We start from the raw sequence: 144,179 nt of genomic DNA, 5'->3' as shown, positions 1-144,179 counted from the left end.
TTCAAGCTTTAATTATTTTATTCATGAATACTTCTTCCAGCATCCTAGATTAGTGGTTTCAAACTCTACCCTTAAATGAAAGCATCCCTTTCCTTTCTGTCCTCTAGCATCTCTTTAAAAGAAGTCAGTTTAAAGTCTCATGATATTTAATTTCTCATTAATCTTCAATTCCTCACTATGAGTTTGTTATGTGTATGATATTCAAACTCACAGTATTCAACTGAACTTTTAATAAATCCTTTTTACTAGTCACACTTAAAAAAATAATCGTAGGCTTTAGAAATGTCTGCATAGTCATTTACATATCATTTAATCGTTGTTTTCAATTTTCTGGGATTTTCCACCCTTTTCATCTGTATGTCCTTCTCTTTTCAACTATTCATGAAATTTTATCACCTGGAGATAAAGTAATTTAAGGGTTTTTCTTCTAATTTACTCTTTTCTATATTCATAAATTTGCCAGATTCTAGAAATCCGTATAATACACCCAGCATTCATGCTGAACTTAACTTTTGTGGATGAGCAAAACTAAACGTTTGTCAATTTCAAGATAATTGAACTGACCCATTATTTTCCATATATCAGGGAAGAACAGGCTCAAGTAAAATATTTTATTTGAAAGAAAATGGAAGGACCCATAGAGGTACAATAACTCCCTGTATAATTCTGCATTAGACACATGCATTCACACTGTAAATGTGCCCTTTCTTTTGCTAAAACATCATTAAAGCAAGTAATAAAACATACAAAGTACTGATCAACCCTAGTACTTGCAATAATATGAACACAAAACAAGAAAACAAAATGTAAAGAGAAGCATAATTTTCAACTGCCATTGTTGAGATTGTCCATCTGAGCTCTGAATGCCGAAAGACCAACATCAATATTAAAAGAATACTGTAAACAAAGGCTAAGTGTCAACTGTTATGCCATTTCTTTTTTTATGTCTTTCTTCTGCAGTTGTAAATTCTGTTACTATAAAAGTAGATGATTCATTGCAATTGTGAGGCCATTATCATCTAAACAATCAACAGTAATGATGCATTGTAGATAATACAGTGGAAAATTGATTTGGTGTAAATTCTTGGCAAGATATTTGTGCTATGTCCCATGCTGCAAAGGGACTGAACTGTAATATAGAGATTATACTGCTTTTTTGCAAACTCTCTTCAGGGGAAGAGACTATTTAAGCATCATCACACATATGCATTATAAATCAATGCAAAACACAACCCCTCTCTTTTCATGGGAAACATAGCATTAGCATTTTCTAAATGACACTGTCTTTCAATGCATCATACCAGATAAATACAAGGGGCATCTAGCTATATTTAGCTCCCCAACTGAAGTGCATGTCAGATTTATGTTTGAAGTTTTTGTGGGAGAATGTCTCTCAAAGAGTAATTTCCAAATAGTTTAAAGGGTCTGTACTAAGTGTCAGGAAATTTTACTTTTACTTTCAGCTTTACCACTATCTAGTTGTGTGACCTTTGATATGCCAAATCCCTTCTGAATTTCGTTCTACATTTGATTCAATGAGACTAGCCCAGTAGAAAGTTTAAAAATATATAGGCGTTCCCTGTCTTTCCCCAGACAAGTTAAATTCGAATTTCCAAACATGGGATGAAGGCATTGGTATTTTCTTAAGCTCTTCATGTGATTGTAATATGCATCCAACAATCACATCCAACTTGAAAATGCTCTGACTTAAAAAAAAAAAAAAAAAAAAAAAAAACTTGCCATTTGAGAACCTCAGCATGTGTTTTAAATAAGTTCTAGGAAGAGAATTTTCAATGTAAGGTGTTGGTGTTTGTTCTATCAGTTGCATTCATAATGTAGGCTGACAAGTAAAAAAAAAAGAAACACTAAGAAGAAAAAATTAACAGAGAAGGTAGACAGGCCATGCAAACGAGAGCTCAATTACAGAAGAGCTGTCTCCAGGAGACTAGAGTCATGCTCTTTAACATTCTAAGTGATTGGTTTGTGCAGTGAACCAAATCTGAGCAGTTCCAATGTTTGAAAATGTAATGACTTAAATAGAAATACTAATATACCCTTCAAGGTCATGAAACAGTTCTTTGGCCTTAGGAAACATGTAACTTCTGTGGGCTCATGTAGGTCAATTTGATAGACCTCATATAACCTTAAGATGCATCTTGCTTTTGCCACTGTATTAAAATATGTTAATACCAGCTTTGGAATCAAATTGATTCATTTATTTAAATCTGACTTTTTTAAACTTCTTTTCCATTTGCAGAATTACCAAGAAGTTGTTTAAATTACCATATTTTCTAACTCAACAAAATTAGGCAAAGGACTAGAGTACAAAAAGGCCATCAAAACAAGATACTATAAAAGAAATCTGAGAATAAATATACTTTGCTATTGACAGCCTAAAATTTAATTTAAACTGAGCCCTGAAAATATTTAATCATTAAGAACTGAGTTTCAGTCCTCAAACACATGTTTAAGGAATGTATTGAATAAGTTATTTCTAACCAAATTAGTGGAAGTGGGAGAGGGTAGGTAACAACCTACTAGGAGTTGCTTCATCCAGAAGTTTTTTGTCCTTTCATTTAGAAGACAGACTGTTGAATTTCATATATAAAATATGGTACATGAAATGTAGTCAATACTGCACCTTACACACAAAGCCTAAAAGTACATTAAAAATAATGGCAAAAATTGCAATTACTTTTGCATCAACCTAATAGAACAAAGTTCATGTTAATCTAATTTCTAGCAACTGATTGCTAAGTTATGGCCATAGCCACCATTTCAGACCCAGCACCCCCTTTTTAAAAACAAATATTCTGTAGATCCCCTTACCTTCCAAGTAAAACAATCTATCTTCAACTATAATTTTTAAATATGCAATAAAATAAACATATAATGATAGAATAGATATGCTAATGTACATTCATAACTATACTATCTTCCTACTTATATATGCTAATTATGAGTTGGTAGGGATCACAGGAGAGTAAGATGAGAACTCATTGCATACAAGAAGGCCAGGAAAAGTAAAAAGCAAAGGTAGCCATGGACTCTACACTAATAACAGCTCAGTCTTATCTGTATAAAAGAATAGAAAAAGAAAAAAATAGTTGCAGTATAGTTAACAAGGCAAAGTAAATTACAGTCTATCAATGGTGAGAACAATGAGTATATATGATATTCTTATAAATGGGCTGGTCCTTATTTGTAAGTGCACTTTCCAAGCAATTCAATTTGTTATGGCATGGGATAGAGTACCAGTGAAGTGCCACTGGAAACACTTTTTATAGTGGAGTCAGACAAATGTCCAAGGATGAATTCAGTCTCTGGTACTTAAACATCCTTGGAGATAGTATCTTTCTTTAGGCAAAGGGTAATAGAAGATAGACTGGAAAAATAAACAGTAATAAAAGAGGCTGTAAAGAAATCATGAGGTAAATCCCTGAGGACAATTTCAGAGTAAGATAGACAACACTCTCATGAATAATCTAAATAAATTTAGTACATAATTTCTATGACATATTTCTTAACCTGTGTACCAAAAAAATTAAATACAAGGATGACCACAATACTAAATAGTTTTAACTTTCAGTATTATAGTTCAATTAACTTTGTAATATTTGGTTCTAAGTATTTATAAAGTCTTCTGGGCATGGCACCTCATGCCAGTAGTCCTAGCTCCTCGGAAGGCTGAGGCAAGAGGATTGCTTGAGCCCAGGCTGCACTGCACCATGATCTAGCCTGTGCTCCAACTTGGGCAACAAAGCAAGACCTAGTCACTAAAAAAAAAAAAAAAAAAATTGTCTCTTATTTTCAATCTCTTACATTTTAGCAAACAGATATTATGTTTTTCCTGAAACTACACTAATAATTTAGAATCTCTTCAAATTCACATGTTGTTAAAAAGAAGAAAAGTTACAGGTTATTTATTTTCAGACATGAATATAAAAGCCTTTAATTTGTTCAAATCTTTTCATAATTAGACTAATTAATTTGTAGCTTGGTTTAAAAGTTTTGTTTTAGCTCAATTAACTCTTCTGCATGTCTTGGCTAACATGTTCCACAGTAATTTCAAATAGATTAATCAACCAGTCTGGAATTGCTGTTCATTCAGAACTCTAAATCCAACCATTATACCTTTATTCAATAAAAGTAAGAGTTATCTATTTCTAAATAAGTATCTTTAAAATCCAAAGTGTTGCAAAGATAGAAACATTGAAAATTCTAAGTACCAACATCATTTTAAATAGTGTAAGTTTAATAAATCTCATAATTATTTACTTCATTTTAATAAATTAGATCTGGTTTCATTGCAGCTAAAGGTGACCTCAGTTAACTTTTCAAGTATCTCTGAATTATATGTCACATCCATTCATAATATTTCACTCTTAATATTTATTTTCCCACTAATAGAATTTGTAAATAATAAATAATGAACAGAATTTGTTTTGAACCATATCCTTTGAGAATCAGCTTACTTATGTGTCTAGGAGAAGATGTTCAAACTCCTATTATATATTCTATATGAAGTAATAAATCACTCACAGAGTTATTCTTAATTTTATTATTAACACTCTTCATAGATTTGTGGAGACTTTGACAAAAATTATCAAGGACTAAGTGAGGTTCATAAATAGTGCAATTAATTGCTAAAATATCTGGTATAATTTTAAAAATTAGCTACAGACTGGTACTGCCAACAACCCATAGCTAGCATTCCCAGCTGTAACAGAAGCAATGACTTGAACAAAAGAAGGAAATGATTGTTTGTAAAATAATTTTTAGGTGTTTAAAGTATAGACAACCCCTTAAAATTTATTGTCAGTAATTTTTTAAATAACATTTTTCTCTATGAGCTTTCATTCCATACGATCCTTTCAAATGCAGACAGTAAAGCCTCATTATCCAAAGGAAGTTGTATTCACTTGTAATGAAAATTCCTTTTGACTATAGTTCATTTCACAGCTAATTTTTGACATCTTTTGCCATCTCATCGATTATTCCTTACACAGTATCTTTGCTCAGTGGAAGACAGAAATTATTTCACTTGGCTGTCTTTGGTCAGCATAACAAAAACATCTTATATAGTTGGTAAAATTAATTTTGCCTAATAATGTGAAGGTTACTATTTTGTGATGATGTGTGCACACATAAGAAGCAAGCAGAAATTTGTTTTTATTCGAGTGTTTTTATGCATTCCAGACACAATATTAGATTTTTCAAACATTTTCTTTAAAGCTTGGAAATATGACATATGCCTTCTAACCTTGTCATCATCCTTCTTTGTAAATGTTTGCTTAATTTTAACAAGTTGATTTCTTTATTGGAATAAAGGAAGTAAAGAAATGTTATTAGAAAAGAACATGTGGGAGGAATATTCATATTAGCAAGTGTTTATTTGTATTCCTATCTACAAAACCCAATTTCAAACAATAACCTGACATTGAAGATTTTTAAATGAGCTAAATAAATATGTTTATATATGTAGAATCACTGTGAATACAACAGTTACAAGCTAACATATTTAGGTGTAACGTATTGTTCTGAACATCAAAGAGCATCTAGCTCCTTGGCCCTGCCACTAAATCTTGCATCACTTCCAGTCACTGTAACAATAAAAACTGCTCACAAATTTCAAAACAAAGACAAAACCCTTAGGGTGTAGTATTACTTCTATTGAAAACTAATTCCCTAGACCTCATTTACCAAAAATGACACTGTCTATAAGCCTCTTGTTTTCAGGCACACCAATCTCTAAATACTACCTCCTCTATGTCCAGGTTACTTCTCTTGTATTTTACATTTGAAAGAAAAGAAAATCCTCAAATTGAGGTCTCAAATGTCCTGATCCAATTGTCTTTACTTATTTCCATTATCCATCACACAGTGTATCTCCCCTTCTTTGTCCAGTTAATTAACGTTCTAAGACCCACCAAAGTCCATCAGCTCTGTTGTGACACTCCTTGGTTAAGCCACAACCTGGTTAAAGCCAGTTCCCCACCTACTCTGTATCTTCTGTCCAAACAGCACACATTGGATCAATAAATCAGCATAAATGATTGCTTGTGAATCTCAGGAAAGACTCTCAGGTTATCTGGTAGCTCTACGAAATTAAATTAATCCACTCTTATTTTTCTCGACTGTTATTTATCTTCTTTTATTCCAACATCCAATCCTGCACCCCCATCCTCACGCTTGCCAGACTGGTTTGCTTCTGGTTTCCCTGAGACAAGAGAATCCGCAGAAGAGAAAATTCCACATTCGTTCAGGAGTGAATCTTCTTGCCTACTTAGATGTGTGCCCTCTCTGCCTTCCCTCCTGCCATTCCTGAGAACTTTCAGTGCCCTGGGCTTCATCCAATCTTATTAGTCAAGAATGCTATATCTTACATTGTCCCTATCTTCTGTTTGTCATCAATTTTTACATCAAGATAGGATTATCTTTATCTGCATTCTAATGAACAATCATAATTCATATCTTAAAAAAACAAAAACTTTTAACCCTATTTTCCCTCCAGCTTGAGCCCCAGTCCTGTTTTCAATTAACAGCAAATTTTCAAGATATTTTACAATTTGTCTTACTTTTTTTTCTTCTCTTAACACCACTTCTGCTTTTGTCGACTTACCACAAAAGCTGCTCCTAGAAAACACAACAAAAAATTTCTGTATTGCCAAATTCATTGGTCACTTTTCATTTCTCAGCTTATTTGACTTACAGGAAGCTACTGACATTGCTGATTAGTCTGTCTTGAAACTCTCTACTTTCACTTTGCTTCGCTCAAGGTTATCTGCATCCCTAACTGATCCCTTGTTCTCAGTTTCCTGCACAAGATGTTCCTCATCCTCCCAACTTTCAAACATTGAACACCCCGGCTCAATCTCTGGCCCTTTACCTATCACTTCCTAAGCAGTTTCACCCCCTCCCATGGTTTTTGATGCCATTTATGATGTTACTTATTTTTACATTTAAGAATCCTGCCCAGATTTTACTCCTGAACTCCTTCTCCAATTGTCTATTTGACATCTTAATTTGGATGCCTAAAAAAAGTCTTTAAATAAACACGTAAAAAAAGTGAAACCTTGATTTTCTCTACACAAACAGCTACTTTCCCAGTTTTTTCTGTCTTAGCAATGACAACATTATTCTTTCAGTTGCGACAGTCAAGATGTTAGAGTCATTCTTGTCTTCTCTACTTGTATACCTCACTTTCATTCCATTAGAAAATGTTTTTGGACCTAATCTCAAATATATATTCAAATAAAATAATCTTTTACTTCGATCACTTCTCCTCTAAACTGATGATTCGTTCAATAAAACTCAAAAATTCTGCATAAGAAACCACTGTAAAATTTAGTGGATTACAATAGCCATTTATTATTACTTTAAAATCTTTAGGCCAACTGAGGGAGATGTTCTGCTTATCCGAGCTAGGTTCAGTGGATCTCAGCCCAGCACTTGAATATCTCTGAAGCGTCAGCTGGGACAACTGAGTGGTTTAACTCTGGTCTACATGATTTCTCATCTTGTAGTAAGCTAATGTGGGCCTGTTCTGATGACAGCTGCCAAGGCTCTAACAATGCAGAACAGTGCAAGGCCTACTGAGGTCTAGGCAAGGAAATCAGAAACCATATGATGCCACTTTGCTGCATTCTATCAGTCAAAACAAGTCATGAAGCCCACCTAGATTCATTATGAGAAAGAGCTACAAAGTCACACTACAAAAGCATATGGGTGCACAGAAATAACTACTACATTTTTGCATTCAATCTACTATACCGTTTCATTCAGAATAAGATCCAAAAATTCTAACTCTGGCCAACAAAGTCCCTTTATAATCTGGCAACTCCCCCTTTTCCAACCTCACTTCTTATCTCTCTCCTCTTTCCTCATTGCACTCCAACTACACTGAACATACCCCCATCACATACCCTCTGTGTTTGTGGTTCAGCCTGGAATGCTCCTTCCCCAAACCTCCTTGGTTCTCTCACATTCTATCTTTCTGCTCCAATCAGAGAGATGTATCCTGAATCACTATTCAAAATGTCACCACAGGCTGGGCACAGTGGTTCATGCCCGTAATCCCAGCACTATGGGAGGCCAAGGTGGGAGGATCATGAGGTCAGGAGTTTGAGACCAGCCTGACCAACATGGTGAAACCCTGTCTCTACTAAAAATGCAAAAATTATCCTGGGCATGGTGGCACATGCCTGCAATCCCAGCTACTCAGAAGGCTGAGGCAGGAGAATCACTTGAACCCGGGAGGTAGAGGTTGCAGTGACCCGAGATTGTACCACTGCACTCCAGCCTGGGCGACAGAGCAAAGCTCTGTCTCAAAAAAAAAAAAAAAAAAAAAAAGTCACTACTTTCCTCTGCACTCTAAATGTGTTTTATCATTCTTGATAAGACCTATTATTTAGTTCTGGCGTATAGCCTGGCTTCAGTAGAGGAATGTCAACATCATGAGATCAGAGAATTTGTGTTTGGTTCATTGCCTCATCCCCAGTAATGAAACCAGCGCTGTTCAAAAAAATATGTAAGATGTGTAATTTTAAATTTTTTAATAGCCACACTGAAAAAAGTAGAAAGAGGTGGGTGGAATTGATTTTAATTTTTAAAAAATTTAACCCAAATATACAATACATTATCATTTTAACCACGCTACCAATTTTAACAAGTATTAAGACATCTTATTTCACATTTTTTAAAAGCCAAATCTTTAAAATTCAGTATGTATTTTACCTTTACATACATCTCCAATCAGATACATGCTCAACAGCCACATGTGGTTAGTGACTACCATTTGGACAGCACAAATCTAACTCATTTTTAGTGCTGCATAAGTTTTAGTAATTCTTATTTTAACCCAAACTGTCCACATACAAGTGGACTAGATGACATTGCAGGGAAGTCCTGTGGCAGAACTGAAACTCCTGGTTCCACAGCTTTATCAGTTGAAGGCAGGTCTTACTACTTTCCTCACTTTATCACATTGTCCCTGAAGGTTTTAGTACATGTTTCTCCAACCTTATCTCAATGTTCTTGAATGCTTTACTATTTCTCTAGTTTTCTTGATCTCACTGCTCTTAACACTTTCAAGTAAAGAGTAAACCATTCAAGACCACAGAGATGAAGGCTATAGATAAACAGGAACAAAACATAACATAAAATACCTCAAGTCAATTCTCTTTCTTGCTTCTTTGTTCACAAAAGTAATATATGTACTCAGAATTACAGTTAGTTGTTTTGGCTAGATGTAGAAAAAATCAATAACAAGTCTTCTTCAACCCTTTTCCTCCCATTGTAAGATTCTTATGGTCAAAAACCCCATCATGGCTTTCTATGTTCACACCGGAGGCTAACAAACCCAAGTTTTCCCCATCTCTAGGTAATTACAGTTACAGTTCATTTTGCCTGTAAAACTCACTGTCTTCTCTCCACCCAGCTTCATTCTTCAGGTGTCAGATTAAATAGCACCTGAAGAGGGGGATTCTGAATTAGACCATCCTCCCTGTTAGGCATTCTCATAGCACTCATCTTCCTTCATACCACTTTTCATGACTGTAAATACATAATCATTTGCATAATTATTCTTGAAGCACAGCTAATGCTGCATCCTCAATATAGAGTTACTGACACAAACCACATCCTCAAAAATACTAAGTAATGAATGTAATATATGAAAATACATGGTGTTGTGTACATGGGATGAGAAAATTTAGAACTAAAATAGATTATTAGTGCCAACTAATGCCCAATGCCTACTTTTAGGATAGCAGTCCAAATGATGGTATTGGAAAACTCTTGAACAACTAACACACACATTCAAACATTTAACTTAAACTTACTTGGCTGCTTATTTGTATCTGAAAAGTTTTATGAGTAACTATAGTATAAAGGGAAAAAGATGTCACAGGGCAGGGTGCAGGGCATTATGAAAAAAGCTGAGCAGATGGCCAGGGGATGTGCCATGTTTCATTATTAAGCACTTGTGTGACCTTCAGGCACTCTGGACCTTAAGTTTATTCTTTGTAAAATAACTTAATTGGATTTTATCTCTATGAGACCCTATTTTCTCAGTTCTAACATGAACTTTTTTTTCTAATTTTAATCTATCTAAAATCGAAATGCATCTTACAATCAATGCTTTTTATATCCCTGTCACGTGTGGTTGTGAGTGACATAAACAAAAGAAAAAGTCTTCCCTTGATACCTTCTGGAAAGATCAAGAAAGCACTAATACTAAAGCATGTTAGATTCAGTGAAATACAGGGACTGAGCCATAAAATTCTGTGATACTAAGTTATTTCCTTTACCACCCATTTCCTAACATTTTAAATCATTTACAATTAAAAGATAAACATTTATAAAATAGTGTGTCTTTGTGTGACTCACTGACCTGAATCCTGTTAATCATGTTGTAGGTCAAAATGGCCAGGGTGTTTAGGCTCATAACTGACATAGAAATATTTACAGTATGTTTTCATACATGGCTAACTGAAATACCATTACACATGCATATTTACCTAAAGACATTCTTTTTTGGTTGAGAAAATAGTCCTCAACCCAGAATTCTCCAAACAAAAAGCTTAATTTCCCTACTCAGTATGAACAGAATATATGTTGTAAAAGTCTAAAAATGAATGCTTTTGCCACTTCTCGTGTCCTTTCACATCATGGTAGATTTTTATTTTTTATGAATCAGGTATCATGTATTTATTCAAACAATTATGATATATTTTGATACATAAAGACTACACTGATTGGGACGCCCCCCACACAGACACACACCTCAGAAACATTTTAGAGACTTTACACTGTTCTATTGTTTCTTATTAATTATTTTATGTTTCAACATCCTACATACAATTTCAGTTAATTACACCAGGAATCTCCCTAGAAAATAAAAAGCACTGTATGCACACATTCACCCAAACACAGAATTGTATACACAGAACCAACATCTGGACACATTTATATATGCCACCCCTCACAACCACAAAGATTTTTTTCAATGAGGTTTTTATTGTTTCATCTTGAATACTTAATGTTTTCTATCAACTAGATCACTTCCCCTTTGGGGTAAAAAATGGCACATTTTTAAATCTCCCTCTATTCCTTGCTTCAGTTTGTTTTTAAACATATTGACTTAATGTCAAATCTTCACTTAAAACTGGCTTTTGCTAATTTTTGCTATGCAGCTACTGTTATTTAAGTAGAGGTGTTTGCATTTAATGCCGACTGAAGGCAGCGTGAGCTGTCTAGATGGTGCATTAGGGAGAATAGCTGATGGATTACAAATCTCTGCATTTCACCAACAAAAATGAATTTGAATCCATCAATTTTATTCCCTTATGCCAAATTTAGGAAGTTCAGTTTATGCAGATCTGTCAAAATATTACATTAAACACCTAGATGAACGAGTTAAATTAATTTAATTTTGCAGTTTGTTTTGATTGGGTTAGGCTAGTTCTATACACAAAGCAGAAACTCCAAGGGAAATTGAACCTAGTCAGGGAAGGGATCAGGGCAGTGGCAGCTGGGCTCAGCTGAACGGTCAGACAAAGTGTTAGAAATCAGTAACAAGGGAAGGGAGGTGCCTAGACTTTCCTTCTGACACCCATGCCTGTCTTTTACTTAACACCTATCTGATGTCCCTGAAAGAAAGTAACCACAGCAGTGAATAAAATTAAGATGAAAAAAGGCCACTGCGCTTGCAATGCAGAGCAGATCAGTCAGGGCGACCAAAATGAAAGAGAAAAAGGAACAATAATCCTGCTGTGTGGTTATATAGCACCTTTCATCAAAACAATGTGAGAATTCTCTATTTTTGCAGGCCAGCTCCCCAGAGGGCTTTGAAAGCAATTCAGGAGGGAAATAAAAGGATTGCAGAACAGATTTCAGGCTTGAATGATAAAATGGACATTCTGCAAGACAGATTTTACTGAATTGATAACTGGATGATTGAGGCTGTCACACATAAATAAATTGAAAAGGAGTAAAATCAAAAAGAAAGTAGAAAATTTTGAAAGGATATAAAAGTACAAAGAAAACCTGATGACCTTGAAGGAAGGTCAGAGAACCAGCCTCTATATTCAGACAGTCGAGAAGATTCAAACCTGAAAATCTAGTGGGCTCCTGGCAGGTATGATCAGTACCAAAATAGGAGACCCATACATTTCCAAAACAGCTTAGAAGCAACACTGCGCAGTTGGCAGGGTTAAGCAGTTATCAAATCATGGAATCAGTAAGTTGATTTAAGCAACAGTTACTCTGAAATCTAGGCTGCTGCTGCTTTTTATTCTTCCCTATTTTTATTTATTTATTTATTTTTACTAGAAGAATATGTCTGTGGAAGGATTGCTACAGAGTGTCTCAATCTTGCAAAATATAGGCTTCTGCTCAAGTTTTTCCTGGGTATCTCTCATGGATAACATGGGCCCCATGGATATTCCTCACCTGGATACATCCCAGTCCCTAAGGAGTAATGGAGAGATTCCACCTTAGCCAGCGCTATTGGTCACAACCTAGACCCTGAAAGAAGGAAGATTTCCCAGGACCTTTCTCAAGTGTCTTGATTGGCTATTCCAAGATAACCTAGAAAGGGAGGAGCTCCCTGGAGGCTCCCTCTCTCCCGCTGCAGTTAGAAAATGTCCATCAGGATAAATAGCGAATGCCTGCTGGGTTTAATACCTAGGTGACGGGTTGATAGGTGCAGCAAACCACCCTGGCTCATGTCTACCTATCTTAACAAGCCTGCACTGTCCTGCACATGTATCCCAGAACTTAAAATAAAATTAAACTAATTAAAAAAAGAAAAGAACAGAAAAGAAAATGTTCATCCGTGCTGGGTGTGGTGGCTCATGCTTGTAATCCCAGCACGTTGGCAGGCTGAGGTAGGGCGGATTACTTGAGGCCAGGAGTTCAAGACCAGCCTGGAAAACATGGCGAAACCCTGTCTCTACTAAAAGTACACACACACACACACACACACACACACACACAAATAGCCAGGGGTGGGGCACACCGTAGTCCCAGCTACTCAGGAGGCTGAGACACAAAAATAGTGAACCCGGAAAGCAGAGGTTGCAGTGAACTGTGATCATACCACTACACTCCAGTGGGACTCTGTCACACACACACAAAAAAATAAAATAAATAAAATAACATAACATAACATAACATAAAACAAAATAAAATAAAGTAAAATAAAATAAAATGGAAAAGAAAAAGAAAAAAATGGAAGAAAGAAAATGTCAATCCAAAGCTTTCCTCAACCACTGGAAACACAGGTAGGTTTGTGCTTGGGGCATTGCTTTCCCCAGGACAGTTGGAGGAGAAGAGAAATTAGAGAACAAAGGTGAGATGTTAGAAGTAGCTTCACACCCTGAGCAAGGTGAACCATCCCATCCCGAGAACTTCCATGTGACCCAAGGGAAGACCCAAGGTCTCAGCCACCTTTTAATGGAAGAGGCAGCCACCTTCCTTTCTGTGCTCTAGGAGATACTGGAGAGGCCTTTTTACAAGGTGGAATAGCAAAGTCTCTTCTACTCTTCCATGAGGTACGATTTATGTCTTCTTTGCTCGTGTAGATACCAGTGAGAAGGAAATGCAGTAGTGACAAAAAGTCAAGCAAAATAGACTTTCAGTACCTCAGAACATCAGCTTCTCCTACTCTTCTGCAAATTAAAAGATCAATGGGTCAAAAGGGCTTCACTTCATTTGCAGACATTAATAGTAAGACTTATGCTGTTTTGCTTTAAGGTTGGGCCTGATTTTCACATTGAGGGGAGAACTACAAGCAAATTTCTACAGCAGGTTTCCCTTTAGCACTATCTGGTACAAAGTAATGATCTGTTAATGTTAATGATAGCCTATACTTTCCTTAGAAATGTTTTCTATAAGCGTTATCTGAAACAGGACTTTTTCTCTAATAGGAATGTGGTACCTTGTGATATCAGAAATGTGTATCTGGGTTTGTGTGTGTGTGTGTGTGTGTGTGTACAGACACACATGCTGTCATTCTGCAATTGAAATACCTCGTTAAGAATAATAAAATTATAATATTGCAGTGAATCATCTCCAATAAAATTTTAAGTTAATTACAGCAAAAAAAAAATGTGGCCTAAGTAAAAGAATATGACATTTGGAAGAAGACAGCAGATGATAGCGGAAAGACATGGGGAGTAGGTCAAAAACAGACCTAGTTTAAATCTTAACTCTACCTATAACCTTGGCTGTTATTGTAAGCTTTCCTGTATCTATCTTCATCTACGAATTGGAGATAGCAATAGCCACCTGTCTAGGTTAGTGGGAAGATTAGAAATTATGTAAATATAGTGTCTTCACACAGCAAGCATTCAATAAATTGTAGCTACTATCACTAATGGAAAGCAGCATATTGTTGATAGAATAAAGAGTAGGGGATTTCAAGAGAAAGAAACTGATAAGTCCAATTTGATATTTACTGACTGTTTAACTGTGGGGAAGATAGTTAACAGCTGTGATTCTCTGTTTCCTCATATGTTCAATGGGCAAAATAATAATTATTTCATAGGATTGTTGTAAGTAACAAACATGTCAAAGTAAGTAAAGTGCTTAATGGAATATAATGGGTGTTCAAAATATGTGAATTCTCTTGGTCTCTCTGCCATGCAACCAAACAGATCTACTTGTACATAGGTTTGTTGTTCAACAATTAATAATGAAAAGCATTTATAACCAAATACCCAGAGGATCTTCCTATGATTATTGCTAAAATATCCATAGAATGCAATCAGAATGTTCAATCCAGGGGATAGATTTCGTGAATAGTAGCTTCTGGACTACTCAGGAAGTTTCTATCACTTGTGAATCATTCTTTCCTCTTTCTACCTGCTTGTTTGTTTACCTTCTTCCAATATTAATAAAGCATCTGCTATGTTTAAGTTATGAGCTAGAAGCTGGAGTTGAAGAAAAGAGAAAACTTTTATCCAGTTAACATGCTCTTCCCTTAAGGCAATGCCCTCACTGACAGTGTTTCCCTTCTCCTGCTCCATAAAGCCTCTGTTTTGTTGACTTCTCTGCCAAGAATTCCCTGTTACTCCTCTCTCATCCATTTATTGCATTTCCATTGTCCTGGCCTGATATTGTGCTAAGCCAAGCACTGATGCCAAAAGGGAGAGGGCCAGTGGAAAAGGATTCATGCCCAAAGATCCCTGGAGCCCCTCTCTTGAGAATCTCCCAACAGCCTAGTCAGAGTAGAACAAAATTTCACTAGCAGCTGCAGCAGTAGTTCACAGCCCTGTGAGAATGTGACATCTCACTCTCTCATTCACAATGCTTCTCTGCTCTCGGCTTCTCTTGGATTTTACTTTGCCTGCCTCCGGGACTCAGATGCTTTCACAGAATTGATGCAAACCCCTGGGAAATTTATTTGTCCTCTGATATCATCCATGCTAATGCTCCTCTCCATTAGCTCAGATAATCAAGAGTTGACTACACATAGAACTGTGGAGGATTACAAAAGCACTTATAATCTAATGAGAGAGAGTGGAAAAATACTGAAGGAATTTAAAAAGAGAGAGAGAGAACAGAAAGAAAGCCACAATTATATACAGAAACCAACTTATGATGCCCTAGCTAAGCATAAAAATTAAAGGGGAAATGTATGGAATAACTGAAACGAATACCAGTAAGACTGGAACAGTGTCCCGGTGCTACTGGGGGATAGCAAGCCATATTAAAAATATGGGTCAGGTTTAGAAGAGAGGTTCCATGGCATTTGGGGGAAGGGAAGTAAGGTAATTGTCATTCTAGTTGTTGACTCTGATCTCTCTGGAATTAGTTTTCTTACATAAAAGGCTAGTTTTAGACTGTACATTACATTGTGTTCACATGGAAATCAAGGTACAAGGCAGGGCTAGTTATCAATATTAGTAATAGCCCAGCCATAATATATTATGGGCAGTTACATCTAGGAAATTAAAGAACAGTGACAGTTAACAGCGTAAGTACACAGACCCACCTCATGTTGGTAGCTGGGTCCCAATAAGTGCCAGATTTGCCTCCATTATTCTTGGACGTCAACCCCACATCAATATTTTGTACCAGTGCCATGGAAGAAATCATATCCCTAACCAATGTAATGAAAGAGAAGGAATTTGGTAAATTCTTTATTTTTTGAGATAGCATCTCACTCTGTCACCCAGGATGGAGTATAATGGCATAATCTCAGCTAACTGCAACTTCCACCTCTTGGCTTCAAGCAATTCTCCCGCCTCAGCCTCCCGAGTACCTGGAATTATAGGTGCCCACCACCATACTTGGCTAATTTTTTGTATTTGTAGCAGAGACAGGGTTTTGCTGTGTTGACCAAGCTGGTCTAGAACTCGTGATCTCAGGTGATCCACCTGCCTCAACCTCCCAAAGTGCTGGGGTACAGGCGTGAGCCATTGCTCCCTGCCGGGATTTGGTAAATTTTAATTTCTCATTTAAAATCTTATTTTTTAATGTAAGATAGACGAATAGGACATTGAAGTGGTTCATTGCAAATTAAATGTAGTAATAGTGTCCACTAGAGCAATGGTTCCTTGTATCATGAAATTAACATATTACCCAGATTTCAGAATAATGTTTGTGATGAGTGACTTCATAAATGCAATTTCGGGCCAGGTGCGGTGGCTCACACCTGTAATCTCAATACTTTGGGAGGCTGTGGTGAGTGGATTTCTTAAGTTCAGTAGTTCAAGACCAGCCTGAGCAACATCACTACCAAAAATATGAAAATTATCTGGGTGTGGTGGCAGGCGCCTGCGTTCCCAGCTATTTGGTAGGGTGAGGCAGGAGGACGGCTGAAGCCTGGGAAGTCGAGGCTGCAGTGAGCCATAATTGCACCACTGCACTCCAGCCTGGATGACACAATGAGACCCCGTCTTACAAAAAAAAAAAAAAAAAAAAAAAAAAAAGCTATTTTTTTCCTCCCCAGTCATGGTTACTGGTCAGTTCACATTCACTGAGAAGGTTGTATAGCACACCTTTGTAATATTTCAGAAAAGCACATATCTGCTTAGTTTCATGAAGTCATCCACTAAGATTTAGTGGAAATAAACCTAACATCTGACAAGCAGGTTCATCACAGCAGCAATGACTTCTAATGATTGGAGTAACCGAGAGGCATTAAAAAACTACAGATGGGTTTGAACTACGTACAACAAATTCTAAAAGCTACCAACCACTGTTAAGATTATGGTGATTCACTAAACGGAATGAAGTTATTCAATTAAAGCTCAAAAAGAAAGTCTGGTCTTAGATGAGACACCTCATCTATAGAAAGGAGGCACAATGACTTTCAGAATTCTCTGGATATAGGAAAATATATACAGGAATCTGCGTACCTACATACAGACAAGAAAATTAATTTCTGGAAGAAATAAATTTCATAGTCATATTTCCTCCAAGGTGGTTTAAACAAGTCCTTTCGTCGCTCAACTCCTTTAGGTCAAAGGTGGTATAGTATAAGGGGAGAAGGCTGATCTATCTAGATTATCGGGAGGGGCTCATTTAGAATATACATGGAGATAATCTTCTTAAGAGGAGAGTCAAATACTCCTTCTATGATCTAGTCCATGAAAATATTTGGAGTGGAGGGAAGACTCAGAGACTCCACCCCAGAGAAATATGCATTAAATGACGTAGTCTAGCTCTTAAGCACTGGTCTGAGGCTATAGAATAGCAAAGTTGGAAGAGATAACCACAGAGGATTTGGCAAATACAGAATGACTGGCAAAGAGAGGGTAAAGACATCAGTAGTCTAATTATAAGCTTGCTACAGAGGGGAGTAACAACCCTTTAGCAAATTTCACCCCAGGAGACCAGACACTGTTTAGATGAGAAGGAAATTTGTGTTGGTCATCCTGACCCTGTTCGGGGTAATCTCCTGATACTGTTATGGATTGCATGCAGTCATAAACAAAATCCTTGTGATGTCTCTTGGCCATCTGCACGCCTGACTGGCCATCTAATAAGAATGTGTCCACTGATAGAGGCTGACAACAAACACTTGAGGAACTGATTTGGTGGGAAGAGGGCAAATAACTGCAATGTTGTAAGCTGCAGAGTGTAAAATGCATTAACAAACACACTTCAACAGCCTCAAGAGCTGAAAGTTAAACCATTCTAGATTTTAGAAGCAAAACACTGGATGCCCTTAAAGCATGGATGTACCCAGAAGATTGTTTCCCTGGGATTTTTTTTTTTTTTCACTAAATCTGTTGTTTAAAGGTTATTGGAATGGAGTTGCATGGTAATTATCATATCTCTGTGTTCAGAATATTTCCAATGCTTTACTATTTTTAAAATTAAACTTTCTATTTTAAGATAATTGTCCAGTGACACACAGTTGTTAAGAAATTATGTGGGAAGATTCTAGGCACCCTGCACCCAGTTTTCCTAAATGGTAACATCTTGCAAAACTGTAGTAAAGTATCAAAATAATAAAGTATCAAAACCACAATATTGCCATTAACACAGTCAACATACAGAACATTTCCATAACCAAAAGGAACCCCTATCTCTTTTGTAACCACAGCCACCACCCTGTACCTTTTCTGTGCCTGGTGCCCATCAACCATTAATCTGCCATTGTGATAGCTTCATCATTTCAAGATGTTATATAAATAGAATTATACATAATTATAATTCTGTATATTATAAATATACAGAATTATACATTATATATGGAACCCTTTTGAATTGGCTTTCTTCTACTCAGCATAATTCTCTGGAATTTCATTCAGGTTGTTCCACATCTCAGTGCTTCTTCCTTTCTTATTGCAGAGTAGTATTTCATGATATGGATGTACATCAGTTGGTTTAACTGTTTATTCAACGATTAAAGGACATCTAGATTATTTCAATTTTGGGGTATTACTAACAAAGTTTCTAGTCATGTACAGGTTTTGTGTGAGTACACATTTCCCTTCTCTGGGATAAGTTTCTAAGAGTGAAGTTGCTAGGCAAGATGACAATCACATATTGATTTTCATAAGAAAGTGCCCAGCTATTTTCCAGACTGATTGTGTCATCTCATATTTTCACCAGCAATGTGTGAGTTATCCTGTTTTCCTGTATCCTCATCAGCAATTTTTAAACTATTCTGATGGTGTATAGTGATACCACATTATGGTTTTAATTTGCTTTCCCTAATAACTAATGATGTTGAAAGATTTTTCATGTGTTATTTCCCAACTGCATATATTTTTTGATGAAATGTCTATTTACATCTTTTGCTTATTATCTAATCTGATTGTTTATTTACTATTGAGTTTATCTCTTCTAGATACCAGTCCTCTGTCTAATGTGTTCTGGGTGAATATTTTCTTCTAGTTTGTAGCTATCTTTCTATCCTTTTAAGAGTATTTTACAGAGCAAATGTTTTAAAATTCGATGATGCTCAATTTATCAATTTTTATTTAATGCATCTTGTGTTTGATGTTGTCTAAATAGCTCTTGTCCGTGGAATATAGATTCCAAAGATTTTCTGTCTTTTTTACTTTCCAGCAACCTTTGTCATTATACTTTAAATGAGTGTCTTGTTAACAACACATAGTTGGATTTTTTTTATGTTCTGCCAGCCTCTTTCAAGTTAGGTATTTAGACAATTTAAAGTTATAACTGATGTGTTAGGGCTTAAGTCTGAAATATTATTTGTTTTCTATTTATTGCCACTGTTTATCATTCCCTTCTTCTCTTTTCTTATTTTTCTATGATTATTTTAACACTTTTTAAGGATTTCATTTGATTTACTTATAGTATTATTGAGTTTTAAATTTTCTTAGTGGTTGTTTTAGGTATTACAATGTATATACAGAACATGATAGTCTACTGTTACTGATATTTTACCAAATTCAGTGAAGTATATTTTGCTCCATAAAAATGATGTCCATTTAGCTCCCTTTAACATTTCCTCTTTATAAATATAATTGTTTTAAGTATTTCCTCTACATATATTGAGAGCATCACAGTCACTAGAGTTAAAATTTTTTATATAATCCATCAAATAAAATTTAGGGCACATATAAATTAGGATGTCTGTTGCTTTTACCTCTATATTTACCCATTCCAATGTTCTTTCCTTTTGGAAGTTCCAAGCCTCCTTCTGTTATAATTTTCTTTCTTTTTAGAGAACTTTATTTGGCAATTATTTAAGGATTTCTAGCAATACATTTTCTAACCTTTCCTTCATTTGAAAATGTGTTGATTTATTCTTCATTTATAAAGGATACTTCACAGTATGTAGAATTTGTGGTTGACAGTTCTTTTCTTTCAGTACTTGAAAAATGTTATCACCGTCTCCTGGCCTCCAAAGTTTCAAATGAAATAACCGTTGTTATTTTAATTGGTGCTCCACTGTAGACAATACATCATTCCTTTTGGACTGCTTTCAAGACTCTTTTGCCTTGGTTTTGAGAAGTTTAACTATGATGTGCCTTGCTGTGAATTCTTTGAGCTTATTTTATTGAGTAGTCACTCAGCTTCTTAAACGTATGGGTTTATGTATTTTGCCAAATTTCAGAAGTTTTAAGCCTTTATTTCATCAAATAGTTTTCAATCCCATCGTCTTATTCCTCTCTTTCTGGAATTCCAATGATAAGGATGTTAACTTTTCATTATTTCCCCACACATCCCTAAAACACTATTCATTTTGTCTTAGTTCATTTTCTCTGGGTTCAGATTGTGTAAATGCTATTGTGCTGTCTTCAAGTTCCTCGATTCTACTCTCTGTAATCTTTGCCCACTAGCAAACCCATTCCATATGTTTTTAATTTGAGTTCTTATATTTTCCGCTGTACAATTTCCACTTTTTAAAATAAATTCTATCTCTTTGCTGAAGTTTCCTGTTTTTTATTTGTTTCAAGAGAATACTTAATTGCCTGTGAAGCATTTTTATTATGGCTGTTTTAAAATCCTTGTCAAGTAATTCTAATAGCTATGTCATCCTGGTGTTGGCATCTGTTCATTGTCCTTTCTCATTCATGTAGCAATTAAGCTAATTCTTGGTATAATGAATGCATTTTTTGTTGCATAATGGAGATTTTGGATTTTCAATTATGATGTTCCACATACTATTTGGTCTTGTTATTTAAGCTGGCGTCCCACTTTTGAAGTGTAGCAAGAGGACCAGGCAGATGTTTATGCTTAGCTTCCCAGTGGGTCCCACTACCTCTACCCTGGGAAAAGTGGGGCAATAACTTATACTGCCCCATTATCTTTGAGTAGAAGTACAATATTAGCTCTCCATTCTGCCTCATGAAATGTTAAAATAATAATGTTTAACTATGGGGTTGAATAGAACATATCATTAATTTTCTTTTTTTTTTTTTTTTTTTTTGAGACGGTATCTCACTCTGTCACCCAGGCTGGAGTACAGTGGCACGATCTCAGCTCACTGCATCCTCTGCCCTCTGAGTTCAAGTGATTCTCCTGCTTCAGTTTCCTGAGTAGCTGGGATTATAGGCACCTGCCACCGTGCCCGGCTAAGTTTTTGTATTTTTAGTAGAGACGGGCTTTTATCATCTTGGCCAGGCTGGTCTTGAACTCTTGACCTCGTGATCCACTCAGCCTCCCAAATTGCTGGGATTACATTATTATTTTTTAAAGTAACCATAGACAAATTTGTTGTCATTCTTGCCAACTCTTGAATGAAAACCAACTTCTGCTGTCTGACCTAGCATGGGAACTGTAAACTCACTCAGACCTGGGTAGTAAAGAAGTGGCAATGACCATCATATTAGTTCATCTCCAAATCTAGAATTTTTTTGGTCACATAAAAAGGAGTTCTAGGGTCTCCATGATCAATTTTCCCCTACTAAATATCCCTGCTAGTCAGGCTTTCTGATTATCATGCTCGCGAATATTGTGAAAAGCATCTTCGCTTTACCATTTTGGGGCAGATGTTACTCCTTGAATTTGGCATTTAGGGACTTAATATAAAAATTGAAATATGGGAAACTTTTCAACTGCAGCAACACTTACTGGCCACTAAACTATTTTACAGTTACAACCACTAAACTATTTTACAAGATGCTGACCTGCAAAACTCTCTCAGTGTGTTGGTAAAATAAATATATTCTGAGCCCTTTCACAAAATATAGTTAAGGAATTGTTCATGCTAAATCCAATCCAATTTGTGTTCTCCCTAAGGCTTTGGATTCCTTCTCTGTATAATACCATGGAATGCATGGAAGTTCAAATATTTAAAGTTCCTTTTCAAAGTCAACAGGATAACATATCTGCTGCTTTAATGTCTCTAAATCATTCTTTTTCTAACCTCTAGATCCTCTTTTGAAGGTCTCACCTTATTAAGTCAGGCCCACCTGAATAATCTCTCTTTTATTAACTTAAAATCAACTGATTAGAGGCCTTAATTACTTCTTTACATATGAAAAGTTCCTTTCTCTTCACCATGTAGTGTGAACTAACCATGGAAATGCTATTCTATCATTCTCATATGTCCTGCCCACACTCATGGGTTAGGGATTATACAGGGTATATACACTAGAAGGTGGAATGTTAAAGACCATCCTAAAATTCTGCCTAGCACACTCCTCAGGTACCCACTATAAAGAAAATCAATGTTAATAGAGAAACACACTTAAAAATAAAATGAATATATAATTTTTGAAATCAAACAATAAATAACAAACTTTTTGAGTTTTACTGAAAATTGACATAATCTGTTAGATAATAAATGACTTAAGTGTTTGGCAATACAAGGCAATATTAAAAGGGATTTCCTTTGAAGGACTTTTAATTTCTGTTTTGTCCACAAACTTTTCTCTGATTTAATGTGAGGTGCAAGATACAGACCTGCAATTTTTCAGAATCTGATCAAATAATTCTATAGTAAAACTTTAAAAATATTTCTTAAATCTAACCATCTTTGGAGAAACCCATGTGTGCCAGCCTATATTGAATTAATATCTTGTTAAATGTTACAGTTACCTAATACCAGAGCTTTATAACATATTAATCAAAAGGTAATATAACTGAAAAAGGAACTGGGCAAATCCACAATTAGATTTGTAGATTTCAACACCTGTCTCCTGAGAATGATAGAACAAGTAAATCAGTAAGGTTATGAAAGACCTAACGAACAGTTGCAATGAACTTGACCTTATTGGCAATAAATAACACAATACTCATTTTTTTTCAAGTATGCATGAAACATTCACAAATGCGGCTATATTCTAGGCCATAAACAAAACCTTAATTTTTAAAAGACTAGACATAATACAAAGTATGTTCTAATTTGACAAAGGAATTAAAATATGAATCAACAGATATCTGGAAAATCCCCAGTATTTGGAAATGAAGCAATATCTATCAAAAAATAATCTCATAAGTCAAAAAGAAAGCCTCAAGGAAAATTAAAATATATTCTGCACTAAATGAAATGATAATCTAACCTACCAAAACATGTGAGATATAGCTGAAATCATTTTTATAGGAAAATTTACAGCAATAAATGTTATTTTGAAAAATAAGAAAAGTAAAAAATTAGTCTTCTTAGCTTTCAGCTTCAGAAAGTAGAGTGGAAAAACAAAATTAAACCCAATGCAAGCAGAAGAAATGAAATAACATTAACAGAAGATATCAATAAAATAAAAAACAGAAAAACAGAGAAAAGCAATAAAAACAAAACTGATTATATAAAATATTTTAAATTAATACTTTAAAATACTTTACCAAAGAAAACTCTAGTCCCAAATGCCATCATAGGTGATTTCTACCAAATATTTGAGGAAGAAATGCTACAATTTTATTCAAACTCTGCTGGAAAGTTGAAGAAGAAGAAGAAATACATCCCAACTCCACTTATGAGGTCAATAATACTCTAATAACAAAAACAGAAAGACAAAGAGCTCCTGCTAATCAAAGCTTGAAAATTTTGAGAAACAAAATTAATAAAGATAGTATTTGATTATAGCCTATATAATAAAATGAATACCCATCATTCCATACTGATATAAATAAACATTTGCACAAATGAGTAAAGGTGGGAGAAATGGACTCTCTTCCTTATAGAATATTTCCAATTAATAAATGTAGAAACAATGATAGAAATGTACAATCACATTTAAAAACCACAGTAATAACTGTTTCAAACAATATCTGTAGATGAATGCTTAATGGGCAAAAGTTAGAGAAGAAGAAAATATTTTTCAGACTCAAATGATCTTCCACCAGATATTTAGTAACTTGTAAGGGGAAAATACTAACTTTAGAGTTGAGAAGAACAGCAGGCTACTTTAACCAGATGATTGAGGTTAAATAAGATATAAGATGTGTTAACATCATGTACTACTTGATATTACACAGTGAGAAAGGCACATTATTTCTGTGACATTCTTGCCAAAAATGCATACCTTTAATCAAATCATGAGAAAAGATCAGAGAAAACTAAACTATAAGACATTTTGTAAAATAACTAACCAACACTATTCAAAATCATCGTGATCATAAAAGACAAGGAAAGACTAAAGAGCTATGACAGATTGGAAAAGACTAGGAAGACCTGAAACTAAACACAATGTAGTATCCTGCATTGGATCCTGAAACAGACAAAGTGTACTAGTAGAAAACTGGTGAAATACAAATAAAGTTCATTGTTTAATTAAGAGTATTGTACAATTAACCGAAGTTAATTTCTTGGTTTCAATGATTATACCAAGGTTATGCAAGATATTGGAAGGCTAGGTGAAATATATATAAAATTTCTGAATTAATTTTTTAACTTCTCTGTAAACCTAAAATTGTTTTCAAATAAGAGTTTTAAAATTACATACTATATATCTCCTAATATTAAAATCATACTGTTATTTTATGTAACATTAGTTACTACTCTTTTATAGATCCTTGGGCTAGTACAATATTTTTCTATCCCTTAAGGTTGTGTAATAGTTTGCTTTTTGTTTGTTTGTTTTTTAGTAAATTGGGAAATTATTTATTTAACGCCATGGAAGTCCTTGCCTGTTCATAGGTTTATTCCACTTCAGAATTCCTAAGGACAATGGGACATGCACATCTGATCTACCATTGAGCCTGATCTTTTTCTTTATGTTTTGTTTCTTTTTCAAGTTGTATTTTAGATGCAGTAGTACATGTGCAGGTGAGTTACATGGGTATACTGCATGATGCTGAGGTTTGGGGTACAGAGGATCCCATCACCTGGGTACTGAACATAGTGCCTGTACTAGGCCATTTTCATGCTGCTGATAAAGATATACCCAAGACTGGGCAATTTACAAAAGAAAGAGGTTAAATAGACTTACAGTTCCACGTTTCTGGGGAGGCCTCATAATCATGGCAGAAGGTGAAAGGCACATCTTACACTGTGGCAGACAAGAGAAGATAGAGTTTGTTCAGGGAAACTCCCCATTTTAAAACTATCAGATTTTGTGAGACTTATTCCCTATCAAAAGAACAGCACAGAAAAGATCTGCCTCCATGATTCAATCACCTCCCACCAGGTTCCTCCCATGACATGTGGGAATTGTAGGAGTTACAATTCAAGATGAGATTTGGTTGGGAACACAGTCAAACCATATCATTCTGCCCCCGGACCTCCCACATCTCATGTGCTCACATTTCAAAACCAACCATGCCTTCCCAACAGTCCCCCGAAGTCTTAACTCATTTCAGCATTAACTCAAAAGTACACAGTCCAAAGTCTCACCCAAGACAAGGCAAGTCCCTTCTGCCTATGAGCTTGTAAAATCAAAAGCAAGTTAGTTACTTCCTAAATAAAATGGTGGTATAGATATTGGGTAAATACAGATATTCCAAATGGGAGAAATTGGCCAAAACAAAGGGGCTACAGGCCCCATTCAAGTCCAAAATCCAGCAGGGCAGTCAAATCTCAACACTCCTAAATAATCTCCTTAGACTTCATGTCTTACATCCAGGACATGCTGATGCCAGAAGTGGGTTCCCATGGTCTTGGGCAGCTCCGCCCCTGTGGCTTTGCAGGGTACAGTTCCCTCCCAGCTGCTTTCATGGACTGGGATTGGGAGTCTGGAGCTTTTCCAGGTTCCCAGTGCAGGCTGTCAGTGGATCTACCATTATGGGGTCTGGAGGACAATGGCCCTCTTCTCACAGTTCCACTAGATGATGCCCCAGAAGGGAATCTGTGTAGGGGCTCCAACCCCACATTTCCCTTCTGCACTGCCCTAGCAGAGGTTCTCCATGAGGACCCCGCTCCTGCAGCAAACTTCTGCTTGAGCATCCAGGCATTTTCATACATCCTCTGAAATCTAGACTGAGGTTCCCAAACCTCAATTCTTGATTTCTATGCACTTGCAAGCTCAGTACCATTTGGAAGCTGCCAAGGCTTGAAGCATGCACCCTCTGAAGCCGTGGCCCAAGCTCTTTGTTGGCCCCTTTCAGCTACGACTGGAGCAGCTAGGACACAGGGCACCAAGTCCCTAGGCTGCACACGGCATGGGGACTCTGGGCCCAGCCCACAAAACCATTTTTTCCTTCTGGGCCTTTAGGCTTGTGATGGGAGGGGATGCTGTGAAGACCTCTGACATGCCCTTGAGAAATTTCTCCCCTTGTCTTGCGGATTAACATGGGGATCCTCGGTTCTTATGCAAATTTCTGCAGCTGGCTTAAATTTCTTCTCAGAAAATGAGATTTTCTTTTCTATCACATTGTCTGGCTGCAAATTTTCCAAATTTTAATTCTCTGCTTTCCTTATAAAACTGAATACCTTTAACAGCACTCAAGTCATATCTTGAATACTTTGCTGCTTAGCAATTTCTTTCACCACATATCCTAAATCATCTCTCTCAAGTTCAAAGTTCCACAAATCTCTAGGGCAGGGCAAAATGCCACCAGTCTCTTTGCTAAAACATAACAAGAGTCACCTTTGCTTCAGTTCCCAGCAAGCTCCTTGTTTCCAACTGAGACCACCTCAGCCTGGACTTTATTGTCCATATTGTTATCAGAATTTTGGTCAAAGCCAAGTCTCCAGGAAGTTCCAAACTCAACAAGTCTCTAGGAAGTTCTAAACTCTCCCACAATTTCCTCTCTTCTTCTGAGCCCTCCAAACTGTTCCAATCCCTGCCTGTTACCCAGTTCCAAAGTAGCTTCCACATTTCCAGGTTTTTACAGCAGAACCCCACTCTCCTGGTACCAATTTACTTTATTAGTCCATCTTCACACTGCTGATAAAGACATACTGAGACTGGACAAATTACAAAAGAAAGAGGTTTAATGGAGTTACAGTTCCATGTGGCTGGGGAGGCCTTACAATCATGGCAGGGGGTGAAAGGCATGCCTCACACGGCAGCATACAAGAGAAGAGAGAGCTTGTGCAGGGAAACTCCCTTTTTTAAAAGCACCAGATCTCATGAGGCTTATTCACTATCATAAGAACAGCATGGGAAAGACCCACTCCTATGATTCAATCACCTCTCACCGGGTTCCTCCCACAACACATGGTAATTGTGGTAGTTACAGTTCAAGATGAGATTTGGGTGGGGACACAGCAAAACCATATTAGTACTCACCTGTTAGTTTTTCAACCCTCGACCTGGCTTCCCCTCTGCTCTAGTAGTCTCCAGTGTCTATTGGTGTCATCGTTATGTCCAGGGTACCTAATATTTAGCTCCTACCTATAAGTAAGAACATGTGGTATTTGGTTTTCTGTTCCTGAGTTAATTTGTTTAGGATTAGGGCCTCAGGATGCATCCATGTCACTGCAAAAGACATGATTTCTTTGTGTTTTATAGCTATGTAGTATTTCACAGTGTATATACACATATTTTTTATCCATTCCACCATTGATGGGCACTTAAATTAATTACATCTCTTTGCTATTGTGAATTGTGTGTCGATGAACATGAGTTCATGTGTCTATTTGCTAGAATAATTTGTTTTCCTTTGGGTATATACCCAGGAATGGGTTTGCTAGGTTGAATGGCAGCTCTGTTTAAAGTTTCTTTGAGAAATATCCAAACTGCTTTCCACAGTAGCTGAACTAATTTACATTCCCACCAAAAATGGATAAGCCTTCTGCTTTCTCTGAATCATCACCAAAATTTCTTGTTCTATTTTTTTTTTCACTTTTTAATAATAGCCATTCTGATTGGTATGAGATTGTATCTTGTTGTGGTTTTAACTTTCATTTCTCTAATAATTAGCAATGATAACCATTTTTTCATGTTTTTTGGCTGCTTGTATGTCTTCTTTTGAGAAGTGTCCATGTGTTTTGCCAATTTTAATAGAGATATTTGTTTTTTGCTTGTTCAATGGTTTAATATCCTGAATATTAGACCTTGATTGGATGCACAGTTTGTGAATATTTTCCCCCATTCTGTATGTTATCTGTTTACTCTGCCGATAGCTTGTTTTGCTGTGCAGAACTCTTTAGTTTAATTAGGTCCCACTTTTCATTTTTTGTTTTTGTTGCAATTTCTTTTGAGGACTTACTCATAAATTCTACCTAAGGCCCATGTCTAGAATGGTGTTTCCTATGTTTTCTTCTAGGATTCTTATAGTTTGAGGTCTTACATTTAAATCTTTAATCCATCTTGAGTTAATATTTGTATATGGTGAAAGGTAGAGGTCCAATTGCATGCTTCTGCGCATGGCTAGCCAGGTATTCCAGTACCACTTATTGAATAGCAAATCTTTTCCCCATTATTTATGTTTGTTGACTTTATCAAAGATTAAATGGCTGTAGGTGTGCATCTTCATTTCTAGGTTCTCTACTCTGTTCTTTATTGTATTCTGATCTATGTGTCTATTTTTGTACCCACACCATGCTGTTTTGGGTACTGTAACCTTAAAGTATAGTTTGAAGTCAGGTAATGTGATGCTTCTGGCTTTGTTCTTTTTACATAAGATTGCTTTGGCTATTTGGCATTTTTGTTGCTGTTGTTCCATATGAATTTTGAATAGATTTATCTGATTATGTGAAAAGTGACATTGGTAGTTTGATAGAAATAGGGCTGAATCTGTAGATTGCTTTGGGCAGTATCAACATGTTAACAACAGTGATTCTTGCAATCCATGAGCATGGAATGTTTTTCCGTTTACTTGTGTCATCTATGATTTCTTTCCTCAGTGTTTTGTAGTTTTCCTTATAGAGATCTTTCACCTACTTGGTTGGATGTATTGCTAGATATTTTGTGTGTCTGTATGTGTGTGTGTGTGTGTGTGTGTGTCTATTATAAATGGAATTGTGTTCTTTATTTGCCTCTCACTTTGAATGTTATCAATGTGTAGAAATGCTACTAATTTTTATACATTGATTTTGTAACCAGGAACTGCCAAAGTTGTTTATCAGTTTCAGGAGCCTTTTGGTGATGTCTTTAGGCTTTTGTAGATATAGAAATATATCATCAGCAAAGACAAATAGTTTGATTTCTTCTTTTCCTATTTGGATACTTTTTATTTCTTTTTCTTATCTGATTGCTCTGGCTAGTACTTCCAGTACTATGTTGGATATGAGTAGTGAGAGTAGGCATCTTTTTCTTGCTCCTGTTCTCAAGGGGAGTGCTTATAGTTTTTGCCAATTCAGCATGATGCTGGCTGTGGGTTTTTTCACAGATGGCTCTTAATTTGAGGTAGTATAATATTTTGAAAGTGGTTGTCATTGGCAGTATGATGACGATGATGACAATTCTATGAAAAAGAGTTAATCAGCTCAATTATTCTTTAATGTTAATACCGAGTTGAACATCTTCTAAAGTAAAAGTGAGAAAATCATTTTTTTAATACTTAGATCTGATTATTTCATCTTTCTGATAGAACAAATCCAGCATAAAAGACCATGGGAATTGTATGGGGGAGCAGGGGAATTCTTATTTTTCCTATATTGTATAGCGTCACATGGGGTACAAGCTAGAATAAAACGTAAAGGATATGTCCAGAGGCACAGAACTACTAAATTGCAGAGCTATGGTTTACTGAGCCACCTACCCTGCCCCCATCCCCTGGCATCACATCCAGCATTTTTTTTTTTTTTTTTGACAATTCTTTGTTGCATCCCTTACAGGAAATTTTATACAACATTTTAAATATTTCATTTGGATTGTTTTAATGGAAGTATTAATATTTAAATTAATTTTGAATTTTGTAATTGAAGAACATGGAAAATGTTTCTTCATTGAAATTTCCTTGCATAACCTCTCAGATGGTTTTGCCATCACCAGTTTTACTGAGAACATCACCCTGTTGGAAGCTGTAATCTGAAAAGATGAAGCACCTTTCAACCTGAGTAATTACCTCCCAATGCTATATACCGTCTCTGCCCAACACATAACCAAGCCTTGTCATTAAAATACAAATTGCTTTTCTCTTTTTGATCTATTTTTGAAAGAGAACTGTAGACCCAACAGCTGACTAGGAGGCAGGGTGTAAAGGAAATCAGAGTAGAGAGGAATGTAGTCCTGGAAAGAACCATCTCCTCCCTAAAAATGGGATCTGCTTTGAGGATCACGCTGGTAAAATGTTGGAGATTAAGCAATACATGGAGATGGGACTAGAAAATCAAGAAACAATTGAAGCAAGAGTTGCTTTCCATCCCTCCTTCTTTGGCTTTTGTTTGTCCACTTTCAATGATGAGTTTTGTAGCACTAGACGGCTTTGCAGAGCAGAAAAAAACCTAAAAGAGTCACCATGGAATTTCTTTTTTCTTACAAGACATTTTCAGTACAAATAACTTCAGGACACACACATCTCAAACGTTAAATTAAAGGCCTTTTATCCTTTGCTGCCACCAAGATCCCCCAGTTGTATAGAAATGAAAACTGGAAAATACTGCCTAGTGGACCTCTTGGGCAACCTGAACTTCTGAAAAACAATAACTACAACAGATGTTTCATTCATATGATCTGTGTTTGATCTTCTAAATAATGTTTCACTACCAGGGGTTTGGCATAGGGTCAGCAAATGTGTATAATTTAAGGAGAAAATTTGGAAACAACAAAAAGAATCCCATGATACCCTGAAACAACTGCTGCAAATTCCAGTGATCAAAACATGGTTTACGTTACAGCAAATAATCTTTATTCTAAATGTTTAGTTTCCAAAGAAATACAAGCTTTTCAGACAAAGGCAAGCAGTCATTTGCAATGAAAGCATACCATTTCATTTTGCAGACAATACTAAAGAAGTCCTGAGACAATAAGATACATATGGATGTCAAAAAGTCAGGTTCTTCCTCATGCTATTAAATTTTTGAGAATAAGCTTTTAAAAATCTAGTCTATCACTTCTTCAATGTGACTTTCAGAAATGTATTCAAATCTTCTGACTTTTTTCTTTTATTTCAGGTAATTCATTTGAAAAAAGAAACAACTAGGCAATTACACATAATGATGCTCCATATTCTTGAAGTGTACCACTGAGTCATTTCGCCTCAATCTCACACTACTCAAAAAAAAAAAAGAAAAAAAAAATCCACTCTCTTTTCAACCTTTATTCAAGGGTCCTTTTTTTCTTTCAGGCAATCCCTATGAATTCGAAAACCTGTGTCCTCACTCATAGAAAGATACTAATAAAAAAATTTCTTTTATTTAAAAACTTGTCTAAAACCAACATGGTCAAAGAAGTTTAGCCTAAAAGGCTGAATTTTATTTTTAGGCACTGTCAGCTAAAATAAGTCTCTTCATTATAAGTCAAGTCTGCCACAACTTCATTTGGGGTCATTCAAGACGTTACAATCACTAACATGCAGACCCTAAAGGATCAGATTTCTGGGGGAAAAAATGGGTTACATGGTTTGGCTTGGTGCACAGCAATGCCATACTGACTGAGTAAAGGAATAATATGGAATCCATGTGGTCTGTCATGCAAAGCAAAGACACACATACATACGTATATATGTATGTATAATATGAAATTCATGGCCATGTTTTGGAGGAATGCCAAGCCCATAAAATAATATCTTATCCGTCTTCATATTGACCACTCACAATTATAGAACACATGCAGTGTAAATCAGAAAATAAAAATATTTTATTAAAGATCAACAAAATAAATAAAAAGTTTTGTGTGTTTATAATAAAAAAAAAAAATTTTCCCCATACTTAGCAGTCACAATGCTAAATCTAAATGTGTACTGCTCCTCCTTTCAAGAGCCACAGAAATGATTTTCTCCACATTTCTTTCATAGGTCCACTTTTTCAACTTCATCATCATGTGTTTGCTATTTTAATTCTGATTCCTCAAAGAATGTATGTTTCCCTTCGGTGTCACTCCAAAGCATAATCTATTGCACTTCTAAACCATGGAACATAGTAATTCTTTGACCAGATGGCTTTTAGTAACTGAAATGAGATCCCAGGAGTAAAATTCCTTAAATTCACGATCTGTTTCCTTCTCAAACTTACGGTATAATAAGATATGAAAGTATGATGAAAGTAAATGCAATTGTGAGAAAATGATTTTTTTTAAGTAGTGAGAAATTCCCTATAAAATAAACTCTCATAGGAATCCCTAAACTCAAAATAAGTTACTGGTTTACAAAGGACTCACTCTTCTATCTATGCTTAAGTGAAAAATGGTGCTATGTTAAAAGATGCAAATGCTTGTTAGTTAAATTTGTCATCATATGTTGCTGCTTTGTATGCACCATCTGGTTTTTTTTTTTTTCTACTTTGAATTAAGTTCGGGGTGAGTATAATTTAAATGTGGCAAAGTTTGACAGACTGCTTCCCCTTAAGTTATCTTTGTTTTTATGGTGCTTTCCAATTTAATAGTGAATAGATATCCTTACTCATATTTAAAGAATCAATTTTAAAGAAGAATAAAGGATTTATTCACCTTTAATATTTGATCTAAAGAAATCTTTTATATGGTGGATAAAGATGACTACATTTAATAAGATTTCCCTTAGGTGTCAATTATTTTAAATCCAGATTTTACTTATTTCTAGAAGAACGTGGTAGTTATTTAGACCATGAGCACCTTTAAGGAGATCAAAGGCCTTTAGAAGACTAATGTATGAAGTAGAAATAAACTTTTCTTTTTCAATGATTCTGAGAAGATCCTTTTCAAATCAAAGACAGCAGAGCCTACTACTGGCATAGCTGTTGAAACTTTTCTCTAGTCAAATAATTGGATGTTGCTTGGAGCTAAGCTTTTACAGGATAAAAGCAATGTCTAGATATACAAATAATACAAATTTTCAGCCAGTTTTTAAAGCCTAGTGATTTATTGCAATAAGGTGTTGTGATCTGTTTAAAGATCAACATTAGGATGATCCCATCATAAAATGGCATTTTAGAGATATATTTTTAGGAATCTGTAACTCTACTGAACTACTAAGGAGCAGTTGTGAGGTAAATCAGTCAAGTTGTTGGAATGTCCCATGGAAGGAAATTTTAAATGAAAGTTCAGAAGATATACCATCCTCTCTTAATTGAAAGGACTGTGTTTTACAAATGGAGTGATGAATGTGAATTTAGTCAACAAATATGTATTATTTCTTATTATTCCATCAAGAAAAATGACACAATAATTTATCTTAGCTTTGGCTTTGAAAACAGGGTATTTTAGTTTCTTATGGTGGCTGTAAAAATTACTACAAACTAGGCAGTTTAAAACAACAGAAATTATTTGCTCATACTTATGGATGCTAAAAATCTGAAATTAGTATCACTGTGCCAAAAATCAAGGGGTCAACAGGACTGTGTTACCTTCCGAGGCTTTAAGGGAGAATCCATTCTTTGCTTCCTTCAACTTCTGTTCGCTTCTAGTGTTCCTTGGCTTGTGACTGCATCATTTCAATCTCTGTCTCTGTGGTCACATTGCCTTCTCTTCTACTATCTACTTTATACCTCCCTCTATTTTCATTTTAAAATGATACATATATTTCATTTAGGGCTAGCTCCATAATCCACGAGAATCTCCTCAACTCAAAATCCTTAATCACATTTGCAAATTCCTTTCCCCAACAAGGTTGCATTTATTTTACAGGGCTTAGGAAGTGAATATCTTTGGGGGACCATTTTCAGTCTCTGACAGACAACTAAAATATATATTCTAAAAATTCGTAATCATAAACTGATATTCATCTGATTTAGGATCTGGAAAAACTTAAGCCAAAACTTAATTTAGAATTATCACAAGGTAGGATATTTAGATATTGACCAAAGCAAATACAAATCCTCTCTGAGAGAACGTATCCTTTTTCTAAGACCCACAGTGGAGGAAAAAACATGAATGAAAATTGCCTCTGAAGAAAAAATACAAGTGCACATGAAAACCACATTATAAATAAAAATTTTCAGGAAAAAAACAACAACAATAAAATCAGACTCATAAAGATTTCAGTATAGTAAAATCCCTCCAAATGTTTCCAAAATAGTGTAAATTCCTACTTAAAGATATTGGTGATTGGATCCCAAGACAAACATTGTGTGCTAGTTATAATGACTCAATCCAATCATTCTATTTGTTTTGTAATAGCACAAACTCACATTTTTCATTATAGAATTTTTTAACACTACTCATGTTTTTATGATGGGGCCTTATTAAATTAGAATTTCTGGATAGAGAATATAAAATATGTTTAATATGCCTTAAAAAAGCAGAATCAAAGTCACGAGAAAAAAAGCAGCTATAAAAATGATGAAGATAATATTTTTAAAGTCAGAAATTTTAAAAATAAAGTGTAATCTTTGCAATTTAAAAGTAAATGGAGATGGTAAGTAGCAAATTAGTCTACCATTACAATAGCTGACACTTAAGGAAGATTGACTATGTGCCAGACACACTTCTGAGAACTTTACATTGATTTTAAAAATTAATGCTTATATCAACCCATGAAGTATGCATATATGTATTATTATTGTTATTTGACATATAAAAAAGTGGAACAAGAGATTAAGAAACTTCCCTAAATTATAAAACTACTAGGTTGGGGGTGTCCAATGTTTTGGCTTCCCTGGACCACATTGGAAAAAGAAGAATTGTCTTGGACCACACATGAAATAGACTAACACTAACAATAGTTAATGAGCTAAAAAAAAATTGCAAAAAAAATCTCATGCTATTTTAAGAAAGTTTATGAATTTGTGTTGGGCTTCATTCATAGCTATCCACATGCCACCTGCAGGCTGCAGGTTTGACAAGCTTGTACTGGATAATGGAATGAGAATGAAAACCTCAGTGATCTCGTTGATTAGCACAGCTAAAGAGAGAGCTCCAGAAGAGGGAGGCAATCGAGGATGATAATAGTGTAGAAACTAAAAGAAGGAAATTATGAAAAAGAGATGAGAAACAAAAGATAAAGTAAGATGGTTTAACATACATCTAATTGGATTTCGATAAGGAAAGACTAGAGAAAATAGAGAAGTAGTAATGTTCAAATAGACATTTTTTGAGAATTCCACCAAAATGGATAAAATATATAAGTCCATATATTCAGGAGTCAAAATCAATGGGAAACCGAACAAACAGAAGAGACCCTTACATACACACATATTCATAAAATGCAGAAGACAAAAGAAAACAATTCTTCAAGTATAAGGATGAAATAGAGAAATATTCAGACTAAAAGGAAAATAAAGTGCTTAATAACTGCAAAAATCCAGCAAAAAAAATGTTGCAGAGGTTATTATTAAGGGAGATAAATAATCATGCCAGAAATCAATTTAAGAACCAAGTTAGACCCATAGGGAAGAACAAAAAATTTATTATGGAATTTCCAAAGAAGAAAATATTTGTAGGTTCATAATATACAACAAAGAGAAATCTAGAGAGAGAAATATGGCTATGACTTTTGGAACTACTTTTCATTCAAAATAATTGCAGATTCCAAAAGTGATAACTGAAAGCTAAGAAACTGAACAAGGTTTTTTGGTAGATACATAGAGTTGAGGGGAAAATTTTGAACTTTTAGAATAGAAAAGAAAAAAGGACCTTGGTAAACACTAAGACTTTCAGTTGGACCCAAAACTGTGCTCTAGCAATAGAATGAATACTCTCACCACAGTAGGAAGACTCCTGCTGCCTTGGCCACTGAGAAACCTCTGCAGTCTTCACCAATGCTGACCTCAACAGACAAAGCTACATATAGACTGTATCACTGACTCTCAGCAGAGCTGGATCTGCTGCACCCTACCCAGTTGACACCCTTGCACCTGCCCATAGGTAAAGGACTTTCTCCACCAAAATAATTCCACAAAGGCTGGAAGGGCCAGCTGCTCCCACAAATCCACAATCATCAACACAAGCCTACAAATACACACACACAAAATCAAGAAAACATGACACCACCAAAGAAACATAGTAATTTTCAACTAACCAAACCCAAAGAAATTGACATTTTGGATTAGCTTGAAAAAGAATTCAAAATTATCATCATTTTAAAGTTCGGTGAAATATAAGAGAAATGAATAGACAACTAAACCAAAAATCAGAAAAACAATACATGAACAAAATGAGAAGTTCAACAGAGAAACTGTGATATTGTAAAATACATATTTGGTCTTCATCTCTATCTCCTGGTTTAAGGTCAATTCATGATGAACAGAGATGTAAAAATTCTCACTGAAATACTAGAAAACTGATTTTAACAGTACATGAAAAGGTTCATATACCACGACAAAATGGGATTTATCCCTGGGCGGCAAGAATGTTTCAACACATGTAAATCAATCAATGTGATACAACACATTACAAAATAAAAGAGAAAACTCATGATCATCTCAAGAGACACAGGAAATATTTTACAAAATTCACTATCCATTCATGATTGACACTCTCAACAAAATTGGTACATAAAGAACTTACCTAAACACAATCAAGGCCATATATGAAAACCCCACAGCTAACATAATAATCAGTGAAGAACCACTGAAACCTTTCCCTCTAAGGTCTAACACAAGATAAACGTGCCCACTTTGCCATTTTCTTTCAACATAGCACTAGAAGTCCTAGCCAGGGTAATTAGACAAGAGGAAAAAAGCATCCAAATTTGGAAAAATAAACTGAAGTAAAATTATCTCTCTTTAAATATAAAATGATGATATACATAGAAAATTACAAATTCACAACAAAAATTTGTTAGAAATAATAAACACATTCAATAAAATTACAAAATACAAAATTAACATACAAAAATACATCACATTTCTATAAACAACAAATTATAAAGGAAATCGAGATAATCTCATTTATAATAGCAAAAAAAAAAATCATAAAATATTTATGAAAAACTCAACCAAAGAGGGAAAAGACTTGTATGCTGAAAATTATACAATATTGACAAGTAACTTTAAAAAGACATAGCTAAACAAAAAAGATATCCTAAGTTATAGAGAAAACAATATTTAAATGTATGTATAAAAGACCTTGAATAGCCAAAGCAATATTGAGCAAGAAGAACAAATCTGGAGGCATCACATTCCCTGGTTTCAAAATGTATTACAAAGCTACAGTGCTAGAATAAAAACAGACATATAGGCCAATGGGACAGAATAGACAGAAATAAATCCACACATCTGTGGTCAACTGAGCTAGAACAAAAGTGATAAGAAAACACCACGAGGACTGAATAGTCTCATCAATGAATGATGTTGGGGAAACTAGACATTCACATATAGAAGAATTAAATTGGAGCTTTATCTTACACCATATATAAAAATCAACTCAAATGCATTAAAGACTTAAACATATGTTCTGAAACCATAAAATAACTAGAAAAAAGCATAGGATAAAATGGTATTGACATTGGTTTTGATAATGATCTTTTGGATATGACCCCAAAAGCATATGTAACAAAAGTAAAAATAGACAAATGAGATTACATCAGACTAAAAAGCTTCTGCACAACAAGGGAAACAGCAGAGTGAAAATCACCCTATAGAATGGTAGAAAATGTTTGCAAACCATATAGATGATAAAGGGATAATATCTAAAGTATTTATAGAAGTCAGCAACTCAATAGCAAAACAACCAAATAACACAATTTAGAAATAGGAAAAGGATCTGAAGAGTCATTCATCTAAGGAAGACTTACAAATGGCTAACAATGTAATATAAGGAAATTTGCCCAAAATAACTATCAGCAGGAAAATGAAAATCAAAACCACAATGAGACATTACCTCACACCTGTTACAGTGGCTATATCAAAATTACAAAAGATGACAAGTGTTGATCTTTTGGGGACACAGCCAAACCACATCAGTGAAGAAAAGGGATCCCTTGTACATTGTTGGTGGGGATGAAAATTGGCACAATCATTATGGAAAACAGTATAGAGACTCCTGAAAAAATTAAAAATAAACTGCTTTATTTTTAGCAATCCCACTTCTTGGTATTTAGTCAAAGAAAACAAAATCAGTATCTTGGAGAGATAGCTGCAATCCTATGCTCATTTCAACATTATCGGCAATAACCAAGACCTGGAAACAACCTAAATATCTGTTGATGGGTCCACCAATAAAGGAAATGTTGTATACACATATACAGCAGAATATTACTTAGCCTTAAAGGAGGAAATCTGTGACAACATGGATGAATTTGGAAGGCATTATGCTAAGTGATATAAGCCAGATGTAGAAAGACAAATATTGTATGATTTCATTTGCCTAAGCAATCTAAAAATGTCAAAGTCATAGAAACAGAGTCTATAATAGTTACCAGGGTGTAAGGAAAAGAATGTATGGGGAGATGTTGGCCAAGGGATTCAAAATTTAAGTTATGCAAGGTAAACGAGTCTTGGAGATCTAATGTACAATGCTGTGACTATAGTTAACAATATTTTAATGTATGCTTGAAATTTGATAAGAGGATTGATCTTAAATATTCTTACCACAAACAAAAAATGGTAACTATCTGAGTGTATTAGTCCATTTTCATGCTGCTAATGATGACATACCCCAGAGTGGGTAATTTACAAAGAAAAAGAGGATTTTTTGTGTGTTTTTTGTTTGTTTGTTTGTTTGAAGATAGAGTTTCACTCTTGTTGCCCAAGTTGGAGTGTGGTGGTGCGATCTTGGCTCACTGCAATCTCCACCCCCAGGTTCAAGCGATTCTCCTGACTCAGCCTCCAAAGTAGCTGGGATTACAGATGAGTGCCACCATGCCTGGCTAATTTTTTGTATTTTTAGTAGAGACGGAGTTTCACCATGTTGGTTAGGCTGGTCTCAAATTCCTGACCTAAGGTGACCCATGCGACTTGGCCTCCCAAAGTGCAGGGATTACAGGTGTGAGCCACTACACCCGGCAAGAAAAAGAGGTTTAATGAACTCACAGTTCCATGTGACTGGGAAGGCCTCACAATCAAGGTGGAAAGAAGGGAAGAGCAAGTCACATCTTATGTGGCAGCAGGGAAGAGAGAGCTTGTGTGGGAGATCTCCTCTTTCTAAAACTATCAGATCTCACGAGACTTATTCACTATCATGAGAATAGCACAGGAAAGACTCGCCCCCATGATACAATTACCTCCCACTGGGTCCTTCCCACGTGGGAATTGTGGAAGCTACAATTCTAGATGAGATTTGGATGGGGACACAGCCAAACCACATCAGTGTGGTGATAGATATATTAGTTACCTTGATTGTGGTAAATATTTCACAATGTATAAATATATCAAATTATCAAGTTGTACAACTTAAATATACAACTTTTAACTATCAACTATACTGCAGTAAGGTGGAAAAAACTAAAAACACACTCATTCAAACAGAAAATTGTGCATATTTCCTTAGCATCATAAAATATCTATGCTTCAGACATACAAGTGGCCAAAAAACATACAGAAAAAGCTCAACATCACTTATCATTAGAGGAATGCAAATCAAAACCACAGTGAGATACTATCTCACACCAGTTAGAATGGCTATTCATAAAAAGCAAAAAAATAACAGATGCTCACATGGTTGTACAGAAAAAGGATTATACACTGTTGGTGGAAATGCAAATTAGTTCAGACACTGTGAAAACAGGTTGGAGCTTTCTCAAAGAACATAATACAGAATTACCATTCAACCCAGCAATCCCATTACTAAGTATATGCCCTAAGGAATAGAAATTGTTCCAACATAAAGACACATGCATGAGTATGTTTCTTGCAGCACTGTTCACAATAGCGAAGACATGGAATCAACCTAAATGCCCAAGAATGGTAGACTGGATAAAGAAAATTTGGAACATATACACCATGGAATACTATGCAGTTGTAAAAAGGAATGAGATCACGTCCTTTGCAGGAACATGGAGGGAGGTGGAGGCCATTATCCTTAGCAAACTAACACAGAAATAGAAAACCAAATACTGTATGTTCTCCTTTATAGCGTATCTAATTCTTCCTGACTGAAGCTAAGAAAGTTATATATTTCCAGGAATTTATCCATTTCCTCTAGATTTTCCAGTTTATGTTCATAAAGGCATTCATAGTAGCCTTGAATGATCTTTTGTATTTCAGTGGTGTCAGCTGTAATATCTCCTGTTTCACTTCTAACTGAGCTTATTTGGATTTTCTTTCTTCTTTTCTTGGTTAATCTTGCTAATAGTCTATCAATTTTACCAATCTTTTCAAAGAACCAGATTTTTGTTCCATTTATCTTTTGTATTTTTTGTGTTGTTTATTTCAATTTCACTTAGTTCTGCTCTGATCTCGTTTATTTCCTTTCTTATGCTGGGTTTGGGTTTGGTTTGTTCTTGTTTCTCTAGTTCCTTGAAGTGTGGCCTTAGATTGTCTGTTTGCACTTTCAGACTTTTTGATGTAGGCATTTAGAGCTATAAACTTTCCTCCTCAAACCACCTTTGCTATATCCCAGAGGTTTTGATAACTTGTGTCACTATTGTCATTCAGTTTGAAGATTTTTTAAGTTCCATCTTGTTTCATTGTTGACCCAATGATCATTCAGAAGTAGGTTATTTAATTTCCGTGTATTTTCATGGTTTTGAAATTTCTTTTTGGAGTTGATTTCCAGTTTTATTCCACTGTGGTCTGATAGCGTGTTTGATATAATTTCAATTTTCTTGAATTTATTGAGGCTCATTTTGTGGCATATCATATGGTCTATCTTGGAGAATGTTCCATGTGCTGATTAGAGTGTGTATTCTGAAGTTGCTGGGTAAATGTTCTGCAAATATCTGTTAAATCATTTGTTCTAGGGTAAAGTTTAAGTCCATTGTTTCTTTGTTAACTTTCTGTCTTGATGACCTGTTTAGTGCTGTCAGTGGAGTATTGAAGTCCTCCACTATTATTGTGTTGCTATTTCATTTCTTATATCTAGTAGTAATTGTTTTATAATTTTGGGACATCCAATGTTAGGTGGATATATACTTAGCATTGTGATATTTTCCTCTTGGACAAGGCCTTTTATCATTATATAATGACCCTCTTTGTCTTTTTTAACTCCCTTGCTTTAAAGTTTGTTTTGTCTGATGTAAGAATAGCTACCCCTATTAGCTTTTAGTGTCCATTTGCATGGAATGTCTTTTTCCATCCCTTTACCTTAAGTTTATGTAAGTCTCTCCAAGGCGGGAGATACTTGGAGAGTAAATTCTTATCCATTCTGCAATTCTGTATCTTTTAAGTGGAGCATTTGTGCCATTTACATTCAACATTAGTATTGAGGTGTGAAGTACCATTCCATTCATTGTGCTATTTGTTGCCTGTATACCTTGGTTTTCTGTTTTGTTTCTGTTTGTTTTTTGGGGTTTTTTTTTTTAATTGCATTTCTGTTTTGTAGGTCCTGTGAGACTTATGCTTTAAAGAGGTTCTGTTTTGATGTGCTCTCAGGATTTTTTTTTCAAGATTTAGAGCTCTTTTTAGCAGTTCTTGTAGTGCTGGCTTAGTAGTGGCAAATTCTCTCAGCGTTTGCTTGTCTGGAAGACTATATTTTCTTCACTTATGAAGCTTAGTTTCACTGGGTGCAAAATTCTTGGCTGATAATTGCTTTGTCTGAAGAGGCTGAAGTAGGGCCCCAATTGCTTCTAGCTTATAGGGTTTCTGCTGAGAAATCTGCTGTTAATCTGATAGGCTTTCCTTTATAGGTTACCTGGTATTTTTGCCTCACAGCTCTTAAGATTCTTTCCTTCATCTTGACTTTAGACAACCTGATGACAATGTGCTTAAGTGATGATCTTTTTGTGATGAATTTCCCAGGTGTTCTTTGAGCTTCTTGTATTTGGCTGTCTATGTCTCTAGCAAGGCCAGGAAGTTTTCCTCGATTATTCCCCCAAATACTTTTCCAAACTTCTAGATTTCTCTTCTTCCTCAGGAATGCTGATTATTCTTAGGTTTGGTCATTTAACATAATCCCAGGCTACTTGGAGGCTTTGTTCATATTTTCTTAATCTTTTTTCTGTGTCTTTGTTGGATGGGTTAATTCAAAAACCTTGTCTTTGAGACCTCAGTTTCTTTCTTCTGCTTGTTTGATTCTATTGCTAAGACTTTCCAGAGCATTTTGCATTTCCATAAGTTCATCCATTGTTTCCTGAAGTTTTGATTGTTTTTTCTTTATGCTATTCCATTGAATATGTCTCCTTTCACTTCTTATATCGTTTTTTTTATTTCCTTACATTGAGTTTTGCCTTTCTCTGGTGCCTCCCTGATTAGCTTAATAACTAACCTTCTGAATTATTTTTCAGGTAGATCAGGGATTTCTTCTTGGTTTTGATCCATTGCTGGAGAGCTAGTGTGATTTTTGGAGGGTGCTAAAGAACCTTGTTTTGTCCTATTACCAGAGTTGGTTTTCTGGTTTCTTCTCATTTGGGTAGGCTCTGTCAAAGGGAAGGTTTAGGGCTCAAGGCTGCTGTTCAGTTCTTTTTGTCCCACTGGATGTTTCCTTGATGTCGTACTCTCCCCCTTTTCCTATGGATGTGGCTTCCTGGGAGCCTGGCTATAGAGATTGCTATCTCTTTTCAGGATCTAGCCACCCAGCAAGTCTACAAGGCTCCAGTTTGGTCCTGGGGATCGTGTGTTCAGAATCCTATGATGTGAACTACCCGTGGATACCAACTATGTGAAGTATCAGCTATGGATACCAGCACCTGCTCCAGTGGAAATGGCAGGGGGATGAAATTGACTCTATGAGGGTCTTTAGCTTTGGTTGATTAATACACTATTTTTGTGCTGTTTAGCCTCCTGCCGGGGGGTGGCACTTTCAAGAGAACATCAGCTGTGGTAGTGTGGGGAGAAACAGGCAGTGGGCGGGCCCTAGAGCTCCCAAGAGTTTATGCCCTTTGTCTTCATTTACCAGGGTAGGTACAGAACAACCGTTAGGTAGGGGCAGGGCTAGGCATGTCTGAGCTCAGACTGTCCTGGAGCGAGTCTTGTTGTGGCTGCTGTGGGGGACTGGGGTGAGGCTTTCAGGTAAATGGAGTTATGTTCCTAGGAGGATTATGACTGCCTTTGCTGTGTCATGCAGGTTGTGAGGAAAGTCGGGGAAAGCTAGAAGTCACAGGTCTCACCCAGCTCCCATGCAGCCCAAAGGACCAGTCTCCCTCCCACCATGCTCCCTCCAACAGCATCAAGTCTCTTTCCAGGCAGTGGGTGAGCAGGGCTGAGAACTTGCCCCAGGCTACTCACCTCCCAGCTGTGAAAACAGGTAGAGTTTTCCTTCTTTCTCCTGCCTGTGAATCCAGATTCACACCCTTCCCAGATTTCTGGCCAGGAGACTTCTCAATTGGTTCAAATTGTTACAAAGTTTGGCTGAAGGTTTCCTGATCCCTGTAGCCTTTTTCCAGTGCCTCCTGCAGTCCTCCTCAAAGAACCCTATCAGGCGAGGCAGAAATGGCTTAGTAGAGGAGCCAGTGAGCCCACAGGGATTTTCTCACTGCTTCCTCTACACCTGTATTTCAGTTGGCTCTCTAAATTGACTCAGCTCCAGGTAAGGCCAGAATCTTCTCCCGTAATCTAGACCTTCAGGTTCCGCAGTGGGGGTGTGTGTTCAGGGGCAGATGATCTCCCTTTCTCATTTCCACAGTTTGGGCACTTACAGTATTTGGGGTGTCTCCCACGTTCTGTAGGCGTAATCCACTTCCTTCAGAGGGTCTATGGGTCCTCTTGGCTTTCCTCATGTACTCCTGAAGTTGCTCTGCAGCAAAAGTTCACAATGTGAGCCTTCACACGCTGTTCTGTCTATCCAAGTGGGAGCTCCAATCTAGCCCTGCCTCCCATCCACCATGATCCCCTACTAATCTGTTCTCACTTATAAGTGGGAGCTAAATGATGGAGAACACATGGATACATACAGGAGAACAAAAGACATTGGAGCTTAGTGGAGGGAAGAGGGTGGGAGGAGGGAGAAGATCAGGAAAAACAACTAATATGTACTAGGCTTAATACCTAGGTAATGAAATAATCTGTACAACAAACCCCTGTGACATGAGTTTACTCATATAACAAACTTGAACCTGTATCCTTGGACCTAAAATAAAAGTTAAAAAAAAAAAAAGTAAATCTATTCTTCACTCTTAAAGCCGACATATTGCTTAATGAATAAACTATTGGCATTCTCACTGAGATCTCTTTAAAAAGCAAACACTCCAATGTCTCCACATTTTACATTGTTTAGAAAGGAAAGGCCAGTGCAATCAGACAAATGATAACAATTAGTGGTGTAAAAATTCTAGATGATATAAATGTATATGTAGAAAACCCAAGACGTTTTATTTAAAATGATCAAAAACAATACCAAAATTCAGAAAATTAGTATGCTAGTGGCATCCAACTACAAGAGACCAATCGTCTTTATATACAGAAACAATAACAAGTTGGAAGATATGAGTGAAGAGTAAACACCATTTACAAAAATAGCAAAAAAATATTTCATATAATTAGAAGTAATTATTCTAAAATTATATAAAGAAAATGTTTAAACATTCTTAGAAAACAGGAAAGCAAACTTAAAAGTTTTGAATAAAGTTCTTAAATAAAGTGCTTGAATAAGAAGACTCAATATCATAAAAATTCTTCACAATTTAAGATATAAATTATCACAATCCAAACAGGTATTTTAATTTCTAAAAATATAAAGATGGATTTTAAAGTTTATATTAAAAATATATAAATTCAAAATAACTTCAAAGAAAATTATATATGTAGGTATGACAAAATATATATAGGGTTTATATATTTAAAATTTTAAAATGCCACTGAAGGAAATCAAACATGTGAATAAATAGAAAGATATATCACTGTCATAAACTGGAAAACTCACATAGTGAAAATGTTCATTTTACCCAAATTGATCTATAAGTTTAATACAATTCCTATCAAAATTCCAGCAAGCTTTTTGGGAGACACAGAGAAGCTAATTCCAAAGTTTATCTGCAAAGACACAGGCCCTGTAATAGCTAAAACAGCCTTTAAAGAAGAAGAAGAAAATGATAGGAATGACTGCAACCATTATTAAAGCCTACTGCATAGCATAGTAATCAAGACAATGTGGTATTGAAAAAGGGATAGACACATACATCAATGGAACAGAATAGAGAGGACAGAAATAGTCCTACACAAATATGTCCAACTGATTTTTGACAATGGTGCAAAACCAATTCAATGAAAAAAGAATAGTCTTTTCAACAAATGGTGCTGGAGCAATTGGACATTCATAGGGGAAAAATGGACCTCAACCTAGACCTCACATGTTATACAAAAATTAACTCAGACTTAAAGATAAAACATAAAACTTCAAAACTTATTTTTAAAAGTAGAATATATTTGGAATCTAGAAATAGACAAGTAGTTCTTAAACTTACCAAAAGCTTGACGCATTAAAAAAATTGACAAATTAGACATCATCAAATTTTAAAACTTTTGCTTTGTGAAATACCTTGTTAAGGATAAAAGACAAGCTGCAGATTGGGAGAAAATATATGCAAATTGCATATCTGTCAAAGGTCTAGTATCTGGAATAATAAAGAACTCTCAGAATTCAACAGTATAAAATAAACAATTCAAGTAGAATATGGACAAAAGATACTGATAGACATTTTATCAAAGAGGATATGCAGATGGTAAATAACACATGAAGAGATTTTCATCATTATACATTAGAGAAGTGCAAATTAAAATCACAATAAGATATCACTACATATCTATCAGAATGCTAAAATAAGAAAACTTGTGACATCAACTGATGGCAAAGATGTAGAGAAACTGGAGCACTTACATATTGCTGGTGGGAATATAAAATGGTACAGACAGTCTGAAAAACAGTTTGGAAGTTTCTTAAAAAATTAAATTTGCAACTACCATACATCCCAGCAACAGAACTCTTTGGCATTTATTCCAAATAAGTGAAAATCAGTGCCTACACAAAAACATACACATAAATGCTCATAATACCTTTATTCATAATAGACAAAAACTGAAAATAAAGCAGAAGTCCTTCAATAGCTGACTTGTTAAAGAAACTGAAGTACATTCATACTATTAAATACTTCTCAGTAATAAAAAGAAGCAAACTGCTGATATGTGAGATGCCTTAGATTAATCTCCAGGTAATTAGGTTGAGTAAAATAAAAGTCAACTCCAAAAGGATACATGCTATTTGATGTCATCTATGTAAAATTCTCAATATTGCAAAATTATAGAAATGCAAAATATGACAGTGGTTGCAAGGGATTAAAACTAGGTAAGGAGTGAGGTGGCTGTAGCTATAAAAAAGGCAACACCAGGACTCCTTCTAGTGATGGAACTATTATGTATCTTGACTGTATCAATGTTGATATCCTGGTTGTGATATATTTCAACAGTCCCCAACCTTTTGGCACCAGGGACTTGTTTTATGGAAGAAATTTTTTCCAAGGATGGGGCGGTGTGGGGGACAGTTTCGGGATGAAACTGTTCCACCTCAGATCTTCAGGCATTAGAATCTCCTAAGTAGCCACAACTTAGATCCCTCACATACATAGTTCACAACAGAGTTCATGCTCCTGTGAGAATCTAATGCTGCTGCTGATTTGACAGGAGGTGAAGCTCAAGTAGTAATGCTCATTTGTACACTGCTCACCTCCTGCTACATGGCCCAGTTCCTAACAGGCTGTGGACTGGTACTGGTTTATTGCCCTGGTGTTGGGGACTCATGATATATTATACTATAGTTTTGCAAGACACCACAATTAAGGGAAATGGAGTAAAGGGTACCTAGACACTCTCTTTATAATTTCTCTAAATTTTATTTAAATCTACTATTATCTCCAAAACCAGTTTAATTAAAAAAAAAAAGAACAAGTATGTAAGTAAATAAAATGAATATAAAGAAAAACTAAGAAAATTTTACACAAATGAGCAGTGAGTAGAAAACAGCTCCTCCAGATATTAAAACATATTATAAAACCCCTATAATTAAAATAGTGTGGTCCTCATCCATGAATAAACTGAAAGACCAATGAAATGGAGGATAAATTCAAGAAATAGGTATAAGTACATAAGGAAATGTATTTTATAATTAAGATTATATTTTATATCTTTCAGGGAATGATAGGTTTAAGAAAGAAACATGTTTAAATGAGCACTGGATAGCCAGTTGGAAAACAAACTTACATGATACATCAGAATGCATTCCAATTGGATCAGAAATCTAAACAAAAAAGCCAAAAATCAAAAACAAATACAAAACAGAAAGGAAGCAAGCAAACAGACATAAATACTATTTAAAAGTGCAGGTGATTTTTATAACATGGGTCTGGGGAAATCTTTTTAAATATGACTTTATGTATATTAGACTAAAATTAAAAATTGTATGTCAAAAGAGGATCCAAAATAAAAGAAAAAGATAAGTCTATGATGCCTTGTTTACAGGATGTATAACAAAGAAAATAAAAGCCTATATAGGCAACAACAATAAGACAAAAACAGGAAAATAAGTAAAAGCTATGGACATGTTTTACACAGCAGATAAACATGAGAATATATAGAACATCATCAGTTTTCAGGAAAATGTAAATTCAGACAATAAGTACCATATTACAACCATATTAGAATGAGACAGGCAAGTTTGAAAAGTCCCATAATATCAAGTATCGGTGAGGTAACAGAGTAATAGGAAGTCTTATCCACTGCTTGCAGAAGTATAAATTTATACAAATGCTTTGTGAGATTGGACACATATTTTAATCACCAGTAATTCCCCTTCTAAGGCTTAAAGAATCTCTTTCAAGTGTGCATCAGAAGCCTCATATGAGGATGGTTAGGAGCACTTAGTATTTATGAGTGTGGCCTTTGAAGCTAGACTATCTGGTTTCAAACTGTACCTCCAACATATAGTAGGTCTAAACCAGGGGCATATTACTAAAGCTTGCCTTGCCTTGGTTTCTTTGAATTTACAATGGGAATAATAGTGGTGAATTGTGCTTTCCATGTAGGTTTTTTCCAAGTTTGCTGATTGTTACAACATAGAAGGTCCCTAAGCAACACATAGCAATGGATCATGGTTTTTGTTCTCATCTCAATCACTAGGAGAAAATATTTGGATGTAAAGTAGGTAGTCTAGCCTAGTGCTCAGGCACATAGGATTTTGATTTGGAAGCTCCAATTTTAAGTCTCTTTATATCAATGTATGACTTTTTTTTTTTTTTTTGGGGCCAGATCTCGCTCTATCTCCCAGTCCTGGAAGCTTGATGGCGTGATCTCCGGCTCACTGCAAGCTCCGCCCTCCCGGGTTCACGCCATTCTCTGCCTCAAGCCTCGGAGTAGCTGGGACTACAGAGGCCCACGCCACCTCGCCGGCTAATTTTTTGTATTTTAGTAGAACAGGGGTTTCACGTGTTAAAGCCAGGATGGTCTCGATCTCCCTGGCTCGTGATCACATGCGCCTCGGCCTCCCAAAGTGCTGGGATTACAGGCGTGATGTATGACTTTTAAGAGATTTATCTAGACCTCTCTGATCCTCAGGTTTTTTATAACATAGTACCTCATATGGTATAAGTGCTCATATATGTATTGAATGCATAAGCAAATGAATGAAGAGTTGACTAAATGAACACATGATATGTTACATCATGTAATAGAATTAATGGTAATTGGTGATTAATTATTAAAAGTATGATAAAAAAAATCATGAAGCCAGGACATTGTTGGTAAAATGTATAAACACACGTGTGTGTGTGTATATGTGTGTGTGTGTGTGTGTGTGTGTGTGTGTGTGTGTGTGTGTGTAGCAGCAAAACAAATACAGATGCTTTGGAACTTACTATGAAGCTATCTGTATCTTGTTAAACCCATTGTGAGTTGAAAATACTGTAAGTCAAAAACTCATTTAATAGACCTAACCTATCGAGCATCATAGCTTAGCCTAGCCTATTTTAAACATGCTCAGAACACTTACATAAGCCTATAGCTGGGCAAATCATCTAACACAAAGCTAATTTTATGATAAAATATTGAATATCTTATGCAATTTATTGAATACTCTACTAAAAGGGAAATAGTTGTTTGAGTACTCCAAGGGTGGTTGCTACTGAATGCATACCACTTTTGCACCATCATAAAGTTGAAAAATCCTAAATTGAAACATGGTAAGTTGGGGACTATTTGTATAATGCTGAGACTACTTGCATTTATCTTAGCGATTCATTTCTTTTTCTCTTTTATTCAATAGAGTAAAATTGCAGTGACACAAACAAGGAACAACTCAGTATTTTTCCACTCCCTGATTCAAATATGAATTACCCTTCCCCCTTCCTTGCCCATATAAATGACAGACTTTCAAATTTCCGCTTCTCTTCAGTTAAGATATAACCGTTGACTCAGAGAAGACATAGTTAACTGCTTCTCTCTTTTTTAGCTCTTTCCCTTCCTTCTGTTGGGAACTTCAAGGACAGGACAAGGGACAGTAAACTGAAGAAACACAAGCAAAAACTAACTTATTTAGTTGATGCTAGTGTTTCTTTTATTTTGCCCATTGATGCCATCTGTCATGTTAGACATCCAAATGTTCACTTTGTAATGGATTGTGTCTATGGTTTATTCAGAACCTGCCTCCCCAGTCACACGCAGAGACGTTTAGACTGAACAGTTTCTGTAGTGAAGGATGTGCTCTCCAGCTGATCATGTGAAATGTACCATTTAGCTCCTGCTTCCTCATGTCCTACCCTCTCTTGCTGGAGATAACTTCATGGCACCTCAAGCTTAGCTACCTCTGTTGCATTCACTGGGACTTACGAAAATTTCATTTTCTTGGAAACTCCAAAAGTAGAAGTGCAGTCAACACCTTGCAGCTCTTTTTCTCTCTTATCAGTCGTCAGCTTTTACCGTCAAACTCCTGCCTTTAAAATCTTCAGACAAGAATTGGATACCAGTCATTTTGTTCATGTCCCTCCCACCTCAAACTTGGAGGGATAGACTGAAGATCTTCTTTTTCTCACTGTATTAAGGTCAGATGACATTGAATGAATCTAAGAGCTCAGTAAGCTTGTAGCTGGGGAATGTGGGCCACTTGCTCCTTCTTTCTGTTTCTTTGGAACTCTCTCAGTTGGCTTAAAGGGAGAGGCTTAAAACTCAACCTCTCTGCCAAGAGGACAGAGGTGAAACACCAAGCACTCTCTTCTCTATCAAAAATTTTTCTTCCCATGAGTTTCTTAATGCAATCTAGCCTTCCGCTAATATACATTGGGTGGAGAATGATGGGGTTGGGAAGTTATATGGACCCCTCTGGCTTCCTTTAGCCATACTAAAGGTGGGTGTGTGGAAGTTCCTTGTCTGTTCTTTTTAGAATACAGCAAGTACTTACTATTTGTTAAGTTCAGTTTGGGGGCTACAATAGGAAAAATTACATTTCATGATATATTATTTTCACTTTCTTGCTGGATGAAAGCAGAATGTAGAAAAAATTAAAACCAGAGGCCTGAAAGGGTTTGTTAGCAGAAGAGTTGTAAATATACATAATGTTCTGTACAGTGACTGGGTTTCAAATAGAGGCACTGTGAGCTCTGTAAGGGGGCATGTCAGAAATGGAATAGTGAAGCTGGAGCCAAAAAACCCAGTAGGCCAATGAGGTACCAGAGGGAATGACTCAAGAATGGAACTATAAGGCAGATACCATCCCTGTGATTTACCTTTGATTTGCTGAGTTTAGCAAAGCACTGAGCACATAGAGTAGATTCAATGTATATTCGTTAAATGAATGAAACGCAGAATGAGCCAATGTTCCAAAAGAAATGTTTTAATTGCCCTTCAGTAGATGTTAGCAGCTTGACTTCAAGAGTCATTGATTCATGACTGTGAGCTGTGGCTGCATCAGATTCTAACCTTGAACAAATAATTTCATATCTGTGTTTCTTAGATTTTTCAACTGTAGACACAAGATACTAATTAAATGCTAGTCACTAATCCAGGTGCTGTAGATAAAAAGATGAAAATGATCTAGTCCTTATTCTCAGAATCTTTCTGGCTAATGGAAGAAAAAGATAAGGAATCTAAAAATTACAACAGATTTATGTGTGGCATTGTTTTGTTAAGCACCCAGTGTCATGGTTGCAGAAAGAATATTTAACAACTATAAGGAGATTAGGGTACATACAAAAGGACTCTTAATGAACCAAGAGGAGTTAGACAAGAAGACAAAAATGTAGTCTAATAAGAGGATGCTGCATATGTATTCATGTGGTATAGTTATCAAGCTATGAGTAGTTTTGTGGAGCAAAGTGAGATGCATATGGAGGATGGATAGAGTATGTGACATTTCCTATCTTAGACTGGTGTTGCCCACAAACAAATGCAGAGTTGGCAGTTCTTGCATTCCCCAGGTGAATCCTGATACAGATTAGCGTAAGTATATAACTTCATCCACTACCTTAGAAGGGTGGCAGGGCAACTTGGGATTCTAGGCAAATATACAGTTTCTGCTCCTATCCCCTTGCAGGCACCCAGTCGGTTTCCACATAACCAAGGACAAAGTGAAGAGACCTTTTGAAAACCACAGGACACCCTAGAGGGCAAAATGAAGAGAGAAAGGAGAAACTCAAATCCAAGAAGCCTAAAAGCAGAGACTGGACCAGTTAGTTCAGTAGACTACATGGGATGGAAACAGCAATTTTCTGCTGCAGAGCAAGGGAGTAGAAACAGGAGAGCAAGCAGTGGGTCTGTGGAAACTGGCTAAAGAAGGGACTGTTGCTGAGGTGAGGGTGTTTCATCTTGGGTATTTTAATGGATGGGATACAAAAGACCTTGGGATGGATATAAGCCACCAATTTATCTAGACGACTCAAGGAAGAAAGGAGTAAAATAGACTAGGTAAAAATGTAAATCACCTGGGTAGTTAGAATCCCCCCAAATGCATATGGTAATGGACCATTTCACTAATATTTTACTTCATCTTGGTCAGAGTTTCAGGGCCAAAAAAGACAAATGTATTTGCGTAATGTGAATGTGTGACTTTATTGGATGCCATTGCTACCCAGGAATCCATGGATATTGTTTAACTCTGGAAACAATAAAAGAAAATGCAAGTTGGTAAAAGTTATCATGCTGCCCTTCAGTGGTTGGCAGAACATTCATGAAATGTTGAGGCCATGTCAGTGCCAAAGCATAGGTGCTGTGCTTTGGTATTCAGCTCTTGAAACAATGACCATATACAGCTCTCCTTATTAGGATACATGATCATTTTCCTGTGCACAGCTAGCACAATATAAACATGTGAAATAACACGATAAGATCCAAACATGGCAAAAATCCAAACACACATCCATGTCACTGAAATAAAGCCCACTGTGATGTCAGCACAGTTCTCTGAGGAAGCTGTCTCCTGAATAAGGGATATTAAAATCCCAAAAGAAATTATACTAAGGGCAGTAACATAGTTTCATTACTGAGCTAATGATATGCCCATTGGCCTTTTCACATAGAAATACAGATAGACCCAGCTAATGATATGCCCATTGGCCTTTTCACATAGAAATACAGATAGACCCCCATTCCATGGAATCCAGTATTCCCAGACATTATCCTCAAAATGTGTCCTCCAACCACATCATGTGAGTCTATTGAAGCATATGTGCTGGGTTGCTGTATATTTTGGATACTATGGGGACTCAGAATAAGTAATTTACATAACATATTTCACTTGTGCCACTTACTGAACAGTTATCTCACACAAATTACTATCTTCCTAACTTCACATCATAAGTCCATGAGGTTCTATAGAGCAAGTATTACTCTACGTTATCAGGGTAGAAATTGTGGCTTGGAGGTTACCTGCCCAATATAAAACAATACCAAATAAAGTTAAGACTTTACCCAAGTCCTTTGACTCTGATCTAGAATTCCTTTGATTTCTAAAATGTCACAGAGGTAAAAAAAAAAAAAAAAAAAAAAATGTTTGTAGTATAAAACTTAAATCAATAAAATATTCTGTATTTTTTGTATTTTATTATGACATTAAAATATGATTTACAGAAAGTTGTTCACAAAATTGGCACAAACTGGCACTAATTTTCCATTAAATGGAAAATGACATTTGAGTGGGACAAGTTATATTAATTAATTGAAGAAATTAAGTCTGAAAGATTTTAGTAACAGATAGAAAAAAAAGACTTCATTATTTTAAAATCACTTTTGAAATGTCAAGTTTTTTACAAGGAAGAATTTGTAACTAAAGTGCTATGTCCATGGACACAACTTCACCTGTAGTCCTCTAAAGTTGCTTACATATTCATATAGATTCCAGGTACCTCAGGGATGAAATACAGGTAAGGGTATTCTTTAAAGTAAAATTCCTTACTGAAAAAATAAAATTCTATTGCTTTGAGGCTCATGCCATCTGATTATGCCACTCTTTTTCTCCTCCCTCACACAGTTCCCTCATTATTAGTAATCTGGTTTCTCCCCTTGTTTCTCCCCAGTCTTCCTCTTTTACCCAAATTTTGCCATCTTTCTCAGTGACTCAACATCAATCTGGGTTAACCTGATATCTAAGTCTTGTCAGTTGCTTGACATGCTCATCTCCACTGAGAGTCTCTTTGCATGCCACCACAGAAACACATTACATTGGGGGTACAATTAGCTTTGTCATCACCTGAAACTTCAACTTTCATTGAAACCCTGACATCAAGTGATGTCAAGGAACACCCTCACTCTCTCTGGTGCATACCTCCAATCTTTTGAGCTCACTGGTTTATCCATTAATACAAATCTTCGACTTTTCCAAACTTCTCTGCTCAATCTCTCACTGACGTCAACTTCTTGCCTTCACTCTTCTGTCCAGTTTAGATTCTAAAATTCGTCATTTATATTCAAAAATTGGCATAAGGCCTCATTTCCCTTGACAGTTTTCTCTGATTTTGCATACGCTGGACAAACTCAACCATTTATTTATTCCTGTACTCATGGACTGGTACAGTGCTAGCACAAACAACCCAGCAAATTTGACTGGTTTTGCCTAAAACTTTTGATCAGGCTGGGCACAGTGACTCATACCTGTAGTCCCAACACATTGGGAGGCCAAGACAGGCAGAATACTTGAGGCCAGGAGTTCAAGACCAGCCTGGCCAACACTGCAAAACCCTCTCTCTACTAAAAATACAAAAATTATCTGGGCATGGTGGCCCACGCCTGTAGTCCCAGCGACTTGAGAGACTGAGGCAGGAAAATCGCTTGAAACTGGGAGGCAGACATTGCAGCCTGGGTAACAGAGTGGGACTCTGTCTCAAAAGAAAAAAAAAAAAAGAAACATGAAATATTCCTAATAGATATTTAACACGACAATGCTAATATTTTGTTTTTTATGTTATCCTGCCTTTCTACTATTCAACGGGATCATTTTACAGTCTCTTTTTGAAACCTTCTGAAATCTGTCTTCTTTTTTATGTTTGGTGACATAACTTCAATGAAAAATAAAATTATAGTAGAGGAAGTGTCTATTCTTTTTTATATCACCAATACAAAACTAAAACTATCTTTATGAAATCCACCTCCTGCATCCTCAATTCTATTGTGACCTTTCCACATTCTTTAAACAAGAAGATGAGTGAGTGTTCACTATTTGCCAGACACCAAACGCTGCTTTCCCCTTAAGCCCTGTCCCCCATTATCTCTTGTTATCTCAAGAACCTCACTACCATGGGGACTTCGGTCTCTGCCTGTCTTTCTTTTTTTTCTTTTTTTCATTCAACAACCAAAGACTGATCTTTGTAATGCTCCAATGTGCTCAACATGTTTTCTGGACGCTACATCTTGCACTGAGGGGAAAATAGAAAAAGAAATAAATTAGCTTTTAGTCCATATTTCTTTTTCTTTTAATCTTTCTAAAGGAAAAACAATCTGAAAACCTAATCTAGGAAGTCTTTTGTGATTTAACCTTATGACGAACTGATTTTTATTGTCTTTTCTCCAGATTGCTGTCCAGGGCACCAGCGAATGCTGCACCCATTCTTGGCATATCATCCCTCTCGTAAAAGGCAATCATGGCAGGAAAACTGAGACCAGTGCCTTTTTCATTCTCCACCTCTCAGCTCTCCAAAGTAATGGTACTGGGTCTTCTCATCGTGTATTTCTTTTCAGATGTATACTTTCTCCCTCTAACAACTTTTTTATATGTAATTTAAAAAATAAATTATTCCCAGAAGCCTTGCAATCTCAAGGATTTTTCAAAATTTATTCTTTCATTTCAATAGGTTTTGGGGGAACCAAATACCTATTCATGTAGGTATTTGGTTACATGAATAAATTCTTTAGTGATGATTTCTGAGATTTTGGTGCACCCATCACCCAAGAAGTGTACACTATACCCAACATGTAGTCTTTTGTCTCTAACCCCATTCCCACCCTTTCCCTGATCTCCAAAGTCCATTGTATCATCTGTATGCCTTTGCAGCCCTATAGCTTAGCTCCTACTTATGAGTGAGAACATACGATGTTTGGTTTTCCATTCGAGTTACTTCACTTAGAATAATGGTCTCAAATTCCATTCAGGTTGCTGCAAATGCCATTATTTCATTCCTTTTTATGGCTGAGTAGTATTCCATGGTATACATGTAGACCACATTTTCTTTATCCACCTGCTTATTGATGGGCATTTAGGCTAGTTCCATATTTTTGCAATTGTGAATTGTGCTGCTGTAAGCAAGCATGTGCAAGCATCTTTTCCATATAATGACTTCCTTTCTTCTGGGTAGATACCCAGGAATGTGATTGCTGGATCAAAGAGTAGATCTGCTTTTAGTTCTTTAAGGAATATCCACACTGTGTTCCATAGTGGTTGTACTAGTTCACATTCCCACCAACAGTGTGTAAGTGTTCTTTTTTCATCACATCCACACCAACATCTATTATGTTTTGACATTTTGAATATGGCCATTCTTGCAGGAGTAAGGTGTTATCTCATTGTGGTTTTGATCTGCATTTCTCTGATCATTAGTAATGTTGAGCATTTTTTCATATGTTTGTTGGCCATTTGTATATCTTCTTTTGAGAATTTCCTATTCAGGTCCTTAACCTACTTTTTGATGAGATTGTTTTTTCTTGCTGATTTAAGTTCCTTATAGATACTGGAAATTACTCCTCCATTGAATATATAGATTGTAAAGATTTCCTCCCACTCTGGGGGTTGTCTGTTTAATCTGCTGATTATTTCTTTTGCTGTGCAGAAACCTTTTAGTTTAATTAAGTCCTATCTATTTATCTTTGTTTTTGTTGCATTTGCTTTGGGATTCTTGGTCATGAAGTCTTTGCCTAAGCCAATTTCTAGAAGTGTTTTTCCAAAGTTATCTTGTAGAATTTTTATGGTTTCAGGTCTTAGATTTAAGCCTTTGATCCATCTTGAGTTGATTCTTTGTATAAGGTTAGAGATGAGGATCCAGTTTCGTTCTTTTACATGTAGTGTGCCAATTATCCCAGTACCATTTGTTGAATAGGGTGTCCTTTCCCTAGTTTTATGTTTTTCTTTACTTTGTTGAAGATCAGTTGACTGTAAGTATTTGACTTTATTTCTAGGGTCTCTATTATGTTCCATTGGTGTATGTGCCTATTTTTATACCAGTACCATGCTATTTTGGTGACTATGGCCTTATAGTGTAGTTTAAAGTTGGGTAATGTGATGCCTCTAGATGTTCATTTTGCTTAGTCTTGCTGTGGCTATGTGAACTCTTTTTTGGTTCCATATGAATTTTAGGAGTTTTTTTTCCACTTCTGTGAAGAATTATGGTGGTATTTTTATGAAAATTGCATTTAATTTGTAGATCGCTTTTGGCAGTATGGTCGTTTTCACGATATTGATTCTACTCATCCATGAGCAAGGGTGTGTTTCCACTTGTTTGGGTCATCTATGATTTCTTTCAGCAGTGTTTCATAGTTTTCCTTGCAGAGGTCTTTCATCTCCATGGTTAAATATATTTCTGGATATTTATTTATTTATTTTTACAGCTGTTTTAAAAGGGATTGAGTTCTTGATTTCATTCTCAGCTTGGTCACTGTTGGTGTATAGTAGAGCTAATGATTTGTGTACATTAATTTTGTATCCTGAAACTTTGCTGAATTCATTCACAGTTCTAGAAGCATTTTGGATGAGTCTTTAGGATTTTCTAGGTATACAATCATGTTATCAGCAAACAGTGACAGTCTGACTTCCTCTTTATCACTCTGGATGCCCTTATTTCTTTCTCTTGCCTGATTGCTCTGGTTAGGACTTCCAGAACTATGTTGAACAAAAGTGGTGAAAGTGGGTACTCTTGTCTTCTTCCAGTTCTTATGTGGTATGCTTTCAACTTTTCCCCACTCAGTATAATGTTGGCTTTGGGGATGTCATAGATGGCTTTTATTACTTTAAGGTATGTCCCTTCTATGGCAATTTTGCTGAGGGTTTTAATCATAAAGAGATGCGGGATTTTGTCAGATTATTTTTCTGCATCTATTGAGATGATAATGTGATTTTTGTTTTTAATTCTATTTCTGTGATATATCACATTTATTGACTTGTGGATGTCAAATCATCCCTGCATTTCTGGTATGAAACCCACTTGATCATGGAGGATTATCTTTCTGATATGTTGTTGGATTCAGTTAGCTAGTATTTTGTTGAGTTTTTTTGCATCTATGTTCATCAGGGATATTTGTCTGTAGTTTTCATTTTTCATTATGTCCTTTCCCGGTTTTGATATTAGGGTGATACTGGCTTCATAGGATGATTCAGGGAGGATTCCTTCTTTCTCTATCTTTTGGAATAGTAACAATAAGACTAGTACCAATTCTTCTTTGAATGTCTGATAGAATTCAGCTGTGAATCTGTCTGGTCCTGAACATTTTTGGTTGGGTAACTTTAATTACCATTTTTTTTAATTCATGCTGATGAATAGAGTGTGTATTCTAGTTCCTGGGTAAAATGTTCTGTAAATATCTGCTAAATCATTCATTCTAGGGTAAAGTTTAAGTCCATTGTTTCTTTGTTGACCTGTCTTTATGACTTGTCTGGTGCTGTCAGTGGAGTATTAAAGTCTATCTCATTTCTTAGATCTAGTAGTTATGGTTTTATAAATTTGGGCGCTCCAGTGTTAGGTGCTTACATGTTTAGAATTGTGATATTTGCCTGTCGTGCTAGTCCATTTATCACTATATAATGTCCCTTTTTGTCTTTTTTGCCTGCTATTGCTTTGAAGTTTATTTTGTCTGATATTCTCGTTTGGTGTTTATTTGCATGTATCATCTTCTTCCAACCCTTTACCTCAAGTTTTTGTGAGTCCTTACGTGTCAGATGAGTCTCTTCAAGACAGCAGATACTTGATTGGTGAGTTCTTATCCATTCTGCCATTCTGTATCTTTTAATTCAGCATTTATGCCATTTATATTCAACATTAGTGTTGAGATATGAGATACTATTCTATTCTAATGCTATTTGCTGTCTGAATGCCTTGTTTTTTTTTCCATTGTGATGTTATTTTATAGGTCCTATGAGATCTATTCTTTAAGTAGATTCTATTTTACTGTATCTTGAAGATTTGTTTCAAGTAATCCCAACACTTTGGGAGGCTGAGGCAGGCAGATCACGATGTCAGGAGATAGAGACCATCCTGGCTAACATGGTGAAACCCCTGTCTCTACTAAAAATACAAAAAAATTAGCCGGGCATGGTGGCAGGCACCTGTAGTCCCAGCTACTTGGGAGGCTGAGGCAGGAGAATGGCATGAACCTGGGAGGCGGAGCTTGCAGTGAGCCAAAACCGTGCCACTGCACTCCAGGCTGAGCAACAGAGGAGTTTCCACTTCACAAAAAAAAAAAAAAAAAAAAAAATTAGAGCTTCTTTTAGCAGTTCTTGTAGTTCTGGCTTGGTAGAGGCAAATTCTCCAGTATTTGTTTATCTGCAACACTGTATCTTTCCCTCTTTTATGAAGCTTAGTTTCACAGGATACAAACTTCTTCACTGAAATTGTTTTGTTTAAGGAAGCTAAAAATAGGACCCTTGTCCCTTCTGGCTTGTAGAGTTTCTGTGGGCGAAATCTGTTGTTAATCTGATATATTTTCCTGTATAGGTTACCTGATACTTTTGCCTTAGAGCTCTTAAGATTCTTTCCTTTGTCTTGACTTTAGATAACCTGATAACTATGTGCCTAGGCCTATGACGATCTTTTTGCAATGATTTTCCGAGGTGTTCCTTGAGCTTTTTGTATTTGGTTGTCTAGATCTCTAGCAAGGTCAGTGAAATTTTCCTTGATTATTTCCTCAAATATGTTTTCCAAACCTTTAGATTTCTCTTCTTCCTTGGGCGGAAGAAGAATAATTGGAATAACACCAATTATTTATAGGTTTGGTCATTTAACATAATCCCAAACTTCTTGGAGGTTTTGTTCTCTTTTTTAATTCTTTCTTCTTCGTCTTTGTCAGATTGGGTTAATTCAAAAGACTTGTCTTCGAGCTCTGATGTTCTTTCTTCTGTGTGTTCAATTCTATTGCTGAGACTGTCCAGGGCATTTCGTAATTCTCTAAGTGTGTCCTTCATTTCCAGAAGTTGTAATTGGTTTTTTATTTATGCTATAAATAAAAATATAAAAAAAAATCACTGAAGATTTTTCCATTCATATCCTGTAATTTTTTTATGTTGGACTTTGCCTTTCTATGGTGCCTCCTTGATTGGCCCAGTAGTTGATCTTATGATCTTCTTTTTCTGGTAATTCAGAGATTTTGTCTTGGTTTGGATCCATTGCTGGTGAGCTGGTGTGATCCTTTTGGGGTGTTAAAGAACCTTGTTTTGTCATATTACCAGTATTGTTTTTCTGATTTCTTCTCATTTGGATAGACTATGTTGGAGGAGAGATCTGGACTCAAGGGCTACTATTCAGATTCTTTTGTACCATGGGGTGCTCCCTTGATATGGTGCTCTCCCCCTTCCCCTAGGGATGGGGCATCCTGCGAGCCAAACTGCAGGGATTTTCATTTCTCTTCTGAATCTGGCCACCCAGCAGAGCTACTGGGCTCCAGGTTGGTACTCGGCAGCGTCTGCAAAGAGTCCTGTGATGTGATCTGTCTTCATGTCTCGCAGCCATAGATACCAGCACTTGCTCCAGTGGAGGTAGCAGGGGAGTGAAGTGGACTCTGTGTGGGTCCTTGGTTATACTTTTGTTAGGTGCCCTGGTTTTGTGTCAGTCGGCCACTAGCCAGGAGGTGGTGCTTTCAAAAGCACATCAGCTATGGTTGTGTAGGGAGGATACAAGCTTGTGTTAGGGTCAGGCAGTGGGCAGGGCCATAGAGTCCCAAAGGATTATGTCCTTTGTCTTCAGCTAGCAGGATGGGTTGAGAAAGACCATCAGGTGGGTGCAGGCTTAGGCATATCTGAGCTCAGACTCTTTTTGGGTGGGGCTTGCTGTGGTTGCTGTGGGGGTTAGGGGTGTGGTTCCCAGGCCAATGGAGTTATAGTCTCAGAAAGATGATAGCTCTGCTGCATCACACGGGTCACCAGGGAAGTGGGGGAAAGCAGCAGCCACAGGCCTCACCCAGCTCCCATGCCGCCCACAGCCCAAACAGCCCTTCTCACTCTCACCATGCTCCTGCCAACAGCACTGAGTTTATTTCCAGGCAGCCATTAAGTGGGGCGGAGAATCTGCCCCAGGCTACAAACCAGCCAGCTGAGAAAGCAAGCAGACCCACAGTTTCTCGGCTGTCTCACGGAGCCTGCAGTGGCAATCCATTCCCTTCAAAGGTTCTGTAGATTCTCTTAGCTTTCCTGGTATGTTCCTGCAGTAGTTCTTGGAGCAAAAATTCATGATGTAGGTCTCTACACATGGCTCGTGTGTCTGAATGGGAGCTGTAAGTTAGTCCTGCTTCCTATCTGCTATTTTCCTTCTTCTTTACCCCTCTGCCTGTTTTTGTACTGCTACTTCATAATTCCCTTCACCACAGTGTTTCAGCATCACCGTACTTTTTGCAACACTACCAAAAGACCAACACTTTCCAAACTCAGGGACTTCGACCACTTGTGAAACACACTCTTCCCTTGACTTTTGTAGGTTTAGTTCATGGTCAATGCCTTGTACTCAGAGAGGCCTTCCCAGACTATAAAATGTAGGTTTACCTAAGTTCTATCATCTATCTCAGCACCTTTTTCCTTTTTGGTACATATTACATCTGAATATATTTATTTGTTGTTGAGTACTTAGTACTTTCACTTAATACTTAGTACTTAGTACTTCTGACCATGCCTCCTTCCCAACTGTGAGTTCCATGAGGACATGAACTAAGTCCGTGTTTTTTATTTCTGTGTTGCCTAGGCCCTGGAATATATTAAGTAAGAATTATGTTAAATAAGTGAATCAATGAATGAATAAACTCACCATTATTTATTTTCCATTTTCATAGCCAAGCATTAGTATTAGTTTTGTCAGAAGAAACTGATTATACTAACAGTGACCCTCTCTCTATCATATCTAATCATCTACTTGAAACAAACTGTATTTTTTGTTCATCCCCTTAACATTAGGTCTAACCAGATTAGAAGTTATTATGTTTCTTGGGATATGAGACACTCACTAGGGCACAGTAAGAGTTTCACAGATCTTGAAAATGCAACTAAAATCTTCTCACACTGGCTTCTCACACTTGTGAACCACAGGCCAAGAGAGGAGCTAATTACTATACTAGGTAAAGTAATTTAATCCTTGTTATAATGAAAGCCTAGGGTTGCTACTACACAAAGGCAGAGGAAGATGTATGTCTGGAACCCAGGGCCTTTCTTTTTCTAGTGATAATTGTCAATAGAAAAATGCAGCAACAACAACTCTTAAAAAAAAAAAAAAAAAAAAAGACAACCGGGCGCAGTGACTCATGCCTGTAATCCCAGCACTTTGGGAGGTTGAGGTGGGCGGATAACAAGGTCAGGAGATTGAGACCATCCTGGCTAACTCGGTGAAACTCTGTCTCTACTAAAAATACAAAAAATTAGCCGGGCGTGGTGGCAGGCGCCTGTAGTCCCAGCTACTCGGGAGGCTGAGGCAGGAGAATGGTGTGAACTTGGGAGGCGGAGCTTGCAGTGAGCAGAAATCATGCCACTGCACTCCAGCCTGGGCGACAGAGCCAGACTCCGTCTCAAAAAAAAAAAAAATAAATAAAATACAAATAAACATTCATACTGTCAGTGATGAAATTTTGAGTCACTCATCAGGAAGTAATTCAGCCCAGACAATATGCTGGAATATGTTGAAGAAAATCTAAAATTAGGTGTCCCAGGAGGGAGGTGAAATAATTATAGCCTACAGACCAGCTACAGTAGTGAGAACAGTAGCTGGTTTCATTTAGATTTTGGCCTTCAGTCTAGAAGATCATAACTGCCCATCACCTAAAGGGGACTTACAAATCTTCTTTTAGGATAGAAGTGCAGACATTTGTTCTCATAAAGAATGAAGCCTCCATGTTGTGTTGTGGAAGACAAATATAATGGGGTGACATGAATGGCTCTGAGTAGGTCAAGGAATGTATTATATTGGGCATATGTATCTCCTCAGATTCTGTTGGTTTCCCCTGTTTCCTGCACCTTTGGCTATTTGTTATACTTTTGTCACCTTTGGGGTCCTAATTACTTCATACGGGCCATGAACTTCTGTGCCTGTGGGCAGTCACACTACATTTGGGGATTGGAGGACTCTACCCACAACTTTCAGACAGGAATAAAGTGCCACATCATCAGGCATAAAATATGGCCTCCCCAGAAGCTGCCAAAGCTTTCAGACCAATGCCAGCTGGAAATGTGGGGAGTTAGCACCTTATAAGAGAAATAAGATCAATGAAAGACAGGAGGCAGAAGACACTGACACCAGTAGACAGTTTATCATATTCTATTTTTCATCATTCATTCCCTCATTCCCTGTTTCAATTACCTATCTGTTCATCTGCTCCAGTCTTTTTTTTTGAACCTAGGTTTTCTGGTTTGTTTTGGTTTTGTTTGTATTTTTTGAGACAGGGTCTCACTCTGTCACCCAGGCTGGAGTACAGTGGCACAATCATAGCTCACTGCAACCTTGAACTCCCGGGCTCAAGCAATTCTCCCACTTCAGCCTCCTGAGTAGACAGAACTACAGGCATGTGTCATGACACCCAGCAAATTTTTGTATTTTGTTGTGTGTTAGAGATGGGGTTTCACCATGTTGCCCAGGCTGGTCTTGAACTACTGTGCTCAAGTAGTCCACCTGCCTTGGCCTCCCTAAGTGCTGGGATTACAGATGTGAGTCACTGCACCTGGCCTGAACCTAGGTTTAGAGTTACCAATAAATGTTAAGTCCTGTGAATTCCAAAATTTCTATGTATTTAAATATATTTATTTATGAATTTATGAATATATAACCAATAAGAATGCACATGACAAATAGTTGTTTTTCTGGAAGCATGAATTAAGGTTAATTCATTACTTCAGTAATTTGTAAAAAAAAACCTTTCTGGCCGGGCGCGGTGGCTCAAGCCTGTAATCCCAGCACTTTGGGAGGCCGAGACGGGCGGATCACGAGGTCAGGAGATCGAGACCATCCTGGCTGACACGGTGAAACCCCGTCTCTACTAAAAAAATACAAAAAAAACTAGCCGGGCGAGGTGGCGGGCGCCTGTAGTCCCAGCTACTCGGGAGGCTGAGGCAGGAGAATGGCGTGAACCCGGGAGGCGGAGCTTGCAGTGAGCTGAGATCCGGCCACTGCACTCCAGCCTGGGCGACAGAGCGAGACTCCGTCTGAAAAAAAAAAAAAAAAAAAAAAAAAAAAAACCTTTCTATGGATTCGAATAGGTATCATAATACTGTATCTGTAGCTTATCTGTGTTTCCTTTAACCTTTCCTCTCTTTTGAAAGAGTAGCAAACTTTATTTTGATATTCAATAGCTGTCTTTTATATTTTCTATAGATACTGCATAATAATTAACAAAATTAAGAAATGTATTATTGAAATAAAATTATCATTATAAAAAAGATCCATACATTCTCAGTGAACTATAACATAAACATTATTTCCTCAATATACTGGCATCCTCATAAGAACTTACTAAAATACACACCAACAGACACTATGGACAACTCATAACTTGGAATCTCGAAATATTCAGAGTCTACTGGGTAAACCAGACGCTCAATGTAATAGACATTGATAAAAGTTATAATAAAGAAATGCACCAGGGCTCAGAGAGCAAAAGGGAATGACCAATTAACACTGCCCAGCAAGGTTGTCAAAAAAAAAAAAAAAAAAGGTAACATTTGAAATATGTTCTAAAGGATCAGGAAGAAGTCTCCAAAGGAAAGACAAGTAAAGACTGTTCCCAGCAGAAAAACAAAATTCACAACAAACATTGACATTTATTATGTTTCCACCAGTGATCTGTGCTCTGGAAATGGAATGGTAAACAAGGCACATAAGGTCTAGAGTTTTCGTTCCAGTAAGGGACAAATACTGAACAAAGGGAAAAATATTAGTTATGAGTTCTGCACGTATAGTTAAAACAAGAGAACATGATAGAACGTGACTGGGGACTATTTGAGTGCCAGTGGTCAGGGATCGCCTCACTGGAGAGGTGCCATTTATGACAAGCAGCATGAGTCATCAGAGAAAGGGATGAAAAGAAAATTCCCATAGCAAGATGATGGAATTTGTGTAATGAGAGAAATAAGAGCAGCTCAGTTAGACGCATAGTTAGGGAATTGTATGGTGAATTTAATCCTGAAGGTGTGAGAAATATTTTATGCATATAAGAAAAGAAGGGACTTTTCTAGTATAGTGTCTGCGATTAAAGTGAGAAGGACCTGCAGACAGAATAATAAGGAAGATGATGCACTTTTTAGTTGGTTGAAAGAAAGGGCACACCTGAGCCCAGATGATAGCAGAGTTATAGAAACATGGACAAGATAATTTTTAAGAGAGATGTAGATGATGGGTATGTTAAGGCTTAAGAAGTGACAATCAAAATATTTAAAGGTAAAAATATTGACAAAATTAAGGAATACAAGTAGGTGCATAGTTTGGGTGGTCCTCTGTGAATAATGATGCAATTCACCAAGAAAAGGAATTCAAATACAGGTATAGTTTTCATTTTCAGTGAATGGTGAGTAAGTGAGGGACAGAAGAATACTTTAGTCTGAGACATGTTGACTTTGTGGTGCTTGCGAGATTCTCAGTAGTCAGCATGTAATTAGAAATACAAATCTAAAGATTAATAGACAAAGCAGAACACTTCAAATTCAGTAATAATGAGAAAAAATCATACAAGAAATATTTGGGATTGTTAGGATTTGTGTGAATAAATTCATCATCTGATTACCAATCTGCAAGATCTTCCAAACATAAATCAGAAAGCCTTGTCATACATAGTTCTCCCATTACCAGATGAGAATTCTCTGAAGAAATCACACATGAACAGCATCAAGGAAAACTCCCTCCATGATATAGGAAATCCTCCCAGTCAGTTGATACTCTTTTGAAGTCAGCAATAATGGATCTAGCAAATAGGCTTAAACTTGGAAATTCTCAAGCTGCTTTAATTCTGTTCTCCAAGGTGAATTTTATGGGTACTTAGATTCCAAATTCAAATCCTAATTTGTTCTCTGTATTGTGCCTTACATATTTGGGTATTCAACATACAGGAGTTACCTGTCTGTGCTATAAATACAAGAGATACAATAGAATTCTTATTGAGAGATAGGGAAGAAAAATGTAGGTTCCCTTACAATGGGAAAAATACGCTATTATATAATTAAATATACAGTGAATTACTTCTATTTTCTGATCATGAAAAATCAGAAGTTGTAAAATATAGTATCTGTCAACATAAAAAAAAAAAATCACTACATGACATAGTAGAAACATCATTGGGTTTAGGTTCAGAATACCATATCCAAGTCCCAGTATCACCATTTATTAACTGTGAGAATGTAGACAAGAAATTTAATCTCTCTAAGCTCCACTCTTTATCTGAAAAATGAGAAAAATAGTACCTAACTTGTAGGGTTGTCATAGTAATTAACTGAAAATTCATGTAAAAAGTAGTGTATAAATAGGATTAAACCATGTAAATTTCAGTTAAGGATGGCACCTTTTAACCAAGTGTTAATTAAATAGATACACAGGATGTACACCTGACTGAAACTAACTGCCAGCATGACTTAGAGAACAACAGAGGATTGGGTCTAAATCCAGTTCTATTTCTACCTAAAACTTATGATTCAATAGCCCCCTAGAAGAACAAGGAAGCTAAAGGCAGTTACTTCTTATAGTCTTTCAAGTTTGATGGGGTGCTGAGAAAACAGTATAAAAGAAAGAGGATTGTGAAGTTGATGGTCTCATTACCTAAATTATAATTGAGTGAGGACAACTCAATTCAAATGGCTTAAATACCAATTAGTTAAAAGACAAATTAAAGCTGTGATTCCAAGCTTAAGGGCAAGGTGAAGCTCTGAAAGTCGTGGCATGAAATCCAGAATACAACGACTTTCTGAAGTTCCCGATGTGCTGAACCGATGTGCTGAAGCTTATAAGCTATTATTAATTGCTGCAAAAAAATCAGATAATCTTAAAAAACAATGCTTCTTATTGAATTTAAATGTTAGATTACTTTTACATTGTTTTAAAAATAATGTACATTGATATTTTATTGTTTTAAAGTATATTTACTACTAACTAGATGCAACATTAATGTTATTTTGAAAAGTTAAACTTTCTGTTTTGATAAATAAGGTGTGGTATCTAATAAAAAATAGAAAACTAAAAAGAAAATTTTAAGATCTCTAAGTCAGAGGTTCTCAAAACTAGCTGCTCTCCTGGGGAGCTTTGCAAATATACCATTTTATGGGCTTTATCCCTAGAGGATCTAATTTTACATATTAGGTGAGTCCTGGGCAACAGCAGTTTTAGAAGTTCCACAGGTAATGCTAACATAAAATCGATGCTAAGCATCTCTGACCTCAAGCTGAGATGCATGGACTTTACGTAGATCCCAGGGCTTTCATGTATGTCCATACCCTTCAAGCATTACCACTAGAAGTAACCGAGTAGATAGAAGTAGAACTGCTACAATTCTACTTTACATTTTAATATATTTTAAAGTAACATAAAATAATGTCATGCCCTAACCAGTCTATTAGTATTCTTATTTGGTTTCTAACAAAGAGAACTGTTAACATCTTCCTCTTTTCTGTCAACCTTTTGGCCAGTGTTGTCATACATAACTTCTACAGTGAATTTGTCAAAATGATCAAAATCATCATCCCCAATACAAAATCACAGCTCAGGAGTTTAACTCATTTATTTATCTGGAAATAAGTTTTGAAGAATATTCAACCTGGGAGACCAATCAGAATGCAACCTTCTTCAAAGGCATACGATTTTTGGGAGTCAAGCTAAAGATTTTATAGTAGTTATGTATAAGTGATTGCTGTCTTCCTCAAACTTTTCAAACTCTTGGTCCTTCTATTAAGTATATTTCAAAATAGTACACACAGTTAGCAGTATGTTATATGAATATTGTTTGTTTTATTTTTAAATTGTTGTACATCCCTCATCCATGCAGACTATTCTATAGCCCTCCATGGAGAATACAAGTCAGTCTCTTTATTCTTCATAACAGAGCTTGATTTTTTGATATGCGTACCAGTTACCTAAAAACATAAGTGCAATACTACAGGCAAGACCTACTCCATATGCTCTGCTAAACTGCTATACAACTCCTGCCAAAAACAGAGCTGACATAATTGATCTGTGTAACATTACCTGAATTCTAATTCACTACCTGCTCAGTTAGACTATTAAGTCTCCTCTTGCAACAAAATATGAGAAAGCTAAATAACTGGTCTAGTCCTTGGAAAGTCTTTATGTCATGTTTGCTTGCAAGACAAGAAACTAATTTTGAGCATGTATAAATAATATATATATGTATAATTTTGCATAACATATATAGTATGTATAACATAATATATATTAGTATTATATTAAGACCAAATTATTGTTAAATTTTATAATATTTGAAGCAGTAATATCTACTAGAACCGATGCAATAATGGGAATAATGAAAATGTTTTATTTTGTGCTAATCAATATGGTAGCAACTAGACATGTAGTTATTGAACAACTGATATGTGGTTAATAAAACTGACTGATTGAATTTTTAAGTTTGTTTAAGTTTAATTCATTGAACATTTATTTTCCATGGCTACATATGAATAGTTCAGATTTTGACAAATTGAGTTTTTCAAATTAAAAGTGATGAATGCTGTATTGCTTGTATTATGTATTTAATACGTGGTAATTTGTCAAGAAATAACACAGCATGAAGTATTAGGCTTTTTTGCCAAAAACATTAAAATGTATATTATGTAGTGATACCAAAAATAGACAACCATTTTCTCTAGGTTGTCTGAAAATCTTGTATTCTGTGGTTTCAAAGTCACCTAAATTCTTTCCGTCATTTTCAGGTTTTGTTTTTGAACTATGACTTATGTAAGAAAGATTCAACATGATAATTAAAAGTGCTCCTCCTCAAATAATGAATTGAGGGATTTCTGAATAATCTTTATTTGGAATTTGTGTAAATCATAACTATATTTTCTTATATTAACTTTCTTCATTTGTTTAAATAGTAGGGATACCCTAATGTGCTGTAAAAGAATTTTGGTAAAATGTACAACACATTGATATGCTGAAATCATAAATGGACTTTTCAGAATCAGGGTCACTCTTATACTCCTAATTATATTCAATAAAAATCCTTAACAAATGGTCCACTATTGCTATTAATTGGTTTAGGACTAACAATAAAAGCAATTTAAAAGTAATATACAATAGCCAAAATCATCACATTGGTTAAAAATGCTTGGTTGAGTGATAAACTGATTGACTAGGTCATGAATTGTGCTTCTATTTGTTGTTCACTCATAGGTATCTTAAGTGGTTCCAATTCAAAAGAATTTAGTGTTTGGAATCATCTTTTAGTTCGCCTCTTTTTTAAAACAGAAGTTGCAGTTGAGGAATGTTTAACAAAAGAATCTCCCAAGAGCATCTTCAAAAACTTCTAGATACTCTCTAACCACTGGTTAGGAAACATTGCTGCCTCCAAGTTTTGATTCACTTTCTCTCCTTCCAAAGGGCCTTTAAACATGCTCTGCAAATAGGCATCACTTGATCCTGCAGAGCAATCCCACCTTCAAGTCCTGCATTAAAAACCTTCCACAAGCCAGTTGTTTTCCCTTTGCTTTAAATTCTCCAGAGAAAATGACTATAATCTCAAAGAATTTGTACAATTAGTAGAGGTATTAGAAATAGGCCAGTCTACTTTCAGATGAGCAAAGAGACATCTATATTAATGTCTTTCCCAAGAATATACAACTTTCAAGAAGCAATCATGATTCAAACTCAGAAATTCTATTTCCAGATTGCTGCTGTTTCCACTCCACTGGACTTTCTCTTCTCGTGAGGACAAGCAAAGAAAAATGTCAAAATACAGTGCAGATGACAAATATAAAATAAGCTTAATATCTCTCTCCATTTGCATTTGTGTGTGCATGTGCTTTAAGAGAAAATTTTCCCTGTGAAAGTAAAGAGGTGCGAGAGAGTAGCAAGTGTTGCTGGAACAGCCACTTAATTAACATTTTCCTCTCATACTACCTGGGATTTTTGTTTCTTTTCTGTTCCTTGGTGATCTGTTAGTTTATATACATGTAACTGTGACTTCCTGTTCCATTTTGTCTTTAAAATTAACTATTCAATTTAGTCATAAATACTGAGTGAACAGGTTTTCCAGATGTATTCTATGTCTAATCCTCAACTTTTGTGAAAATGGAAATTCAATGCATTATTATTTTACTATTTAAGAAAGGCTCAATTATGTATAATTTTATTTAAATTTTAGAATGGCTACTATTTACTGGAAACCATATAAAACCCAGGAAGAATCTTTGAATGTAACGTAATCATTAGCAGTAATTACACATGGAAATAAAAATGCTTCTAGTTTATTTTGAGAGGTAGCTCAGTACAACAGCACATGTTGCTGATTGCACTCATTGTCTTTGCTTAACTGAACACGAACAACCTCATCTCTACATTTTACATCATAAAGTAATCTCAGTTTAGAGTTACTGATGCATTTTTTGTTTTCATACTATCTCTATTTAAATGCTCCTCTTGGAACATATATTTTCAACAAATAAAAATTTTATAATTTTACTGTAAGTGATTAGAATAAAAATACAGGATCTTAAGAATGCTTTTTTAGTGGGCCTGAGAACTAAAATATTACCATTATATTTCTCTTTCCCCACACCCCCACCCCTATGTGGGATGCTTTAAGATAGCTTAATGGTGACTGTCATTTGCAAAAATTTGAAATACACACACAATATTATCCCTAAGTTTGAATTATCTTATATGATTTATGAGTTTTTGCAAAGAATAAAAACAATGCTCAACAAAACTTTTAGGACTGCAAATTGTTTTCTATAAATTCGACTTATAAATAAAATCCTCACAATTTCTGCAAATACTCTTCTCCAGTGAATAGACGACCCCTAACTAACTGCTTTTCCTTATTCAGGAAAGGTATTGTAAAGAAAAATCTAATTTTGTGTGTGCAGAGTCATGTGCATATGGACTTTTTGGTCAGTCATAGCTGTTCACAGCAACAATAAGAAATAGCTTTTTAAAGCTCAAATGTTGACCTCATACACTAATTCTACTGCAATTTTCACACTGGTACTCTAAGTTCTGGAGTTGAAAGTTTGTATAGTAAATGTAACTTTTTAACACCAACAACAACAGTAAAAGAAAATATACTACGGTGACAAAATTTTAAACATAAAACAAGAGCACCAGTAAGATTAGAAATTTATTTAATACTTTTTAAATTTAAGGAGTATTTTTGTTTATTTCTCATTCTTCATATAAATACATTTTAATCATATACACCATCAGAGACTTAGGAACCTGAGCACAGGCTATACCCATATAAAACTAATAGAGGTATAAATTTTGTACCATTCTTACTCCCAGTTAACTCAATTGCCATAAGAAATCTGGAGAGAAACTGTGGTCCAGCCAGTTAAGTAATAGGTTGAGATTCTGAGACTGAGTACACTAATAATGACTCCTATTGAGCTTGCTATAAGGCCAGGTACATGTAATTTGTAAATATTCCTCCCAGTCACACAGTAATCTCAGATACATAGTCAAAATATGTTTTCAAAATAACATAACCTTTGCATTTCCCACTCTCTCTTCACAGGGTAGCTTCTGCCTTATGTTTTGTTCCAATCACACCTGGAAGAGCAAAACACATAATAGAAAAATAGTATTTTTCCCTAAAAACAAAAAAAAGTTACTGTCACAGCCCAAATCTGAGATGAAGATTTGTAAATGAGAGTTTTATTGTGAAGGTCTCTCAAATACAACCCTTGAAAGACAGTGAGAGAAACAGGATTGATCTACTGGAAGGAAAAGGTAGACTGAGATGCATTTTCAAAAGAGGCCTCAGCAAATCCCTCGGCTCGCTCTGAAGTTGGAATGACCCGGAAGAGATTGACCAAATAGAAACAATAGAGCTATGAACTGTAGCTCCCAAAAGGCTCTGTTGTTGAATGCGGGCTGCCCCCAGGGAGCAGGTACAACCTTGCCTGAGGCAGCTCTGCTTGGCCAAGAGCCATTTCTGGCAAGAGACTCAGCCGTAACTGGCACAGCCTCACTCCCGGAAGTGGGAAATGAGTATTCCCATTGTGAAGGGATACGGCGCAGGTCAGCATCTATTAAAGTTAATTGGTAGAAATTTTGCGGTAGCAAATCGTACATCAACAGCACATAGAAGGATAATGGGTGGATTCTTGGAGGAAGAATCATCCACCTTGCTCAAAAGCTTTAACTTCCCTGTAGCACTGGAGTCCTTTGTTTTTATTTCTGTGTTTGGCAGTGGTGGTGGAGTGGGTAAGGGGAGATGTCTGGACAAATTCTAGAGGCACTATTCTTTGGTTTCACATTCTAACTATACATTGAAGTACACATCAAACATTATTTCTTAGTTAATGCCCCTTGCCATTTTGCATTTGTGGGCTTTTAATATGTGTAAAACCATGAGAGTTAAATTAGCAAAGTATAACCAAGAAGAAAGTGTACTGAAGTGAAAGTCTTCTTAAAAAAAGCTATTTTTAAGAGTTTATTCTCTATTTAGGAGATAAAGATACAGAGAGATAGATCTAGATAGACTGATCAATTTGTATATGTATAATAAAACAGCATACTATGTTACTATGTTGTAATATAATAATAACAATAAAAATGTAAGTCAAAATAAATAGACAATAAAGAGCTTTTTTTTTTTTTTTTTTTTTTTTTTTTTGGCAGTGTAACACACCTAGAATATGCTGACCTATTGTAATGAAAACAAATTATTTTAGGAAAAATATCACTTGGCTTACATCATAGATCTGACTCCAATGGTTAAATAATTACCAATTATTACACATACATTTAGATTAAAATTAAAACAGATAAATCAAGGAATTGAGGGCCACATTCTACTTCTTAGGAAGAGTTGTTTTTAAGGTAAGCCTCATTTATTTGTGGGCCACCTAGAGAGATCATGTGGATAATTTAAAAATTACAAAAATTACATGACCCTGAGTTTTATAAAAATCGCATTAGAGAACACTTGTATCTCTTCTTTAATTCCCTTCTCTATTATTTGACCAAAAGCACCTGACTTTAGTGCCCTTCCTAACTTCTTTGTTTCCCTATTCTCTCTGCTGAATTTTGGTAGCTTTCAGATTATTGAATGTCAGGTTTTGATTGCTAAACAACTGGTGTGAGAAAAAGAAGCAAGAAGAAAATGCAATTTCCTTAAGAAGAAAGTGATAAATAAACTTAGCCTGGCCTTTCTGACAAGAAAAAAATAATTTACTTCCTTTTTGAAAATAAAACCTATTATTACTATGAGTTCTTAAACAACCTTTGGAATCAAGTGTGATATAAATGCATTTCAATACTAAATAAACATGGTTACTATGGTTATAATATAGTTCTCTGATAACAGACAATGTTCTAAATCAATTATAATGAAGTCACTCAAGGCTTTCAGATACCACCAGCTGCAGAATTTATTGCAGCTCATTTTTCTCTTCCTACCTCGCCATTCTGAACACTATACTCACCCACTGCACAAATCCTGTGGACCCTTAATCTGCAATATATCTCATCACTATTCCTTGATTTCCTTCTTTGTTGCTATTGATTTAGTTAAATCTTTGTAATTTCTTATCTGGTCTTTGAAATGGTCTCCTAAGGGACTCTGTGTCTCTAATCTCTTACACATCCAAACTAGCCTTTGTATAACTTAGTAAAGCATAGGTCAGATATATTTTATTCCGTTTTAAAAAATCTCTTAATTAGTACTTAGAAAACAAAATCCAGGGAGAAGGAAAGATGGCCGAATAGAAACAGCTCCAGTCTGCAGCTCCCAGTGAGACCAACGCAGAAGGCAGGCGATTTCTGCATTTCCAACTGAGGTAACCAGTTCATCTCACTGGGACTGGTTAGACAGTGGGTGCAGCCCACAGAGGGTAAGCAGAAGCAGGGTGGGGTGTCACCTCACCTGGGAAGTGCAAGGGGTCGGGGAACTCCCTCCCCTAGCCAAGGGAAGCCGTGAAGAACTCTGCTATGAGAGACAGTGCTATCTGGCCCAGATACTACACTTTTCCCACAGGTTTTGCAACTCACAGACCAGGAGATTCTCTCGGGTACCTACACTATCAGGGCCCTGGGTTTCAAGCACAAACCTGGATGGCTATTTGAGCAGATATCAAGCTAGCTACAGGGGAATTTTTTGTTTTTTTTTTTTTTTTTGGTACCCTAGTGGCGCCTGGAACACCAGCAAGATAGAACCGTTCACTCCCCTGGAAAGGCGACTGAAGCCAGGCAGCCAAGTGGTGTTTCTCAGCAGATTCCATCCCCATGGAGCCCAATAAGCTAAGATCCATGGACTTGAAATTCTCACTGCTGTCAGCACAGCAGTCTGAAATCAATCGGGGACACTCGAGTTTGGTAGGGGGAGGGGCCATTTTGAGTCTTGAGTAGGCGGTTTTCCCTTTGCAGTGTAACAAAGCCACAGGGAAGTTCCAACTGGGTGCGGAACCCACCACAGCGTGGCAAAGCCACTGTAGCCAGACTACCTCTCTAGATTCCTCCTCTCTGGACAGGGCATCTCTCAAAACAAGGCAGCAGCCCAGTCAGGGGCTTATGGATAAAATTCCCATCTCCTATGGGACAGAGCACCTGGGGGAAGGGGCAGCTGTGGGTGAAGCTTCAGCAGACTTAAATGTTCCTGCCTGCTGGCTCTGAAGAGAGCAGTGGATCTCCCAGCACAGCACTCAAGTTCTGCTAAGGAACAGGCTGCCTCCTCAAGTGGGTCCCTGCTTCCCATGCCTCCTGACTGGGAGACACCTCCCAGCAGGGGTTACCAGACACCTCATACAGGAAAGCTCTGGCTGGCATCTGGTGGGTGCCCCTCTGGAATGAAGCTTCCTGAGGAAGGAGCAGGCAGCAATCTTTGCTGTTCTGCAGCCTCCACTGGTGATACCCACACAAACAGTGTCTGGAGTGGACCTCCAACAAACTCCAGCAGACCTTCAGAAGAGGGGCCTGACTATTAGAAGGAAAACAAACAGAAAGCAGTAGCATCAATGTCAACAAAAGGATACCCACATGAAAACTCCACCTGAAGGTCACCAACATCAAAGACCAAAGGTAGATAAATCCATGAAGATGAGGAAAAACCAGTGCAAGAAGGCTGAAAATTCCAAAAAACAGAATGCCTCTTCTTCTCCACAGGATCACAACTACTCACCAGCAAGGGAACAAAACTGGACAGAGAAAGAGTTTGACAAATTGACAGAAGCAGGCTTCAGAAGGTGGGTAATAACAAACTCCTCCCAGCTAAAGGAGCATGTTCTAACCCAATGCAAGGAAGTGAAGACCCTTGAAAAAAGGTTAGATGAATTGCTAACTAGAATAACCAGATTAGAGAAGAACATAAATGACCTGATGGAGCTGAAAAACACAGCACAAGAACATCGTGAAGCATACACAAGTATCAACAGCCAAATTGACAAAGCGGAAGAAAGGATATCACAGATTTAAGATATTAATGAAATAAAGTGTGAAGACAAGGTTAGAGAAAAAAGAATGAAAAGGAATGAACAAAGCCTCAAAGAAATATGGGACTATGTGAAAAGACCAAACCTTTGATTGCTGTACCTGAAAGTGAAGGGAAGATTGGAACCAAGTTGAAAAACACACTTCAGGATATTATCCAGGAGAACATCCCCAAACTAGCAAGACAGGCCAACATTCAAATTCAGGAAATACGGAGAACACCACAAAGATACTCCTCAGGAAGAGCAACCACAAGACACATAATTGTCAGATTCACCAAGCTTGAAATGCAGGAAAAAATATTAAGGGCAGCCAGAGAGAAAGGTCAGGCTACTCACAAAGGGAAGCCCATCAGACTAACAGCAGATCTCTCTGCAGAAACCCTACAAGCCAGAAGAGAGTGGGGGCCAATATTCAACATTCTTAAAGAAAAGAATTTTCAACCCAGAATTTCATATCCAGCCAAACTAAGATTCATAGGTGAAGGAGAAATAAATTTCTTTACAGACAAGCAAATACTGAGGGATTTTTGTCACCACCAGGCCTGCCTTAAAAGAGCTCCTGAAGGAAGCACTAAATATGGAAAGTAAAACCCAGTACCAACCACTGCAAAAACATACCAAAATGTAAACACCAACAACTATATGAAAAAACTGAATCAACTAATGGGCAAAATAACCAGCTAGCATCATAATGACAGGATCAAATTCACACAACAATATTACCTTAAATGTAAATGGACTAAAAGCCCCAATTAAAAGACACAGACTGGCAAATTGGATAAAGAGTCAAGACCCCTTAGTGTGCTGTATTTAGGAGACCGATCTCACATGCAAAGACACAACGAGGCTCAAAATAAAGGGATGGAGGAAGATTTACCAAGAAAATGGAAAGCAAAAAAAAGCAGGTGTTGCAAACCTATTCTCTGATAAAACAGACTTCAAGCCAACAAAGATCAAAAAGATGACCTACAAAGAGACTTAAACTCCCACACAATAATAGTGGGAGACTTTAACACCCCACTATCAGTATTAGACAGATCAATGAGACAGAAAATTAACAAAGATATTCAGGACGTGAACTCAGCTCTGGTCCAAGCAGACCTAATAGACCTCTACAGTACTCTCCACCACAAATGAACAGAACATACGTTCTTCTCAGCACCATGTGGTGCTGGGCACTTATCCTAAAACTTATTTTGTGTAGTCAGTTTTAGAATAAAACTGGAAGTACAACACTCCTCAGCAATGCAAAAGAATGTAAATTATAACAGTCTTTCAGACCACAGTGTAATCAAAGTAGAACTCAGGATTAACAAACTCACTCAAAACCACATAATTACATGGCAACTGAACAACCTGCTCCTGAATAACTATGGGGTAAATAATGAAAGTAAGGCCGAAATAAGTAAGTTCTTTGAAACCAATGAGAACAAAGACACAACGTGCCAGAATCTCTGGGACACAGCTAACAGTGTTTAGAGGAAATTTTGTAGCACTAAATGTCCACAGGAGAAAGCAGGAAAAATCTAAAATCGACACCCTAACATCACAATTAAAAGAACTAGAGAAGCAACAGTAAACAAATTCAAAAGCTAGCAGAAGACAAGAAATAACTATGATCAGAGCAGAACTGAAGGATATAGAGACACAAGAAACCCTTCAAAACATCAATGAATCCAGGAGTTGGTTTTTTGAAAAGATTAACAAAATAGATAGACCACTAGCCAGAATAATAAAGAAGAAAAGTTAGAAGAATCAAATAGACACAATAAAAAATGATAAAGGGGATATCACCACTGACCCCACAGAAATACAAACTACCATCAGAGAATACTATAAACACCTCTATACAAATAAACTAGAAAATATATAGGAAATGGATAAATTCCTGGACACACACACCCTCTGAAAGCTAAACCAGGGAGAAGTCAAATCCCTAAATAGACCAATAACAAGTTCTGAAATTGAGGCAGTAATTAATAGCCTACCAACCAAAAAAAGCACAGGACCAGACAAATTCACAGCCAAATTCTACTAGACATAGAAAGAGGAGCTGGTACCATTCCTCTGAAACCATTTCAAACAACAGGAAAAGAGGGACTCCTCCCTAACTCATTTTGTGAGGCCAGCATCATCCAGATACCAAAACCTGGCAGAGACACAACAACAACAACAACAAATATCAGGTCAATAATCCTGAGGAACATCGATGTGAAAATCCTCAATAAAATACAGGCAAAACAAATCCAGCAACACATTAAAAAGCTTATCCACCACAATCAAGTCGGATTCATTCCTAGGATGCAAGGCTGGCTCAACATATGCAAATCAATAAATATACTCCATCACATAAACAGAATCAATGTCAAAAATCACATAATTATCTCAATAGATACAGAAAAGGCGTTCATAAAATTCAACACCCCTTCATGCTAAAAACACTCAATAAAATAGGTATTGAGGGAACGTATCTCAAAATAATAAGAGCTATTTATAAAAACTAATAGACAATATCATACTGAATGGGCAAAAGGTGGAAGCACTCCATTTGAAAACTGGCACAAGACAAGGATGCCCTCTCTCATCACTCCTATTCAACACAGTATTGGAAGTTCTGGCCAGGGCAATGAGGCAAGAGAAAGAAATAAAGGGCATTGGAATAGGAAGAGAGAAAGTCAAATTGTCTCTGTTTGCAGATGACATGATTGTATATTTAGAAAACCCCATTGTCCCAGTCAAAAAATTTCTTAAGCTGATAAGCAACTTCAGCAACATCTCAGGATACAAAATCAATGTGCAAAAATTGCAAGTGTTTCTGTGCACAAAAAATAGACAAACAGAGAGTCAAATCATGAGTGAACTCCCATTCACAATTGCTACAAAGAGAATAAAATGCCTAGAAATACAACTTACAAGGGATGTGAAGGACCTCTTCAAGGAAGACTACAAGCCACTGCTCAAGGAAATAAGAGAAGACACAAACAAATGAGAAAACATCCAATGCTCATGGATAGGAAGAATCAACATCATGAAAATGGCCATATTACCCAAAGTAATTTATAGATTCAATGTTATTCCCATCTAGCTACCATTGACTTTCTTCACAGAATTAGAAAAAAACTACTTTAAATTTCATATAGAACAACAACAACAAAAAAAAACTCATATAGCCAAGTCAATCCTAATTAAAAAGAAGAAAACTGGAGTTATCATGCTACCTGACTTCAAACTATACTACAAGGCTACAGTAACCAAAACAGCATGGTGCCAATACCAAAACAGACATATAGACCAATGGAACAGAACAGAGGTCTGAGAAATAACACCACACATCTGATTTTTTACAAACCTGACAAAAACAAGCAATTGGGAAAGGATTCCCTATTGAATGAATGGTGTTGTGAAAATTGACTACCCATATGCAGAAAACTGAAACTGGACTCCTTCTTTATACCTTAGACAAAAGTTAACCCAAGATGAATTAAAGACTTAAATGTAAGATCTAAAACCATAAAAAAACCTAGAGGAAAACCTAGGCAATACCATTCAGGATACGGGAATGGGCAAACACCTCATGACTAAAACACCAAAAGCAAAAGCCAAAGTTGACAAATAGGATTTAATTAAAATAAGAGATTCTGCACAGCAAAAGAAACTATCATTGAGTGAACAGGAAACCTACAGAATGGGAAAAAAAATTTGCAATTTATCCATCTGACAAAGGGTTAATATCCGGAATCTACAAGGAACTTAAACAAATTGACAAGAAAATAGCAAACAACCCCATAAAAGAGTGGGTGAAGGATATGAACAGACCTATGAACAAAAGAAGGCATTCATACGGCCAACAAATACATGAGAAAAAGCTCATAATCACTGGTCATTAGAGAAATGCAAATCAAAACTATAATCAGATACCATCTCATGCCAGTTAGAATGGTGATTATTAAAAAGTCAGGAAACAACAGATGATGCAGAGGATGTGGAGAAATAGTATCACTTTTACACTGTTGGTGGGAGAGTGAATTAGTTCAACCATTTTGGAAGACAGTGTGGCAATTCCTCAAGGATCTAGAAGCAGAAATAACATTTGATCCAGCAATCTCATTCCTGGGTATATACTCAGAGGATTATAAATCATTCTACTAAAAAGACACATGCACACGTATGTTTATTGTATCACTCTTCACATTAGTAAACACTTGGAATCAACCCAAATGCCTGTCAATGATAGACTAAAGAAAATGTGGCACATATACATTATGGAAGACTATGCATCCATAAAAAAAGAATGAGTTCATGTCCTTTGCAGGGGCAGGGATGAAGCTGGAAACCATCATTCTCAGCAAACTAACACAGGAACAGAAAACCAAACACCACATGTTCTCACTCATAAGTGGGAGTTGAACAATAAGAATATACGGGCACAGGGAGGGGAACATCACACATAGGGGCCTGCCGGGGGATGGGGGACAAGGGGAGGGATAGCATAAGCATAAATACCTAATGCAGATGACAGGTTGATGGGTGCAGAAAATTATCATGGCACATGTATACCTATATAAGAAAACTGCATGTTCTGCACATGTATGCCAGACCTTAAAGTATAATAAATAAATAAAATAGTTGAATTTTACCCCTTCTCTTACATTACATTCTTGCATATATCTAAGAGCAGAATTATACTGCATTTTACTGATTACTAACAGCAACTTGTTTATTCTTCACTTGAGTATGAATTTCATCATTTTGTCTTATAATATAGATTATAAATATTATTATAATAATTACCATTTTGTCCTAATATTGGTGTCTTTCCTTCAGAATCTAACATTATATCTTATATGTGAGATACAGTATTGTATTAGTCTGCTATCATATTGCTAATAAAGACATACTAAAGACTATAATTTATAAAAGAAAGAGGTTTAATTGGCTTACAGTTCAGCACCGCCAGTGAGGCCCCAGGAAACTCACAGTCATGGTGGAACATGAAGCAAACACGTCCTTTTTCACATGTTGGCAGCAAGGAGAAGAAGGAGAAGTACCAAGTGAAGGGAGGAAAAGTCCAGTATAAAACCATCAGATTTCTTGAGGACTCAGTCACTATCATGATAACAGCATGGAGGTAACTGCCCCCATGATTCACTTACTTCCCACTAGGTCCCTTCCATGACACATGGGGATTATGGGAACTATGATTCAAGATGAGATTCTACCAGAGTTACAAAGAGGAGCTAGTACCATTCCTTCTGAAAATATTACAGACAGTTGAAAAGGAGGGACTCCTCCCTAACTCATTTTGTGAAGCCAGCATCATACTGACACCAAAACCTAGCAGAGACACAACAAAAAAACATAACTTCAGGCCAACATCCATAATGAACATTGATGCATAAATCCTCAATAAAAGGCAAACCGAATCCAGCAGCACATCAAAAAACTTATCCACCATCCACTATCCACTATCAAATCAGCTTCATCCTGGGAGGCAAGGCTGGTTTAACATATGCAAATCAATAAATGTAATTCGTCACATAAACAGAACCAAAGACAAAAACCACATGATTATCTCAATAGATGCAGAAAAGGCCTTTGATAAAATTTAACCTCCATTCATGTAAAAAACTCTCAATAAACTAGGTATCGATGGAAATATCTCAAAACAATAAAAGCTATTTATGACAAAGCCACAGCCAATATCATACTGAATGAGCAAAAGCTGGAAGCATTCCTTTTGAAAACCAGTACAAGACAAGGATGCCCGCTCTCACCACTCCTATTCAACATAGTATTGTAAGTTCTGGCAAGGGCAACGAGGCAAGATAAATAAATAACGAGCATTCAAATAGGAAGAGAAGAAGTCAGATTGTCTTTATTTGCAGACGACATGATGCTATATTTAGAAAACTCTATTGTCTCAGCCAAAAAACTCCTTAAGCTGATAAGCAACTTCAGCAAAGTCTAGAATACAAAACCAATGTGCCAAAATCACAAGCATTATTTCACACCAACAATAGACAAGCAGAGAGCCAAATCATGAATGAACTTCCATTCACAATTGCTACAAAGAGAATAAAATACCCAGGAATCCAACTTACAAGGGATTTGAAGGACACCTTCAAGGAGAACTACAAACCACTGCTCAAGGAAATAACAGAGGACACAAACATATGAAAAAACATTCCATCCTCATGGATGGGAAGAATCAATATCATAAAAATGGCCACACTGACCAAAGTAGTTTATAGATCCAATACTATTCCTGTCAAACTACCATTGACCGTCTTCAGAGAATTAGGGAAAACTACTTTAAATTTCATATGGAATCAAAGAAGACCCTGTATAGCCCAAGCCATCTTAAAAGGAAAGAAGAAAGCTGGAGTCATCATGCTACCTGACTTCAAACTATACTACAAGGCTACAGTAACCAAAACAGCATGATACTGGTACCAAAACAGACATATAGACCAATGAAACAGAACAGAGGCCTCAGAAATAACACCACATATCTACAACCATCTGATCTTCAACAAACATGACAAAAACAAGCAATGGGGAAAGGATCTCCTATCAATAAATGATGCTGGGAAAACTGGCTAGCTATTTGCAGAAAACTAAAACTGGACCCCTTTCTTAAACCTTGTACAAAAAATTAACTCAAGATAGATTAAAGACTTAAATGTAAAACCCAAAACCATAAAGACCCTAGAAGAAAACCTAGGCAATACCATTTAGGACATAGACATGGGCAAAGACTTCATGACTAAAACACCAAAAACAATTGCAACAAAAGCCAAAATTGACAAATAGGATCTAATTTAACTAAAGAGCTTCTGCAAAGCAAAAGAAACTATCATCAGAGTGAACAGGCAACCTACAGAACGGGAGAAAATTTTTGCAATCTACCTATCTGACACAGGTCTAATATACATGATTTACAAGAAACTTAAACAAATGTATGAGAAAAAAACAAACAACACCATCAAAAAGTGGGCAATGAATACGAACATATGCTTCTCAAAAGAAGACATTTATGTGGCCTACAAACATATGAAAAAAATCTCAACATCACTGATCATTAGAGAAATGCAAATCAATACCACAATGAGATACTACCTCATACCAGTTAGAATGGCGATTATTAAAAAGTCAAGATACAATATATGCTGGCAAGGCTGTGGAGAAATAGGAACACTTTTATACTGTGGTGGGAATGTAAAGTAGTTCAATCATTGTGGAAGACAGTATAGTGCTGCCTCAAGGATCTAAAAGCAGAAATATCATTTGTGCCAGCAATTCCATTACTGGGAATATATTCAAAGAAATATAAATAATTCGACTATTAAGACACATGCACAGGTATGTTTATTGCAGCACTATTTACAATAGCAAAGTCATGGAACGAACCCAAATGTTCATCAGTTATATACTGGATAAAGGAAATGTTGTACATACACACCATGGAATACTATACAGCCATAAAAAGGAATGAGATCATGTCCTTTGCAGGGACATGGATAAAGCTGGAAACCATCATCCTCAGCAAACTAACACAGGAACAGGAAACCAAACACCACATATTCTCATTTATAAATGGGAGTTGAACAATGAGAACACGTGGACACAGAGGAGGAGAACAACACACACCAGGGCCTGTTGCAGGGTGGGGGTGAGGGAGGAAATTTAGAAGACAGGTCAATAGATGCAGCACACCACCATGCATACGTATAGCTATGTAACAAACATGCACATTCTGCACATGTATCTTGGAACTTAAAGTAAAATTTAAAAAGAAAAGAAAATATGGCAGGGGCAGGGAGACCTACAGGAGCCAGATCATCATAAACTTTGAATGTCATGCCAGGAAGTTTCACTTTATCTTGAAATAAATGGGGAACTATTGGAAGATTATAGTCAAGGCAAAAACATGAATGAATTGGCATTATAGAAGTCTTACTCACTCTAGTTGTGGTGTGGAGAATGAATTGCAGAAGAAAAGGCTGAAGGCATAAACAGAAGTTGAGGGGTATTATAGTAATTCAGGCAAGATGACTGTACCTGGTAGGCTTTCAATAACTGTCAGTTGTATAAACTGGCAATTTTAACAATTTACATCCTTCAAATTCAAGAGTAGAATCTCTGCCATCGTTTTATTATTTAGAATTGGCCCATGCTACAGTTGTCTGTTCTTATACATTTAGAATATATCTACCCAGGGCCAGCCATTACTCAATATTTTAATGATGTGATGATATGAGTGGGTAAAATTATAAAATACATTCCTAGCCTTACAGAAGCACATTATTAAGATATCAGACTCATGAAATGAGCTAATAATGAATATAAAAACAAGTAAAATAAAATAATTAATAATAATACATTTTAAAATATTAGATGGATTTCAAAATACCTTTTTAGTGATAAAGAGGTTGTTATAGACTGGAACAGTCAGAGATACTTTAGGTGGACTTACCATAAAGAAATTAAATTGGACTAAATAGAGTGAGCTTTAAAACATATAGATAGATAGATAGATGGATAGATAGATAGATAGATAGATAGATAGATAGATAGATAGATAGAGCTTCTTGAGTATTAAAGTGAGAGAATTTGATCAGGTGGACGATACTGCAATTTCAGAGTGAGCTAATATATTAAGTAACTGCTGCTACCTTTGACATTTTTAAGCCAGGCATCATGGTAAAGATAGTTGGGTGTTTCTTGATCAATCATCTTAGTCACTTTAAAATACTAATTATCCCTTGTAAATGTTAATAATATAAGCAATAAAGAACAGATGGCCAAATGATCAGAAAACAGCTGCTGTTTTCCTGTCAAACCCAAAGATGTGAGCAATGTTTCTAAACAAGGGCCCAGCAGAGAAATCGTGGTGATGAAATTTTCTGTTCCAGGCCTCTTCATATATCTTCTATCTAAAGCTGCTTAAAGGCATTTACAGGCGGTAAGGGCCATAATGGTGTTGATGATCTCCGCTGTATGGAGTGTTCTGAGATAACAGGCAGGTCACCTTCTGCAGGCCTGCCAGGGAACTTGGGGGATAATCTCTTCAAAGCTCAGGATAAGCTCCCCAGCATCATTCAGTTCTCTGCTCTTAGGATCTTGATGAGCTTAGGAATCAAGCTGAAGAGAACACTTAATCTAAATGCACTCTAGTGTTCCACACAAATGGGATCATTGCCATTAACAAAGACAAAAGGAAGATTTTTCGGAACTTACCTAAGATGGCTGTCTCTACCCTTTACACTGCCTGCTCTGACATTTTGATTTCCATCTTCTATATCTTCTTTCTCTCTTCCTCTTATTTACCATCCCCTACCTTACTCCTGTGCCAATTTGAGCAAAGCAGAGGAGAGGTTATATCAAGTTGTTTAGCAATAAATGCATCTGATAATTTTTTGAAAATCTACTGATGTTTCATAACTTTTTACATTTATTTCCCATAGATATGCATATTATTCATTTTGAATCATTCATATAAATCCATAAACCAAACTCTCAGTGACCACACACATCTGGCCATTAATTTCGTGGAGTTTCTATATATGACTTATTGTGAGCTTGGATAAGTAAGAACTTAGGCACTTATTTGTACTCAAAGGAAAGGCCAAGTTTCAGGTTCTCAGCCACCTCTTGCTGATAGCAGGCACTGAGAGTCTACAGGAGCCCCTTTTAGCTACATCTGTGTGGACTTGCAGCAACCCTAAACCACAGCAGTTGGACCCTGGCTCCAAGAAAATGAACTTTCTGGAGCCAGTACGGCGATGTCCAGAGTAAGATCACTTGGCCAAGCGTGGTGGCTCATGCCTATAATCCCAGCACTTTGGTAGGCTGAGGTGGGTGGATCACAAGGTCAGGAGATTGAGACCATCCTGGCCAACATGGTGAAACCCTGTGTCTACTTTAAAATACAAAAATTAGCTGGGTGTGGTGGCGCATGCTTGTAATCCCAGCCACTCGGGAGGTTGAGGCTGGAGAATCACTTGAACTCAGGAGGTGGGGGTTGCAGTGAGCCAAGATCGTGCCACTGCACTCCAGCCTGGTGCCAGAGCAAGACTCTGTCTCAAAAAATAAAAAAAAAAAAGATCACTCAATGTAAGTTCATACAATCTTAGAAATTTTCTCCCTGAGGATGGTAGGGAAAGGGTTGAACAGTTATTCTTGAGCAGGATGTGTCCTTTTCCAGATATAGAAACAGATGAAGATTTGAAGTGAGTTTTGTTTTCACAACAGTGGAAACTTTCCAGCTCCTCTCTCTTCCTCACTGGCCCTCCCCGCTTCAATGTGCATTGTAACTGTTTCAGAGATTGGCTAATTATACACCAAATTTAATTCCATTTCTTATAGCCTTAGAGTCAAATCACATTTCCCAGTTTCCCATGGAGTTTGGCGTGGGCTTGTGCCTGAGTTCTAGGTAACGAAATATGAACAGAAATAATGTAGACTTCTACGCCTGGCTCTTAAAAATCTCCCAGGTGTGATCCTCCTATTTTTCCCCTTCCAGCTGCTTGATCCAGATAAGCATGCTGACCTTGACAGTCAGGCACTAAAGAAAGAGATACAAATGGAAGAACCCTGGACACCTGGATTGCTTGAATTTATTCTTTGTTAGAGTAGTTCTAGTTAAGTTTGGTTCTTACTCTTACAGTGTGGCTGCTACTCTAGGACATGGCTCCTTACCCGTAAGGCTAGGCCTTCTTAAAGTCTCAACCAAATGCCTGAATCTTTGGTGAGGTCTTTACACTCCAACTAGGCCAGAACTCCCGTACCTCCCATCATTTCTCTACCTTTGGTAGCTATGTTCAGCTCTCATGCCTGAAGGATCTGCTCTCCGCTAAGGCCCAGGAAGTTTCTCCTATTCATAAGTAACCCAGCACTTGGGCAAAAACCCATAGTAAACTAGTGAACATCCACAAAGACAACGGACTTCACTCCCAATCCAGACACAAAGCTTTCACTTCCCTGGTGCCACCACCCAGCAAATCTCTATCACTTCAGCAGCCTTAAATTGCAATATGTGCCACTTACAACTCAGTACGATTGTCACTCTACTTGGACTCCACCACACTGCACCAAAATGACCTACTGAATTCTCTGAACATTACTGAAGCATACTAGTCTACATCATTCCCTACTTCTAGGTCACTGTCAGGATTCTCCCAGGGAGACAGAACTAATAGGATATTGTATATGTAAAAGTGAACATTTTTGTTTGTTTGTTTTTTAAGACAGAGCCTCGCTCTGTTGCCCAAGTTGTAGTGGTGAGATCTTGGCTCACTGCAATCTCTGCCTTGCTGGTTCTAGCAATTCCCCTGCCTCAGCCTCCCAAGTAGCTGGGATTACAGGTGCCCACCACAACGCCAGCTATTCTTTATTTTTATTTTTATTTTTATGTTTATTTTTAGTAGAGATGGGGTTTCACCAGGTTGACCAGGCTGGTCCCAAACTCCTGACATCAGGCAATCTGCCCACCTCGGCCTCCCAAAGTGCTGGGATTACAGGCGTGAGCCACCACACCCAGCCAAAAGGGAGTTCATTAAGGAACACTGACTCACATGATCACAAGATGAAGTCTCAGGCTGTCTGCAAGCTGAGAAGAAAGGAAGCCAGTAGTGGCTCAATCTAAGTTCCAAAATCTCAAAACTAGGCAAGCCCACAGTGCAACCTTCGGTCTGCGGTCAAAGGCCTAAGAGTCCCTGGCAAACCACTGGTGTAAGACCAAGAGTTCAAAACCCAGAAAACTTGAATCTGATGTTCCAGGGCAGAAAGTGTCCAGCGTGGGAGAAAGATGAAGGCCAGAAGACTCAGCAAGTCTGCTCATTCTACTTTCTTCTGCCTGCTTTTTCTAGCTACACTGGCAGCCAACTGTATGGTGCCCACCCAGATTGAGGGTGGTTCTGCCTCTCCCAGTCCACTGACTCAAATGGTTTTTTTGTGTGTGTGTGTGTGTTTGTTTTTTTGTTTTGTTTTGTTTTGAGACAGAGTCTCGCTCTTCCGCCCAGGCTGGAGTGTAGTGATGTCGGTTCACTGCAATCTCTGCCTCCCAGGTTCAAGTGATTCTCCTGCCTCAGCCTCCCGAGTAGCTGGGACTACATGTTTGTATTTTTAGTAGAGATGGGGTTTCACCATGTTGGCCGGGTTGGCCTCGAACTCCTGGCTTCATGTGATCCACCAGTCTCGGCCTCCCAAAGTGCTGGGATTACAGACATGAGCCACCACGTCCTGCCCGCTGACTTAAATGTTAATCTCCTCTGGCAGCACTCTCGCAGATATACCCAGGAACGACATTTTGCATCCTTCAATCCAATAAAGTTGACACTTCGTATTAACCATCACAGTCACTAAAAGTAATCCATTTGTATGATTTTAATGCTTTATTTCATTTTTCAAAGTACAATCTATACTTTTATAATTGCATGTACATATATTTTGCTGGCAATTTATAAGAATTGCTTCAAAGTGTTTATAACTTCACTAGAAAATAGCAGTTGCTTAAAAATATCTGTTGTTTAAAAGGTGGGAAAAAGTGATATAAACAATATACTCAATTGAAAATTAAAAGAGAGCATCTAAAGATGCTTCCCATAAAATCAGAAACTTCAGTGTCATTTCCGGGAATGAATAACTTTAACATAATGACAAAGGAAAGAGTTATTTCTGACATTCAGAAACTAATAAAGTTCAGAGTAAGATCTGCAAAGTTGATTAAAAAAATAAAATAAAACTGACCATTCTGATTGGAAAAAAAGATTAAACAGTATTATTAATATAAACATGTTTTTGTTGAAGAAATACATTAATATTTTCTTTCAGACCAACTTTGCAATGAACATATATCATTCACCCAATGGAAATTTATTTTTTTTTTAGAAAAAAGGATATGCGATTATACATTCATACTGGAAAACCTTTATACTAAAAACAAAAGAGAGGTAAGATGTAAAAACATAGTATATTAGATTTCTTGAACAAAGTTCTGTAAATACTCTGTTGTCAATTAAAATAAAAAGGTTAGATGTGTAAATAATTATTTAAACACTCTTGTAGGCCATCAGGTTGTCTAGTATACGTTGGGTAAAAAAATTAAACATACTAAGTATCTGATAATTCAAAGAAAACGTATATTGAAAATAAATTACTTAAATTTACGTATAAGGAAGAAGTTAAAAATGCTAAAATTGTCACAAATTTTGTTACCATTTGTTTGTCCCTTCATTCTTACAATAAGCATGGTTCAATTAACTAACAATTTCCCATAAAACCTTTGTTCTTGTGTTGCAGAAATTGAACAAGATATTGCAACTGAAAGGAGGCGATGAGCAAAGTTTGCATTTTAGGTGTCTTGAAGATTAGTTTGAGAAACCTCAGCTAAATTGTATACTTTTGATGTCTCAGCTTTCAAGTCACCTCAGACTCAGCTCTAGTCTAAATGCAAGGACATTGGATACCTCCCTTTCAAAGCTTTTCATTCCTCAAGATGAGGTGTTCAATTTTTTTAAATGTAACATTCCAATTCCCTCATGATCAAATGGTTTTTGAAAAAGAACAGAAGCTTCTGAAATATTATTATAACCAAAAAAAAAAAAGGCAAAAATAACTACAAAAGAATAGACTCATGCTTAACCAAAACTAAAAGGCAAAAGGACATATTCCGAATAGTCCCATTCAAGGACAAAAACCAACAGAAAAATCTTTCAGCAGGGTCAAAACACTGCACATGAAAGAAGTGTCCCAAGCTTGCAAGACTAAAAGAGCTAATGGTTATGTAAACCTTATAAGTAACTGGATATAAAGAAATAGAACTACTTAGCAATGGTAATCGAGCGAAGGAAGTATGAGCTAAGATTATCATTGTCCATATGTGTGTGTGTATATATATATCATATATATATATTACATATATATGTTAATAGGGAAACAAAATTTCCAATTTCAGTTAAAACCCAGTAAAATTTATAAGAAACAGAGCTGTCCAAAGTGGTATGTGTGTGTACATATACGTATGTAATATACATACACATGTAACACACAAATGTATATATGCCTAATATTAGTTAATTCTCTACTCATTAATTCATTCCTCATTCATGCATCTAATAGTTTATTCATTTAGCAAATGTTTGACCTCCTGTGAGCCAAGCACCATGAAAGGTATTGAGAATATCATGATGAATACAACATACATGATCTATTATTTATGGTTTCTAGCAGTCTATTAGGCAAGATGGACAATCTTGAAATAATCAACAAAGTACAATAAATGTTCAGGTAAATAAAATGGGTAATAAACAAAAAGAAAATAGAGTTTTCATGGTTGCAAAAAGAAGATGTTTATGGAAGCATCTTTGGGTCAGTTATGACAGTTTGGTAATTTCTGAGCCTGAGTCCAAGTACATATTGTATCATAGCTATTAAAAAAAAACACACACACACAAAAAAACAGTGATTAGCCTGTGGCATCAGATTTTCACTGTCAGAGTGTTATAACTTTTAATCTCTCTATTGAATATAATATGAATTAATTTTAATTAAATAACAGTATTTCTAAGGCATTTAATAAATAAGTGCATATTTCACATGGACATATGTTCAGATATCATTTAAAAAGTTATCTTTAAAGAAATTTTAAAATTACAGTGACAAAGTGGAGTAGTGTCAAACTCTAGTGACCAAGATATATAATATGATTGTCAGACCAAGAATGATAGAAAAAGTTCATCTTGTAAATACTGAAATATAAATTTCAGAGTTGTTGGCCGAAACAGCCCATTAAACAAGTCAACCGCTCAAAATCTGCCTAAGCAATAATTTCCAGTTTTGACAGGCAATTTTGTTTTAGCAAGCCCTCCCAGTGATTCTGTTGTACACTCAAGTTTGAGGAGCACAATATTCTAGGGCCTCAGCTCAGTTTCTCCCATCTTTACCATAAAGTTACTTACCAGTCCCCCTTGTATACTCTACACATTCCTTTGACTTTCAACCTTTTCTCTAAATATGTTCATCTCTTCTGGAGACAGCCCTGTCTGTTTTTTGCTGTGTCTATTTTTCTTTCATCTGAAAGATCCAAGCCTGGGGTAGTAGATATAACTACATAAAATCACATTACCCTGAGGTTTTCTTCTTCATCATGGACTCATCCTGAGCCTGTTTATAGTAGTGAAGATACTGGTCACCAAACATCAAAAAATACAGTCACCTTACATTGAATAATACATATTTTTTATCTTGCTTAAAAGTATGTAGAAATTCCAGGCCATAAATTCATTCAGGAACTCAAGTTTCTTTCATCTTGTGGGTCCCCTATTCCCAGGACCCTGTCCTCATTTGCAGAGTTGAAGTTGAATGTGGACACCTCTATGTTCCAAATCAAGGGAAAAGAAAATAGAAGAAGTCCAAGGAAAGGGATTTCCTTTTAGACAAGTGACTTAAAAGTTACACTTTCACTTTTTCTCATGTTCAGCTGGCCACAAGGGTGGCTGTTCAGCCATGTGCCCAGGAAGAAGAGAGAAGAGACCTGACTTGGCAATCATTAATCAACACCACACCTACCCACTATGTCCTCTCTAGAAGTCCTCTAAGTGTGTGGCATCTCCCTGGCTATTCACGTTGTGTCCTATCTTCTCTTCTCAGACAAATGGCAGCATGACCCTGTCCTAATCAATAAAGTGTTATACTTAATGATCTGTGATTCTTTTGTCTATGACCTCAAATCATCCTTTGATTATTGGTAGAAGCAGAGCCCTCTATAAATACATGCAAGAGGCCTGTCTGCAAGGTATAGAAAAGAAGTAGCAAATTAGAAGGTAGGGTAGCAATGCTTGCAGAATCTAAATGTGCCCTTATTTTGTCCACAAGTCATCTTCAATTTAAATATACATAAATTTATGTATCTTATATATATATATGTATGTATAGAAGTACACAACACACACACACATACAATAGACAGTTCTCAATATGTAATTTGTTTTTCTCACTACAATTAATTTTAAAATCCATTTTTTACAATTCATAAAATATTTCTCCCTAGGAAAAAATGATTACAATGGGAAAAAACTTCTAGACTATAATGCGAAAGCATCCTCAGTGTGTATATAGGATTTACAGCATTTGTATTCGTGAAGGCAATCACATGTGATATTATAACTAAATATATTCTTTATGAACCCTCACTGGAGATTTTAAAATTTCATTCCCTCTGATATAGTGTTGATATTTGTCCCCACTCAAATTTCATGTTGAAATGTTATCCTCGATGCTGGAGGTGGAGCTTGGTAGGAGGTGTTTGGATCATGGGGCTAGATCCCTCATGAATGGTTTGGGCCATCACCTTAGTGGTAAGTGAGCTCGCTCTGGGTTCACAAGAGCTCTGGTCCTTTAAAAGTGTTTGGCATCATCCTCTGACACCCCTATTTCTGCTCCTGCCATGTGAGACACACCTGTTCCCACTCTGACTTCTGGAGAAGCTTCCTGAGGCCTCCACAGAAGCAGATGCCACCATGTGTACTATACAGTCTGCAGAACCTTGAGCCAATTAAACTTATTTTATTTATAAATTATCCAGCCTCAGGTATGTCTTCACAGAAATGCGAGAACCACTTAATATACCCTCTTTCCCCCTTCACCAGATAATGTGAATTTGGCAATGCTCAGTCCTCTTACCTCTTGCCTGTTGACCAGTGAGACCAGAGACCAAATCGAAATTGCTGGCATGTCCTTGGTTTTGACTATGGATTCACCTGGACTGTGAGTGTCAGAAGGGTTGAGAATCAGGGATTGCTCTCTATGGAGTGCAAATTAGATGCCCTGTGAGTCAGGGTTTCCTGATAAGGTAATATTCAGGAGAATTTTTTCAGTCTTTATTGACTTCTCATTCATACATCATCTTTCCTTCTTAGATCCTCATGGATTGGTCCATTTATTGATATCTTTTAAAAATTCAACCTATATAGAATCTGCTCTATCCTAGAGGTGAACACATTCAAGTATCGTGATATCTAGAAGACATAGACGTTTAGAGGATAACAGTAGTGAATCATTGAAGGATGAAACGTTCTTATTCCTCATGCCCTTTACTTTCTCTTTTACACAGTAAGGGCAACGCCTAGATTTAGCATTTTTCTGGTGGGGTCTGAGAGTACTTAGATCAACAGAAGACTACATGCATTGTAAAAATAATTGTACCAGGATTATCTTAGTCATTTTACCATAAGAGTCAGGGTTAAAATAAATGCTGACTTAAGTGGGATAAGGTAGGGAAGGGAATAAGAAAGTTACAGTAGTATGTAAGAATGTATTCAACTAAAAGTAGAAAAATTGTAAAGCACAATTATAAGAGTACACAAACGTTTTATAAATAAAATATACACGTAAAATGACATCAATATGTTATATTTTAATTTGTATACAAATTCACATTCTTAATATCCAATCCAGTATTTCATTGACATCATCTCCATACATTTATGGTAGCTGGTGGAAAACAGAACAAATATACATACAAAACCATATTGTTCAGGGTGGGGAAAAATGGTGAAAGTAGAAAAAAACTATTTTCTGTTATTTAAAAATTTCAGATGAAAATATTTAATATTCAGTGCATACATTTATATGTAACTTGAACCTCAATTTAGGCAACTTATGTATTAAATTCCACTACTTCTGAGATTTTTATTATTTAATTAGGTTTAAGTGTACTTAATATGATCTTTTCAAAGGAAATTTCCTAGCAAAAAATAATAATAAGCAAGGTGAAAATGTCCTTACTCAAGAGAATAAAGTACTGCTTTGCGGTATATGTTTGATTACCAGTTGGCATGGAATCCATGTGTTGATACTAAGTAATCCCTTTTGATTCATTAACTCTATTGTTTGAAACATCTACAAGGAAATATAAACCTTATTTAATTTCACATTATTTAAAAACAAACATATTCTAGCTCTTAAAACTTTATCTGTAATTTCTATATACTAAACAATACCAACATCTTCTTAATCCAGGTTCAGGTGTTAACTCGGGTGCATCAAAATTTTTGATGTTACCTGCATCAAAAATTTTCTGATGGGAACCTGAAAATTGATTTCAGGAGATGACTTTTCAGATCCTCAAATTTCATCTGCTTTTTGTCTAGTAACTTATCTCTGTGAGAAAGTACCACCCTCAATTTATCCTTTCCCACTTCCCCTTTTGCAATTACCCTTCTCTCTGTAATAATGTGTACCCCTTAGTCAGTTGCCATTTTACCATGAATCAAAAACCTTTGAAGTGTCAAACAAAGGAATAATTTGCAGTTCCTTTAATAGAAGCACCATAAAACCATGCTCCAAATGTTTTTATTAAAAGATGCCTTCTCAATACATTTATCTCTTACGTTTATTATAAACATTTCTTATCTATTTTGCTTTCACCAAGTGTATACTACTACTAATTGTTACAGTAACACAAATGAGCTTTTTAAAAAACACTGAAGAGATAATGCTTGCAAGAAATTAATAAACAATTAAATTTTCAATTTACATATTTTTGATACAGAGGAAAATAATAAATGATCCATAATAACATGCAAGCATGGTAAGATATTACTTTAGAAAAAAAACTGTAGAGGAATTAAAATTAAAATGTAACTTCAAGGAGAAAAAGAAAAGATACAAAAATTCCAACTATTTAAGAAGCACTTGTTCATGTATTGTTTAAATGAATAGTGAAAGATACCAAATCAGTCCGATATTTGCATTCCATTCAATGCACTTAAAATAACACATTTAAATTTAAATATTTAGTGCTTTCTGACAATTATACTCTTTAAAATTATCTAAGCTTATAATGAACATTTTAAAATATCAACTTAAAAATATACAGAGTTAAATAATGTTCAACATTCTTTCAGGGATTGCACAAGCAAAAATTATCTGAAAACCATTTCTCTACATTATTCTGAATTATTTAGGTTCTAAATTTACACATCATTTAATCATTCATCGAGTCAACTTATGCTAAAAGCTATTAAATGTCAGTAGTTGTGCCAGATGTAGGGGCTTGAGATTATTGGGTTTACCAGAGATAAAGTAAGAGTTCTTAAAATAAAAGGGTTCACAGTCTGGTGAGAAAAACACAAATAAGGAAATGACTTTAATACATTCCAGTGTTATCATGAAGAGAAACACAAGCTTTATGAAAACAACAGGAAATTCACCAAACTTGGCTATTGTGGGCTGGGCAATTAGGGAAGAGATTCAAATTTCACAAGTCTCATGATGATCACTTCACTGAATATTAATAGATTATCAAAAGTTAGTCAGGTGGGCCAGATGCGGTGGCCCACGCCTGTAATCCCAGCACTTTGGGAGGCTGAGGTGGGTAGATCACCCGAGCTCAGGATTTCAAAACTAGCCTGGCCAACATGGTGAAACCTCATTCCTATTAAAAATACAAAAATTAGCCAGCTGTGGTGGCGGGCACCTGTAACCCCAGCTACTCGGGAGGCTGAGGCAGGAGAACAGCTTGAACCCAGGAGGCAGAGGTTGCAATGAGCCAACATTGCGCCACTGCACTCTAGCCTGGGTGACAGAGTAAGACTTTCTCCCAAAAAATAAAATGAAAGGTTAGCCAGGGGATGTGTGTGTGTGTTTATTGCAAGATAGATTATGAAAACAAATCCAACTAAAAAAAAAGTAAGCGGGAGGTGAACGTATGACAGAATGATAATCCGGAATATTCATTTGTGGGTTCACTCCAATTCTTCTTCTAGCTCTATCCAAGCAGCATCTCCAACTCAAAACACAAAGACCAATTTACCCAGAAGGAAATGTTCACCCAGAGAACAAATGAACCAGATTCTCATCTTCCAACCTCAAATAATTATGAGAATGGTATAAACAATATGTTTGAAAAAAGATGCCATCGAGTTTTTTCTTGGCCCTCCCACCAAGAACAGGAAAATCCTCCACTCTGGAAAGACAACAAGTTTGAAGAGGAGGTGAGTTTTGTATACTGTAGGATCCACAAACTCTTTGTCCTACTCGGAGATAACCAAGCACCACGTAGGAACATGATAGAGTTATTTTGAGGTTTAGCAGAATCTGAATTCAGAGTACTATTTCTCTGCTTCTTGAGCTCCACATCACAAAAGCACTCCTTGACAACAAGTGTGTGGGGAGGGGTATAGAGAGGATGGTGTGAAGGGTCCAGGAAGAAAAGGATTAGAGAGAGTACTGCCAATGTCTCTAACTTCTCCTAGATGAAGTAAACAGATAATGAGTTTCCCACCACCCCCAAAGATGATAAAAAATTTTTTAAAAATAGGTTGGTGCCATTAAAAGTGATAGCAAAAACTGCAAATATTTTTTTTTATTTTTTTATTTCCATAGGTTTTTAAGGAAGAGGTGGTATTTGATTACATAAGTTCTTTAGTGATGATTTGTGAGATTTTGGTGCACCCATCTCCCCAGCAGTATACGCTGAACCCAGTTTGTAGCCTTTTATCCCTCACCGGCTTCCCACCCATTCCACCTGAGTCCCCAAAGAACACTGTATCCTTATTATGCCTTTGCAATCTCATAGCTTAGCTCCCACTATGAGTGAGATGATATGATGTTTGGTTTTCCATTCCTGAGTTACTTCACTTAGAATAATAGTCTCCAATTCAATCCAGGTTGCTGTGAATGCCATTAATACATTCCTTTTTATGGCTGAGTAGTATTCCATTATATATATGATAAAATATATATGATATAATATATAAAATATTATATTATATTATATATTTATTTATTTATATTTATATATTTATATATATTCTACATATTATATATAATGGAATATATATGTAATGGAATATATATATAATATAATATATATATGTATATATATGACAGTTTTTTAATCCACTTGTTGATTGAACATTTGGGCAGGTAACAATTACTTTTGCACCAGCCTAATCATTAAAGGCTTTCTGGGACTTCCCAAAGGACACCACAGCCAAAATAAAGGCACTCTACAGTAGATTGTGGAGTAAACCATTTCCAGTTGGGATCTAAGGAGGTTTAGCCACCAGTTACAGGAATCAAGATGGGAGTGGAGTCACTATCTGTAGCAAAGGCAGCCTGGAATCCATTTGGATTACAACTGACACACAGGTGTCCTCTACTGCACTCACCCTGCTGCCTCTTGAATATTCTACTAACTGATGTGGGTGGGGAAAATACATATAGGAGACATTCTGATTACGATTGAACTTTAAACCTGAACTGACTGAAAAATAGGTGAATTGGACGGAGAAATCTAGAAAATATCTACATTAAATTGTCTGCCATTTTGCAGACCGAGTTCTAAGAACTGGAAAGTCAAATTGAGTTACTGAAATAAAGCAAGTTATATTTTTGCACATCAGAGTCTGTAACTTGGATATTTATAGCTACCAAACATGAAAGGCCTTGTGTGTCGGACTAGGGAGTTTGGGTTTTATCCTGAAGGCAATAAGAGGCAATTGAAGAATTTCAAATAGAAAAATGAGAGAAACAGATTTGAATTTTATAGAACACATTCTAGCAGCAATGTGGAGAATGGATTGGTGAATTAAAGAACAGAAATGTAGAAAACCAGAGTAAGGGAGCCCAGAAAAGAGACTTTTGACTTAATTACAGAAATAAATAACAGACTATAGGAAAAAGGTGTGCTAGCGAGGAGGAAAAGGAGAGGACTCATTTGAGAGTGCTTAAGTGACAGCTATCTCCTCCCAGCTCAATCCATTCAACCTCAGGAGACTGGTCACTGGGGCAAGATTCTGATTACAATGTTAGCAGTAAACCACCCCCCCCACTTAAACCAGTTTGCTGCTCCCATGCTGACCTCCATGGCTCCTAAATTCCTGCACATTAGTTATTACGTTTTGTTTTATTTTATTTTATTTTCACTTCTTAAATGGTGATAAGCTACCACCTATACATATTAATACCATTTTATATACATTACATACATTGACCATATACAATAGCTAAAGTCTAAATATAAAGCATTTCCGGATTAAAACTGTATAGTGTAAAACAGTATTGGTTGGCTGAGTGCATTTTTCTATTTCTAAGGCCAACCTGCTATTTATATAAAAGCTTAGAATGGTATATGAGTTCAACGCATACTGTGAGAACAGAATTCCTTAGTTCAAATCCAAACTGTAGAACTTATTGATCCCACAATTTTGTTGGTCCAAGTCAGTCTCTCTTTAACTGTGTTTATCTGTAAAATGGGGATAACACTAGGACCTTCCTCATTAGATCATGTAGGAAACTTAGCATAGGGCCAGGAACAGAGAAAGCACACAATGAATAATAACAATAGACTCTCTGAGAAATTTGACATTTCTTAAAATGTGTTTACATTTTTAAGTCGCATCTAACACCAAGGAGTTTCCTCACCAAAATTTGTCTTATCATACTATATATTCAAAGAAGGGGACCTTATATTAAAATCTGTGAGTACAAAAGAGTAAATAGCCACATAATTCACACATTTTTCATTAGTCTGTATGTTGTTTTGGCCATACACATACAGATATCTCTACATCTTTAAACTAATTCTAAAACATTTTACAGAAAGGCAGGGCAAATACTGTCCTCTATATTTTATGTGGTGTTGAGTTTAGATGCAAAGGTTTAATTTACAACAATAATAAAGGGTAGGTAAGAAATAATTCAAATGGAAAGAAGACTCTTGCCAGTTGGGTTATTTCTGCTGAGCAGAATGTTTATTTTTTCATAGAACAAATTAGAAGTTTTCCAGATGGTTTATCTAAAGTATTTTTCTCTCCTCCAGGCAGAGGATAAATTAAAAGTGTTAGGAAAAGGTCATTCCCACCTCTCCAAGAAGCACATTTTCATAATTAAAAGAAGTAAAGTTCAACCACAAATGAAGTGATCTCTACTTAGCATATAAGTTACATTTGTACATCACAGGTAATTGTTTAATTTGAAGTCTGCTAAAAATATTTTAAAGCTCTTAATCACCTTTTGTGGCCTTTTTTTAATTCAAAGCACTAATCTTTATCATAAGACTAGCAAAAGAATGGGTATGGTGGCTCACGCCTGTAATCCCAGCTCTTTGGGAGTCTGAGGCGGGCAGATCACCTGAAATCAGGAGTTTGAGACCAGCCTGGCCAACATGATGAAACCCCATCTCTGCTAAAAATACAAAAGTTATCCAGGCTGGTGACAGGTGCCTGTAATCCCAGCTACTTGGGAGGCTGAGGCAGGAGAATCACTTGAACCTGGGGGGCAGAGGTTGCAGTGAGCCAAGATTGCAGATCACACCATTGCACTCCAGCCTAGGCAACAAGAGCGAAACTCCGTCTCAAAAACAAACAAACAAACAAACAAAAACCTAGCACAGGAAATGCATTACACTAATTTCCCAACAGCAACAGATGAAGAATGGTTTTATTCAACTCATTCCTAGCTAAAAATGTATAGGTGGGTGCATGATTTGTCCCATATAACACCTTGTCAGGGTATTATTGCAGGGAAGAGGGGTCCTGTCTCTGGCACCATATTTCACATTAGATAAACAATTTATTTCTAACTTGATCCTCCCAAGATGGTGAAAGAGGAAGAATCTAATATTGAGTTCTGCAGGAGAGATTGTATCACTTGTCAAATTAAGATCGCTACTTTGTGAGACGGAACATGAATCTTAAAACAAAGCTGAGATTCCAGCAGAAATTCATCTCGATTCTGTAATGGTTTGCAGTTCTACACAATGATATGCTGTGGAAGTTACACAGGAAGCAGGCTGTCCACCTGCCAGTCTAGCAGAAGGGAAGCCTCCATCCAGCTCCAAGCTTACAAACCGGGCCGTGAACATGTAGGCCTGTTTATGTTCCTGTTTATGAGGTTGAACAAATGGAATTATTACCCAATAATTATGCAAGCAAAACAGGATGATTTCCACAGACAAACATTCTTCTGTTAATAATCATGAGGCAGCTGTAATTATAAACAGAGCTATCATGGAGGCATTTATATAGCCACATCTTGGCTTTGCCCTTGTTATTTGAGGGGAGTCACTTGCACTAGAGATAAACTTCATCTTCGGATAGTAGAGAATTTTCTTATAGTTTAAAAGGGGAACCAGAATCACCTTGATGGAGGATTTAAGGTAATCACAGTACTTTCAAATTTTAAACTCAGGAGAGTGAAAACAGTAGCATCATCTATGGTCCCTAATAACTGGAAAACATGCTCATTGAAATTAAATTTCTAATGCAAGACACCATCAAGGTACCAATTCATTAGCGTGATAGAGCAGCTTATTTAGTGCACAATTAGGAAGGACTAATCTGTTTTTCATTATGGAAAATTTTCTCTCTCTCCCTCTGATGACTACACGTGGCAATGTACTGGAATCCTTTTATTATTCTGTTATATTAAAAAGTAAACAATGTTATAGCTGTAACATTTAAGTTCAGATGATCCAGGGGAATTTTAAAGACTATTATCACACCTCATGAATATGTTTGAACATAAACTCCAGGTCAATAAAAAGACTCCGTAAGTCCCCTTGCAATACTCTAGCCAGGATGGGGTAAAATAAATTTCCTCAGAATTGTTTAGCTCTTTGAGAAAAAAGATGTAAATTTTTATTCCATAGAAAAAAGAGAGTCCCTTCAATGTTTTCTCAATTTCCTTGTTTCTCCTCTATCTCCAAAATGGAAGCAACCAGAATCTTCTCAGCTTCACAATTAGTTTGACTTAAGAAGAGGCAGTCTACGGTTGTCCTTATGTGTGTGTGAGGAAACCATTGTAGGAGATTTTCTGAACCCAAGTTCCGGGTATTATGGCCATACACTGTCACTCAGGAGTCCCCACGGACAGCCTTCACCCTGAGGAGTGAGCGCCATTCTCATGGTCTTTGCCCAAAAGGCATCTGGGAAAACCTTTCTTCAGGGAGAAACACGATCTTCTCATTTCTTGTATTGCTTGTGTATGATTTTTTTCACTTACAGTGGGAGGGTCCAGGAAAAAGCACTAAAAGGAGAAGAAGTGAGGCTGCTTCCTCCCCACTCATTCTCAGGACTACAGCAACAGCTCCACAGACATTGTTTACATGTGTGTTATAAACTATTTGACTTGAAGAACATGTTCGCCTGTTAATAAAACAAACATATTTGCTTTTCTACATTGAATTTAAGACTATGATAGCTGCCAAAATTCTCAGCATAACATATTATGGCTTCTGAAGAGAAAAGAAAAAAATATCCCAAGGCTGAAATCTTAACACTATTGTGTCAGAGTGCAAGGTGAGTCATTTTCTTTTTTAAACAGGGGTTGCAAGAAATGATATTGGTCTCCACCACCTCACTAGTTGGACTTACTAATATATTGTTTAGGGTAAGCTGCATAAATTTTATACAGGCACTCCTCAGACATGTTTTGGTTTCAGCTCCAGACCACCACAATAAAGCACATATTTCAATAAAGCTCGTCACACAATTTTTTTGGTTTCCTGCTGCATATAAAAGTTATGTGTAACTATACTGGAGTCTTTTAAGTGTTCAATAGCATTATGCCCTAAAAAAATACACCTACCTTAATTTTTAAAATACTTTGTTCCCAAAAAATGCTAACAATTCCAGGAGGCTTCAGCAAGTCATAATCTTTTTGCTTATGGAGGTTCTTGCCTCAATGCTGACGGCTGCTGACTGATTAGACTGGTGATCGCTGAAGACTGAGGTGGCCATAACAATTTTTAAAAATAATACATCAATAAAATCTTCCATACCAGTTGACTCTTCCTTTCACAAAATATTTCTCTGTAGCATGCTATGCTGCATTTTACCCACAGTGGAACTTCTTTCAAAATTGGAGTCAGTCTTCTCAAGCCCTGCCACTGCTTTATCAATTAAGTTTCTGTAATATTCTAAACCCTTTGATGTCATCTCAACAATGTTCATAGTACTGTGACAAAAGCAGATTCCATCTCAAAAAACTACTTTCTTTGCTCATCCATAAGAAGCAAATCCTCATCAATTTAAATTGTACCATGAGATTGTAGCAATTCAGTCACATCTTCAGGCTCTACCTCTAATTCTGGTTCCCTTATAATTTCCAACACATCTGCAGTTACTTTCTCCACTGAAGTCTCGAACCTCTTAAAGTCATCCATGATAGTTGGAATCAATTTCTTTCCAACTCATGTTAATGGTGATATTTTTACCTCCTCTCATGAATCATGAATATTCTCAATGGCATTGAGAATGGTGAATCCTTTCCAGAAGGTTTTCAATTTACTTTATTGTAAATTGATCCATGAGCGGAATCACTATCTATAGCAACTTTAGCTCTAGGAAAAGAATGTCTTAGATAATAAGACCTGAAAGTCAAAATTACTCCCTAATCCATGGAGTGCAGAATAGCTATTGTCTTAGCAGGCATAAAACCATTAATCTTCTTATACATCTCCATCAGAGCTCTTGGGTGACCATGTGTACTGAAAATGAATAGTAGTATTTTGAAAGAGGTCTCTTTTTCTATGCAGTAAGTCTCAACAGTGAGCTTAAAATGTTCAGTAAACCATACTGTAAACAGATGTGCTATCATCTATGCATTGTTGTTCATTTATAGAGCACAGACAGAGTAGATTTATAATAATTCTTAAGGGCCCTAGGGCTTTTGGAATAGTCAATAAGCATTGGTTTCAACTTCAACACACCAGCTTTATTAGTTACTAACAAGGGAGTCAGACTATCCTCTGAAGCTTTAAGCCAGGCATTGACTTCTCTCTAGCTATGAAAGTCCTAGATGGCATCTTCTTTCAGCAGAAGATTGATTTTCTACATTGAAAATCTGTTTAGTGTAGCCACCTTCATCAATTATCTTAGCTAGATATTCTGGATAACTTGCTGTAGCTTCTTCATCAAAATTTGATGTTTCACCTTGCACTTTCATGTTATAGAGATGACTTCTTTTCTTAAATCTCATGGATCAACATTTTCTTTCTTTTTTTTTTTAATTTTTTCTTTGAGACAGAGTCTTTCTCTGTCACCCAGACTGGAGTGAAGTAGCACGATCTCGGCTCACTGCAACTTCCGCCTCCTGGGTTCAAGCGATCCTCCTGCCTCAGTCTCCTGAGTAGCTGGGATTACAGTCCTGCACCACCACACCTGGCTAACTTTTGTATTTTTAGCCAGGCTGGTCTTGAACTCTTGACCTCAAGTGCTCTGCCTACCTTGGCTGGGATTACAGGCACGAGTCACCGTGCCCGGCGAACATTTTCTAGTTTCAACTTTTTTTTTTTTTTTTCCCTGCAGCTCCTTCACCTCTCTCAGTCTTCACGGAATTAAAGATAGTTAAGATCTCGCTCTGGATTAGAATTTGGTTTAAGTGAATGTTGTTGCTGGTTTAATCTTCTATCCATACCACTCCCACTCTCTCCATATCAGTAGGTCCAATTTGCTTTCTTATTACTCATGTGTTCACTGTAGTATCACTTTTAATTTCCTTCAAGAAATTTTCCTTTGTATTTTCAACTTGGTGAACCATTTGGTGCCAGAGGCCTAACTTATGGCCTGTCTCAGCTTTTGACATGCCTCCTTCACTAAGCTTAATCATTTCTATCTTCTGAGTTGAAGTGAGAGACATAAGACTCTTTTCATTTGAACACTGAGAGGCCATTTTAGGGTTATTAATCAGCCTAATTTCTATATTGTTGTGTCTCAGGGAATAGAGAAGCCCAAGAGAGAGAAAGAGAAGGGAGAATGGCCAGTTGGTGGAGCAGTCAGAACATACACAACATTTATCGATCAAGTTTGACATCTTGTATGGGTACCATCCATGGTGCCCCAAAACAATTACAATAACAGCATCAAAAGTCACTAATCTCAGCTTACTGTAAAAAAAAAAAAATCATCATTTAAAAGCTTGAAATATTGTGAGAATTACCAAAATGTGATGCAGAGACACAAAGTGAGCATATGCTCTTGGGAAAATGGTGTCAATAGCCTTGCTCCATGCAGGATTGCCACAAACCTTCAACTTGTAGAAACTGCAATATCCATGAAGTGCAATAAAGCAAAGTGCAGTAACATGAGATACGTCTGTATGCTATAAAAGTTACGTACAAATAGGTTCTAAAAAGGTTCACTTTAAAAAAAAAGTTAGAAAGGCTTGTGGTAACTTGCAAGAAGTAATTTTCAACAATTTAAATTTTATCTAGGGGTATAGATGAGGTCCTATACTACTAATTTGGTTTTAGAATATCTCCATCCCCAAGGCAAGTGCTCATTATTTATTCAACCTTGTCAGAAGCTCTATACATATATATTGCTCTTCTGATAGGATAATTAAAAGATAAACTAATGAAGGTAAAAATAACTGTAAGAATCTCAGAGTGTAGGCTCCAGCCTGTTCAAAAGGAAATGCCTAACACTTGGGGTGCTCTTTGTGAAACACCATGAAAGGCTTAGATGTGTAATGTCCTCATACAAATGTGGGATAATTTTATTAGCAAAAAATAAGTCAATGTTGCATGCCAAAATATGATATCACCATGAAGGCCACGTGTTTTCATTAAACAATAAGCTGGTTTTAATTATGTCAGAACTTTTTATTATTTGTATAATTTGTTTTGTCATCTGCTAATATGCAGTAGCAGAAAAATAACAGCAGTCACAAAATGTTAAAGAAAAAAAAATGATTGGAGGAAACTTGAAGTTCAGATAATTGTCAGGTTAAAAACCACCAAAATTGTATTTTATCAGGAGAGAACCTGGACCAATTCATCAAACTTCGGTGTTCCTTAAGGGTGTAGTTTGAGAACTGTGAACCTAATACATTTACCACATTTTACAAATGAAGCAAACACGTCCCAGAGAGGTCAAAAACTCACTCAATGGTGCCCTGTTATCAGAAAAACTGGGGCCCAGATCTCTAGCTGCCAGACCAGCTTACTTGCTTTCTTTTTTTCTTTTTATCTCAGGACTTGTTCCATAGGAAACTAACTGTTTTTCTCAATTTAATACTCATTGCTGGCTCAGAGGTTATACATTGACTGAATTTCGCTAAGCTCCTATAAGTCTGCACTGGTTTGCATATCCCTCACTATTAGTATATGAGTGTATACATTTCTTCTCATGTTCACAACAGTCAAAGTGACAGAGCTATTAATGGCCTTCTCCAAAGTGCTCCCACCATCCTTTGTCTTTGTTAATTTTTTTTATATTGACATTGAGCTTGCTCTAGGAGCAAATTTGTGTAAGCCAATTTCTCTTTGCTAGATATACAATTTTCCATCATCCTTGCAGCTAAGCGTTGGTCATGTGACATGCTTCTGATCAATGAGATGCAAGAGGAACTCGTCTAGGAAATATTTTATTTTCCAGCAGAAAGTGATGGGCATGAAAGTTAACCCTCTTTAAACAACTCCATCCCATTCTTTCTTTGAATGCTGCCATAGAATATGATGCCTAGAACATAAACAACCATCTTATCCCCCACAAAGCAACCACTTAAAGATGAAAAGCCAAACAAATAAGAAAAAGCTAAAGAAAAAAAAAAAAGACCTGATGGCATTGCTAAATTTCTGCATGAATCTAGAGCAACCCTACCTCTACACTCATCGTTGTGTGAGATATTTATGTCTTGGTTGCTTGGACTAATATTAGACGGGTATTTGGTTCCTTATAATGTAACCAACATGCTTGCAATTACATGATTTTCCAGTTAGCCACTCCAGTGAATTTAAAGTGGTATCCCACTTTTGGTATTCATTTGAATTTCTCTGATAATCAGTAATGTTAAGTATCTCTATCTCTATCGTGCTATTATTAACTATTCAAGTTTCATCTCCTGTGAATTTACAACCATTGTCTATTTCTTAATCGATGAATTTCTTTTATGTTCTAGATATAATTTTGTTACCCATTCTTTGGTTCTGTGTATGTATCCTTTGTTAAATAAAATAATTTTGATATTGTCAGATTTATTTTTTCTTATGATTTGTGCTCTTTTGTCACGTGTAAAATGTTCTTTCCCATCCTCTGGCCACAAAGATATTCCCTTCTATTTTGTTTATAGCTTCACCTTTCACATTTAGGTACTTAATCTGGAAAGTTAAGGACTAACTTTTGCTTATGATCTCAGGCAGAAATTACACTTTATTTTTACCCATACAATTAATCAGTTTGTCCAGTACCATCTATGTGACAGGCGATCTCTCCCCCTCTAATTAGTAGTGCCTTCATGCTCTGAGACAATGTTACCATTTGGACATAAGTCTATTCTCTTCTCAACAGTCTACATAGTATGTCTTCATATTTGGTAGCATGTGTCTCCCTCTTTAATCTTAACTAATCATAAACATGCAATTTACTTTACTAATTTTGAATCTGCTTGTCAGTTTTCTCAAAAATTTCCACTACGATGTTGATTAGACTGGCATTACATTTGCAGATTAATTAGAAAAAATTATCTTTACATTTTTCATTTATATCATCTATAAATGTAGCTTAATTCTTCATTTACTTACTTTTTAAAATTACTTTATTTTTTTCATTTTTATTTATTTTCTTTAGCATTTGGGTATTTTCTATTTAATTTCTTTAGTATTTGTTTTTTTATTTCCTTTAAAAATAATATTAGTTTTTTTGTGGTTTCCATTTATTATTAGGTTATTTCTCATGTACTTTATAGTTTTCATTCTTTCACAAATGGTTTTAGATTTCTATACCTTTTTTGCTATTTATTCTTGGTTTAGAGGAACAGTCTTAATTTTTTATAAATCTAATAGCTTTTTCTGTATTCTTTTATTAGTTCTAATTGTTGACTATACATTTAAATAAATCTCTTATGAAGGTTATTTTCATCTGTAAATAAAAACCATTTTTGTTATTGTTTCAAATTTTTATAACTATTATTTCTTTTTCTTTTTTAATCTTTGGTCACTACCTGCAGTATTAGGTTCAATAATAACTATCCTAGCTGATAGCATTCTTGTGCATTGAGATTTTACCCTACTCAAAATAAGTTGGGCAGAAAAGAGCTAGAAGTAAAAGAACTTTCACACACACACACAAATGCAAGATAACAACCTAGCCTGCCACAGTTTTTATGGGTGCTGACAGAAGATGCAACAGTACTGCTTCAGAGACAAAGCAATTTATTATTCATAACAATAGCAGTAGCTGGAGTATTAGTGTAATTACACTAGTTCCCCAAACTGCAAATCTCAGATGGTGTCATAAGTGACAGGTGGAGCTTTCACATACAATAGGATGCTCCAAATGAAAGGAATCCTATGTTTAGTGAAGCTGCCACTTTTTTAGCAAGCAGTGGAGAAGACTATACTTTGTCTGCAGGGAGATCAGGTGCATTGCAGAACTATGTGATTTACGTTTGCAAGGCATTGTTTCATTTTTCAAAATTTCCACCTATATAAACAAGACTGAAAAATAGCTTAGGTGAATAAACAAGACTGAAATTTTTACATACTCAGCAAGATGCTTAATAGAGCCCATGGCTTCAAAACACTATGCTATTGCTGGTCTTACATGGAATTATATAAAATTAAATTATCTGCTAAGTATGATATTAACATAAGCTTTTTGTCTTATAGACCCTATAGCTTAGGATGTTTCTTTGTATTTCTTTTTAAGAGATTTATCATAAAGAGATGCTGAATTTTTTTTTCCTGTTTTGTGCTACAGTTGTCGTATATATATATATTTTTCTTTTTTTTAATTATTATTATACTTTAAGTTCTAGGGTACATGTGCATAACATGCAGGTTTGTTACATATGTATACTTGTGCCATGTTGGTGTGCTGCACCCACCAACTCGTCAGCACCCATCCACTCGTCATTTACATCAGGTATAATTCCCAATGCAATCCCTCCCCCTCCCCCCTCCTCATGATAGGCCCCGGTGTGTGATGTTCCCCTTCTCGAGTCCAAGTGATCTCATTGTTCAGTTCCCACCTATGAGTGAGAACATGCGGTGTTTGGTTTTCTGCTCTTGCGATAGTTTGCTAAGAATGATGGTTTCCAGCTGCATCCATGTCCCTACAAAGGACACAAACTCATCCTTTTTTATGGCTGCATAGTATTCCATGGTGCATATGTGCCACATTTTCTTAATCCAGTCTGTCACTGATGGACATTTGGGTTGATTCCAAGTCTTTGCTATTGTGAATAGTGCCGCAATAAAGACATGCTGAATTTTTTAAGTACATTTGCTCTATTTATTGAAATAAGCATGTGATTTTATTAGGCTATAAACATGAAAATTTTAGGTATCTAGTGAAGATTCAACAATTCTCATAGTTGCAGGATAAATAGTGCTTTATGACAATATGTCTTTTCACACACTTCTAGATTTACTTAGCTAATATTTAACTTAAGATTTTGTGTGTATATATAAAGTGAAGTGGGCTTATAATTTTCTTTTTATAAACTATGATTCTCTCTAACAACTGAGGTTGTACTAACTAGTCCTCAAAATGAGTTATCCAGCTTTCTCTTTTTTTTTTTTTTTTCTCTTTTGTAGAACAACCTGTCTTTTTCTTTAAATTTTGGTACAGCACACCTGTAAAACTATGTGGATGTGAGTGTGAGGGGTGTAATTTTGATTTGTGAGGATTTTTTTTTTATTTGTTTCTTTTAAGTTTTGTTGCTGAGGAGCTCTGATTACTATTTCAATTTTCTTTTTAATGGCTATTAGTAAATTCACTTTTCATCTTTTTCCCTATAAAACTGCATCCCCTTTATTTAAATTTAGAATTTATTAATATAGAGTTGAGTGTGTTCTTTAAATGCCTCACAGTTTTTTCTTCTTTTCCAGTACATATAATTTAGGTGTTGTTATTTTTACTCTCAATTCCACTCAGTTTTGCTCCTATTTTCATTTCCTGTTTCCAGTTTCTTTAGGTTTACTCTGTTGCTCTTTTTCTAGTGACATGGGTTAAATGCTTAGTTCTACTTTAATTATTCTTAGTTGCAAATGTAAACTGTACGTTTGTCTCTAAGTACTGTTGTTTTACTTCACAAGTTCTGAAAAATAATACTGCCATTGATTTTGAAGCATAAGTAATTTATTGTTTCCTTTATAGTTTTCTCTTTTATCAAATTAGTGACACTTTTTAGCTTCTTGACAGAAAGCTAAAATGTTGTTAATTACTTTTTAATTTTTTTTCTCTTTCTTGCTATTATTTAAAAGTGTTGATATTTTTAAATTTTATTAAGTTATAACTGAAAAATATGATCCATGAGATGCTGGCTCATTCATATTGAAACCTTTTTATAGCCAAAAACATGGTTAATTCAACATGGGGTCAAAAATGTACATATATTCTAAGTTGGATATAAAGTTATTTGTATTAATAAGAATACTAGTATAGATATATATGCATAAATTTGATACTAATAAAATCTTTTTTTGTCTGCTTGACCTTTCAGATTTTGATATAGTTATGTTTTTAACTTTCAATTACTGTTTTTCATTTATCGATGTCTTTTCACATTACTGTTCTTATTTATTTTTAAGTGTTATTTATATATTTGATATATGCCATATCAAAGAATATATTGTTAGATGCATTCAGATTCATAATTATTTAACCTATTTAATCTATAGTCTATTAACATAATAGAAGAGTCTAATACATATCCATTCAAAGATTGGAAATATATTGGAGAAATATTATCTTCCCATAGTTTTAAAGACCTAATATGTAGCTTTCAATATCTTTTTACAAAATAATTTCAACTTCTATTTTAGACTCAGGTGTACATGTGCAGGTTTGTTACAAGGATATATCGTATGATGTTGAGGTTTGGGGTATGATCATTCTCCTCACCCAGTTTTGCTTTTGTTTTTGTTTTTGTTTTTGTTTTTGTTTTTGAGACAGATTCTCACTCTGTCACCCAGGCTGGAGTGCAGTGGCGCGATCTCCGCTCACTGCAAGAACCGCCTCCTGCTCACCCAGTGTTTGAACATTGTACCCCACAGTTAGTTTTTCAACCCTTGACCTCTCTTTCTCCCCACTCTAGTAGTCCCCAGTATCTATTGATGCCATCTTTATGTCCATGTACCCAATGTTTAGCTACTCCTTGTAAGTGTGAGCATGCATCAAAATCTTTTTTTTTTTTTTTTTTTAACGTCATTTGTAGTTTCCTGGGCTTTTTAAAAATAATCAATAACCTGGTGGCATCATCTTCCAAGCCAATCAATACATATATGAAACCTGACATTGTAAGATCGATTCTGAAAGTAATTTAAGAGTTAAGACCAATTCCATAACTCTCACGAAGATTTTTAAATAATCCACAACACTCCACTGTAACACCTTACATTCGCTCCAAGGACTACATCCTCCTCCTCTGCAGTTATCGCTATAAAAAATCTTTCAAGTGCTCTTATCAAGGGTTCTATATGGTTGCTCTGATGGCTTTGAACAATAGTGGCAATTTGTAATACAGTAGCTTCTCTCTCTTATACTCAGAAAAATCAAAGCATACAAAAACTATTTCTCCTGATGCAGTTTAGGATCAAATGAAAGAAAAGGAGTTTGGTCCAATCTAGGAAGACTACTCTTTATCTCACAAATCTTTAGTAGAAAATGTTTCTGAGGTCTATTTCCATGGGTTTTTTGTTGTATAAAGACACATTAGAAAATAGACAATTTATTCTGCTTTAATATTTCATGGCATGTTGATTTGAAAACTTTAAAAAACAAATGTTCTTTCTTTAATCAGCCTGTGAATTAACTAGGCATGAGAAATTTAGTTTAAAGTCTATTATAATCAAACATTTGATTTCTATGCCTTCAGAGTGTATGCCTTTCATTCTCCCACATAGAATATTTCAAACCTATAAGATATGAAAATCATAAATGGAAAATATTATTTTACAAAATAAGATGAATTTTATTATAAAATAAACTTATAATAAGCATACAGAATCCCTGAGATTTCAATCATCTTATAGAACTGAATTACTATTATTTTCCATGAATCCGTTCTCACAAGCATTTTGAAGACCTACAAAGCAAAACCATGCAACTTCATTTTAATAGATAAGATCAGTCAATAGAACATTATTTATTGATCCTTATTATTCCCTTATAAACAATTGAGTGGCTACTATATTCCAGGTAATAAAAAGCTACATAATGTCTCCCTGTCTACAGAAAGCTCACACTTTGGTAGAGGTACAAGGTAGAGTCTTCAATGGTATGACTACGTTCACAAGGACAGAAATAGCCTATATTGCCACATGGGAGAGACTAGGGTTATATTTGTGCACAGCCTCAGAGAAAGGAGATAACAAGGAAAAGGTTTAAAATCAAAAAGTCTTAATCAAGGTGCACCAAAAGCCAAACTCACCATAAATAATGAACTTGGAAATAATTCATGATGATATGAGTCAGGTTGTTTTTAGACTGTTTTTTATCTTAGATTTGGTAAAAATTCCCATGGCTAGAAAAGCAAAAGAAATATTCTAAAGAAAGCAAAATTTTTAGAGAAGGGGCTATGAATGTCCTCCAAGCTCCCATAAAGAGTTAGCCTGTATAAACAGAAAGTTGTGGGAGGTGATATGACCACCATCTAAGTACAGAGAATCTTAAAGGATGTAAGGAGCACTGTCTCAGAAATTCTCCATGTCACTATGTCCAGAAATTTTGAGTAGCAACAAAGACACTGCATGAAATGCCAGGTGTAGAGAGAGCCTGAGGCAGCTTTCTCATTGTCTCCTGCTGCACAAAACCACTTAGGAGAGCAGCCAAAATTTTCTGTTCCCTCTGAAAGGGAACAAAAGTTGAGAGTAAGAGAGTTTCTGTCAACAGACCTGACAGTATCTTGGGGGACTGACAAGCAGATGCCACAGAGGAATACTGCATAAACCAGAGACTGAAATTAAATGGAGCTGTAGATACTCAGGGGATATCCTTAAGGACAGATGCAAACAACTGAGGACCAGATTCCGCAGCGCCTGCTGCTTAGCCCCTTCCTAACCCTCCCATGCTAAAATGCTATACTAAATATCTAGAAACTGAGATGTCACACTGGGGCAAAAAAGTAAAGGAGGGAGTGAATCCATAAATGAACACATTTGCACCTAAAGTAACTGAAATGAAAGAATATGCTAATCTGACTTTCTTGGGGGTAAAACTGGAGTAGGAGACTTAAATGCAAAGTTGTGTTACAGAAATAGAAGTTTTCTGCTCCCCTAAAATGTGTGAGTACTTAAGGAGTTAAATAAAAAGAATTTTTCAAAGTATTGAAGCTAGTGTCTCCTGCCAAAACCTATGAAGGGGCTGAAATTTTAATTTTCTTCCAAGTTAGCTTGCCACAGTTACATAGATGCTGGTAAAAGACACAAGATTCTTAAGTCAGTGATGGGAGGCCATGTATTACTCACAGCAATAACACTGGCCAGAGAATTTGCATTTCAATGACAGTTCCCCGAGCCCCAGTTCCCACAGGACAACAATAATAGGGCCAAAAGGCACCAGCAGTGGGTTGCATTACAGAAGAGCAACCTTAAATTTAGGAAACTCGCATCTTTCGTAAAGAGCAGTAAATATGCCTGCGCTTTGCTCTGGAAGGAGACACTATCTCTATTTTTCAAGCCTATTTACTATCAATCATCCTGAAAAGACCGTCAGAACAAAAAAAAAAATCAGTGCTTCACTCACAGGCAATGCAGAAATTTGAGAGACCCACAGGGATTTGTCTCCCTATACCATACCTAAGAAGTGCAAGGTAAGTCTTGACTATGACTAATTAGTATTTGAAATTAGAAAGCAGTTAATACGATATGATCTACTATAGCAATACTTCCTAACATATATGATTCTATTGGACAAAAATGTTTTCACCAAGTGTTTGATTCAAATAAAATATCAAATTAAAAACTGCTTTATGTGTATAATTTTTTTAAACTGCTAAAATTGGCTAAAGATTATTTTTTAATCCATAAGTTAGATTTTTTAATAGGAATTGAAAATATTTATCTGACTTAGATCCTTCTTTGAACAGAGGAAAAGGGGAGTTTTAGAATGTTTCTCATTGCTTTGATGAAAGATAATGTTCTATTTAAAACTATATAGTCATTATTTTAGAATAATAGTACCTCATTAGTTTATTACAATATAAATTTATTTAATTGTATACTCCATCTTTGCTGAACTTGTTGGCACGATTCTTCTCAGTCTAACAATTAAAGAACACTACAAACCATAGTGATTTAAACACATCCATACAGTGTTCTGATATGTCAGAAATGACTTTCTTTCTTTCTTTCTTTCTTTCTTTCTTTCTTTCTTTCTTTCTTTCTTTCTTGTCTTTCTTTTATACGTTGAGCTCTGGGGTACATGTGCACAAAGTGCAGGTTTGTTACATAGGTATACATGTGCCATGTTGGTTTGCTGCACCCATCAACTCGTCATTTACATTAGGTATTTCTCTCAATGTCATCCCTCCCCTAGCCCCCCACCTACTCTACAGGCCTCAGTTTGTGATGTTCCCCTCCCTGTGTCCATGTGTTCTCATTGTTCAACTCCATTTATGAGTAAGAACATGCAGTGTTTGGTTTTCTGTTCCTGTGTTAGTTTGCTGAGGATGATAGTTTCCAGCTTCATCCATGTCCCTGCAAAGGACATGAACTCATCATTTTTTATGACTATATAGTATTCCATGGTGTATATGTGCCACATACTCTTTATCCAGTCTATTATTGATGGACATTTGGGTTGGTTCCAAGACTTTGCTGTTGTGAATGGTGCCACAATAAACATACATGTGCATGTGTCTTTACAGTAGAATGATTTATAATCCTTTGGGTATATAGCCAATAATGGGATTGCTAGGTCAAATGGTATTTCTATTTCTAGATCCTTAAGGAATCACCACACTGTCTTCCACAATGGTTGAACTAGTTTACACTCCCATCAACAGTGTAAAAGTGTTCCTATTTCTCCGCATCCTCACCAGCATCTGTTGTTTCCTGACTTTTTAATGGTCATCATTCTAACTGGCATGACATGGCATCTCATAGTGGTTTTGATTTGCATTTCTCTAATGACCAGTGATGATAAGCCTTTTTTCATATGTCTGTTGACTGCATAAATGTCTTCCTTTGGGAACTGCCTATTCATATCCTTTGCCCATTTTTTGATTTTTGTTTGTTTTTTCTTATAAATTTGTTTAAGTTCCCTGTAGATTCTGGAAATTAGCCCTTTGTCAGAAGGATAGATTTGTTCTATCCAAACCAATAAGATTTGTTCTACTGAAACCAATGAGAACATAGGCACAACTTACCAGAATCTCATGGAACACATGTAGAGGGAAATTTATAGTACTAAATACCCACAAGAGAAAGCAGGAACGATCTAAAATCGACACCCTAACATCACAATTAAAAGAACTAGAGAAGCAAAAGCAAACAAATTCAAAAGCTAGCAGAATACAAGAAGCAACTAAGATCAGAATAGAACTGAAGGTGATAGAGACACAAAAACACCTACAAAACATCAATTAATCCAGGAGCTGGTTTTTTGAAATGATCAACAAAATAGATAGACCGTTAGCAAGACTAATAAAGAAGAAAAGAGAGAGGAGAGAATAATCAAATAGACATAATAAAAAAATGGTAAAAGGGATGTCACCACTAATCCCACAGAAATACAAACTACCATCAGAGAATACTATGAATACCTCTATGCAAATAAATTAGAAAATCCAGAAGAAATTGATACATTCCTGGACATATACACCCTCCCAAGACTAAACCAGGAAGAAGTAGAATCTCTGAATAGACCAATAACAGGTTCTGAAACTGAGGCAATAATTAATACCCTACCAAAACAAAGAAAGTCCAGGACCAGACGGATTCACAGCCAAATTCTACCAGAGGTACAAAGAAGAGCTGGTACCATTCTTTTTGAAACTATTCCAATCAATAGAAAAAGATGGAATCCTCCCTAACTCATTTTATGAAGCCAACATCATCCTGATACCAAAACCTGACAGAGACACAATAAAAAAGAGAATTTTAGACCAATATCCCTGATGAACATCAATGTGAAAATCCTCAATAAAATACTGGCAAATGGAATCCAGCAGCACATCAAAAAGCTTATCCGCCACAATCAAGTTTGCTTCATCCCTGGGATGCAAGGCTGGTTCAACATACGCAAATCAGTAAGTGTAATCCATCATATAAACAGAACTAACGACAAAAAACACAGGATTATCTCAATAGACACAGAAACGGCCTTCGACAAAATTCAACAGCCTTTTATGATAAAAACTCTCAATAAACTAGGTATTGATGGAAAGAATCTCAAAATAATAAGAGCTATTTATGGCAAACCCACAGCCAATATCATACTTTCTTTCTTTTTAAAAGGCATTTAGTTACAACTTCAGTACAATCTCTTTAATTATTTTTACCTAGTCATACCAGTTTCTGCCACCAGGGTCAAGGGTAAAGAGTTCAGAGGTCACTGTAATTAATTTGGTGGTGTCTGTTCTGACCAGAACTGAATTCTGGCATCAACTTCCTCAGTAAGTCCAGAAAATACATGAAGAAAACTGAAAAACAAAGGGTAGCATAATATTGATATTATTTAAAAATCAAAATTAGACTTCTACACTTTTGACAATTCCTAATACTCTGTCCCAAATTCTTTCAGCTAGATTTCAGCCCCCCGATGGTATAATGTATTTGGTCTTTGATTAAATAGTTTATCTAATGAAATAATGCTTATGAAGTGGACATTACTAACATTATCTCTACAGGTTAATTTAAATTATACCTTTAATTAGACATAGTATTAAAAATTACTCTAAGAAAACGGCTTGTCTAATTTTAGAAAAAAAATAGCTTGGATGAAAGAGTAAGGCATTTTAAAAAAAGACAAATTCCATAGCAGTAAAAATTATATTTGTCCAGGATGATTAAAGAATAAGTGGTTAATTAAATATTGTATCTTTAGTCAACAATTAACACATATAACATAGGCAATGAGTAAGAGTTGACATTTTTTCAAGATTTCGAAAAGACAACTCAACAATTACAACAATTTTTCCCAGTTATCATTCCTCAGAAGACAATTTTATATTTCAGGGTTATTCAGAGTTATAATTTTTGGCAAAAAAAGAAAGTTGAGGGCCATGAATATAAAGAGTATAGGATATTTAGCCGAGCTAATCATGTGATACACTCTGGAGGCATTTTTAAAAATAATCCTAATGTTTTCTAATCTAATTTTAATTTTAATATTGTTCTTACTACCAAAGTAAAATTTTAGATGTATAGAGAATTTTATTTTTCCTTCACTGGTTTATTTATTTATTATGATTCATTTGCACAAATAAATGACTTTACATTCAGAAATTTTAAAAGTTTTTAAAATTCCACAAGAAAATATTTGTCTAAACACATGTCAATAACACTATTTTTATTAAGTCTTCTGGCTAAAGATATTGGCAGAAATGAGAGCCATTGCATTTTAAGGAAAAAAAAATAGAAATATTTATGACTCAACTATAATCCATTAGTAAAAAATAAAAAACAAGAACTAGCATTTTATTTCCAAATTGGAGACATATTAAGAGACAGCATTTCCCAAATTGTGAGATATATTAAGAGGTACAGATGGTACGTTTTTTAATTTTTTTATTTTACTAGTATAAACATGAAACAAATAGTACACATTGATCTGAACTGAACTGTGTTTCTCCAAAACTTATATGTTGAAGTCCTAATCTCCAGTGTGACTGTATGTAGAGACACGGCTTTTAAAAAGGTGATTAAGGTTAAATGAGGTCCTAAGGGTGAGGTCCTAGTCCAGGGGTGTCCAATCTTTTGGCTTCCCTGGACCACACTGGAAGAACTGACTTGGGCCACACATAAAATACACTAACAGCAACGACACTTAATGAGCTAAAAAATAAAAATAAAAAAAATCTCATAATGGTTTAAGAAAGTTTACGAATTTGTGTTGGGACGCATTCGAAGCCATTCTGGGCCACATGCGCACATGCGACTTACAGTCTGTGGGTTGGACAAGCTTGTCCAAATGCAGTATGACTGGTGTACTTAAAAAAAGAAGAGACACTACAGATTCGCACACACAGAGGAAAGGCCATGTGAGGGACCCGGCAGGCAAGTAGCCACCTGCAAGCCAAGAAGAAAGGCCTCAGAGAAAACAAACCTGCTGACACCTTGATCATGGACTTACAGTCTCCAAAACGGTGAGAAAATAAATTTCTATCTTTTAAGCTATGTGGCCTGTGCTATTTTGTTATGACACCCTAGTAAACTAAAACACACAGTTACAAATGTTTTTGTTATTACATGATAATCTGTGTTTAAGAAATACTATGAGTCTGGGAGGCAGAGCTTGCAGTGAGCCAAGACCGTGCCACTGCACTCCAGCCTGGCCTGGGTGACAGAGCGAGATTCTGTTTCAAAAAAAAAAAAAAGAATATCTGGAAGTTGTTCTAGGAACAACTTGTTTCTTTTAATCATTTTGTGCTATCTTAATCATTTTTTTAATAGGAGTGTATCTTTTCTAATGTGTTAACTTTTGTTCTGACATAATGTTTAAGTATATATCTGAATCAAATTTTTACCATTTCTGCTGCAACTGATTTATCTGTCCTGTAGTTTTTATAATCTGCTCTAATCCAATGAACATGTCTCCTTTTGGTGTTTTCTCAATGTAGTATGCTTTTTAAAGTGCTCCTTGGTAAACACTGTTTAGGAAATGATGAGGTAGTATACCTAAAAGGAAGCTGCATTCTCAGCAAAATCCAAGTACTATAATGCTGTATGTACAAATAACTGACAAATAAGCATAGTTAAAAATGTCATTTTCATTCCCCCTTCTCTGCTTCCCATCGGCCCTGAATGTATACTTGCTATGCAATGTCTTCTAAAAACAGTGTTGATGCAATGCATCTTAAACTGGTTTCCCCCCGAAATTTCCCCACATAACAATTATTTTAACTAAATGTAATTTAATTCACCCCAATTGCTTTCAGCAAAGTATTTTATAATCTTCATCTAGAATGTTCCAGAATGTAGGTTGACTATGATTTCACCCATCCATTGTTTTAACCACAGATGACCTAATGAACAGCAATTCATTTCAATGGTCTGAAAGTTTCCAAAACCTTTTTTTTGTTGTTAACCTATAGCAAGTTAATTTTAAGTATATCATACACATATACGCACACACACATGTACACACACAACAAAAACACACATACACAGTGAATATCAATATCTGCACGTCTATATTCCTCTTAGCAAGTACAACCCTCAACCACCAGATCAACATATAACTTTTCCATATCAATCCAATCCTATCTCAATATCCCTTATCAAAGCAATGTTAAAAGAATTACCTGAATCCTAAATGATTCAGAATTTCTCTCCTTAGCACAACTTTTCTTCTTACAACTTTAGCTAGGAACATTTGTTCCTCAGCCACCCATGTGCACATGTGTGTGTGTGCATGTGTGTGTGTGTCTCAATAAAGTGAAAAGCAATAAGTTTCCAAAAGGATGAAAAATGTATCCAAACCATAAAAACTCTAGAAGAAAACCTAGGCGATACCATTCAGGGCATAGGCATGGGTAAAGACTTCATAACTAAAACATCAAAAGCAATTGCAACAAAAGCCAAAATTGACAAATGGGATATAATTAAACTAAAGAGCTTGTGCACAGCAAAAGAAACTATCATCCAAGTGAACAGGCAACTACAGAATGGGAGAAAATTTTTGCAATCCACCCATCTGACAAAGGACTAATATCCAGAATCTACAAGGAACTTAAACAAATTTACAAGAAAAAAACAAACAACCTCATCAAAAAGTGGGTGAAGGATATGAGCAGACACTTCCCAAAAGAAGACATTTATGTGGGCAACAGACATATGAAAAAAAGCTTATCATCACTGGTCATTAGGGAAATGCAAATCAAAACCACTGTGAGATACCATCTCACACCAGTTAGAATGGCAATCATTAAAAAGTCAAGAAACAACAGATGCTGGAGAAGATGCAGAGAAATAGGAATGCTTTTACACTGTTGGTGTGAGTGTTAATTAGTTCAACCATTGTGGAAAACAGTGTGGTGATTCCTCAAGGATCTAGAAATAGAAATACCATTTGACCCAGCAATCCCATTATTCCCATTATTGGCTATGTACCTAAAGGATTATAAATCATGCTACTATAAAGACACATGCACACATGTGTTTATTGTGGCACTATTCACAATAGCAAAGTCTTGGAACCAACCCAAATGTCCATCAATAATAGACTGGATAAAGAATATGTGGCACATATACACCATGGAATACCATGTAGCCATAGAAAATGATGATTTCATGTCCTTTGCAGGGACATGGATGAAGCTGGAAACCATCATCTTCAGCAGACTAACAAAAGAACAGAAAACCAAACACTGCACGTTCTCAATCACAAGTGCGAGTTGAAAAATGAGAACACATTGACACAGGGAGGGGAACATCACACACCAGGGCCTGTCAGGGATAGCAGGGAAATGGGAGAGAGAGCATTAAGACAAATACCTAATGCATGTGGGGCTTAAAACCTAGATGATGGGTTGATAGGTGCAGCAACCCACCATGGCACAATGTATAACTCCGTAACAACAAACCCTCACACTCTACATATGTATCCTAGAACTTAAAGTAAAATAAATAAATAAATAAATAAATAAATAAATAAATAAATAAATAAATTTGTTGGGATGCCAGCTTCCAATTACATTCTAGATTTTTTGATATGTTTATTATATAAACTAAAGGAAACCAGAGTCACTTAAAAATGCTATTTCCCTCCTACTTCAGTCAGACAAAAAGAATTCAACAATGAACAATGTTTACATGGTTAGTTCTATCCTAATGAACGGCCTTAGCAGCATGGCAAAGTTTTTTTCAGATCAATAGTGAAATTTGTTTAGTTAAAAGTAGATCCAAACTCTATTGATGATGCCAAACATTTTTGTAATAAGACCTTCCCTATATTTCTGCTAGGAAAATGGAAATGTGGTTCGATTCATATGATAATTTGAAAAATGGTGGAATGCTTAGAAAACATTTTGTTAACAAGTTTTCAGTCAATCCAATAGAAATCTGTAGTTTGCCTAGTGATAAAAAACAGTGAAGAAAAAAAAATCCCAATTTTTTATTTAAATAAGTAACAATAACTGAATTCCTAGCATGTTCCACACATATATTGTCTAATTCTCACAACATATAAAATAAAACTCTTAGGTTCTATTATTATTCTCATATGGAAAATACTGAGGATTACACAGAGAAGGAAATATTTCAAGACAGAAGCAATGCTGTACCAGCAGAGGGCACAGAGAAGCCTTCTACCCCAGAGTATACAATGAAGTTCTGCATTGTATAGAGAGAATTTGAAAACAATAATAAAAGCAACTGAAAGTCAGCGTGTTTCATATTATGAATGTACACTGATAGTGGTAAAATATTTCTCCCAGAAATAAAAATTTATTTAAACTTTTTAAAAATTCAAATTCTAAACAATTGCTACAAGTGCAGTTGAGTTTTCAATTAGCTTACTCCTGTTATTTACTCTTAAGTAAACGTTGCATTCTGTACAGTCGTTTTAAAGTAAAAAACACTAATCATGTTTGGATGTGCAATAAGCCCAAGAGTATCATTACACCATTAACAGAGAATGTGTATTAACCATCACCGGTAACCATGCCACAGCAGGTGAGTTGCTGGACTTTCTCTGAAAGCATTCTTGCTCTTTCTCTAGGAAACTAACATCATGGTTATCTTTTTACCCCACAGTCTGTATTACCTAAGTATATCAAGTCATTGATTAATTAATTAATAATTAATAAGTAAGGTGGTATTATGAATTAGATGGGGATTTTGAGAAGATTTTGTATAAATTTACTATCGAATTTTTGGTTTCCCAGGGCGTGGTATGCAAATCACTCTTTGTAGTTTTCTGAAGAATATAGAAACATAAGGAAAACTGGGGAAAATACGCCACTTCATCATCAACTGAGTCAATGCACAGTTCCTCCCAAATGCAAGATCTCATGAATCATGGTAGAAGTTGGAAGCTTTGGTTTTGACCTGAGCAAGGTCTCTGTCAAATATAAAATTATAAAGTGGGTGCATTTTTTTTCAACTATGTGTTGACTTTTCAAAGAGTCTAATACTCTTCCCCTCAACATATTGGTCATGCCCAAGTATTGCATAGATGGGAGGTCTAGAAGGAGTCAAAGGTCTAAGGTTAACGATAGTGGTCACAAATGGTAGAGCATCCCCATCAGCCTTACAAGCTTATCTCTTAGGATTGAACTAGCTGTGCTCAGGGGTGGTGAAAGGAAAGGGTATCGAGGAGCTGAGGTAGGAGGAAATTCTCCCTACATCCTCCTCTCTCATCATTTCCCAGCACATGGCCCTCCTGAACAATCTCTTGTATCTACAGCTTGATAATGACAAACTAATTGGTCTATGTGAATTGCTTCTATGCTCTTGCTGTGTCACCTGGGCTGGAGTGTAGTGGCGTGATCATGGCTCACTGATGCCTTGACCTCCCGGACTCAAGCAATCCTTCCACCTCAGCCTTCTCACGAGATGGGAGTACAGGCACGTAACATCATGCCAGATTCTTTTTCTTTCCTTTTTTTCTCTCTTTTTTTTCCTTTTTTTTTTTTTTTTTTTTTTGGTTAGAGAGAGGTTCTCCTTATGTTTCCCAGGCTGATCTCAAACTCCTGAGCTCAAGCCATCCTCCTGCCTCAGCTTCCCAAAAGTGTTGAGATTACAGGCAGAGCCACCACACCCAGCTGCTATCACTATTTACTTACTCCTGAATTATTCCCAAACTATCTCCCAAATCTCTAAAGGACTAGAGAGAAATTAAACCACTTCTGTGGCTTGTACGTATCTAGTCATACTAATCCCACCTGTGTCTGCTCTCTTTAACTTTCTAGATATCACTGAAGATGAGGAGCCATGTCCCTGAGCAGCCACACACACTCTTCATCTATGGCCTGGACCCAACTTCCTCTTATTTGCTTCAGTTATTATGTGCACCTTTTGCATTTTGTCACTTAAAATCTTGCTCCAAATTGGGGATTTTGAGGATGAGTTACTCTGGGAACCTCTTCTCTGGGAACCTTGCTCCCTCCAAAGTGATTCATATGACTGTGGAGGAAGGCTCCCAGCAGTCATGTTTGTTCCCAGGGATAGTACCTGCTGGGCAGAACTGTTAGCTCAGGGTGAACACCTGACCCAATTAGGATAGTCAGAGTCCCTTCTCTTAAACTCTGTGAATAGCATGAAGAGATGATCTCCTTAGCTGAAGGAGGTTTCTTAGGCAGAAGACAAGGAAAACTTGTCAGCTATATGGGCACCTCATTTTCTGCATATTGGCCAGGAAGCTCATAAAACTGGGCCTGAGGAATAGAGGGAGAAGACTGAAGTGACCATGCAGAGGAGAGAGAGAGAAAGAGAAAGAGAGGAAGATACTGAGCTCTTGTGTGGTTCTGACACAGAAGAAGTGCTCAATAAATATCTGTTAAATGAATGTATTGAACAAATGTGAGAATGACTCCAAACAGCTGTTCAGACTCTGACTCCAATATCTTCCTAAGGTATGTGAGGAATGCGTTATATTAATATAACAATAAGCTTTCTATTTTAGCTAGGTCACTCTTTTCCTTTTATCCAAAAGACTAAAGAAGAAATATAGTTTGTTCCTATACATCTACTAAGGTCAAACTCAGCTGAAGAAATCAGTGTGGTAATATTTACAAATCCCTTTCAATTTCAAGTCCACAGAATAGGCAATTTGCTTCTGTACGACTTTACATATTAGCACCAAACATTCTCAAATCTGGCTTGAGAACATTTACCTACAAAAGAGTCATACTGGGAAAATTATACACACACACACACACACACACACACACACACACAGTATATCCATCTTTATTATTTATGTAACCATTTGCTATCCCCTTCAAAAAAGAGACTGATAATGGTTAGAGGCAGTGTGACACGGATCTTCTTCAAACTGAAGGCCTATAAAATGGCTGCAGAACTGTCCTGTTTCTCTGATTAGATGTTTTAGGCATATTATAAACATCATTCCCACCTTCTTGATATCCTATTATATATAGGCCATATTGAGCATCACATGATAGCCCAGGGCATATTTTCAATGTCAAATCATTTTGTCCCCAAGAGGACACTGGCAACATCTTGAAACATTTTTGCTTGTTGCAACCAGAGCAAGGAGGTGCTACTGGCACCTAGTGGGCAGAGGCCAGAGATGCTGCTAAACATCCTACCACTCACACCCAGGACAGCCCTTCTTAACAAAAAATTGTTTCCAAATGCAATAGTGCTAAGGTTCAGAAATCTTGGTCCATGAACCACCCATCCTGAAGTTCTGGGATACAATTAAGCTAGGATAGGTGTACTATTTGTGACAGGAACAGAGACTGACTGACTGGTAGGACTTCCACAGAGGGGCTGAGGTGACATAACCGTCAGCCAAGCATTTCTGAGAAATACAATAAGACCCCAAGGAACAACATAGCTAATAATATGTCCTCTACATAGATGACAGGAAAACCATCTGACAGACAGACAGGCCATCACCAGTGCTTCTTCACAGAGATTCACTGAACCAGTTTCAACAAAGGTTTAAAGCTTCCTGAATCTTTCTCCCTACACAAAAAGCCACCACCACCACCAGAGAAGAAAGACTATTGTCAGCCACTTCTCTACCTTTGCTCTCTCTCAAACACTAACAGAATATAATGCCCATTAGCAGTGGCATCTTCAAGCACAAAAGATGAATAGAAGAGTGTCTGGGTATATTCCAGCTAATAATCAAGCAGAAAACAATGTCCAGAGCAGGGGAATTGTAGACGCAAGCATAATTCATATGTTCCTAACGGGTAAGCTTTAGAAAAATCCTGGATCTAATTACTAATATCATTGAGTGAAAATATTGCCAGAGCCTGCAGTACCTGTTCTGAATGAATTCCGTGTTGTTTAAAATCCAAGCACATTATTTAAAACTTTAGCATACCAACTTATGTTAATGACTGCATGTAACTTTAATTCAACCTGACACACAGTTGGAAATAAAAGATAATTTAACAGCATTCTAATCAATAAACATTAATTATTTTTTCTTAGTTCTAGGTTGATTTTTTTTAGCGAATTAATGTAAACCCACCTACAAATGCATCTCACACAATGTCATCATATCATAAATCCATTTTATTAACCTGATAAATGTTTATCATCACAATCGCACTACAACACTAAAATAAACGAGGCCTTTCTTCATAGGCTCTGCATCAGCAATTTTCAAACCATAGGTCACAGAGTGATTATTATGTATCTGCTAATCTGTATTTGTGTGCAAAGCCCAGCCTTTGGAATGATGTCTCTCTTACACTGATTTTTTTTCCCCAAGTGTAGTTGCTGTTGTAATTAACAAAATAAATATTTTATTTAAAATTGTTGAAGTAATACTAACGTATTCTCCATCGATAATAGATCGAATCACTATTATTATTCACTGAGCGAACCTTTTTTGTTATTTTACAAATGAGTTCTTATCTTCAGAATGCTAAGAACCACTATCCTGTGTGCTAGGAGAACTGAATTTCTGCTTATGTTCCTTGCATTTATGTAAAAAAAAACAATGTCAGCTAACCATGGGATATTCCTTCTGATTCCACATTTGATCACTGTGGCATTCATAGCACAGCTGTCCAAATCCACCTTGGAATTCATATTTTCCTCCAAGATCAAAGTTTAGTGTACTTAGCTGTGGGCTTTGTTGATCCATTCCTCTTGAACTTCGTTTGGGCCCGTAATTACATGCCCAATATAGAGAAAAATGTCAAGAAAGAAACAGATTTCAATTTCAAGCTTCAGAGGAGTTCTGATAATAAAAATGTGGTGAAAATGATGAAAACTACCTTGACTGATGTACTCTTGTTTTTAGGGACAATGTACTATATGGTGGCTGCGAGAAAGGATACGTGTCAATTCTGAGATTAGGCCTTTGCCAGGAGAAGTTGTCATTTTTCAAAAGGAAATGCTCTTTTTGATGTAGGAAAAATGTCCAGCCATGCTACTTGCTATGCAAAAACAGTGGGATTGCTTTCTGCATGCCAGAAGCAGGGCAAAGGTACAACCCACCCACTGCCGGGGCCCATTAGCATCTTTTGTCATAATACATGGCAAATGGACCAGTAACTACCCACTGCCAATTAGAGTGATGATGAGCCAACCTAAAATAGGCAGGTGAGCAGACTAAGTGCCCCTGTGGTTTGCCAATTACCTAAATTATCTGCAGTAGTTTTAGTGCACAGCTACGATGAATACAAATACAAACCACTCTAGTATTCAGGGGAGTTAGGCGCGGCTTGGTGTCAAAAAGCAGAGAGAAAATAAGCAGGATTTTCAGAAGCTGAGTTCTAACAATTGTGATATCTGGTTTCACCCAGATGAAATACTCTCCTGCATTTTGTTTGACAATTCTGTCTCCTCTAGGAAGGACTCCCAAAGCAATGAAGCATCAATTCTGTGCTCGATGTCACCAATCAATTGCACAAATCGCTCCCAGTGATTCTCACTAAATGGACATTGGAATGGATCTACAGCACTGAATGAAGAGTTACTAGCAAAAGACCTCAACCAAATAAAACTACCCTTACCAGACAAAAAAAAAAAAAAAAATCATTCATAGAGAGAAAACAAGACAGAAAAAGCAAAAAAGAGACTTGCAAGTCCTGCCATTCCCTCAAATTATAAAGAAACATCATAAAAGAAATCAATAGTGTCCTTTGTTGCAAACATTTTAGAGCAATCATGACATCTGAGCAATGGTCTTGTGAAAAGACTCCATCCTAGAACATCTACTTTGGTAACAGCTCCACTACACTATCAATGAAAACCATTTTCAATTTTCCATTGTTCTCACATTTGCAGTTACTAGGAACAAGGAGATAGCTCAACGCTATTTTAAAGGCACTACAACATTTTCTAATAAAAAAATGATGCTAACTCATGTGTTTAACATTTTCCCATCTTTCAGAAAATTACACACATACTTGCCTCCAAATTTGGCATTGGATGTGGATACTGATCTAATGCCATTACATTCATGTTCACTTAAACTTCTTAATAAGTTGGCATAGAGAAAGCAGTTTCAAAAGAACAGTGCTGTGCTCTCTGGATAATATGCATGGTGGCTGTGCTTAATGTTAATAGCGGCAGTCAGGAATCTGAGTTATATTGCTCTGGTATTGAACTAATATGTGATCTTTGACAAGTCACTTAATCTTTCATCTTTCTTAACTATAACGATAGTTTATCTAAATTATAATAGCAGATAATAATACCTGGCTTGGAGTAATGTAGTAAGACTTGATTAATTGTCATGTGTGAAGCACTTTAGGGTCTTTGGATTAAAATGTATTACTAAAGTGTGAGGCATTAATATTATTCACCCATTAACAATGTTTTCCTGTGTAATGGTCCAATATACTATGAGTTTAAGACACATATGGGGACACTCTTAAGGTGTAGTAAGAGAATAAGCATTTTACCATTCTTTGCATACTCTGGTGTTGTACAAATCAGTCTACTTTATAGAATATTCAATATAGTTACTAAATTCCACACTGACTGTTTTATTATGCTAATTGATAATCTCGTGTGCTCTGAAGATTAAAGAAAAATGAAATTAAACTGAAAAATCAAAGGGTAACAACTTTATAATGCCTCTTTAATTTAGCGAAATACAATTAAAGTCACACAGTGGTAGAATTGACTGTGAATACTAAGATGACTATAATTGACAAAGTAAATGTTACAGAGCCAAGCTGAATAAAAGGAAAGGAAAATGCCAATAAAATTCAGTGCCATGGGATATCTATGTAGGCTCACTAAAATAAACTATAAGACATCCATAGATGTCACAGAAAACGATGTTCTGAAGAATGCTTATGTCACTAGGAAAGTTTTTAGAATCAGATAAAAATGAACACATTTTAAAGTAACACAAACATTCATTATTGTCCTTACTAGGGGAAAAACATGATGCTGCAAAAGAATTAGACTTTACTTAACTAAGCTTATTTGAGTTACTTGATATTTGTAAACTCAATGGACTCAATATCGCCTGCTTTAAATAAAAACATAGCCAAAACATGCATAAGCACACATGTGTATATTTGCATACAAACACACACACACACACACACACGAGGTCTGTCAGTGCAGTATACAATGTAAATGTCCAATTGAATAATAACGTCGATGAGTTTGCCTAATGAAGCTAGTAGGATTTGGCTTCTTCTGTTACATAAGTTTACAATTAAAGTTCTTTACATCATTACAGACTTAATGGAAAAAAATGCATACACTTAGATACTGTTGGGTGGGGGGGTGGGTGGTATACTGATACAAAGTCTTAGGTCAGAAATTGCATAATATCTTTAAAATACTTATAAAATTCTCCTTCTGGGAATTTAGGATCCATAATGCTGTATTCTTGCATTCTGACTTTTTCACCAAAAATCTTGGAAGGACAGAGGAACCTTTACCAAAGGAAAACTATCTTTGGAGTAAGAGTAACTTTTAAATTCATACAAAAATGTATATATGTTTTGTTTTAGAGATAAACTTTTCCCCAAATATTTAACAAAAAGATGGTATGTCATTGTTACTCCTACATCTGCCTGTAACTCTCAGCATACCACAAAGCTACAAAGATAGAAATTGTGAAAAATAGTATGAGGTGAATGAACATGGGACAGTGATGGAGTACAGATAAATGGAAAATCTTTACTTTGGTAAAATGGCATCTTTGAGGAACAGGGTGTGTCAGGGTTCAGAGGGGCAAGGTTTAACAAAGTTGATCTGAGACTTTTTAAAATAAATGTACATATTTACTTTTAATTAGCTTACTTATTATAGTACTGTGAGTTTTAAGAACACATATGTCATATTTTAGCAGAACTGACTGTACCAGCTTTCTCTATGTGGTGAGGTTGTGGATGATTTTTTAAAATAAACTGTCTCTCTCATTTGAATTTTTACAATGTTTGTACTACTTTTATGATTAGAAAAGGAAAAAAGCTATTAACATTTTTGGCGGAACACTGAATGTAGTTGCTTCCTGAAACACTGACGATTGCTCTAAAAATTCCAAATTTTTTATCATCACTTCTAAAATCTCAAACTTATAAAATTAAAATACAAAAATAATATTTATATTTATGAACACTAAAGTCCCAGAAGCGCCTAAATATGTTTCATACATTTGAACAATACATCTATAGATTTCATGAAAAGAAAAATTAAACAAAAGTTAGGGTCTCCTGAATGTATCTTTAGTTGATATAAATAATTATATCATTATTGATAGTGAAATTTCAGGGAGACTGCTCCCAACTAAAAATAATAAAACACTCTGGATTCACGATGGCACCTTTTTAAAGAAGCTATACATCTTCTGAACCTGGGTGCCAGAAACAGCACTGAAATCATTGATAAGGCAAAATTCCTCCTCCACAACTAAAGAAGTAAATGTTCATCATGCCTGCCAAGGATGTCAAAGAGAAAATAAATTCCTGCTCTTCTCATGATATTTCTAGAAGGGAATCATTGTTAACAGAAATCATGCAAGGGAGGGGGACAACGACAGTCAAGATTTATATGCTGATCTATTTATCCAGGTTCCTGCTCAGTTGGATTTCTTCAAAGTCTAGACTTCTCTGTAATAGGTAGTCATATTAGCCACAATCACTCATTCACTATGGACCATTTAACCAAAAAACAACCGCAGTAACTCCCTATAGATACATACGTTTAGCGAGCTACACACTAATTTTTTTCCAAAAAGTTTCAATCTCTTATAAGTATTTTAAAACACATACGATGAATGTCTACTAAAGAAAGAAAGAAAATGTACTCTTCTGTATATGGCATTGGACACTTTGTTGAGTTAGTATTGGGCCATGGCATTTCTTAGAAATTGATTCTTGGTTACATTAGCTAGGATATAGTCTGGGTAGTGCTGTTATTTACCGAATTCAGATAAAATGAGAAGGTATACAATTCTCTAGGAATATATTACAGTTATGGTTCTGTAAAATATGTTATCAGGTAAATTGTTGAACAGCATTCTAGTAAGGCAATGTATTCTTATCTTCAATCATAATGTCTTTTTTAAACAAAATCTTTCCACTTCCCAAGTATTCAACTCATTCTCTATTATTTTGATAATCGTTTTCAACATTATGGCATCTTGTATTGGAAACTGACCAGAGAAGAGTGTCCACTTTTAGTGGACAGGGAAGTGCAATTTTAAGAGGAAAGTATTTGAGTTACTCACTTGCATTCTATTTCTGGTTTCACCTCATACTTGCTAAGACCATGGGCAAATTACCTGGACATTAAATATCAGTTTTTCCAGTAAGATTCTCATGGTAATATCATGACAACTTAGTGAAATAATCCATGTAAAGCAGTTAACATAGTAACTAACATATACTAAGATCTCATATCATAGTTATTATTAGAATTCATCTTCAAAATAATAATTTTCTAAAAAAGAACACTGCCATCTGGCAGACTTCGTGGAAATTGCTATTAAAGAGACAGAAATAACAGCTGACTTTTTTTTTTACTATAGAAATATATTTCATTCTGTTTTACTTGCTGCACTGCTATTTATTTAGGGTATCTTTTATTTCTAAGTTAAACACAAAGCACGATAATCAAAATTATTGGGCTTAAATAAATTTAAGATTCTTCTTCCACACATCTGAAGATATTTTCATTGAAAATGTTAGTTTTTGCTGTGAAGGATGATAAAGAACTCTCTGACTAAATCTTTTACTTTTCACTAATTGTTTTAGATTCATCTAGAGGTTGAGGTATAAAACATACTGTCGTTCAATAAATAAACAGTGCTGATTTATTGTCCATCATTAAATAATGCACCATGTATTCAGTAAAATAAACTGCCTTTTATTTATTTATTTATTTATTTATTTTTTCCAGAAATCAAGGTGTGGTATCACAGAAAGTATTTGGTCTTTGTTTCCAGTTTTTGGAAAAGAGTTACTTAAATCCTTGGGACTTTCTGAGGGATTAAGGTGACAGGAGCATCTTTTGTTCTAATGAGGCAACTCTTGGTGGGCCCCTAGATAGCTTCAGGATGGGGGTTGTTGCCAGCAAGACCAAGTCTTGACTAGAAGCTTGGAACTTTCAACCCCACCTCCAACTTTCAGGGAGGGGATAGGGGATGGAAACTGAGTTAATCATCATTAATTCCAGTGATGTAGTCAATCACGCCTAGGTAATAAAAACCTTCATAAAATCCCCTAAGTAATAGGTTTTGAGGAGTTTTGGGTGGGTGAATGTATTCATGTGCCAGGAGGGTGGTGGACCCCAATCCATAGGAGAGAGGCTTCTGCACCCAGGACCCTTCCAGCCCTACGTGCCTCTTCATCTAGATGTTCATTTGTATCCTTTATGATAAACTAGTCAACATAAGTTAGGTGATTCCCTGAGTTTTATGAGCTGTTCTTGCAAATTATCAAATCTGAAGGTTGGGGGGAACCTTGACTTTGTAGCCAAGTTGGAAAGAAGTTCAGGTAACTTGGGGGCCTGGTACTTGCCACTCATGTCTGAAGGGAGTCTTATGCCACTGAGTCCTTAAACCTGTAGAGTCTGACGCTGACCATAGTAGTTGGTTCTACAATTGAATTGAATTGTAGGTGTCAGCATTGGTTCGTGTCAGGAGTGGAAAAAAACCTCTTATAAGCCCTTGGTTTTTTTTCTCATAACCTAACCAGATTATTTCTCTTAGTTCTGAAGAGATTGGTTTTCCCTTTTTTTCTTAAATATGTTACTATTTCAATAGGAAATAACAGAAAATTTGTTATTAAAATTATTCATAGTTGTATAGTTTGGAAATGTCTTCAAAAGTCTTTTCAGAAACAAAAATGAAGCTCAAAATCCCAAATTCAGCTTGAGATATATACTATGCCTCTATATAGTGTATCTGTCTTTTTCTGCATTAGTGATTTATATTTATATTATACTTTAGTCACTGTTTGAATTTTCATTTTTTCCTGGAACGTTAATATTTTTAACATTAGCTTAATAATATTACAGTATGACTTGAATTATGTATGAATAGATATAGAAAAAGACACATAAGCTTTTTATGCATGTATGTAAAGGTAAGCAGAGTTAACCCTGAAAGTTTTATATACATAACATTCAGAGGAAAACCTGTTTTTATTATGTGCTATAATTGTGACTGTTACATCGTAATGTTTAATGCCTATGGGGACAAAAATAGGACAATAAAAGGTTTATATGATGTATATTGCTTGATCAATTTGCAGCAGTTGTGGAAACAAATTTCTATTTACTAGGAATAATAATGATGTTGCAAACGCCTATTTTCTGGTAGTTAAAAATACAGGAGGAAAAAATGTCCACAATAAAAGCAAAAACTAAAACCAGAAAACAAGCAAAGGGAAACAAGCAAATCATAAAATAAATAGGAACAAAGCATACATTAATTTAGGGACTTCCGTTGCCCAAGAAAAGTCCTAAAAATGTAATTATAGATTTGTAAAAACTCTTAAAGTAGAAGAGCTTATGTCAATCATTCAAATTACAATTCTGTATTTCAGAACTCAAGTTAAATGTTTATCTTAAACGTTATTTAAAATATTACTTAAGATTTGGGCTTTTTCCCTTTATAGCATGGCAGAGTTGTTTCACAACCTTACTGCTTAAAAATATTCATAATTATTTATTTTCAAACTGTTTATAGAATTGAATCTTCTCTTTCCTTTTTAATTCCTCCACAAACTCCAAATTAATAGCCCCTTCTGAAATATGATTGCCTCAACTGAACATATTATTTCAGAGAATTTCACTGGGCCTGTACGAGTTTAGGCAAGTCACTCCCTCATGTAACCTTGATCTTATTTCTCACCATAAGATCATATTAACTTTCCAGCAACTGCATCATTTTGTTGGGGGTCAATGAAAAACACAAGTTCTTTTCACCTTAACTGATGTTTGGTCAAATTTCTCTCATCAGGTACTCATGAGGTCGATCTTTTAGCCCAAATGCAAACCTTTATATCTGCCTATAAAGCCTCACTTTATCGGGATCATTCACACCCTAATTTTATCATCTGTTAGATTTGACATATTTTCCACTTTTGTGTTACGTAAAAATATTTTAAAATGTACTACATTCTCATTCAATAAAGTCCTAAATTTCATTATTTAGTATTAATTGAAACCTTACAAATAAGTTTTGTACATTTCAGTACTCTATAAAAATGTTTCCGCTCACATACTATTTTCAAATATTGAACATAATAGCCAAGGCCGTCTGAATCATCAGTAGGTTCTCTCCAATTTAGCCATTCAATAAATCAATAATTTCAGAATATGGATGTTTATAATACACAACCAAAACCAAAAATGGGGAATGAGGTTAAAAGAGCATAACTTGTTCCTAATATATCTGTATCTATTTCTTCCAAACATACATGTTATTCTAAGGACTCACAGACCTACAACTTGATCCTCTAGAACATTAAAAATCAATATTAAACTTGAAAGACTGTACTCTCTAGAATTTATATCTCTATCCAATTTTTAAAATTGGACAAGTTTTGATCACTTCTAGTCTGGGAACTCTTCTTTTCCCAGGATTTCTCCACAATTACAGGCTTTGAGATAAGGCCTACAATTGTTTTAGAAATCTCAGAGATTTAAGATTCAAGGAATTGTTCAGAATTGCAGTGCAAAGGAATAATCAATTTATAAAATGTAGATTAACCAATAATATAATTTAGCAGGAATGGAAAGTCCTTGAACAGTGTCAGAAGTCCTGAATTCTGGTCTAGGTTAATTGTTTGAAAGTAAATGCCATGAATCATTTCAAAGCCTAGTATGTAGTAGATGTTTATTAAATGTTCGTTGAATAAGTGAAACCTTATTTATCTAAGTTTGGAGATAACTCATTGACAGCATGTAAGTATTCTTTCACTATCTCAATCCATTTATTGGGCCTTAATACTCCTGTCATATTTATTCGGCCCTTGGTTATTAAAGATTATTCTCCTTAATTTCAGAAAGTCAAAAAACAAATTGATCACTGAATTAATATAATTCGAACTGCTTTCTCTATGCCATATGTGCGAAGAGTTGCGAAGTTCTACCTTTTTGTGTTTTATATGAAAGAATATCTGGAGAATGAACTAGGGATAACTTCTTAAATATTGAATGAAAAAATAATAGATGAATGAAAGCTAAACTTAAATCCAAATACTTTACAAAAAAATAATCAAAATGTGAACACCTTCATATTTGCCAGTACCTCTTGGACTAATCTTGGAAAATTTCTCTTTTTCAGTGTAATAGAATCTGCAAACACTCAAGACTTGGGGTTATTAAAATAGGTTGCTTGTATGGTTCAAAAATGAACATGAAATTTTAAAGCTAATACATTATACACTAAATATCATAATATTCCAAATACAATACTCTATATAGATTTTCCTAATAGCATGATGGAACTCCCAAAAATAATTGAACATGTGTCAGGTATTGCATTAGGTAGCAGAGACACAATGATGAAGACTTGGCATTGGAACTGTAACTGAGTTTAACCAGGGAGGAAAAATGAGCAAAATTAATAGGAATGTAATATGAAAACTGTGATGGTTGAAGTGCTACAGATGCACAGGAAAGAGTAAAATTAATGCCAACTAAGAATCGTGTAGACAAGTACAAGACTTGAAGAAAATATGGAGCTGAGTTTTAAGAGAAAAGTGAAAGTTGACCAACTAGAGGTGTGGAGGGAAGGCATTCCAGACTGAAGAAAGCAAAAGAAGAAATAACAATGTATAGTGTGTCTAGGGTTAACTGTAATTAGATGACTGGGAGAAAGTGATTTGAAATGAGCATATAAGTGTAGACTGAAGTCATATTATGAAGTCTGTACTATCCAAAGGCATTTGAATTTTTTACCTTGTGAGCAGTAGGAATTCATAGAACATTTTTAAAGAGTGAGGAGACAAGAACATATAGTATGCTGTCTTAGTCCATTCCTGCCGCCATACCAAAATACCACAGATGAGGTAATTTATAAGTGATAGAAATTTATTTCTCACAGTGCTGGAGATGGTGATGTCCACAACCAAGGCTTAGCAGATTCAGTGTCTGCTGAGGGCTGGCTCTCTCTGCTTTAAAAGTGACTCTTTGTTGCTATGTCCTCACGTGGTGGAAAGGCAGAAGGGCAAAAGGGCCAGGCAGCTCTCTCAACCATCTTTCATAAAGGCATTAATCCTGTTCACCAGGGCAGAGTCCTGATGCCTTCATCACTTCCCCCAGAGGCCTTTAACTTCTAAATACTATCACCTTGACATCAAAGTTCCAACATGAGAAGTTCAGGAATATATACAGTCAAACTATAGCACATGCTTTTAAAAAATAATCCTAAACCTCATGTCAAGCATTTCCCTTAAGTAAATAAATAAATATGTTAATGAAGAAAAAGGAAGTATTGAATATTTTCTAGTTTTCAGACCAGATAACTTGGTAGAAAAAAAGATGATGAAATTAACTGCTGTAGGGAGCAAGGAGGATATTGGATTTGGGATGAAGTTAAATTTCATTTGGTTCAAAGTTGGTAGTGATCTAGAAATCTGGAAAAGGAAAAGCTCTTAAGGGCCACATGCCAAGTTACCGATTTCCAGCCTCAATAGAGTAGACAAGGTGTGGTGGAAGGGATAGGGAGAGAGAGAGACAGAGAGAACCTGAGCTTTAGTATTTCTTGCCAGGGGAGGGAAGTCATTTCTATTGGAATTGTTAGAGCAATCAACAATAATTTCAAGAGAGAATGAGCAATGAATGCACATGGCACTAAAAGTTAACTTGGGGTCCACAAGCTATCACACTGTTCTCTTCATTTTAAGATTCAGAAACTGGTAAAAATATTCTGAATTCATCCCAAAAATAGCATTTACGTGTGTGTGTGTGTGTGTGTATGTGTGTGTAGAATTGACTGAAATTTTTTAAAAATCATGACTCAGTACAATGAGGAGTTCACATGGAATTAAAAGACAAAATGTATCCATTTAATTAATAGTTACTTACTAAAGACCAGGGTGAGACAAATGAGGTAATTTTTTTTTACCTCATGAGGTAAAATGATCTTTTTTATCTCATGAAGTAAGAGATCTTGCCCTTAAGGAGATATCAGTCTAGCAGAAGAGACAGACAGGCAAGTCAAACAGAGCAGATACATAACAATTAATGAAGGCTTACTCTATTGCTCATAATTTATATTCATTTATAATGGTCGTGCACTATAACCTCAGCTGCACATAGTCAAAAATGTGTCCTGTTCACCACCATATCCCAGGGCTCAGGAAGAGTCCCTGGTGTGTAGCATCCTCTCAGTAAATATTTACCCTAATTGATGAATATGCCATGAAATAAGAATCATAACAATTTCAAAGATTAGAAAACTAATGCTAAAAAATGGTTGAGTAACTTGCTAAGAGTATGTAGCTAGTAAGTGTCAGAGTTAGAAAGTCAAAGCTACGAACATTTGTATAAGATTTCTTACTCAATCACACATTTGCCTTTTAAATATCATCCACATATAAACACTCTGAAATGAATATGTGGGAAAAAAAAGGTGTGGTCTTTCCTCAGTATGACTCAATTTGTACAGCTGAAATAGGGAAAAATATTGTCATTCAATCCACCTAAAATGCCAGTGCCCTTAAAAACAGTGCTATTAGTAATGCAAATATGGAGTCCCCAGGATTGTGAAAAGCCTGCATAACCAAACAGCAGGTCTTATGAGACAATCCTGCTTCCAGAGCTCTGGCTTGGCTGCTCTCCATTTTCTTATAAATGGCCAGGGCTGCAAACCCCTGAAGAGCTAAACATCTACAACTTGTGACAAAGATTCTCCAATGAGGAAACACTGTGCACTGTGTATTCAAACTCTCCTACTTTTTAGGTACTATTATCACTACACATTCAGTAGTAGTTGAGCATCTAAATGGCCTTTTAACTCAGGTTTGAATGAGGCCTATAAGATATAGTCTTATCATTTCATTTTATTGGAAATAAATACATAGAATAAGATATATTTGTATGGTAGACTCATCCTTTCAAGCTGAACAAGATGAAAAATATATTTTCTTGAAAGGGAAGTTTGCCAGGGCTCAAAAATATTTGGTCAGCATTTCTGGAAATCTATAGGAAACCAGTTACATTTATGCTTTATGAAAGTCTCATGTCATAAAATGAGTTATAAATTAAACCCAAAATACTGATCACAAGTTGTCATTTTTCTTTTTCTTTCATTTATTTGTTTTATTAATATCCTCTTATTGCTAATGGCATACAGCACATTTGTACAATATATCTTTCTATGATAAACATTGATTTTGAAGAAAGAAAAATCAAGTTAAATAAATGATACATGCAAGAGCATTTTTTCTTGTTTACACTGTAAAGTTAGAGATACACTGTTTCTAATATTGATTTAAATGGGAATGAAAAATGTCTTAGTTTTCCCATTGGTCAATGATTCTTATTCTTATTGCCAGAATTAAGAATCCAAGGCCCATCCAAGACTAAAAAAACAAAACTCAATGAAGAATATATATAAAACACACTTAGGATGATAATTTCACAGCAAACAATCTGTAAAACACTAAACTGCATTATTATTCATACTTATTTTATTTTGGTTGTTAAATGGCATCGTCTAGTGAGGTGAATGGTATTATAAAGAGATAGATAGCAAATATTTTAGGCTTTGTGGGCTGCATATAGTCTCTATGATACATTCTTCTTTTTCTTTAAAAAAACATTCTTTAAAAATGTGGAAAACATTCCTAGCTCTCGAGCTGCATCTGGCCAGTAGCCTTAAGTTTGCCAAAGTCTTCTTTTCTGTTCTAGCTCACTTTCAGAAGGCAAACTCTTAACCATTTGTTGATGCTCTTAACTTGGTTGCATAGAGGCAGAAATGTTTTCTGAAAAAGGAGAAAAAAAAAAAAACTTTCCAAATTCAACTGTGATTTTTTTTTTTTTCTTTATAGTTGCATTCACCAAGACTTGTATATTTACAAGTCTAGACAATTTCAGGGCCTGCTCTGTGCCAGCAAAGGGTCTGAGAACTTCACCAACACAATCTCATAGAGCATGAATATTCAGTTGCATGAAGACTCACTCCTAATAACACATGCAAAAGAAGGCCTAGTTTATAGTGAACTATACATAAAATGCTCTGTGTAAAAATCCACAAAGTCCTGCTGGTCTGATTCTGTCCTTTCATTTGGCAAATGGTCATTAAGTGTCTGCACATCTCAGAAACTATGTGAGGACCAGGGAATCCAATGAAAAGCAAACCTTGAAGGCCTTGCCCATACAGCCCTTGATGCAGAGAGGGAAAGATAGACAATAAACATGTGTGCAATGGCGAAAATAAACAGGGTCATGTGATGGAGAGCAACAGTGTCTGGAGATGAGAGTCAATTGCTTTTTCAAATATAACACTTATAGAGTGATTATTAACCTCAAATATAGTAATCCCTCCCAGGCATGCCCAACTCAGTTCAACAATATTCACTCAAATTGAGGTCCTACATGTGAAAAAAAGACATATATTTTTTTCATTTTGAATAAATGCATTCATTGCTTTTACTCTGGAGTGTGACATATAAATAGAATAGTCAGAAAAGTGCTGATTTGCTTATAATACTAAATATTACATGAAAGTTACCAGCCTCTGATGTAAAATTTGTCAAGATGAAATAACAACTGTCATGGAACTTCAGGAACTCTTTCTAATAATCTGGTAATCTTCAAAATTTTCACAAAGAAACCTTGTCGTTTGAAATCTTTTGCAAAGAGATGTGATCTTTCACAAAGAGATCTTGTCGAGATGTGATCTTTCCCAAAGAGATCTTGTCAGCAAAAAAAAATAGCCAACAGATAATGCTATTGATAAAATTTCATAAATTTTACCAAGACTATTATATGCATTTACCAATACATTACAAAACACTAAGAATAGTTAAAATAGTCCTTGAAAATAAATGTATTACATTTGCTATCTCTAATTTCACATCCTGTGTTTTTCAAATCCTTGCTAATCCTCAAAATACAATAACCTGTAGTATGTAGTATTAATGGATCTCCTCATAGTTATTGCAAATTAGCAAGTTCCCGTGGCATTATATTTCATTCCCTTACTATTAAATACATTCAGATTATGCTATTTATTAGACTTGGCATTCATTCTAAACTGATTTATTTTGCTTTTCATGTCACTATTTTAAATTTATTTTAAATATAATCTTAATCAAAATAACAAGGTAGAGCACACATTTTTCTGCATGAAATACTGCCTTTGGGACTTTAGCGAGCTCTTGAGGTTACAAGTTAGATTTCAAGAAAGTTTTGATAGTCCCCATAAGAGGAAACAGTTGGAGAAAAGCCACCAAGATCAGGTTTTAAAATGTGACTCTTAACAGAGAAAGCAAAAAGATTAAGACAGTTTGGCAATGATGAGCAAAATATTAGGGCAAGCCAGATCTTCTCAAATGCAATGAGCTTTAGAGAAAAAGACTGAATAGTTTTATTATTCACACAATTTAGATTATTATTGTAAATGGCTGTTTGATATAAAATGGAGAAGTTTACAAGAAAATCATGGAAACATTTTTATCCTAAATATATTACAAAGTAGGTCCATATGAATTATTGTTGGATACTAAATAGAATGAAATGTAATACTTACATTTTATTTTTAGTACATCATAGAAATCTTCTTTTTCTCTTTCCTTCCCTTTTCATGAGGAAGAATTTCTCAGACTAGGTCTTTTCTCTGCCTTCACTCATTTATGTGACTGGTAAATCTTGGTTAGGAAATTGGGCACACTCAGCTCAGGCCCATCAGGGCTGTTTTATTTCTTTTGCTTTTGCTTTTTGTTCTTAGCAACTCATACTCAAGAAGCAGACCCCGCCCTCTCTTCTGTGTGTTAGAATCATAGGAAGGCAATGCCCAGTTGGAAGGTTCTTCATGTTCCAGAGCTGTCTGTGACTGAGTGGGCAAATCAGTTGTATTCAGGGACGAAATATTAGGCACATTCTCCAATTAGTTATTTCACCGCCATTCTGTCTTGTGTCCCAATTAGGTCTGTATTGGTAGAGGAACATGTCATTTACTTGTTTCACCAAACCCCAGTAGTAGACGGGGCCCCAATACATTCACTGGGTTCCAAGGCTGATTTTACCAATAACCTGTTCTACCCACCCCACAAAAGGGCTGCTCCAACATCTTCAAATTTTATTTTGCCATAACAGTGAGGTTTGTCCTGGATAATCTCTCAAGTTCTTCCCACTATTGATTAATTTTATTGATAATTAATCAATAAAATTATCTAAAATGGTGTTTCAATCCACAAATAGTTACTAAAATTAAAAAGGCATTTTATAGAAATAAAATAACAAGTCTCATTAACTGGCTACGAACTGTTTGCTAGAACTACTTGGCCAAATAATTTTTATTCACTAACTTGTTTTTAATTTTCACAATTTTCCTTTGAGATATCCTTAACTCCTTTCTACAAATAAAGAATCTGAGTTTTAAGGATCAAACGTCTATCCCAAGATTAGATAGCATTTAAAATATAGATTTTGAATTCATCTAAGTTAGTGTGGCTTTAAAATTAACATGGTTACTTAACAAATATCCTTATATCAAAATTTCTTATTATATCTTTTATATGTAATTTAAATGAATTCAATTATTCTGGCATTAGTCACATGATTTATCCTTCAAAGCCTGTTATTTTTCTTCTATAGATTTATTTGTATTTACATATATAAAAATAGTAAAATAATTCACATATATATGATATATAATGTTAATATATACTACTGATTTTATACATTATATTATTTAATATACATAAATATATATGCTTTTTTACTTTTCTGTATCTTCATATTTTTAATCAACATTAAAAACTCAAATGTATCTCAACTAAATTCATAGATCAAAAAATTGCAAAATAACTGTACCTCACAGTTACTATGAATGTGTTAAAGAAAGCATGATTAAGGTTTATATCATAGAAAAAAACAACAAATATGGAAAAACAGAAAGAAAATAGTGAATGCTTTCTCATTATATTAATTTATCTTCCATGATGATTAAGTATCTTCATGTTTATACCTTTGCTTTTTTAAAAAAGAGACCTTGAATCGACAAAATGACTAAACCTAGTAAAGTTGAAAAATCTATCAACATCTACTTTTTAGTAAATAACAATTAAGTTTCATCTGCATAATTTTCAGGTTTTGCATGAGATACTACTTTTCTTACGCACTCCAAAGTCAATGAAGAATGTTAATATTTTCTAAAGCAGTAAAATATAGTGCTTGAATATCCTTTATATCCCTACAAAAAGAGTGACTTCATTTATGTTTTCTTTTAAGTAAATCCACTTTGGATTTCAAAGGTAATGTAATCTGTAATCAAAATGCCTCACAAAAAGTGTTGTGGAGGGAGGCATCAACCTCCCAAAAAATCATTATAGAATTATAGCCAATGCATCTGAATTATTTTGTAGAAAGACCCACTGTTAAAAAAAATAAAATAAAAAACAGTGCAAAGCAAAATAAGAGTGAGGTTGATATCCCAAACTCCCTTTTCAACACTGACGCTTGCTACTTATCAGCATCATGGACGAATAGTGGACCTCTCTTGGTGTCAGTTTCCTCTTCATTGATCCACTCCATAGGGTCATTGTGAGGTAATTGATACAAGCTTCCTGCAACATGCACAGAGCTCAATAAATCATAGCTATTATGTTAAGGAGAATGTTATGTTGTGTTCTTATATCTCCAAACAAATGCTAAAATCTCGTATTTCCCCCCAATATTAGGTAGTAATCAATAGCTTTATTGTTCAAACAAAACAATAACCTTTCCCATAAAGGAGTATCAACACATTCATAGTCTTCCTCATGTCCTAAGTTCACATAACTCTTCCTATTACTGTGTTATAATGAAGTCACTCTTTAAAAAATAATAAAAAATAAAACAATACTATTATTGCTTAAAACTGGAGAACCAAACTTAGAAAGTATGATAGATGTGAAATACTATAAACCTAACAGTTTACTACATTACACTGAATTATGTCTAGAAAGTATGATAGATGTGAAATACTATAAACCTAACAGTTTACTACATTACACTGAATTATGTCTAGATGTTCATGTGCTTAATAAATATTTTCAGAGTAATATTACCTATGGTATGTTCCAAAATGCATTAAGCTGGTCATCATTGTAGAAGTAATGGTTATGTTTTTAGTAGACCTATATACATTCTCTGGTTTATTTTGGTTACTTTTATGGGCTAGTGTGAAGGGTTTTGGCATTTCAGGGCAATAAGAAGTTTTACACACACACACACACAAACATAGGAAAACATGTGTTGATGTACAGTCGTCACTGACCTGATTATGAAATATAGTGTTAAAAGTTCAATAGGGAAATTGAAAGACTGATATTAGAAAGCAATATTACATTGTTGTGCTTCATTTCCCAGCACAGAGATTGTCTGACTGTGTTCAGAGGATGCAACATATTTGAGATTCTAGGTCTATTTCAAATATGCTGAAGCCTACACAATACTAGGCCCACTTATGGCTTTCACTAAGTAAGTAAACAGTCTGGAACAGTCTTTCACTAAGTAAGTAAACTCCTTGTAACTTTTCTGATTGGAGAAAACCATAAAGATAATATCTTCCACTAGTCTAAGACACAGACACAGAGGCATTTCAGAAACATGCACTATTTTGTACAAAATCTATATGTACAAAAATCATTTAAATGTCTTTTGAAAGAACATTTACAGTATGATCTTCTGAAATGAGCAGCACTATACTTTGGTGGCCCACTTCAGTTTTATCTGTTCTGCTTTCTCTACTTCCTTCTAACTCTGTATTCTAGTTGCCTGTTCACAAAATACATACCTAGCCTATGTTGAGGTGTAATTTCTTTTTTTGCAGAACAAAGATATTTATAGTCTTAAACACCCAAAACAAATGCTTTTTGTATTTTATTTTTTTCTGGGGGTATTTAAAAATAATATACTTATTTTTTGTATTTGCACAAATTCAAGCAAATGCAATTATGGCCCCTCTGTTGTAGAAGAGTGCATTTAATTTATTAGGTAGTTTGTTTTGTATACATATTCTTCTGAAGCATCTCTGAATTTCTCAAATATTAGGTTACTATACGTTACAATATTTGGTATACCCTACACTGTGCATCAATCCTCAGAGATAGTGAAATCTTTTATTGGATTGGTTGAAAATCAAAGGCACATGGAAGCAATTTGTAATCTATAAAATGCTCTCTCTGCACCAGTGCCACCCACTAAGAAGCAACACAATAGGTAACTTAATGATTAGAGAAATAGTGATGATCTAAATCAAGTTACTCTTAATCTTTAGCATTCAATGTGTGCATGTGTAGGCCTGCAGGGAATGGATTTTGGAAAATGACCAAAGACAGATCATTTTGCTGGAAGATCTTAATGCTAGATGAGAAAAGACATAATCTGCACAGTCAGATATACAGGGATGCCATTTGCAGACATTAGTGCAAACAGCGAACTTGCACCTTGGTTTTATCACCTGTAAAATAGGAATAATCATTTTTACTTCATAGTATTGTTGAAAAGATTAAATTTCATATATGTGTGAAGTTCATACCACATAAATCTTCTGGTATATCTTTGTCTTTTTGTAAATATTAGTAGCATTTACTCTTCCTTTGTCTTCTCCATCATTTAAATTAATATCAGAAATCATTTACTGAGCACCTTATATGATAAAATAGTAGGCACTGAAGAAGGTTGCCCTGAAGTAGCTCAAAAGCCAGTGGGAATCTACTCACACAGTCCGTTTACTCACACACACATGCACACACACATACACACACACAGATACTCAATCAACAGCTCTTTTCTGTTAACAGCGTCATCATTCTTCCATTTTCTCTTTTCCTACAGACTGAACCCAGACTGACCATTAATCATCAGAGCCCATCAGACCCACCTCCTTAACATCTTTTGCATCTGTTTCACTCTTCACATTCTTCTGCAGGCCACTACCCTGCTTTGGGCTCATATTGGCTTCAGTAATGCAATCGTTTCTTAATAGACTTTTTCTTGCCACCACTATCTGACTTGCATGACTACCTTGGTTATCATCATTAAAACACATTTCATTTTTCCCTACTTTCTAAATCCTTTAATTTCATCATCAAAAACAAAGCTATATGTTCAGACCAGTAAAGACCTTGACCTCTTCCTACAACTGTATCTTCTAATAAGCAGTCAATCCATCCCAGGTCATAATGATAATAAACGTTCCTCAGGTGTGAGCTGCATCCTCTTGCCTTTCCTCTGTTTCTCAAGTTGGAATGACATACTTTCAATGACATATCCTTCCCTCACCACAAGATATTATCTTGTCAAACTTCATCCCAACCTTGTGATACTGATCTATCTTGTTGGCATGAATCCTTCTACCCCATATTATCATTTCTATATTATGACCTCCATTAAGATAAACTCTCTTAGAGATATATGTCTGTCTATATATCTCCTCCACTGGAAAAGTGAGGTCCGAAAGGGCAAAGACTGTCAGACTTAGCTATGGTTTTCTTAGGCCTTAGAATAATGTTTTAGTTAGAGAAGCTTTAAAAGAGATCCACTCAAATGCAACTGGTTTCAACTGAACTTGGGCAAACCGTTCATACCAATTTATCTTGCTTTTCTCTCTCATTCATTTATATGTGGTGTTTTTCAACTGTGTAACATCCTTCTCTAATCTTTGACTAGTGATATTCAATCCCATGCTCTCTTTTGTTTTAAATAATTGGTTTCCTTTTAAATGGAGTCAATAGTCAATCAACTTCCCATATTTACTATAGAAGAGCCATGTAACCTGTCATTTGCCCAATTCATTGATACAGGATAGGAGAAGAAGAGTTGAATCCAGGCATTCCAGAACTCCCAGTGGAAATGGCCCATATTGATTGAACAAATGGAATACAGATAAGAATATGTCAGATGTCCACAAGAAGAAGATAACATCACCAGTTGGGATTCAAAAATAATCACCTACATAGGCCAGGCATGGTGGCTCACGCCTGTAATCAGAACTTTGGGAGGCCAAGGCAGGCAGATCACTTGAGGCCAGGAGTTAGAGACCAGCCTGGACAACATGGTGAAACCCTGTCTCTACTAAAAATACAAAAAAACTGGCTGGGCGACGTGGCGGGCGCCTGTAATCCCAGCTACTCAGGAGGCTGAGGCAGGAGAATGGCGTAAACCTGGGAGGCGGAGCTTGCAGTGAGCTGAGATCCGGCCACTGCACTCCAGCTTGGGCGACAGAGCGAGACTCCGTCTCAAAA

This window comes from Papio anubis, chromosome 6, assembly GCF_008728515.1.
Source record: "Papio anubis isolate 15944 chromosome 6, Panubis1.0, whole genome shotgun sequence".
Lineage (NCBI taxonomy): Eukaryota > Metazoa > Chordata > Mammalia > Primates > Cercopithecidae > Papio > Papio anubis.
This window is presented reverse-complemented; position numbering follows the sequence as displayed.